This window comes from Chiloscyllium punctatum, chromosome 16 (assembly GCF_047496795.1).
Source record: "Chiloscyllium punctatum isolate Juve2018m chromosome 16, sChiPun1.3, whole genome shotgun sequence".
Classification (NCBI taxonomy): domain Eukaryota; kingdom Metazoa; phylum Chordata; class Chondrichthyes; order Orectolobiformes; family Hemiscylliidae; genus Chiloscyllium; species Chiloscyllium punctatum.
In genome coordinates this window covers 62,063,654-62,207,832 of record NC_092754.1, presented here as the reverse complement: position 1 = coordinate 62,207,832, position 144,179 = coordinate 62,063,654, and the positions used below count along the sequence as shown (strand labels likewise).

The following is a 144,179-nucleotide window of genomic DNA, read 5'->3' as shown; positions in this document are numbered from 1 at the left end:
GGGGGGAAAGTTACACATACACAGCAAAGGAGGAGCACGCACATACACAGCAAGGGAGGGACACACTCTCTCTCACACACACACACACACACATAGCGAGGGAGGGACACGCAGCGAAGGGACACACACAGCGAGGGAAGGACATACACACACTGAGGGAAGGATATGCACGCGTACATACACAGACAGCGAAGGACACACACACACACACAGAGGGAGGGACACCCTGAGAGACGCAGCAAGGGAGGGAGCACGCACACACACAGCGAAGGAGGGACAAACACACACACCGCGAGGGGGAGGGCATGTGCACACAAATTGAGAGGAGGCACACACACGCAAAGCGAGGGAGGGACACACACAAATTCACACACACACACAGCGGTGGAGGGACATGCACATGCACACAGTGAGGGAGATACACGCAGACACACAGCGAGGGACAGGGGCACACACACACGCACACGCAAAGTGAAGGAGGGACACACACGTGCACACACACGCACACAAACACAGAGCAAGGGAGTGACATGCGCACACACAGCAAGAGGTGCACACACACTCGCACAAAGCAAGGGAGGCACACACATACATACACACAGCAAGGGAGGGACACACATACACACACCCACATGCAGCGAGGGAAGGACACTCACATACACTGTAAAAGGGTAACACATACTCACAGCAAGAGGGGACACACACACACAGTGAGGGATGGACACACGAATGCTCAAGCACACAAAACACAGACACACAGCGTGAGAGGGACACGCACACACATAGCCAGGGAGGGACATGGACTCACGAAAACACACACACACACAGAGCAAGAGAGGACACGTGCACAAACAGCGAGGGGGAGACACATGCACACACAGCGAGGGAGGGCCACACACACACACAGCGAGGGAGACACACACACACACACACACACACACACACACACACACACACACACACACAGCGAGGGAGGGCCCCACACACACACACACAGCGAGGAAAGGTCACACATGCACACACACAGAGCGAGGGAGGGAAACACACACACACACCGACAGTATGGGAGGGACATGCACACACAATGAGGGAGCAACATGTGCATGAGGAAGCACACAAACACAGACACACACAGTGAGAGAGGGACACGGACACACACAGCCAGGGGGACACATGCACACACACACAGAGCAAGAGAGGGACACACACACACAGCAAGGGAGGGCCACGCACACACACGCACAGCAAGAGGGGCATACACACACACACACACACACAGACACACACACAGAGCGAGGGAGGGACAAACCCACAGGCAGCGAGAGAGCGACACGTGCATGAGGAAGCACACAATCATAGACGCACACAGCGAGAGAGGACACACAGACACGGCAAGGGTGGGACACGTGCACACAGCAAGCTGGTCATACACACACACAAGGGATGGACACATACATGCAAATTGAGGGAGTGACACACACACATATATACACCACACAAACACAGAGCAAGGGAGGGACATGCACACGCACATATGCACACAAGGGACATTCACACACGCAAAGCAAGGGAGGGACACGCACACCTACACGCACACGTAAACGCAGAGTAGGGACGGACAAGTGCACACACAGTGAGGGAGGGACTTACAGACACACACAGTGAGGGGGTTACCCGCAGACACACAGCGAGGGAGGGACACACACACACAAACACACATACAGTGAATGAAGGGACACACACATGTCAAGGGGAGGGCATGTGCACAGAAATTGAGAGGGGGCACACACACACACAGCGAGAGGGGACACACACGGACACGGCAAGGTTGGGACACACGCACACGGCAAGGGGGGCACGCACTCACACACACAAGGGACGGACACACCGACACACAAAGCGAGGGAAGGTCACGCATACATACATACACACAGAAACGCAGAGCAAGGGAGGGACATGCACACACGCACACACACACAAGGGACGGATACACACGCAAAGCGAGGGTGGGACACACAGAGCGAGGAAGGGACACGCTGAGACACGCAGCGAGGGAGGGAGCAAGGACACACACAGCGTGGGAGAAACACACAGTGAAGGAGGGACAAGCACACACACCGCGAGGGGGAGGGCATGTGCACACAAATTGAGAGGGGGCACACACACACTCAAAGCGATGGAGGGACACGCAAACACATGCAGTGAGGGGCATACATGCAGACACACAGCGAGGGAGGGACACACACTGCAAGGACGGACACACACACGCACACACAAAGTGAAGGAGGGACACGCGCGCGCGCGCACACACACACACACACAAACAAACACAGAGCAAGGGAGAGACGCGCAAACACAGCAAGGGAGGGACAAACACACATGTCGAGGGGGAGGGCATGTGCACAGAAATTGAGAGGGGGCACACACGTGCAAAGTGAGGAAGGGACATGCATACACACACACCGGACGGACACCCACACGCAAAGCGAGGGAGGGACACGCACAGATACACACACACACAAACACAGAGCAAGGGAGGGACACGTGCACACACAGCAAGCGTGGGACACACACACACACACACAGCGAAGGAGGGGACGCACACATAAACACAGACACAACAAGGGGTGACACGCACACACACAAACACACACTGTGAGGAGGGACACACGCACAGAGAGGGAGGGATAAGCACACACAAACACACAAAGAGGGAAGAACATGCATACACAGTGAGGAAGGGACACACACGCGCAGCGAGCGAGAGACAAACAAGGGAGGGACACGAGCACACACACACACACACACACACACACACACACAGCAAGGGAGGGACATGCACATACACGCACGTGCACACACACATGCAAACACTCAGAGCGAGGGAGGATAACGCAAACACAGTGAGGGAAGGACATGCACACACAGCAAGGGAGGAACATACACAAACACACACAGCGAAGGAGGGACACGCTCATACAAAGCAAGGGAGGGGCACACACACAGGGAAGGAGGAACACGCTCATACAAAGCAAGGGAGGGGCACACGCACACACACAGGGAAGGAGGGACATGCACACACACGGCGAGGGGGAGTAAATTTGCACAGGAATTGAGAGGGGACACGCACACACAGCGAGAGGGGACATGCACAGACACATCGAGGGAGGACATGCACTCACACAGTGAGGGGAGAAGGCACACACAGTGAGGGGGATATACACAAAGTGCAATGGAGGGACACACACACAGACAAAGAGCAAGGGAGTGACATGCGCGCGCGCACACACACACACACACACACACACACACACACACACACACAGCAAGAGATGGGCACTCACAAACACAGCGAGGGGGAGACACATGCACACACAGCGAGGGAGGCCACGCACGCACGTGCACAGCAAGAGGGACACACACACACACACACACAGAGCAAGAGAGGGATACGCACACACACAGTGAGGTGGAGACACATGCACACGCAGCGAGGGAGGGCCACGCGCTCACACAAGCACCAAGAGAGGGACAAACTCACACACAGCCAGGGACGGACACGCACACACAGCCAGGGAGGGTCTCTCTCTCTCTCACACAGACACACACACACACACACACACACACAGAGCAAGAGAGATATACGCATACACACACAGCGAGGTGGAGACACATGCACACGCAGTGAGGGAGGGCCACGCACACACACAGCAAGAGGGACACACACACACACACACACACACACACACACAGAGCGAGGCAGGGACACACTCACACACACACACACACACAGAGCGAGGCAGGGACACACACACACACACACGCGCACACACGCACAGCGAGGGAGGGACGGACAGACACACAAACAGATACAGCGAAGGGGGATATGCACACACACACACAGCAAGGGGGACCCGCACAATCACTGCGTGAGAAGGAGACACTCTTACACACACACACACGCACACCCACAGAGGGACACGCATGTAAACACACACACAGAGCGAGGGAGGGATACGCACACACACAGCGAGAGAGAGAAACATACACACAATGCGATGGAGTGACACACAGTCAAACAGTGAGTGAGGGACACACAGTGAAGGGGGACACACAAACATATACAGTGAGGATGTGACACGTACACACAAACAGCGAGGAAGGGACACACACACAAAGCGAGCGAGGGACTTGCTGAGACACACAGGAAGGAGGGACACTCACACACACAGCGAGGGAGGGACAAGCACACACAGCAAGAGAGGGATACGCACATACACAGCAAAGGAGGGACATGCACACACACAGAGGGAAGAAGGGACAAGCAGACACATGGTGAGTGGGAGGGTATGTGCACAGAAATTGAGAGGGGGCACGCACAGGCACAGCGAGGGAGGGACACACGCACACACAGCAAGGGGGGACATGCACTCACACACCAAGGGGAGATGCGCACATACAGTGAGGGGGATAGACACAAAGAGCAAGGGAGAGACACATGCACACACAGTGAGAGAGGGACATGCGCACACAGCGAGCGGGGACATGCACACATACACAGCAAGGGAAGGACACGCGCACATACACAGAGAGGGAGGGATGGAGACACACACACACAGAGCGAGAGAGAGACACATACACACAATGCGAGGGAGTGACACACACGCAACCACACACACACACAAACACATACTGTGAGGGTGTGACACATAAACACACACAACGAGGAAGAGACACACACACACACACACACACACACACAGCGAAGGAGGGACACGCACACACAGCAAGGGAAAGACATGCTCACACACAGCGAGGAGGGATACACACATACACAGCAAGGGAGGGACACGTTCACACACAGGGAAGGAGGGACAAACAGACACACGGCGAGGGGGAGGGAATGTGCACACACAACGAAAGGGGACACGCACAGACATGGCAAGGGAGGGACACACACAGCAAGGGGGGACATGCACTCACACAGCGAGGGGAGATGCGCAAGCACAGTGAGGGGGATATACACAAAGAGCAAGGGAGGGATGCACACACACACATACACAAAGAGGGTCACACACACACACAAAGCAAGGGAGGGACACGCACACATACACACAGTTAAGGTGGGACCACACACACACACACAGCGAGACGCGCAGCGAGGGAGGGACACACACACACACACACACACACACACACACACAGCAAGGGAGGGACACACACACGGACACACACACACAGCGAGGGAGGGACACACACACGGACACACACAGCGAGGGAGGGACACACACACGGACACACACACGGACACACACAGCGAGGGAGGGACACACACACGGACACACACACGGACACACACAGCGAGGGACATGGACACACACAGCGAGGGAGGGACACACACACACGTACACACACAGCAAGAGAGGGACACATACACGGACACACACAGCGAGAGAGGGATCCTCACACGGACACACACAGCGAGGGACACGGACACACACAGCGAGGGAGAGACACACACACAGACACATAGTGAGGGGGCGACACATGCACACACACACAGCAAGAGGGACACGCACACATACACACAGTAAAGGGGATACATGCAGACACACAGCGAGGGAAGGACACACAGACACACAGTGAGGGAGTGACACTCACATACACATCAAGAGGGACACATACTGAGAACAAGAGGGGGACACCCGCGCACACACACAGAGCAACGGAGAGTAGGCCATGCTCACACAGCATGGGAGGGACATGCACACACAGCAAGGGGGGCATGCACTCACACACGCACAGCAAGAGGGACGGACACACACACACACACACACACACAGCGAGGGAGAGACACACACATAGACAGCGAGAGTGGGACCACACACACACACTGCGAGGGAGAGGCACATACACACACAGAGCAAGGGAGGGACACACACAGACACAGCGAGGGAAGGACACACACACAGCGAGGGAGGGACACGCACACACACAGAGCGAGGGTGAGACATACACATACACAGCAAGAGAGAGACACATCCACACAACACGATGGAGTGACACACACAAACAGCGAGGGAGGGACACGCAGTGAAGGGGGGACACACAAACACATACTGTGACGGTGTGACTCGTACACACACACACACACACACACACACACAGTGAGACGCGCAGCGTGGGAGGGACACACACACACACACACACACACACACACACACACTCAGCGAGGGAGCGACACACACACACACTCAGCGAGGGAGCGACACACACACGGACACACACTCAGCGAGGGAGGGGCACACACACACACAGCGAGAGAGGGGCACACACACGGACACACACACAGCGAGAGAGGGGCACACACACGGACACACACACAGTGAGAGAGGGGCACACATGGCGAGGGAGGGACACACACACAGTGAGGGAGAGGCACATACACACACAGAGCAAGGGAGGGACATACACACACAGTGCAGGGGAGGGACACACACAGACACAGCGAGGGAAGGACACACACACACAGCAAGGGAGAGACATGCACACACACACACACACACACACACACATAGTGAGCGAAGGACGTTTCGTCCCCTGTCTACCTCAGGGAGCCTCCTGTGAAGCACTTCTGTGATCTTTCCTCTGACACTTAGTGATTTGTATCTGCTGCGTCCGGTTGTCAGTTCCAGCTGTCCGCTGCAGTGGCCGGTATATTGAGTCCAGGTCGATGTGCTTATTGATTGAATCTGTGGATGAGTGTCATGCCTCGAGGAATTCCCTGGCTGTTCTCTATTTGACTTGTCCTATAATAGTAGTGTTGTCCCAGTCGAACTCAAATTGCTTGTTATCTGCGTGTGTGGCTACTAAGGATAGCTGGTCGTGTCGTTTCGAGGATAGTTGGTGATCATGGATGCGGATCGTTAGCTGTCTTCCTGTTTGTCCTATGTAGTGTTTTGTACAGTCCTTGCATGGGATTTTGTACACTACATTGGTTTTGCTCATGCTGGGTATCGGGTCCTTCGTCCTGGTGAGTTGTTGTTGGAGAGTGGCTGTTGGTTTGTGTGCTGTTATGAGTCCTAGTGGTCGCAATAGTCTGGCTGTCAGTTCCGAAATGTTCTTTATATCTGGTAGTATGGCTAGTCCTTTTGGTTATGGCATGTCTTTGTTCCGTTGTCTTTCCCTTAGACATCTGTTGATGAAATTGCGTGGAATTTGACCCCACCCCGCAGCTCACCAATAGGAAAAACAACACACTGAGAAACCTACAAAAAAAACGGACAGATAACCAGGTTTGACCTACAGAGAATGAAAACTGAAAGCAACAACACCCTCAGATTCTATGGACTATCTAAAGTGCACAAACCAGATATCCCACTCAGCCATAGTATCACTACCAGGGACACCATCACACAAACTGGCCAAAGAAGTGCAGCATAAACTGAAACACCTGATCAGCGGATCCAGACACTCTGTACAGTCAACACAGGAATTCTTGGACATCATCAGAATTACACACATAGACAAGGAAGAAACGATTGTCTCATTTGATGTAACGGCACTGTTCAACTCTATCGACAAAACCCTAGCCAGAGAAACAATAGCCAACCTGCTGGACATACAGAACAGACAACAGGACGTTGAACCTATCAACAAAGACGGCATACTCAAACTACTGGACCTGGGCCTCACAACACACTTCACATTCAACAACCAAATATATGAACAAATCAACGGCACCCCCATGGGCTCACCCATCTCTGGACTCATAGCAGAAGTAGTATTGCAAAGGTTAGAACAAACAGTCTTACCGCAGATTCAAACCAAACTCTGGGTCAGATATGTGGATGCCACCTTTGTAATCATTAAAAACAAGAAATAGAGAACACACACCGGGTCATCAACGCCACACTCACAGGAATCCGATTCACTAGAGAGGAAGAAAATTTAAACCAACTCCCATTCCTAGACGTGACGGTACAGAGAACACCGAAAGGAGAGTTCACCACACAGGTCTCCAGGAAAGTCACACACAGAGACCAAGTCCTGAACTACGAAAGCAACCACCCCAACACACACAAAAGAAGTTGCATCAAGACACTGTTCAAAAGGGCCACAACACACTGCAGTACACCAGAACTGCAAAAAGAGGAAGAATGTATCCGCCAAAAACGGATACCCCCGCAATTTCATTCGGGATTGTCTGTATGGATTTGCTAGATGACTGTCCTCTGATATTGATGAGGGCAGTGCAGATGATGTGGTTTATATGGAGTTCATTAAGGTCTTTGACAAGGTCCCACACGGAAGGCTGGTCCAAAAGGGAAGATCCCATGGGATCCAAGGTAAGTTGGTAAATTGACTCCACAATTGGTGGAGGGTTGGTTTTGTAATTGAAAGCCTTTGCCCAGCGGGTGTACCACAGGGATCTGTGCAGGAGCCATTGCTGTTCATTATGGACATTAATCACTCGGATGTGAAAGCAGAAGGTATCATTAGTAGGTTTGCAGATAACATGAAAGGTGAGGGTGTTGTCCACAGTGAGGGGGATGGGCTCAGGCTGCAGTCTGATATCGATCAGATGATAAACTGAGCAGAGTAATGGCAGATGGAGTTTACTTCTGATCACTGTGAGGTAATGCACTGTGGGAAGTCTAATAAATGAATGATATACATCATGAAGGGTAGGTCCTCCTGGAGTACTGAGGAACACAGGGACCTTGGTGGGCAAGTCGCTGGATGTCTGAAGGTGTCAGCACAGGTAGACAGGGTGGGGAATACACCTGAACTGGGAGCAGGAGGGGGACCCACATCCTGGTGGGGAACGTTGCTGGAGCTGCTCGAGAGGATTTACACTCATCTGGCAGGGCTGTGTGAACCCAAAGAGTCGTAAGGCCAGAAAGAAAGTTGAGGCTGGTACAAATGTTCAAGAGAGCAATATAAGTAGACAAGGCAGGCAAGAACATAGCAGACAGTTAGGGAAAACTGGTGGATTAAACTGCAGTTATTTCAATACAAAGGGCCAGACAGATAAGGCAGATGAACCCAGAGCATGGATGGGAACATGGGATTGGGATCCCATAGATATTACAGAAACACAGCTGAGGGAGCAACAGGACCAGCAGCTCAATGTTCCAGGGGACAGATACTACAGGAAGGATAGAACAGGAGGCAAAACAGGAGGAGAGCTGGTGGGTTTGATTGGGGGGAAACATCCCAGCAGTACCGAGAGGGAGGATTCATGTAGGATCGCCCAGTTAAACGATATTAGTGGAACTGAGAAATAAAAATTGGTCATTAGTTTTCTACGGTCGGACTACAGCGATAGGCAATGGGAGATGGAGGAGCAAATATGTCAGGAGATTTCAGATATCTCTGAGAATAATAGGGTTGTAATGACAGGTGATCTTAACCATTCCAAACCTGGACTGGGATTGTTACGAAGTTAAACATTTGGATGGAAGGAATTTGTTAAGTGTGTTCCGAAAACTCCCAGTCATTATGTAAGTGGCCCAACTGGAGAATGGGGCTAAACCAGACCTCCCCTTGGGAAACAAGGTCAGGAACGGGACTGAGGTGTTAGTGGGGGAGCACTTTGGAAAGTTACCAGAATTGTATTAGTTTGGAAATAGTGATGGAAAAGGACAGGCCTGGTCCACAAGTTAAGATTATTCAATGGGGCAAGATAGTATGAGACATGAATTTTTAAAGTAGATCTGGGGAGCTATTTGCAGATAAAGGGAAGTCTGGCAAGTAGGAATATTTTAAAACCGAGATAAAAGGAGCGTACAGCGCCAGCGTGTTCCTGTTAGTGTACAGCTCAATGCTGACTGAATTAGGAAACACTGGATGAGTTTCGAGGCTGTGGTCAAGAAAAAAGGGGTCACATGTCAGATATAACTGGCTGACACAAGGGAATCCCTTCAGGAGCATCGGGGCTGTAGAAATACACTTAGGATGGAAATCAGGAATGTAAAAAGGGGACACGAGATCGCTTTGGCGGAGAAAGTTAAGGAGAATCCAAAGAGACTCTACAAGTGTATTAAGAGCAAAAGAAGAGCTCGGGACAAACCCGGTCTCCTTCATGATCAATGAAGGCAACGATGTGTGAAACTACAAGATCCAAAACAAATATTTCACTTTGGAACTTACTGTGGATAAAGACTGGGGCGCTCAGGGAACTAAACAGTGTTTGGCCTGACCACTATTGGAATACTGTGTGCAATTCTGGTCTCAATGCCATCGGAAGGATGTCATGGAACATTAAAGGGTGCAGAAGAAATGACCAAAGATGTTGCCAGGGTTGGAGGGTTTGTGCTTCAGGGAAAAGCCTGAATAGGCTGGGGCTGTTTTCAGTTGTACATGGGAGGCTGAGGAGTTAACCGATAAAGGTGTTTAAAATCATGATGGTCATTGACAGGGTCAATAGACAAGGTCATTTCCCAAGGCGAGGGAAACTTTTCAAAGGGGTCTAAAGGACCACTGGCTCCCACAGAGTGGATGGAATAAGCTGCCAGAGCAAATAGTGGAGGGTGATAGAAATACATTTAAAAGGCATGTGGATGGGTGTATGAATAGCAAAGGTTTAGGGGGATATTGGGAAAATTGTGGCAAATGTGACGAGAAACGTCATGCAAGAGTTGGTCCGAAGGGCCAGTTTCTGTTCTGTACATCTCGATGACTCAATGTCTTGAAATGAGTCCACATTATAGAAAAGGAGGTGCTGGAGGTTTTAAAACACAAAGGTAGATAAATCCCCAGGACCAGATCAAATGGATCTCAGGACATTGTGGGAAGCTGGTGAAGAAATTGTAGGGCCCTGAGCAGAGATATTTGTATCGTAGAGAGCTGTGTGTGATAGGCTGTTAGACTGGAGGGTGGCATTGTGGACAGTGAAGAAGGTTTTCTGAGATTACAAAGGGATCCTGATGAAATGTGTGAATGGCTGAAAAACTGTAGATGGAGTTCAATCTGAATAAATGCGAGGTAATGCATTTGGTACAACAAACACGGGCAGGGCTTGCACAATTAAAGGCAAGATCTTCAGTAGTGTTGTAGAACAGAGGGACCTCAGGGTTCAGCTACATAATTCTTTGAAGTTTGCAACATGGAGAGACAGGATAGTTTAAAAAAAGGTGCTTGCCTCACTTGGTTTCATTGCTCAGTCCTTTGGATATAGGAGTTGGGAAGGCACCTTGAGATTATACAGGCCATTGGTGAGTCCTCTTCTGGAATACTGTGTCCAGTTCTGGTCGCCCAGTTATCGGAAGGATATTATGAAGCTGTAAAGGGTTGGGAGGAGATTTACTGGGATGTGGCTGGGTACGAAAGGCTTCAGTATAAAGAAAGGCTGAATAGGTTGGTATTTTTCACTGAAACCTGAATGTTGACAGATGACCTCATAGAAGTTTATAAAATCATGAGGGGGATAGATAGAGTTAATGAGAGATGTCTTTTCCCATGGACAGGGGGGTTTCAAGACAAGGCACTATGTTTTTAAGTTTAGAGGAGAGACATATTAAAAAAAAAGACATGAGAAGCACATTGTTACACAGAGGGTGGGTTGTGTGTGGAATGAACTTCCCAAGGAAGGGGTGAACATGGGGACAATTACAATGTTCAAATGACATTTGGATTATTACAGGAATAGGAAAGGTTTCAAGGGATATGACGCAGGAACAGCCAGGTGGGATGAGATCCGTTTTAGAGTATGGTTAGCGTTAACCGAACAATGCGGTATGACTCTCTGACTATGATTATAATGTTGTGTCATTAATTAAGAAAGGCTGCAAGAGAAAGCCAGGGAACAACAGACTGATGAGCGAGACATCAGGGTGGGTCAGTTGTTGGGGGGTCATTCTGAGAGGTAGGCCGTCCATGCATTTGGAAAGATAAGGCCTGAATACGGACAGCCAGCATGGCTTTGTGCGTGGGAAAACATGTCTCACAAACTTGACTGGAGTTTGTTCATGATGTCACCAAAAAGATCGATGAAGTCAGAGCAACAGACGTTGTTTCTGGCTTCCACAAACCCTTGGTCAGGATATAGCATGATACATTGGTTAGTAAGGGGAGATCACAAGGGATCAGGGAGAGCTAGCCAACTGGATACAAAATGGGATGACAGTGGGAGACAGAGGGTTGTTGTTCAGCCTCTGACCAGCAGTGTGCTGTAAGGATTGGTGCTGGGACCATTGTTGTGCGCCATTTACATAAACAATCTGAGTGAAAATATAGGAGTCCCTGTTAGTAAGTTTGTGGATACCAAGATTAGTGAAAGTGTGGGCAGGGAATATAGTTATCAACTGGGTCAAGGAATGAAAGATGGAGTTTAATTCAGGTGTTGGATTTAGTTAAGACAAACCAGGGAGGACTAACACGGTTAATGGATTAGTGGTGCTGGAAGAGCACAGCAGTTCAGGCAGCATCCAACGAGCAGCGAAATCGACGTTTCGCGCAAAAGCCCTTCATCAGGAATAAAGGCAGTGAGCCTGAAGCATGGAGAGATAAGCTAGAGGAGGGTGGGGGTGGGGACAGAGTAGCATAGAGTACAATGGGTGAGTGGGGGAGGAGATGAAGGTGATAGGTCAAGGAGGAGAGGGTGGAGTGGATAGGTGGAAAAGAAGATAGGCAGGTAGGACAAGTCAAGGAGACAGTAACTGAGCTGGAAGTTTGAAACTAGGATGAGGTTGGGGAAGGGGAAAGGAGGAAGCTGTTGAAGTCCACATTGATGCCCTGGGGTTGAAGTGTTCCGAGGCGGAAGATGAGGCGTTCTTCCTCCAGGCGTCTGGTGGTGAGGGAGCAGCGGTGAAGGAGGCCCAGGACCTCCATGTCCTCGGCAGAGTGGGAGGGGGAGTTGAAATGTTGGGCCACGGGGCGGTTTGGTTGATTGGTGCGGGTGTCTCGGAGATGTTCCCTAAAGCGCTCTGCTAGGAGGCGCCCAATCTCCCCAATGTAGAGGAGACCACATCGGGAGCAACGGATACAATAAATTATATTGGTGGATGTGCAGGTGAAACTTTGATGGATGTGGAAGGCTCCTTTAGGGCCTTGGATAGAGGTGAGGGAGGAGGTGTGGGCACAGGTTTTACAGTTCCTGCGGTGGCAGGGGAAAGTGCCAGAATGGGAGGGTGGGTCGTAGGGGGGTGTGGACCTGACCAGGTAGTCACGGAGGGAACGGTCTTTGCGGAAGGCGGAAAGGGGTGGGGAGGGAAATATATCCCTGGTGGTGGGGTCTTTTTGGAGGTGGCGGAAATGTCGGTGGATGATTTGGTTGATGCGAAGGTTTGTAGGGTGGAAGGTGAGCACCAGGGGCGTTCTGTCCTTGTTACGGTTGGAGGGGTGGGGTCTGAGGGCGGAGGTGCGGGATGTGGACGAGATGCGTTGGAGGGCATCTTTAACCACGTGGGAAGGGAAATTGCAGTCTCTAAAGAAGGAGGCCATCTGGTGTGTCCTATGGTGGAACTGGTCCTCCTGGGAGCAGATACGGCAGAGGCGGAGAAATTGGGAATACAGGATGGCATTTTGCAAGAGATAGGGTGGGAACAGGTGTAATCCAGGTAGCTATGGGAGTCAGTGGGTTTGTAAAAAATGTCAGTGTCAAGTCGGTCGTCACGAATGGAGATGGAGAGGTCCAGGAAGGGGAGCAAGTTGTCAGAGATAGTCCAGGTAAATTAAAGGTCAGGGTGGAATGTGTTGGTGAAGTTGATGAATTGCTCAACCTCCTCGCAGGAGCACGAGGTGGCGCCAATGCAGTCATCAATGTAGCGGAGGAAGAGGTGGGGAGTGGTGCCAGTGTAACTATGGAAGATCAACTGTTCTACATAGCCAACAAAGAGACAGGCATAGCTGGGGCCCATACGTGTGCCCATGGCTACCCCTTTGGTCTGGAGGAAGTGGGAGGATTCAAAGGAGAAATTGTTAAGGGGGAGGACCAGTTCGGCCAAACGAATGAAAGTGTCAGTGGAAGGGTACTGTTGGGGACGTCTGGAGAGGAAAAAACGGAGGGCTTGGAGGCCCTAGTCATGGCGAATGGAGGTGTAGAGGGATTGGATATCCATGGTGAAGATAAGGCGTTGGGGGCCGGGAAAACTGAAGTCTTGGAGGAGGTGGAGGGCGTGGGTGGTGTCTCGAACGTATGCGGGGAGTTCCTGGACTGGGGGGATAGGACAGTATCGAGGTAGGTAGAGATGAGTTCAGTGGGGCAGGAGCATGCTGAGACAATGGGTCGGCCAGGGTGGTCAGGCTTGTGGATCTTGGGAAGGAGGTAGAACCGGGCATTGCGGGGTTCCCGGACTATGAGGTTGGAAGCTGTGGGTGGGAGATCTCCTCCTGTGGTGATGAGGTTCTGCATGGTCTGGGAGATGACGGTTTGGTGATAGGGGGTGGGGTCATGGTCGAGGGAGCAGTAGGAAGAGGTGTCCTCGAGTTGGCGTTTGGCTTCAGCGGTGTACAGTTAATGGTTGGGCCCTGGACAGTGTTGTAGAAAAGAGAGAGACCAAGGGGTGCAGTTACATTGTTCCTTGGACTGGCATCACAGGGCGACAGGGTGTTGAAAGCGGCAATTGGCACACTTATCTTCATTGGTCAGAGCATTGAGTACATGAGTTGGAGATATTGGTAACACTGTCGTCAATATTTCTCCTGGGCAGAGGTGGCCACGGGGTGACCTTATGAAACCATGTATGGTCTAAGTAAGGTGAGTTGCCAAGGGTAGGTTAGTCCAAAGCTAGAGGCATAAATGTGAGGTGACAGAGCAAGTATTTAAAGAGGGAGCTGAGGGGTAACATTATCCACAGAGGATGGTGTATAGACGGAATGGACTGCCAGAGGAAATGGTAAAAACAAGTACAATTACAACATGGAAAAGACACTTGGGCAGGTACATGGAGAGGAGAAGGTTTGAAGGGATATGAGCCAAACACAGGCAAACGCGACTCATTCCATTTAGGAAACCTCGGCCGAAGAGTCATACAACACAGAAACAGACCCGATATCTCCAGTTATTGGAGGAGGAGACTATTGAGACAAGGCATGTTGTAGAGACTGAAGCAAGTTACAGTGATACGGATGGTCATCTGGACTGGAGGTTTCAAATATGTGAAATAATTGGTGAGAGGGGAGGAGATGACAGAGATAGGAACTGTTATAGGAGTTAGAATGATTGAAGACACTGGTCCTCAATACAAGCCATAGATACAGTGTTGGAGAGGGAATAGGGAACAGAAAGATCCCAGGCAGCATTCCCACCCTCTTGTGGGAGACCTGTTTTCCCCTCAGTTGTTCTGATGCTCCCTAAGAAAGCACAGGCCTGGACTGATAACTGGGAACTCCCCATGCTGTCTCATTACAACAAAACTTGCAGCAGGCGTGGTGATTGAGCCTGGGGTGTGTCTGTACTGTGCTTCCCCTCCAGCACTTTCTCTATGTCACGTCTTGTTAGCTGATGTTTGGATCCCCCTTATTACTTTTTGCTCTGTGCACTGGAATGATCTTACCTGGCAGCAGGATTTATTGAAGACTTCCGACCTCCCTGACTTTGTCTTTCTGGCTGACCAACCATCGTCCCAACCAGCAGTTGACAAGTCTATTGAGTCAGGAACTCCATGAGTACCTGTAGAAGACACAGAAATAGGCAGAATGGGCAATTAGACGAATGCTTTGAGGGTTACACATATAGAATGGCACTGAGCCCACAGAGATCTGGAAAATCCTGACCTGTGTTGCCTCATCTCTCTGGAGTGGAGAATTCTGTTGGCTCATGATCTGGTGTAGCTTCAAGAGTGAGAGACGCTGACAGAGGCAGCAATTAGACCCACACAGTGAGGGATACCACATGGAGAGGTACTGAGTCACATCACCAGAGTGCCGGGTCAAACAATTGTGCAGTAAGAAAGAGTTTTGATTCATGTTGCACTGGGATATACAAACTGTGAGCAGGCGAAGTGATGGCCTAGAGGCATTATTGTGTGACAATTTACCCAGAAACTCAGCAAGTGTTCTCTGGACACAGGTTCAGATCCCACCATTGCAAATGATTGAATGTGAAGTAAATGCTTCAAAAACGATGTAATTAAAACCCTGTAAATGAGTATTAAACAATTGCTGATGTTAAGAAAAATCCATCGGGTGCATTCCTGTCTTTAGTGAAGTAATCTAAGGTGGGATTGGGATATCACAGGTATTACAGAAACAACAGCTGAGGGAGGGACAGGACAGGCAGCTCAATGTTCCAGGGGCCAGATGCTGCAGGAAGGACAGAAGGGGAGCTGAGAGAGGAGGAGAGCTGCTGGTTCTGATTGGGTGAAACATCACAGCAGGACTGAGAGAGGATATTCCTGCAGGATCGCCCAGTGAAGCTGTGTTCGTGGAATTAATCAATAACAATGGGGCTTCCCTTTCCTCTGATTGTTCTACAGACCCCCAGAGCCCCGCCCTCCTGCACCTTGACCTTCTCAAGATGGCGGCCCTGAGGCCCGCGCTCCCTCTTCCCTCAAACAAATGGCGGCCGTGACCCTGGGCCCCTTCCTTGATCAGAGACCGCCACCTCCTTACCCGGGCCTGGAGGGTGTTTTTCGAGTTATTTTTAACCTGTATCCAGGAATTGTGAAATCTCTCCGCTCCTTTCTCCCAGCAAGGCTCCCACACACCGGCTCTGAGCGCCGCTCTCTGAATCCGATCGCAGCCGCTGCCGGAGAAAGCAGCTCCATGTCTCTGTGTCCTGATCAATGTGACACTGCGCATGCTCCACATAGAGACCAAACCGCGCGTGCGTCTGAGATTATCAGTGAGTTTATAGAGAATATTCATATCAGCACAGGATCATGGGTGAAATATTAGTCATTAACAGTTACTCTGTCGAGTTGCAGTCATTGAGATCATTAGTATGCAAATAGATTGTTCGGTCCAACTTTACCATACTAGCCAGGTATGTAAATTACCAATCGTTCTGGGAGTTTGAAAATAAATTTCTTACTCGCATTGTGTAAACCGACCTGTGAATTATTCACGCCGACCTGTGAATTATTCTCAGCTCGTCCCCCTAAACTTTTGCAAAATCAACCATGTGTTTATCCAAGGATTGTTTAAATCTCCCTAATGTACGTTATCAGATTTACATCTCAACTATTTTGTAAAAATCTCACATTGATTCATGAGAGAGGTTTAATGCTCCACTATGTCGTGAGAATGATCAATCCTGCAAAATAGTTTGCTTTCTGACCAATCCTGAAGCGTTCACTCCCGAGAATGCTTTGGCCCCGCTCCTCACTCACTCTGGTTAGACGACCGGCTGCTGCTCGGTCCTCCTGTTCCGCCCCTTCCTCCCAATTGCGGAGTTGATTCAGGCGCGACTCAGTAGACTAAGGGACAGGGGAGGTTAGAGTCGATGCCTTGTGATGTGGTGAAAATATCCTGAATCTTGGATCGAGAGGGCTGAGTTCATTTCACAGCTTGTGCAGGTGTGTGTAATAACAACTTGATTAAGAAAAAAAACAAGGGAGGGCAGGAACAGTGTAAAAACAATAGAACATGCAAACAATGTGGTGGGGTTCTCAATGCTCTGGTGATTTCAGTCTTTACCATGTGTTTCAGGGCCCCAGTGCATCTCAGTACAGACTGTGCCACTCCTTCTGTACAACCAGATACCACGATTGTGGGGCAAAGTGATGTGGTGGGGTACAGATTCTGGATTAGAGGTGCTGGAAGAGCACTGCAGTTCAGGCAGCATCCGAGAAGCAGGAAAAACAACGTTTCGGGCAAAAGCCCTTCATCAGGTATAAAGGCAGAGAGCCTGAAGCATGGAGAGATAAGCTAGAGGAATATTGAACACAATATTCCAAGTGTGACTGCACCAGTGTTTTGTAGAGTTGCAGTATGGTATTTCAACTTCGGAACTCAATCCCTCCACGAATGAAACCTAACACACCGTTTGCCTTCTTAACAGCACTATCAACCTGGGTGGCAACTTTCAGGGATCTATGTACATGGACTCAAAGATCCCTCTGCACACCACACTACCAAGAATTTTTCCATTGACCCAGAATTCAGCCTTCCTGTTATTCTTCTCAAAGTGCATCACCTCACATTTAGTTGCATTGAACTCTATTTGCCACCTCTCAGCCCAATTCTGCAGTTTATCCAAGTCCCCTTGCAACCTGTAACATTCTTCCACACTGTCCACTACTACACTGACTTTAGTGTCATCTGCAAATTTCCTAATCCATTCACCTATACCTGCAGTGGTTCCAAAATAGATCCTGGTGACACGTGACTAGTAACTGGAATCCAGGCTGAATATTTTACATCAACCACCACTTGCTGCCTTCTTTCAGAAAGCAAGTTTCTAATCGAAACTGCTAAATCACCCTCAATTCTATGCCTCTGCATTTTTTCCAACAGCCTACCATGTAGAACCTTGTCAAAGGCTTTACTTTTGTCCATGTATACCATGTCAAATGCCCTACCCTCATCTACATGCTTGGTGACCTTCTCAAAAAACTCAATGAGGTTTGTGAGACATGACCTGCACTTGACAAAGCCAAGTTGACTATCTGAAATCAAATTGATGTTTGCCAGATGATTATCAATCTTATCTCTTATAATCCTTTCCTAAACATTTCCTGCAAAAGAAGTAAGGCTCTCTACTGCCCTTCTTGAACAAGGGCACAACATTTGCAATCTTCCAGTGCTCTGGTACCAAATCTGCAGACAATGGCAACTCAAATATCCAAGCCAAAACCTATGCTACCTTCTCCCTAGCTTCCCAGAGAATCCTCGGATAAATCCCTTCCAGCCCAGGGGACTTGTGTATTTTCACTCCTTCCAGCAGCGATAACACATGTTCATAACTAACCTTGATAATTTCTAGTCTAATATCTCATACTTCATTCTCCTCCTCCACAATATTCTCCTTTTCCTGAGTGAAAACTGATGAGAAATGTTCATTTAGCATCTCTCCAATCTCCACAGGGTCAACACTCATCTTCCCATTCTGTCTGTGATTGGCCCTATTCCTACCCTATTCTTTTTATTCCTCACATACCTATAGAAAGCTTTAGGGTTCTCTTTTATTCTATTTGTTAAAGACTGCTCGTGTCCTCTCTTTGCTCTTTTTAACTCTCTCTTTAAATCCTTCTTAGCTGATCTGTAATTCTCCATCGCCTCATCTGAACCATCTTGCCTCATCAACACCTAAGCCTCCTTCTTCTTCATAACAAGAGATGCAGTTTTCACAGTAAACCACGGTTCCCTGACCTTATCACTTCCTCCTGCCTGACAGGGACATACCCATCAAGGACACGCAATATCTGTTCCTTAAACCAGCTCCACATTTCCATTGTCTGAATCCCCTGCATTTTGCTACCCCATTCTGTGCATCTAATTCTTGCCTAATAGCATTATAATTGCCCTTGCCCCATCAATAACTCTTGACCTGTGGCATGTACATATTCCTTTCCCTTGCTAAACTAAACTTAACTGAATTATGGTCACACTCCAAAGTGCTCACCTACAACTAAATCAAACACCTAGTCTGGTTCATTACCAAGGACCAGATCAAATGTGGCCTCCCCTCTTGTCGGCCCTTCAACATACTGTGTCAGGAAACCCTCCTGTACACATTGGATAAAACTGATCCATCCAACGTATTAGTTATAGCATTTCCAGTCAATTTTGGGGAAGTTAAAGTCCCCCATAATGACCACCCTGTTACTTTCACTCCTATCCAGAATAATTTTGCTAATCCTCTCTTCCACCTCCCTGGAACTCTGTGGAGGCCTATAAAAAAAACTCCAAGGAGTGTGACCTCTCCTCTTCTGTTTCTAACCTCAGCCCACACTACCTCAGGAGACTAGTCCTCATCAAAAGTTCTCTCAGCCACCGTTATACTCTCCTCGACTAATGTGACATGCATGGACCCATTGCAGAGCTTCAAACTCCATGAGGCAGCCATACTCTGTGACAGAGAGACTCAGTCTGGAACTTCCTCTGTCCTTAAGACTTTATGCACAGCCTGTGCTCCTCCATTTCCCCTTTGCACATTCCCTTTCCAACCCACCCCACCTGCATCACTCCACGAATGCTGCTGTCAAGGGCAGAAGTCTGTGGAATACCCTCCCTAACCTTCTCTATCCTCCTTTAAGATGTATTTTAAAATCATTCTCTTTAATCAACGTTTTGATCATCCAGGAAGCACCTTAGGAGATTTGCCATTGTAAAAGATTCCATACAATGCAAGTAGTTGTTGTTATTGCTGTACAGTAGGAGAAACAGGAATGATACATTCAAAATTCCAACAAGAAAGTCACTGACAGGTGTAGTGTGCAGGCCACCAAATAATAACATCACATTGGGATGGGCAATAAACAAAGAAATAACTATTGCCTGTTAAAATGGTATGGCTATTATCATGGGTGATTTTAATCTACATGTAGGTTGATTAAACCAGCTCAGTCAGGGTAGCCTTGAGTTTATTAAGTGTATCCATGATAGTTTTCTTGAACAGTATGAAATGGAACTGACAAGGGAGCAATCTATCCAGCATCTGGCCCTGTGCAATGAGACAGGAATAATTAATGACCTCAGAGTTAGGGATCCTCTTGAAAGAAGTGATCACTGTATGGTTGAATTTAGAATACATATGGAGAGTGTGAAGATAAAATCTAATACCTGGGTCCTGTGCTTCAACACAGGGAACTACAATAGAATGAGGGAGAACCTGGATAAAGTAGACAGGAAACAAAGATTTTATGGTGGGACAGTTGATGAGCAGTGGAAGATTTTCAGAGGCACTTTACAAAGTGCTCAGCAATGATATATTTCAGTGAAAAGGAAGGACTGTAAGAAAAGGCATACTCTGTGATGGGTATCTACGGAAAGCAATCAAATTGAAAGAGAAGGCATGCAAAGTGGCCAAAAACAGCCTGAAACTAGAACTGGGAAAACTATAAAGGTCAACAGAAAGCCACAGAAGAACTATAAAGAAAAGTAAGATAGAACATGAGAAAAAAAACTAGCACAGACTATAAAGACAGAAAACAAAATTTTATATTGAATGAGAAAAGAGTGGCTAAAGTAAATGTTGGTCCTTTGGAAAATGAGAAGGAACATTTCATTATGGGATATCACAGTGGAGGAAACTGATATCTTGCCAATAATTAGCAAAGAGACAAAGATCGGTGAGGATTTGGAAACTGTCATTATTACGGAACAGCTAGTGTTGGACTGTTGGAGTTAATTGAGCTAATGACAGAAAAGTCTTCTGAGCCTGATGGAATGCATCCCAGGGTACTAAAGGAGATGCCAGGAGAAATAGCAAATGCACTGGCAGTAATTTTCCAAAATTGACTGGACTCTGTGGCAGTCCCAGCAGATTGGAAAGCAGCAAAAGTGATGCCACGTTTTTAAAAAGGAGGTGGACAAAAGATGGGGAATTATACACAAGTTAGCTTATTCTCTGTAGTGGGAAAGATGCTTGGGTCTATTGTCAAGGAAGAAATAGCAGGGAATCTTAATAGAAATTGTCCCATTGGACAACAGAGCATGGGTTCATGTAGGGCAGGTCATGCTTCACAAATCTTTTGGAATTCTATGAAGACATTTCGAGCAAGGTGGACAACAAGGACCCAGTGGATGTGGTGTACCCGGATTTCCAAAAGGCCTTCAACAAGGTGCTGTGCAAGAGGCTGTTGCATAATATAAAGGTGCATGGTGTTAGGAGTAGAGTATTAGCATGGATAGAAGATTGGTTGACTAACAGGAAGCAAAGTGTGGGGATAAATGAGTACTATTCCGGCTGGCAATCAGTGACTAATAGTGTGCCTCAGGGATCAGTGTTGGGACTGCGATTATTTAGAATTGATACAGATGATTTGGAGTTGGCGACCACATGTGTGTCAAAGTTTGCATATGACACTAAGATGAGTAGCAGAACAAAGTGTGCAGAGAACTGTGAAACTTTGCAGAGGAACATAGATACATTGAGTGAGTGGGCAATGGTCTGGCATTTGGAATAGAATGTTCATAAATGTAAAGTCCTACTGTTTGGTTGGAGTAACATTAAAAAAGAGATTATTACTTGAATTTTAAAAAGTTGCATCATTTGCTATGCAGGGACACCTGAGTAACCTTCTGCATGAAGGTTGGTCACCAGGTACAACAATCAACTCAGAAAGCAAATGGAATTTTGGCCTTCATTGCTGAAGGGATTGTGTTTAAAAGCAGAGGTTATGTTCCAGCTGTATTGGGTGCTGGTGAGGCCACACCTGGAGTACTGCATGCAGTTTTTGTCTCCTTACTTGCTCAAGGATGTACCGGCACTAGAGGGGGTGCAGACGAGGTTAACTAGGTTGATTCCGGAGTTGAGGGGGTTGGGTTAACAGAGACTGAGTAGATTGGGATTATATTCATTGGAAATCAGAAGAATGGGAAACATATAAAATAATAAATGGAATGGATAAAACAGAAGTAGAGACAATGTTTCCACTGGCAGGTGAAGCTAGGACAAGAGGGCATCACCATAAGACTAGAGGCAGCAAATTTAGGACTGAATTGAGAAGAACTTCTTGACCTCTGTGGAATTCATTGCCCAGGGAAGTAGTTGATGCTAGTTCAGTAAACGTTTTTAAAGCTAAGGTAGCTTTTTAAAAAAGAATTAATTAATTAATTAAGGGATATGGTGAGAACGTTGGTAAATGGTTCTGCGTCCACAAAATGATCAGCCATGATCTTAATGAATGGCAGAGCAAGCTCAAAGGGCAGGACAGCCTTCTCCTGTTCCTAGTTCTTTTGTTGTTATATTTTGCATTCCTCCCACACTCTTGACTTTCAGGTGCTGGTGTTAGATTAGGATGGACAAAATTAAAATTCACAGAACACCAGGTTATAGTCCAACAGGTTTATTTGGAAGGACTAGCTTTGCAGCTTCTTCATCAGGTGGTTGTGTGATTTTTAACTTTGTGTCTCACTCTCTTGTAACTGATAAACAGCAACAAAAGCCACGAAGCAGTACGCATGCTCCAGGCAACAATGGGCCCCTGGTAGTTGATGTCAGCGGAAGACCAATGGAAAGGCAGGGGCACAGCTGGAGGACCTGATGGGGCATTTGGTCCTCCGACCAATCAGAGTAAATGAAGGACGGGACTAGACTATACCACGTGATCATCCTTGCGGTGGGCGCGGATGTGCGGGACGTGTGGATGGAGAGCTGTTGGTAAGGAAAGAAATAAACAGCAGGAAGTGGGAGGGAAATGGTGTTGGTATGGGCTGAGAGGTTTTACAAACATTTGGTGCACATTGGAAAATACAAATTTGAAACTTACAGTCCTGTTTTTGCAGTAAACTGGAAAATAACCTCATTGGGTGATCGCTGCCATCTTTATTCGGGGCAAAGATTCACTGGACACGTGCGCGGCTGCCAGCTTTGTTGGGGGCAAAGTTCAGAGGTATGTATGTGCAGCCCTCCCTGGTAGAGAGTCATCGGGCAGGATTTACCCAGAGCACATTCAAACCCAGAGAAATTGATGTTTTTTTTTCTTGGATTTGTTTCTTCATCCATTTAAATGATTTGGATGTGAATAGAGCCGGTACTGTTCGTAAGTTTGCAGATGACACCAAAATTGGAGGTATTGTGGACAGTGATAAAAGTTGTCTCAGAATACAATGGGATATTGATCAGATGGGCCAATGGGCTGTGGAGTGGCAGATAGGGTTTAATTTAGATAAATGTGAGGTGCTGCATTTTAGAAAAGCAAATCAGAGCAGGACTCACACTGAATTGTAAGGTCTTGGAGAGTCTTGCTGAACAAAGAGACCTTGGAATGCAGGTTCATAGTTCCTTGAAAGTAGAGTCACAGGTAGATAGGACAGTGAAGAAATTGTTTGGGATTCTTCCCTTCGTTGGTCAGAGCATTGAGTAAAGGAGCTGTATAGGACATTGGTTAGGCCACTTTTGGAATATTGTGTGGAATTCTGGTCTCCCTCTTATCAGAAAGAGGCACTGAAACATGGAAGGTTTGAGAATTGATTTTTTAAGGATGTTGCCAGGGTTGGAGGATTTGAGTTGCAGGGAGAGGCATAATAGCCTGGGGCCATTTTCCCTGGAGTGTCATAGGCTGAGGTGTGATGTTGAAGAGGTTTATAAAATCGTGAGGGGCATGGATAGCGTAAATAGACAAGGTGTTTACCCTGGGGTGGTGGAACCCAGAACGAGAGGATATAGGTTTAGGGTGAGAGGGGAAAATTCAAAAGGAGCCTAAAGGTCAACCAAAATTGTAACATTTAAAAGGCATTTGAATAGGAAGGGTTCAGAGGGATGTCAATCAAGTGCTGGCAAATGGGAATAGTTTAGGTTAGAATATCTGGTTTGCATAGATGGGTTGGACTGAAGAGTCTGTTTTTGTGCTAGACATCTCTGACTGTGGGATCATAAAAGTGAACACTGGTCTGATTCAACTCTGGGCTCCTTGATGTCCACTTGTTCGTTATCTAGCTTCTTCAGTCTCATGTTTAGTATTTTACTATTACGTTCACAGACCTTTTTGTAAATGGATTGTCCACTGCTGCCCGACTCCTGACCGTATGCTGCTCCATTGTCAGGTTATTTTTTCCACAATATCTTTGACAGTCAAGAATTCTTGTTTTCTAATAGTGAGTGGATTTTTCTTCCATCTCTGACAGTCAAATTCTGCATCATTTTCAATCCATATAATTCATATTGCACTCCCTGAAACATCATGTGTATTTCTCCTTCCACAGATACCAGTGATCATTGCCAAAACCCTGTTGCCTGTCGAGAGGGTGATGTTTGACATCCTTGTACAGCTGCAGTTTGAATGGTGAAGGCACTACCACAATGTGGTTGGGTAAGAGACATTACAGATTATTCACTCAGCGATAGTGAAAAGTAGAAGATATCTGTACAACTCAACATGTTTTTAATTTCACAAAAATATTGAGAAATTTTGACATAAGGCCACAGCTGGAGAATATTATGTCCAGTGACCAAAACCATTGCCAAATAAGCAATTTTTCAGGAATGCCTTAAAGGAAGAAAGCAGATCTTAGAGGGTGGGAATTCCAGACCACATTGCCTTGGAATCTATAGAAACAGTCACACAGCTGACCTCAAAAATAAACACATCATTGGGAGTCTAAACTAAGTTATTGAGATATGAAAGGGTGTGTGGTGCAGGAAGATAGGAATGATTACAGCCAGGAATTAAGTCAAGGGTGTGAAAATAAATTGTTGTTGCTTATAAATGGGAGCCTTTTGATGGATCAGCAAGTTCTGGTACAAGTGAGCACTTGGGCGGTAGAGTTTTCAATATTCTGGAGATTATAGGGAGGGTGATTGTGGGATGCTGGCCAGGAGTGGGTTAAGATAATGAAATCTAGAGTTAACAAAATAAATGAATGAGAGTTTCAGTAAATGAGCTGAGACTGTGGTGAGGTCAGGTGATATGACTGAAGTCGAAATAGTGGTCTTGGAGTGGGACTGGGCTATCACCCTCGCCTCACCTCTGGAATTCAGTTGTTTGTCAGTTTGTGAATCAAGTCTGTAACAAGATCAGGAACTGAGTGGCCCTGGCAGAACCCAAACTAAGTGTCACAGAAGGTTATTGCTGAGCAGCTGAGAGACAACACTGTTGATGACACTGCTAAGTGAATGTCGACTGATGGAGGGAAATTGGCTGGGTTGACTCTGTCCTGCTTTTTTGTGTTGAACATCCTTGAGAAATGTTCCACAATGTCAGTAGGTGCCAGTGCTGGACTTGTCTTGGTGGGCAGCAATTTCTGGAGCACAGCCATCAGTATTATTGCCACAATGTTGGTAGGGCTGACAGTCTTTACACTACTTCTCCATTTCTTGATCTGATTTGAAATAAGTTTTCAACCAAGTTGATTCACGTCTGTGATGTCAGGGACCAATGTAGAAGGCTCATCCACTTGGCACTGCTGGCTGAAGATTGCTGCAAATGCTGTTGTCTTGTCTGTTGCATGGATGTGTGAGACCCCTCCATCTGTAAGGGTGGGGATATCTGTGATGCTTCCTGCAGTGAGCTGTTTAATTGTCCATCACCATTCCTGACGAGGTGTGGCAGAACTGCAGAGCTCAGATCTGATCCATTGGTTGTTGGATCACATAGTTCTATTTGGTGTTGTTTGCACTGTTTGGCATGCAGGTTGGGTAGCTTCACCAGGTTGGCACCACATTTTTAGGTATGCCTGGTATTGCTCCTGGCATGCCCTGCGGAACTCTCCATTGAACTAGGGTTGATCCCCTGGCTTGATGTTAATGGTTGAGTGGGGAATATACCAGGCCATGAGATTTCAGATTGGGCTGGAGTACAGTTCTGCTGCTGTTGTTGGCCCACAGTGAGACAGAAGGGTCAAGAGGGCTGATTGTGTTGTATTTTCCAGTGCATTGGTAGATGTAATGTGGTCCATCCAGTTTCATTCCTTTGTTGAGTCTGTGCAGTGATTAATACAATGAGTGATTTGATGGGCCACTGTCAGGAATGCAGCTTTTAAAAAAAGGTTTTGTGATTTACACATGAAAGAAGTGAAACTATCATGGTATTCGAACAGATGAAAGACTCAACAGACAATCGAGGTATTTTTCAATGGAGAATTTCAGTTACATCACACTAAATTTTTGCGATAAATTCTGTGCCTTAGAATTGTGCCCTCCACAATCACCTGATGAAGGAGCGGTGCTCCGAAAGCTAGTGTGCTTCCAATTAAACCTATTGGACTATAACCTGGTGTTGTGTGATTATTAACTGAGAATATTACAGCACTACTAACAGGGCTGCATGTAAACCAGCTCAGTCCAGTTAATCAATACATTCGGAAGGATTTCCTCCAAGTTTGATGACGCAATATTCGTCAAAACCGTCAACTTCAACCTGCAATGTTTCTCTTAACAAAAACTTCAGGCTGACACAAAGCTCCCCACCCCACTGCAATGTGGTAACTGGGCCTGGCCCAGGAATTGGAACTGGGACATTTTGTGGACTGTGATCTCAAAGGAAGTGAGCAAACACAATTCTGACAGATTAGTTCTCAAAGATGAGTAGCAAGTTTGAGATAAGGCCGGTAGTATGCCGCCTTGCACTTAGCTTAATTGCATTTCTTACTTACAGTCGTGTTTTGCAAAGTATAAAGAACTATGTGTTTGTTTTCCATGGTTGGAGAGTTTTATCCGAGTTGATCACAGTTGCTGCCTCTCGCTCCCCAAGTCAAATCATAGGATCTATAACAAAACAATAAACTGCAGGTGCTGGAGATCTGAACCCCAGAAACAAAGTGCTGGAGAATCTCAGCAGTTCTGAGGGCATCGGTGAAGGGAAAAATAATGTTACATTTCAATTTCAGTGACTCTTCGTCTGAATGGACAAATGGTCATGAGACTTGGAGCTTCCAATGTTTTATTCCCCTCAGAGATGCTGCTGGACCTGCAGTTCTCCAGCACTGTGCTTTCTATAGTGAACTTTATTTACAAAACCGATCAGAAAAATACTAATCTCCAAAAGTGAAAGGTTCATTGCAAATGTGAGCATACTTTCCACACTTGAGTTACACAAGCACCTCTCGGTTTAAAAACAAGATTTAACTCTCAATAATATTCCATCTCAAAATTAGCCAAGTTACACCAGTAATAAAGCTCCTCGACCCAATGAGGCACTTCAGCACAACATCCTGCAGTGTTGCACACAGCCACCTTTACCAAAGAATGATCACATGTCACAAAATTGAAGGCCAAGAGCATGTCTCTTTAAAGGAGCTGAAGTCAAACTCAGTTTTTGGAAGGATTTTTATTAAACCTGATTGAACATTTAAATCTCAGAGCATAATCTTTGCTCTTTTAAACAAAGTGTGGGAAACATCCCACATCTTGCTAAAGGTTCAGTTCGGTCTGATACATAGAGCCAAAGGTCAAGCAAACATCACAATTTTCATTCACTTCTACAAAGGGCTGACATCACATTTCTTCAGGATTTAATGAATTTTATAAATTGTTTGTAAAATCATTTGTCACGTTAAAGAACTGGACAATAAATGTCATTGTATACAATAAGAGTGAAGCCTGTGACAGCAGATTTAGCTTTGGAGGGCAGTGTATGTGCTTTCTAAATTCTGGGAGAACTTTGGGAGACTGCTCTCAGATGGTGATAGTGAGCATATCTGGAATGCATTGTTTAGATTTGGGAATCCATGGGAGAGAATCTGTGGTTTCACTAATACTTGGCTTGTGTTGTTGGTGTACAGTAAGTAATTCATAAAGTTACTTATGTAGTTGTTGACTACCTGAATGGTATTCAAATCTGCCAGGTTGCCTTCAATAGTGTAAATGCATCTATTGTAAATGTTTGGAGTATTCCAGAACTGCCCAGTGCTTGGCAAATTCAGGGGGGACAAAAAAATCACATTAAGTAATTTGAAAGTAAGAATCCAAGAGGACGTAACCACTGAAGTATTCAATTCAAATAGTTAAATGGAGTGCTTACATTTAAAATACCTGTTATCCATAGGAATGGATGGACTGACAGAATTGGGACCAAATTCCTGGCTGGGGAGTGTGAAATGTGCTTTGATAAAGTCACCTGCATTTACCAACAATAATTTGGCAAGCTCAGAAATTTAAAAAACAACACGAGCTTCATTGCTGCTCCAGTCGGGTCACAAACTCTGTGAAAAAAGAAACAATGTTCAGGTTTATTGCATACACTCTGAAACACATGTTTCTTCTACAGATCCTGCAAGTTTCCCCAATGAGCAGAGTCCATCCAAATGATGTTGCTAACTTTGGCCAACTCACTTCTTTCCGAGCCTCTATAACCTGAAGACTGACCAGAAGCAATTACTCCACATGTGTGGGAACATTACCAACGAGGATTTTTTTCCTTCAGAATTGACTTCCATATATTCAAAGTCCAGAAAAAATAAAAAGCTTGTTACCTTTTATAGAGCAATGATTCAGTGGGAGTAAAACGCTAGTCTTTTGCTTAATAATCAAGCTACCTAAATTTTAAAAATGAACACTTTCTTAATAGTCGCTAGATCCTAATGAAATATTTTGTGTGAAACAAATCACATGATACATAGTTATTCAGATAACAAAACAAGTTTGTTCATTGAAGAACCCAGAGGAAAAGGTCATGAAACAATGTGAGTTTGATACACCTCAATCATCATTTCACGGGCAATCTCTGAATAAATTCTCCTTTTCCTCCTCGAAGTATTCAACTTCTTGAATAATTGAGAGAATGAAGTCACAGTTGTACAACACAAAATCAGACCCTTCAGTCCAACTTGCCCATGCTGACCAGATATCCAAAATTAATCTAGACCCATTTGCCAGCATTTGTTCCATATCCATCTTAAACCCTTTCTACTGATTCAGTTTATTTTACTTTATCAGCACTTGAAATACTGACATTTTTTTCTCCCAACATTGGTTAAAGAAATTATAAGTTTATTCATCCAAGTTAATTTTGTAATCTTGCACAAAGAAAAAAGTGAAAACAACATATAGCTCAGTGCAAAACAAAATACTGCAGCTGTGCGATATCTGGGAACACTGTAAAGGTGAGGCACTGATACTGCACAAGTTTGTCAGCATGGTTTCAATTACTGACAATAATTTAGTAATGTCTTAGTCTTCCCATAGTTAAGGTAAATGTGAGATATCTGAATTTCATGAATTGGTTCCTATTGCACTTTGATCAACAAAAATTATTCTTGGTTTAAACTTCTCAAAAGAGAAAGTGACGACCAAAGAAGCTGGATATCAGAATCGAAAAGTGTCATGCTGGAAAAGCACAGCAAGTCAGGCAGCATGCGAGAAGCAGGAGAGTTGATGTTTCAGGCATAAGCCCTTCATCTGGAATCACAGGCTTCAGAAAAATAACTGGCATAGACTTATGCCAATACATATGTAGAAGGGTCAGATTAGAGACTAATTTCAGATTTGGTACCATTCAGTGCAACATTTCAGTATGATATTTACATATGTACCTAAAAGAGAAGTTGTCTAAAATTACAAGCTGTAGGATGATTATAGGATTAAACCTGGAAATAAAGCTGGTGACCCAGAATGGCAAAGTGAAGTCCCATCAGTATCGCCTTGGGCAGTGTCAAGTAAGAATTTGAGAGCAGAGTTGCCACTTTGGTGTAACCTGCAGTCTGGCCAAATTGCAGCAAAAATCTGTTCAATTTTATCTGCAAACTATTGAATGCAAAATCCTCCTTGCACAATAATGAGGCAGCATTTTGGGATGTCATTTTTAAAATATATTATTTTCAAAGTTACTCACAATTAAGAGTGATCACTTGGTGCTGTCTGCATAACACAGTATGAAAAGGAATTAATAGAAAAAACATTATAACCCAAATTCAGAGTCACTAATTCATTGATATTGCATGGGTCCAGCATTTATAAGTAATCAATTTTTAAAAATAAATACAGATACATTTACTAAGTATATTGGAGTACAGTCAAGTTTCTTACTGAACAGTGACAGGATTGGACAGAGTCCACATGGATTTAAGAGAGGGGAATCATACTTAGCAAATCTACTGAAAGAATCTACAGAGTCGAATATTAAAGTAAGAAATTGCAGGATATTTAGAAAAGCTTATTATTAAACATGGTAGACTGGGTTTTGTGAAAGCGAAACTATATTTGACAAATTTGCGACAGTTCATTGAGGAGATAACAAGCAGGGCTGATAAAGGGCAATCCAATGATGTTCTGTATTTGGATTTTAAAAATGCAAATGATAAGGTGCTACATAAAAGTTAATTGCACAATTTAGGAGCTCATGGTATCGGGGTAATGTATTAGTATGGACTGAGGATTGGTTAACCACACTGGCTGTTGCTGAGTCCTCACTTGGAGTACTGTATACAGTGTTAGCTCCCATATTTAATAAAGGATAAACTAACATTGGAGACCATTCAAAAAAGATTCACTTAGCTGCTTTGAGGACAAAAGGGTTGACCGATCAGGAATTGATAAGCAGGGGTGATCTAATGGAAACAAGATTCTGAGGAGCTTGACAGGGTAGATGTTGACTAGATCTTCGAGCACCAGTGAAGTCTCAAACCAGGGGACATTACATAAGGGAATATTCATTTTAGAAAAAGTAAAGAATTTTTTTCTCTCAGTGAATGGCTAGAATTTTCTCGCCCAAACAATTGCGAAAGTTAAATGTGGGAGGGGAATAGTTGGGTTACTCTTTGGGGGTTGTTCTGGCTTGTTGGGTTGAAGGGCCTGTTTCCACATAGTAGGGTATCTGTGATTCTGACTCAAATTATTTTAAAAGAGGGCAGATAGATTTTTGAAAGATTGAGCAGTTGAGGGCTATGCGGATCAAGCAAAAAAGAGGTGTTGAGGTCTGGGTTGGCCAAGCCATGATCTGATAGAATGGGGGAACAAGCTGAAGGCGATGAATGCCCTACTCCTGCTCCGATTCCTTGAGGCGCCGTTTCATGTTTTTTTGTTGTCTCCAAAGAAGAGCGTGATACAATGTGCTAAAGATCTCAGATGTTGTGAAAATGGGGTGTTTATGTACTGGTTCAGATGGCATTGGTTCATCAATCACACCTATACAGTCATGAGTAGAAAGGCAATTCCCTCCATGAATACAGGAAATCTACTGCAGAGCTCACACAAAGGAAACTCTCCCATCACATTACCCAACATATCAGCAAAAGCAGGCTGCACTGCGCATGCTCTCGCTAACAAAGTGACCCGCGGGTGATTGATGTTAGCACCGGACCAATGAAAGCACGGTGGGCGGAGCTGGAGGACCTAGCGGGATGTTGGTCCTCCAACCAATCAAAGTAAATGAAGGGCGGAGCTAAACTAAACCATGTGATCCCCCTCGTGCGGCGCAGAGTCGCCGTAATGAATGCTCTGGAAGTTATGGAGAGAAAGGATCCGGTAAGGAAATAAATAAATAGGGAAACGGGAGAAAAACTGTGTTGCTATGAGCGGAGAGGTTTTACAAACAAATTGTGCACGTCGGAAAACACAAATTTGAACGTCCCATTCCCGTGTTTGCAGTAAATTAGGAATGGCCTCAGCGCGGCTGCGGGCCTGAGTGAGCGCCGCCATCTTTAATCGGGACAAGGATTCACTGGACAAGTGCGCGGCCGCCATCTTTGTAGGGGTCAAGGTGCAGCAAGGCGCATGTGCAGCCTTTCTCTAGTATAGAGTCATTGGGATCATAGCAGTCAATACTGCTCTGATTCACCTCTGGGCTCCCTCATAACCACTTTGTCAATATATAGCTTCGTCAGTCTCGAAAGTAATTTATAGTCAAAGGGTTTTTCACTGCGGCCCAGCCCCTGATCATGTGCTGCTCTATTATCAGATTATTATTTTCTTGAATATTTTTGACAGTCAAGAATTCTTTTTTTCAAAAAGCAAGTGTATTTTCCTTCCATTTCTGACTATCAAATTCTGCACCATTTTCATTCCTTGTGATTTATTTTGCACTCCCTGAAACATCAACTGTGTTTCTCCTTCCACAGATACCAGTGATTAATGCCAAAACTCTGTTGCCTGTGGAGAGGGTGATGTTTGACTTTCTTGTACAGCTGCAGTTTGTGTGGTGACGGTGCTCCCACAATGTGGTTGGGTAAGAGACATTACAGAGTATTCATTCAGCAACAGTAAAGATCTGAATTTAATGTCCAAATCAACAACAGTTTGTATTTTTATTATCATGCTAATAATTTCACAAAAATACTATTGACAACTTTAGACATAAGGCCAGAGATGGAGATATTAGGTCAGGTGACCAAAAGCATTGCCAAAAAGCAGGTTTTGAGGGATGTCTTAAAGGTGGAAAGCAGACCTGTGAGGTTTTGGCTGCGAATTTCAGACCATGCTGCTTCAGCAACTGTAGAAACAGCCACACAGGTGAAGTAATGAATTAACAAATGGTTGGGAGTCTCGAAGAAAATGGGTTGTCGAAGTCTCAAAGTGTGTGTGGTGTAGGGAGCTAGGGATTATCACAGCCAGAAATTAAATCAAGTGTGAGAATTTTAAATTGAGGGATATTGGCCAGGTGCTGGCAGGTGAGACTAGATTGGGTTGGGGTATCTGATCGGCATGGACGGGTTGGACCGAAGGGTCTGTTTTCTTGCTGTACATCTCTATGGCTGTATGCTGTTTATTCTAATTAGGAGCCTTTTGATGAATCAACAAGCAGAGATTTAGACTTTCTTGAGATTACAGGGAGGTTGAATGTGGGAAGCTGGCCCTGAGTGTGTTTGGAAAATGAAGTGTGGAGATAACACACAATGGATGAGAGTTTCAGTATATGAGCTGAGATGAGATCAGCTAGAATTCGTGATCTTGGAGTGGGACTGAGTTGTCACACTCACCTCACCTCTGGGATTCAGCTGGTTGCCAGATTGTGAATCAGGGCGGTAACACAATCGGGAGCTGAGTGGCCCTGGTGGAGCCTAAAATGAGTGTCACTCAGCTGGCTGTTGCTGAGCAGTTGCTGCTTGGTCGCCCTATTGATGACATTTTCCATCACTTTCCTGCTGATCGAGTGTGGATTGATAGATGGAACTTGCCTGGGTTGGATTGCCCTGTGTTTTTGTGTTGAACATCCCTGGGCAATGTTCCACATTGTCGGTAGATGCCAGTGCTGGAGCGGTACTTGGCTTGGTGGGTGGCATGTTCTGGAGCTCAAACCATCAGTATTATTGCCAGAATATTGGCAGGGCATGTAGCCTTTGCACTACTTAACCATTTCTTGATGTTATTCAAACTGAATCGAACTGGCTTAAAACTCACATCTGTGATGTTGGAAACCACTGGAGAAGGCTGAGATGGATCATCCCACTTTGCACTTCTGGCTGAAGATTGCTGCAAATGCTGTCATCTTATCTGGTGCATGGATGTGTGAGGCCCCTCCATCAGTAAGGGTGGGGATATCTGTGATGCTTCCTCCAGTGAGTTGTTTAATTGTCCATCACTGTTCACAACTGGGTGTGGCAGAACTGCAGAGCTCCGATCTGTTCCATTGGATGTAGGATCACTTCGCTCTGTGGCTTGCTGCTGATGCTGTTTGACATGCAGATGGTCCTGTTTGGTAGATTCACCAGGTTGGCACTTCATTTTTAGGTATGCCTGGTGCTGCTCTTGGCATGCCCTCCTTTACTGTACATTGTGATGGGTGAGAGCGGGATTTACAAACCCATGAGATTACAGATTGTGCTGGAGTACAGTTCTGCTGTTGATGTCCCACAGTGCCTCAGAGATACCCAGTTTGAGATCCTACATCTCTTCAAAGTCTGTCCCATTTAGAACGGTGATAGTGTCACTCAACACAATGGAGGTTTTTCTCAACTTTAAGCCAAGACTTGTGTTTCCAAAAGGAATGTGTGATGGTCGCTCGTACCGATACTGTCATGGACAGATGTCTCTGCAGCTGGTCAATTCATAACAATGAGATCAAGTATGTTTTACACTCTTGTTGGTTCCCTCACCACCCGCTGCAGACTCAGTTGAGCAGCTATATCCTTTAGGACCTGACCAGCTCAGTCAGTAATTCTGTTGCAGAGTTAGTCTCGATTGTGGACATTGAAATCCTGTACCAGAGTACGTTTTACAAAATTTTACTTCCACAGTGCTTCCTCCAAATGTTGTTCAACATGAAGAAGAACTGATCCATCAACCAAGGGAGGACAGTACGTGGTAATCAGCAGGAGCCATGAGATTTCCTGGTGTCCGGAGTCAATGCTGAGTACTCCCAGGGCAAATCCTCCCTGTCTTGTGCCACAACCTCTGCCTGGTCTGTCCTGCTGGTGGGGCAGGACATATCCAGAGATTTCAGGAGAAAGTGAAGATTGCAGATTCTGGAGGTCAGAGTCAAGAGTTTGGTGCTGGAAAAGCACAGCAGGTCAGGCTGATGAAGGGCTTAGTCTCGAAACATCGATTCTCCTTCTCCTCGGATGCTGACTAACCTGTTGTGCTTTTCCATCACCACAATCTCAATATCTAGGGATGATGATGGTGATGGTGGTGGTGGTGTCTGGTCATTGTCTGTAAGGGTTGATTTCATGAGTATGACTATGTCAGGCTGTTCCTTGATTGGTCTGTGAGACAGCTCTGCACATTTTGGCCCCAAAATCCAGATGTTAGTCTGGAGGACATTGCACCATCGAGAGGGCTGATTCTGTGGTTGTATTAAATGGTACCTTCTTAGATGCCGAGTGGTCCATCCAGTTTCATTCCTTTGTTGAAATTTTGCAGTGATTAATACAGTGAGTAGCTGGCTGGGCCACTGTCAGGTTGGCAGGATTTTTTCCGCCATTGACAATGGTTTCATGGAGACCAGGAGATTCCTAATTCCAGTTATTTTTTCTTGAATTCAGATTCCGCCATCTGCCAAGATGGGATTCGAACCAGGACTTCAGTCGTTTGTTTTAATATTCTGGATAAAAGTTAAATACATTAGGTTTGTTCACTCGCTTTTAATATCACTTACCCAGGTTTTGTTTCTTTGTGAAACACTGTTCATCATCCTGTCTCCTCCATCCTTCTCTCCAACAACAAGAGTTTGGAGCACATGGAGTTTCTTTGTCACTAAGACTGAGATAATCCAATCTGTAGCTTCCCTCCCTCCCACTCGCCCGCCAAGCCAAACTGCCTCAAGTGGTGTTCCTGGTTTTGTCCTAAACTTACATCTTCCTCCAGTCTCATGTCAAGCCTTATCAGAGCTCACCTTCACCCTTTACCCTAATCTCACTAAACTACAGACTTTCCAACTCTCTTTCCTCCTCCTCCTCATCAGTCCCCCTCACCGATTCACAGATATTGTTCCTTGTTCTGTCTTTTCTGGTTATGTCCTTCTCTCCCAAAATCCTGCTCCATCTCCACTCTCCCTTTCCTTTCTGAATTCCTTGCATTTGGTGTCCTTGGTCCCTCCTGTATCTCACGTACGTACTGCCAGGAGGTGACATTGTACAAAAGCACCATGTTGGGATTCACATGTACACTGACGATGCCCAGCTCTCCCTTCCCATCATCCCTCTCCATTACTCCACTGTTACTCAGTTATCAAACTGCTTACCATATTCCCACTACTCGATGAGGTGCAGTTTCCTCCAATGAATCATTGTAGTGGGTAAACCCATTGCCTCACAAATTCCTTTCCCTAACAGCTGAGCCTCTCCCTCTCACTGGGAACTGTGCAGCAGAACTACACTCTTCACAGTATTGCAGTTATATCTGACGCGAAGCTGACCTTCTGATCAGACATCTACACAATCCCAAACACCAGGAATTCCAATCTCTTAAACGTTGCTTGTCTCCTCCTCACCCCAGCTCCATTGCTACTGAAACCCCTTACCCGTGTCTGTGTTGCCTTAAACTTGACGAATCCGAAACAGAACCCTTGATTCTGTGACTGACTCCGAATCTGGTTTCAAACTCCCCCCTCAGTACTTACCTTCAGACACATCAATATTTATTCTGTCAAACCCCTTAAGAATCTGGTGGTGCGGTCTGATTGTAGCTAGTGGAAATGACAGAAGATGATGTGTTGTATCTGGGTGGAAGATAAGGACTTAGGGGTGTGTTCTATCCTTGTTGCAGTTGGAGGTGTGGGTTTCAAAGGCAGAGGTGCGGGAAGTGGAGGAGATATAGTGGATTGTATTGACCACATGGGAGGGGAAATTGCAGTCCTTGAAATACGGGGCCATTTGGTATGTTCTGGCCTCACTGGAACACTGCAGTAAGCATGAGACAGAGATGTTGGCCAGGGAACAGACTCGTGTGTTAAAGTGGCAGGCAGCTGGAAGCTCAGGGTCTGTTTTTGCAGCAGAACGTAGATCATCAGCTTCCATTTCCAGCCCCTCCACTGAGATGCTGCCAGACACAGGTTCCTGTCCCCTCCATTAACAGCTATGCACCCCCCCCTCCCCCCCAGCCAGATGGTAATCCACTCCTTTGTCTTTCCAAATGTTCTGGTCTCTCTTTGGGTTCTGTCCCTGCCTATTATTTACTCTTTAACCCCTATCTCCTGCAGTACAAAGATCTGCAGATTAGTTGAATTGGCCAAGCTAAATTTCCCATAATGCTCAGGGATGTGTAGGTTAGGTGCATTATTTGTGATAAATATACAGTAATAGGGTTGGGGAATGGGTCTGGGTGGGAGGGACGCTGTGGAACTTTTGGGCTGAATGGCCTGTTTCCACACTGTCAGGATTCTAATTTTCCCAGCTCCCATCGGTTCTGAGGAAGAGCCACTGGACAGATTTCTGTTCCCAGATGCTGCCAGACCTGCTGAGCTTTCCCAGCACCTTCTGCTTGTTGTTCCTGATTGACACCATCCATACACCTTCTGGATTTGATTCAGACAGGGGGAGGATCCCACCACTGACCTCACAATGGGGTCCAGCTGATTGATGGCAGCTTCGGACCAATAGGAAAAGGTGGTGGGACTGGTGGACCAAGTGGAACCAGCTGGTCATCCAAACAATGGGAGTGAATGAGGGGCGTGGCCAGTGGGATGACACGTCACCAGTAACTCAACCGATGCAGTGCCACGTGACACGGCTGTTGGTGAATGTGGGAGACACAAACACGGAAGGGGAGAGTGGCCTCAGAGACAGGGAGGGATAATGAGTCACTTTAGACTGGGAAATTTTAATTACACTCTGTGCGATTCGTAAGTCTGAATTTGAAACGCTTAATCCCGCGTTTGCGGCAGATGGGAAAATGGCTGCGGCCCTCAGGCGGTGAAAGGTCCTGGGAAATGGCCGCCATCTTTACTGGGGGCAAGGTACAGTGAGGCACATGTGCAAGTCCCCTTCATAGGATGGGGGGGGGGGGGGGGGGTGCGCTGTGCAACTTGATGAGAAGCATTTACACATCAAGCACATACCAAGAAAAAAGTATGTCTTTATATTCTTCCTGCACTGACTGTGAGTTTTGTTTTGTGAATTCATTTCATAGGATATTAAATCAGAATGATTGAGGCTGGGATCTCAAAAGCAAGTTTTTACAGTCAATGGAGTCATCAGGATCTGAATACCATTGGCATTTAACTGTGGAAGGAGAAAGGTTTGTCTGTTCTGTTTGTGGGAAGATATCTCCAATATTTTTGTTAAGCAGAAAGATGTACAAATTCGTGGTTTGATCACCCTTTGGGTGTGTGCTGTGTTCTGGGCCCTGCAGCTGAGGAAGGAGATATTGGCCTGAGAGGGAGCACAGATTTATCCAAATTACACCTCGTCTCTTTGTAAGAACTCTCAGATTTAGACCCAATCACCCACTTCATGATGTTAATCTGTAAACTTCATATTTTCAATTACTTGCAAACTTCCCATTAAAAGTCCTTTTGGACTCAAATTCCAGCACCTTTTCAGGTGGAATGTTCCAGCTTCTGACAACTGTCCATTCATCCAGAAACTGCTGAGGTCCATGTTGACTCTGGGGTTACAAAGGGCTGAATTGAAAGATGAGGTGCTTTCCCTGAGCTCCCATTGAGATGCATTGGAACAGGACAGGAGGCTGAGGGCAGTGTAGGTGTGAGCAGACAATGAAAATGACAGGGCTGCACTGTGAGGGCTGCTTGGCTCAATGAGAGTGTTCTGGAGTTGGGTGTAAACAGAGTGAGGTGAGACAGGGAGAAGGTGAAGCTGAAACTCCGTTTTAGTTCAGGCCGTTCAGAAATTCACAGTCCCAATGGGAATAGCCAGTTTTTAAGTGATACCTGCGGAGTATTTGTTAACAGTTTTTAAAGTACTTTTCCTGAGGGCAGTTGAGAGTTAACCACATTGCTGTGGGTCTGGAGTCCCATGAAGGTCAGACCAGGTGAGGATGACCGTTTCCTTCCCTACAGGACATTAGTGAACCAGATGGGTTTTCTAACCATCAACAATAGTTTCATGGTCGTCATTCGCCTTTTCATTCTAGATAGTATTGAATTCTGATACTGCCATCAGTCATGTTGGGATTCTAACCCTAATCCTCGGAACACTGTACATAGCACTCATCTGGCAGGAATACCATTAAGCCATTACCTCCCTTTTTAGCAATGTTTAAAAGAAAGTTCCATCATTCTATGTGTACAATGTGAGATAAAATACTACAACGTCCATGTGTCAGCCTCTCCAAAAGGTCAATTAACAGAAGTTTGTTTGGGGGCGAAATATTTCACTTTTTTGAGGGGGCGGGGTTTATTAAACAAAAATGAATCCAGATAAAAATCGTACGCCACGCACATGTAATTTCGGAGGGGGATTACAGAGACAGGGAGGGTTGTGGGGCCAGAGGGGGACTGTTGTCCAAACATCACTGTGGTGTACATGGACTGCAGCATTTCAGGGAGGCGGTTAACCACCACTTTCTCCAAGACAAGTAAAGGTGGCCAATAAATACTGGTCTGGGCAGCAAAGGCAACCCCCAGTGAATAAAACCAAGCAGTGACCTCTCTGAGCTGACTTGCTGTGAAGTTAAAAACCTCTCTGGAAATGGAGTGGGCAGAGAAGAGAAACAGAGACATTTCATAGCTGTCCTCAGAGAGACCTCACCCTTGGAAGTACTCAGAGCCGGGAATCAGCTCAGTGAGTTTCAGTCTCTTCAAATATCAATCTTAGTCGGTTTAATTTTATTAAATCTACAATAGTGAGTAAGGTGAGGATTTCTTTTTAATGTCTTACGGTCTCTTGATTAAATGTTTAAGATATGAACCGTAAGCATTAAGTTATTCTCGGGCAGTATTTTTCGAGCAGTAAGACTGTGCCTTTGTCTTGGTCTGTAGATTGTTAAGGCGGAGAGATGGCCTGTTGTAGAGTGGCGTGCTGTTCCTGTCGGATGTGGGAGATTAGGGAGAGTTTCAATGATCCTGATGATTGTTTGCAGGAAGTGTGATTGCAAATCCTATTGGAATGCATGGATTGGTGGAGGAGTGATTAAAGGCAGTGAGGAATTGACAGGAGCCTGGGGGTGTGTTAGGTCGCAGTCTCAGGATTGCAGGATACTGCAGATACAGTCAGGTAGGTGGGTTACCTCCTGGAAAGCTAGGAGGGGTAGGCAGGTAGTACAGCAGTCTTCTATGGCTATCCCCCCTCTCAAAAAAGTATACTGTTTTGGAAAATGTAGGTGGTAACAGACTTTCAGGGGAATGTAACACTGACAGCCAAGTTACTGGTACTGAGACTGGCTCTACTGTAATGTGAGGTATATCCAGTTCCACACGATCGATGGTGATAGGGGACTCTCTAGTCAGGGGCACAGTCTGCCGTTTCTGCAGCTGACAGTGAGACATCAGAATGGGGTGGTGCGGCCCTGGTGCCAGGGTCAAGGATGTCTCTCAAAGGGAGCAGAATATTCTCAAAAGGGAAAATAACCAGTGGGAAGACATTGTACATCGGTACCAATGGCATAGGAAGGGGAAAGCATGGGGTTCTGACGAGCAGGGAGATTTGCTCGTGCTACTGGGGAGGCATTAAACCAGTGAGGGAGTCGGGGTAATCCTAAAGAGATAGTGAGAAAAGAGGTGAGTCTGAGGCTGGTACTGTTCACCAGTCAGACTGTCAAGGCAGGCAAGAGCAAGTCACAGAATGAGGTGGGACGGACCAGTTGCACTGCATTTATTTCAGTGCAAGAGACCTGACAGGTCAGGCAGGTGGGCTCAGGGTATGGTTTTGAACATGGCAGCAATATTACAGCAATTACAGAGGCATCACTCAGGGATGGATAGGACTAGCAGCTTAATGTTCCAGGATATAGATGCTATAGCAAGGATAGAAAGGAGCCAACAGAACAGGGAGAGAGGTGTTTTTGCTTAGGGATAACATTATGGCTGGGCTTCGGGAGGATATTCCTGGGAGTACCTCCAGGCAAGTTATTTGGTTGGTACTGAGAAATAAGAAAAGGATGACCATCTTACTGGGATTGTATTATAGATTCTCTCCCAATAGTCAGCGGGGAATTGAGACACAATTTTACCAGGAGACCTCCATTATCTGTAAGAATAATATGGATGCAATGACAAGTGGCTTTAACTTTACCAACATGGCCTATGAGTGCTGTAGTGTTAAGGGCTTGGATGGAAAGGTATTTGTTCAGTGTGTACGAGAACATATCAGATTCAGTTTGTAGGATGTACCTACTAGAGAAGGAACAAAACCTGACCTGTTTTCTTTCTTCATTCACAGGATGAGGCTGTCACTGGCTCGGCCAGCATTTATTGCTGCGTTTACCCAGAGGGCAGTTAAGAGTCAACCACGTTGCTATAGATCTGGAGTCACATGCAGACCAGACCAGGTAAGGATGGCACTTTCCTTCCCTAAAGGTCGTGAGTGAACCACATTGGTTTTTCCAACAATTGACAATGGATTCCTTGTCGTCACTAGATTATTTTTTTCCAGACATTTATTGAATTCACATTCTAAAATCTGCCGTGATGGGATTCAAACCCGGGTCCCCAGAATGTTATCTGGGTCTCTGGATTAACTGTCTAGTGATAATTTCACTCCGTCATCACTGCCTCTTAGGAAATGAGGCAGGGTGAGTGACTGAGGTATCAGTGGGGCAGCACATCAGCACCAAAGATCCCACAGTATTGTGGCTCAGTGGTTAGTGCTGCTGCCTCAGCACCAGGGACCTGGGTTTGATTCCAGCCTCAGGTGACTGCCTGTGTTCAAGTTGGCACATTCTCCCCAGTATCTGTGAGGGTTTCCTTCGGGTGTTCCAGTTTCCTCCCACAGTCCAAAGATGTGTAGGTTAGTTAAACCACGTTAAATTTCCCATAGTGTCCAGATGCAGTATATGAGGTTTTGGGATGTGCAGGCAAATCTCTGCCTGATGTGAAAAGATCCTTTTGGGTTCTCGGACAGAGGTCAGAGGGAGGTGTGGCCGCATGTTTTAAATCTCCCGTGGCGGTAAGGGAGGGTCAAGGGTGTGGATCGTGGGTTGGTGGGAGGGTGTGGACCGAACATGGGAGGTGCAGCGGGAATGGTCTCTGCAGAACACAGATAGAGGGGGGAGGGAAATATGTCTCTGGTGGTGGGGTCTGACTTTAGGTAGCAGAAATAACAGAGGTTAGTGCGCTGTATCTGGAGATTAGTGGGGTGGAAGGTGAAGACCGCAGGGTTATATTCTTTATTGTGTCTGGAGGGGTGGGGTAAAGGCGGAGGTGCAGGAAGTGGAGGGTATGTGTTGGAGGGCATTGTTGATCAAGTCAGAGGAAAATTACGGTCCTTGAAGTCGGCCTTTCTGGGATGTCCTGGAATAGGATCCAAAGAGATTAAACAAATATATCACAGATAAAAGATTAACTGGACCAGAGAATAGGACCCCTTAAAGGTCAACAAGGCTGTCTATGCAACCACAGCGGGTGCGAACGAAATGCAAATATTTCATGTCATTTTTTGCTGGACAAGTATATGAAAGCTTGAGAGTTTGGAGAAATAAACAGTGATAACTTGAAAAGTGTCCATGTTACAGAGGAGGTGGTACTGGATGTCTTAAATCGCATCAAGGTGGATAAAGCCCTGGAACCTGATCAGGTGTATCCTGGAACTTTCTGGAAATCTAGGGAACTGATTGTTGGGCCTCTCCTGAGGTATTTGTATCGTTGATAGCGACAGGTGAGGTGCCATTATTTTCTAAAAAGTGGTAAGGAGAGGCCATGGAACAAGAAAACAGTGAGCCTGAAGTCAGTGGCAGGCAAGTTGTTGGAAGGGATTCTGAGGGACAGGATATCCATCTATTTGGAAAGGTAAGGAATGACAGGGAGAGTCAATGTGGCTTTGTACATGCACAATTGTATCTCACTAACTTGAGTGAGTGTTTTGAAGTGACAAAGAAAATTGATTAAGCCAGGCGGTGAATGTTGTTTTATGGACATTCAACAAGGTTCCACAAAGCAGACTGGTTCGCAGGGTTAGATAACATGGAATGCAGGGAGAGCAAGCCATTACAAAACTGTCTTGAAGGTAGGAGACAGAGGATGATGATGGAGGGTTGCTTTGCAGACTGGAGGCCTGTGAGCAGAAGTGTGCTGCAAGGATGGATATTGGGCCCTTAAATAAATGACTTGGATGTGAATATGTGAGGTATGGTCAGTAGGTTTACAGAAGACACCAAAATTGGAGGTGTAGTGGACAGTGAAGAAGGTTAGTTCAGATTACAACAGGATCTTGATCAGATGGGCCATTGGAGTAAGGAATGGCAGACGGAGTTCAATTTAGATAAATGCGAGCTGTTGTATTTTGGAAAGGCAAATCAGGGCAGGACTTATACACTTAATGGTAAAGTCCTGGGGAACGTTGCTGAACAAAGGGACCTTGGAGTGCAAGTTCATAGTTCCTTGAAAGTAGAGTCACAGGTAGGCGGGGTAGTAAATGCAGCATTCTGTACGCTCCCCGTTATTGGTCAATGCATTGAATGCAGCTGTTGTAACGTCATATTGTGGCTGTACAGGGCGCTGATTACAGCTCTTCTGGAATTCTGTTTTCAGTTCCAATCTCCCTGTTCTTGGAATAATGTTGAGAAACTTGAAAGGGTTCAGAAAACATTTGCAGGGACTTTGCCAGGATTGGACGGTTTGAGCTATTGGGAAAGGCTGAATAGGCTGAGAATATTTTCCCTGGAGGGTTGGAGACTGAGAGGTGATCTTATAAAATCATGAAGGGCATGGATAAGGTGAGCAGTCAGGGACTTTTTCCCAAGTTCGGTGGGTCCAGAACTAGAGGGTACAGGCTTAATGTGAAAGGGAAAAGATTTAAAAGGGATCGAAGGGGCATCTTGTTCATGTTGAGGGCATTGCAAGTATTGAATGAACGGCCAGAGGGAAGGGGTGGAGGCTAGAACAATTGCAGCATTTAAAAGGCATCTGATTGGGCACATGAAGAGGAAGGATTTAGAGGGATAAGGGTGAACCGCTGGCAAATGGGACTCCATTAATGCTCTCCGTTATTGGTCAATGCATTGAATACAGAAGATGGGACGCCATATTGTGTCTGGAGAGGACATTGATTAAGCCACTTCTGGAATTCTGTTTTCAGTTTGAATTACTCTGTTCTGGGAAGGATGTTGTGAAACTTGAAAAGGTTTGGACAAGATTTACAAAAACGTTGCCAGGATTGGAGGATTTGGGCTACAGGGAGAGGCTGAATGGGCTGGGGCTATTTTCTCTGGAGAGTCAAAGACTGAGAGGTGACTTCATGGAGATTTATAAAATCACGAGGGGCGTGAATAAGGTGAGCAACCGGGGTCCTATTTCCTCAGGTTAGGTGGGTCCAAAACTAGAGCACCTGGGTTTAAGTTGAGAGGGCAAAGATTTAAAAGGGATCTAAGTGGCAACGTTTTCAAGCTGAGTGTGGTGTGTGTATGGGAGGGGCTACCAGATGAAGTAGTGGAGGCTGAAAAATCACAACATTTAAAAGGCTTCCAATTGGGTACATGAATAGGAAGCGTTTTGATGGATGCAGGCCAATAGATGGTAAATAGGAATCCATTCGTTTAGGATTCCTCGTTGGCACGGACGAATTGGACCGAAGGTCTGTTTCTTTGATCCTAATAAATTAAGATGCATTCCTGTCTTTTGTGGAGAGCTAACTGAAGCACAGATAATTATCCTTGGAGCTGAGAAGGTGAAGCAGTGATTTCAACCTGGTGCAGATTTGGTTCCAAGGTCTTGAATTTGCGGAGAGAGGAATTGTTAACACTGTCACAATTTTTAGTAACTACTTTCAAGTATTTGGCAAATAATACAAGGTGAAAATGTGAACACTATTTTATTCAGTAAGTTCTGAGCATCTGGAACAGTCTGAATGTCACAGATTCAGCAGGTCTTCTGAAACAGACTTGGAATTTTTACTTTTTAAGGTAAGATTTGGGGGGCCGTGGGCACATGGGAGGGGACTTGGGACAGATTTGCAACATCTCCAGAGGGAGTGAGTACAGCCCCAATGGGCTGAATAGCCCCCAGGCCCTGTGCTCTGTGGTACTGCCCCATTCACTGTGAATGATGCACATCTCAGGGCAGAGAGAGGGAGGAGCCTTCCACTCTCATCACAATGGGGCCCGGCTGATTGACGGCAGCTCCAGACCAATGGGAGGAGAGGCTGTGTGGTCCTGCAACCAATGGGAGTGAATGAGGCGTGTGGCCAGCAAGACAGCACCTGTCCATGAGCTGTGCAGGTGCAGTGTCACTGTTTGGGGGTGGGAGAGACAGCAGAGACTGGGACAGAGGCTGTTTGACCTGAATTACAAACTCCCGGGAAATTAGAACCAAAAGAATTGCAGATGCTGTAAATCAGAAACAACAACCAGAAAGTTCTGGAAAAGCTCAGCAGGTCTGGCAGCATCTGTGATGAGAAATCAGAGTTAAAGTTTCAGACCCAGTGTCCCTTCCTCAGGACAGATGTTACTGAGAAAAAAAGTCAGTTTATGTGCAGACGAAAGTGTGGGGGGAGGATAAAAGGAGTAAAGGATAGGTGGGGATAGAGTGAGAAGAACGGTTGGGTAAAGGAGTGGATAACAATCTGGCTGGGGGAGGGTGCTTAGCTGTTAGTGGCGAACCATAGGTAGCGTGTAATGGCAGGCTGTAAGAACGAGGCCTGGTGTGTGGGGTAGGGGGCTATGACATGAGGTTGTTAAACTATGGTTAGCCACTAACTGTCTCCATTGTAAGCTGTTGCCCGCCTGTATCACTCCACGATTGGAGCTGCCGAGGACACAAACCTTTGGAATATCCTCCCTAACTCCCTCACTCCGCCTTAAAGATGTATCTAAAAATCGTTCCCTTTAATCAACATTTCCATCATTCATGAAGCATTTTCGGAGATTTGTCAATGTGAAAGGCTCCATATAATGCAGGTAGTTGTTGTTATTGTCTGACATCAGGAGAAATAGGGATGAGCCCTCTCTCTCTCTCTCTCTCTCTCTCTTATCCCTGATGAACAGCAGCAAAATCAGGAAGCACTGAGCATGCTCCAGCCCACAATGGGCCTCGGATTATTGATGTCAGCGCAGGACCAATAAGAGTGGGGGAACGGGGCGAGAGGTGCTGGTTGGTCCTTCAACCAATTGGAGTGAATGAGGGGCGGGACAATACTCAACCACGTGATAAACTTCACGGACAGCACAGTGTAGTGAGCAAGGCATTGGAAATGTGTGAAGGTGAAGGGCCGGGGAAAGGAAAGACATATTCACCAGGAAGAGGAGGAAATTTTCATGGTATGTGATGAGAGGTTTAACAGAACTTTGTGCACATTGTAAAACACAAATTTGAAAATCCCAAATTCCGCACCATTTTCCCTCCCTATAATGCATTTTGCACTCCCTGAAATATCAACTGTGTGTTTCTCCCTCCACAGACACTAGTGATCAGTGCCAAAGCCCCATTGCCTATAGAGAAGGTGATGTTTGACTTCCTTGTACAGCTGCAGTTCGTGTGGTGAAGGTGCTCCCACAATGTGTTTGGGTAAGAGCTGTTATAGATTGTTCACTCAGCGACAGTGAAGAGTTGACAATATGTGTGCAAATCAACAACAGTTTGTTTTATTTTATCATGTTTATAATTCCACAGAAATACTATTGAGAACTTCTGATATAAGGCCACAGATGGGGATATTAGGTCAGGTGATCAAAAGAATTGCCAAATAAACAGGTTTTCAGTATTACCTTTAAAGGAGGAAAGCAGGTCTGAGGGGGTTAGGGTGGGAATTCCAGACCGTGTTGCCTTGGCAACAGTAGAAACAGCCAGACTGTGAAGCAATGAATAAACACATTGTTGGGAGTCTGAAAGAAAATGAGTTGTCGGGATCTCACAGGTTGTGTGGTGCAGGGAGACAGGGATGTTCACAGCCAGGAATTACATCAAGGGAGAGAATTTTAAATTGTTGCTTGTTAATAGGAGCCTTTTGATGAATCAACAAGTTTTGGTACAAGTGAGCACTTAGGCAGTAGGGTTTTAGATACTCTTGAGAGTGCATGTAAGTTGAATGTGGGAGGCTGGCCAGGAGTGTGTTTGGATAATGAAGTCTGGAGATAACACAGGGATGGACGAGTATTTCAGTAAATGAGCTGAGACTAGGGTGGAGTTGGGTGATGTCACTGATGTAGGAATAGTGCTTTTGGAGTTGGGCTGCTCCTCCTCCTCATCACTCCCCCTCCCCAAATCACAGATATTGTTCCTTGTTCTACCTGTCTGTCTTTTCTGGTTATGTCCTTCTCTCCCATTCTGCTACAAACTAATATTTGACCACGTCGTTTATGCAAAAACCTACTCCATCCCGACTCTCCCTTTCCTTTCTGAATTCCTTGTATTTGGTGTCCCTTAAGGATCTCTCCCTGGTCCCTCCTGTTTCTCACCTACATACTGCCAGGAGGTGACATCGTCCAAAAGCACCGTGTTAGGTTTCACATGTACACTGACAATGCCCAGCTCTCCCTCCCCATCATCCCTCTCCATTACTCAGTTATCAAACTGCTCATCACACTCCCACTACGGGATTGGCTGCAATTTCCTGCAACGGAACGTTGCAATGGTTAAACCCATTGTCTTCAGTTGCTATTACAAATTACTTTCCCTTACTGCTGAGCCCCTCCCTCTCCCTGGGAACTGTCTGAGACAGAACCACACTCTTCACAATATTGCTGTCATTTCTGACCCCAAGGTGACCTTCTGATCAGACATTTACACAATCACAAACACCAGGAATTCCAATCTTTTAAATGTTGCTTGTCTCCACCTCACCCCAGCTCCATTGCTAATGAAACCCTGACCTGTGTCGGTGTTGCCTTAAACTTGACGAATCAAAAACAGAACCCGTGATTCCGCGACTATCCCAGAATCTGGTTTCAGACTCCCTCATGATGAGAAACGTCCTCTCAGTATTTACCCTGTAAAACTCCTTAAGAATCCTACATGTTGCAATGAGATCACTTCTCATTCTTCCCAAATCCAGTGAGTAAAGTCCCAACTTCTTCAGCCTTTTCTTAAAAGATAATCCCTGCAAACCAGGGATCATTCCAGTCAATTTTCTGTGAAATGCCTCTGATGGAATGATGTATTTCCTTAAATAAAGGGGCCAAAACTTCTGACATTACTCCAGATGTGGTCTCACTCGCACTTTATAAAGTTCCTCTCAGGTATATACGCCAAACAACTCCCTTTAAACTTGCACAGATGTTGTTGGAAATGCTCAGCAGGTCATGCAACATCTGTGAAGAAAAATCAGTCAAAGTTTCGGGTCTGGTCACCCTTCCTCAGATACGTTAACTCTAATTTCTTTTCACAGATGCTGCTAGACCTGCTGAGCTTTTCCTGAAACTTCTGTTTCTCTTCCTGGTTTACAGCATCTTCAGTTGGTTTGGTTTTCATATCCTTTAAACTTGCCATCTCTCTTCTAGAATTTGTCATTTCCACCTTGGAAAAAAGATTCACATTTGTTTGGACTCCCCTACTCTGGGGGGGAAAAAAAGAAACCATGACTAGTCACCCTATCATTGCTCCTCATAATGTTATAAAGTTCGATAAAGCCACCTAAAGTGTCCAGTGCTGCAGGGAAATAGCCTCAGCCTATTCAGCCTCTCCCTATGGTTCAAATGTTCCAATACTGGCAACACCCTAATAAAACCTTTCTGAACTCTTGCAAGTTTCCCAACATCTTTCCTATAGCAGGGAGACTGGAATTGAAAGCAGGCTGGGGATTCCAAAAGTGGCCGAGCCAATAAACTGTACAACCGAAACATGATCTCCCAACTCCTATCCTCAATGCACTGCCCAATAACAGCGAGCATACTGCACACCACCTTCACCGACCTGTCTACCTTCAACCACACTTTCAAGGAACTATCAACCCGCACTGCACGGTCTGTTTGTCTGTCAACACTTCCCAGGAACTTGTCATTAAGAGGTTGAGTCCTTTTCTCGTAAAATCTTTCTGAAATCAGGGAGAGCACAATTGAATACTGTATTCTAAAACTGGCCTCACCAATGCCCTACTCAGCCACAACGTGCCCTCCTAACCCCTATACTCAGTGACAGAATCCCTACAGTGTGGAAGCAGGCCTTTCGGCCCATGAATCCATACCAACCATCGGAACAGCATTCCACCCTAACTCTGTAACCTACCATTACCCAAAGCTAATCCAGCTAACCTGCATGTCTTTGGATTTGTGGGAGGAAATTAAGAGCACCCAGAGGAAGCCCACGCAGACACACAGGGAGAATGTGCAAACACCACACAGACAGTGGAGTCGAATCGAATCAACACCTTCCATTCAATGTTCGTGCCCCAAATGCCACATTCAGCACCTGATCTCCCTGAAACTCTACTTTCCAAGAACTATGCAGTTGTTCTGAGCCCTTCAGAGGGAATTAAGGTGAGGAGGAGAAAACAGGAACAGGGTTGAGTTTTAGATCTATAAAATAACTCTCCATCTTCCCCCTCTGTTCCCCCCATCTCCACCCGCTCTGTCTGCTTCCCTCCCCTCCCCCCCCCCGCCCCACCCCCCTGGGTCTGTTCCACCTGTCAGTCGCCCCGCCTCCCAGTTCCCCCTGTCTGTTCCCCTCCTCTCTAATCCCACTTTCTGTCCCCACCCATCTCTGTGCCACCCCTCTCTGCCCCCTGCCCCCCCTCTCTTTCTTCACCCATTTCAGTCCCACCCCTCTCGATCTGCCTATCCTCCCTCCCAGTCCCCTAGTTCTGTACTCCCCCACTGCAGGGCAAATATCTTGTCTATTTACCCTCTCCATGCCCAGCCTGATTTTAAAAATCTCTTTCAGGTCACCACTCAGCCTCTGACGCTCCAGGGAAAACAGCCTATCCAACCCTGGCAACATGTTACAATTCTTTTCTGATCTATTTAAAGTTTAAGAATATCCATCTGATCGGAAGGAGAACATATTTTTATGGAATATTGATTCAGCAACTTTTGCAATGTCCTGTACAGCTGCAATATGATCTCCCAACCCCTATACTCAATGGTCTGACCAGTAAAGACAAGCAGACCAACTGTGGACTTCACTATCCTATCTACTTGCTACTCTCCTGTCAAGGAACTCCAAGAGCCTGCACTCCAAGAACTCTTTGTTTAGCAGCACTCTCCAGGAGCTGTATAAGTCCTGCTAAAGTTTGCTTTTCCAAAATGCAGCAGCTCGCATTTTTCTAAACTGAATTCCTCAGCCCATTCACCCATCTGATCCAGATCCTCTTGTACTCTGAGGTAATCTTTTTCCCTGTATGCTACACCTCCCATTTTGGTGTCATCTGCAAACTTACTTACAATACCTCTTATGTTCACATCGAAATCATGGATATAAATGACGAAAAGTAGTGGATCCAGCACCGATCCTTGTGAGACTCCAGTGGTCACAGGCCTCCAGCCTGAAAAGCCCCCTCTGCCTTCTACCTTCGAGCCAGTTCTGTACTCCATGCGATCTAACCTTGCTGACCAGTCTCCCATGAGGAACCTTGTCAAACACGTTACTGAAGTCCATGTAGATCATGTCCATGCTCTGACTCAGCAATCCTCTTTGTTACTTCTTCAAAAAAACTGAGTCAAATTCATGAGATATGATTACCCATGCACAAAGCTGTTATTAGTATCCAGGATTTAACTCTGTACATTGGGGTCTGCGTTGCCCAGTTAAAGGTGTTAATATTCTGGATGAAGTTCAAGTACACCAGCATTTTGTCAGTGAGTCTGTATTGAGTCTTGTTAATGTCACCAACACAGATTAATTCCTTTTGAAAGGCAGTCTCTGTATCCCTTGCCCACCAGGAAATCGTGTAAGTGTCCTTACCTCTGGACTAGGAGGATCAGGCTCAGAGTTGAGTAACAGCATCTTTGAAGAGGCTGATTGGAAAACCTGTCCAAGCCGCCAGGCCATACTGTCTCCCAGCTGTCCCTGCCTGAGCCTCCAAACAGAACCTTCCTGTAGTTTCTCTCCTGTCAGACTCTCCCATTGCTCAGTTTGTCCAGGATCCCCTCCTGCTGCTGCACTGATCCTGTCCCTCACTGACCTGTCCATCCCCCAGTGTTCACCACATTCATTCACTGTTCACAATCCCATTCACCCAGTCCTCCCGCCCCGCCCCCTCCCGTCGACAGAGACGGCTCAGTGGTTAGCACTGCTGCCTCACAGCACCAGGTACCCGGGTTCAATTCCGGCCATGGGCGACTGTCTGTGTGCAGTTTGTGCATTCTCCCCATGTCTGAGCGGGTTTCCTCCCACAATCCGAAGATGTGCAGGGCAGGTGAATTGGCCATGCTAAATTGCCCATAGTATTAGTTACATTAGTTAGGGGGAATGGGTCTGTGTAAGTTACTATTTGCAGGGTCGGTATGGTCTTGTTTGGCCGAAGGGCCTGTTTCCATACTGTAGGGATTCTGATGTATTGGGCAGCAGCTGCTGTCAATCACCCAGACTCCTGTACGATCTGGAGCACGTGCTGTAGGAGGGGAGACAAGTACATGGGTGCAGTGCTGGCCAATTATGGGACTATGTGCAGTATAGGTCAGTGCCTGGGAAGGAGGCTGTGGGTGTGAGGGATTAATCTATCATTAGCAGCTTCATCCCTCTGGGAGCAGGACCCAGAGGAATGACCCTTCTCTTGCTACCCTGACATGTGATCAGACTGTCAGTGGTGCAGTGTTTTGCAGAGAGTTATCAGAACTCTTTTGTGAAGATTCAGGGTTGTTATGGAAAGGGACAAGGATGGGCCTGCAATTAGAATTCTAATTTGGCTCATTTTAGTCAGATGGGTCTTGGCCAGAGTGTGCAGGAAGCAGTGTATGCAGGATGGTTCTCATCAGGAGCTAGGAAACTGAATTCGAAGAGAGAGTGTGAGAACTGGGTATGGAGGAAAGGAGTGGGGGGATTGGTTTGGATTTCAGTTCACAGAAGAGAGAAATTGTGAGACTGAGGTTTAAAGCTTTGGGGGAACAAGGAAACTACAGTTTAATACTACAATTGTCTTATGAATTTCCATCCTGTATTAACAGTGGTAACTTGTGTGCTCTGTTGTATGGTACTGAAAGGGTGGATTTGCGGATGAGAAATTCAAATGGAACTTCATGTTCAGATCTGATAGTTACTTGATCCGTGCCGATCTGAATATCATTGGCCTTTTCATCTGGAAGGAAAGGTGTGTATTCTGTCCGTGGGCGAATATTTCAAATCTCAGTGTGACTGCAAAAGTACTGAGACCATAAGACATAGGAGTGGAAGTAAGGCCATTCGGCCCATCGAGTCCACTCCGCCATTCAATCATGGCTGCTGGGCACTTCAACTCCACTTACCCGCATTCTACCCGTAGCCCTTAATTCCCCAAGACAACAAGAATCGATCAATCTCGGCCTTGAAGACATTTAGCGTCCCAGCCTCCACTGCACTCTGTGGCAATGAATTCCACAGGCCCACCACTCTGAAGCTGAAGAAATGTCTCCACATTTCTGTTCTGAAGTTACCCCCTCTAATTCTAAGGCTGTGTCCACGGGTCCTAGTCTCCTCACCTAACGGAAACAATTTCCTAGCATCCACCCTTTCCAAGCCATGTATTATTTTGTACGTCTCTATTAAGTCTCCCATTAATCTTCTAAACACCAATGAATACAATCCCAAGATCCTCAGCCGTTCCTCATATGTTAGACCTACCACTCCAGGGATCATCCGTGTGAATCTCTGCTGGACACGTTCCAGTGCCAGTTTGTCCTTCCTGAGGTGTGGGGACCAAAACTGGACACAGTACTCCAAATGGGGCCTAACCAGAGCTTTATAAAGTCTCAGTAGCACAACGGTGCTTTTATATTCCAACCGTCTTGAGATAAGTGACAACATTGCATTCGCTTTCTTAATCACGGACTCAACCTGCATGTTGACCTTTAGAGAATCCTCGACTAGCACTCCCAGATCCCTTTGTACTTTGGCTTTACGAATTTTCTCACCGTTTAGAAAGTAGTCTGTGCTTTTATTCTTTTTGCCAAAGTGCAAGATCTCGCATTTGTTCACGTTGAATTCCATCAGCCATTTCCTGGACCACTCTCCCAAACTGTCTCGATCCTTTTGCAGCCTCCCCACTTCCTCAGTACTACCTGCCTGTCCACCTATCTTCGTATCATCGGCAAACTTCGCTAGAATGCCCCCAGTCCCTTCATCCAGATCATTAATATATAATGCAAACAGCTGTGGCCCCAACACTGAACCCTGCGGGACACCGCTCGTCACCGGCTGCCATTCTGAAAAAGAACCTTTTATCCCAACTCTCTGCCTTCTGTCAGACAGCCAATCCTCAATCCATCCCAGTCGCTCACCTCGAACACCATGGGCCCTCACCTTGCTCAGCAGCCTCCCGTGTGGCACCTGATCAAAGGCCTTTTGGAAGTCTAGATAGACCACATCCACTGGGTTTCCCTGGTCTAACCTGCTTGTCACCTCTTCAAAGAATACCAACAGGTTTGTCAGGCATGACCTCCCCTTAGTAAATCCATGTTGACTTGTTTTAATCAGACTCTGCTCTTCTAAGAATTTAGAAACCTCATCCTTAATGATGGATTCTAGAATTTTACCAACAACCGAGGTTAGGCTAATTGGCCTATAATTTTCCATCTTTTTTCTTGATCCTTTCTTGAACAATGGGGTTACAACCGCGATCTTCCAATCATCCGGGACTTTCCGTGACTCCAGTGACTCTTGAAAGATCTCAACCAATGCCTCCGCTATTTCCTCAGCCACCTCTCTCAGAACTCTAGGATGTATCCCATCGGGGCCAGGAGATTTATCAATTTTAAGACTTTTTAGCTTTTCTAGCACTATCTCTTTTGTAATGACAACCTACTCAACTCCGCCTCCTGACTCCCTTTAATTGTTGGGATTTTACTCCTGTCTTCCACTGTGAAAACTGACGCAAAGTACTTGTTACGTTCTCCTGCTATTTCCTTATCTCCATCACTAGGCTTCCAGCATCAGTTTGAAGTAGCCCAATGTCTACTTTTGTCTGTCGTTTGTTTCTTATGTATTGAAAGAAACTTTTACTGTCGTTTCTAATATTACTGGCTAGCCTACCTTCATATTTGATCCTCTCATTTCTTATTACGCTCTTTGTTATCCTCTGTTTGTTTTTGTAGCCTTCCCAATCTTCTGATTTCCCACTGCTCTTGGCCACTTTATAGGATCTCTCTTTTTCTTTAATACATTTCCTGACTTCCTTTGTCAGCCATGGCTGTCTCATCCCTCCCTGGATAATCTTTCTTTTCTTGGTGATGAACCTCTGTACAGTGTCCTTAATTATACCCACAAACTCCTGCCATTTTTGCTCTACTGACTTCCCCGCAAGCCTCTGCTTCCAGTCTATTTTTGTCAGTTCCTCTCTCATGCCCTCATAATTACCTTTATTTAACTGTAACACTATTACATCCAATTTTGCCTTCTTTCTTTCAAACTCCAGACTGAACTCTACCATATTATGATCGCTGCTTCCTCAGGGTTCCCTTACTTTATGATCTTTTATAAAGTCTGGTTCATTGCAAAGCACTAGGTCCAGAATAGCCTGCTCCCTTGTGGGCTCCATGACAAGCTGTTCCAAAAAGCCATCCTGTAAGCATTCCATTAATTCCCTTTCTTTGGATCCACTGGCAACATTATTTACCCAGTCCACCTGCATATTGAAGTCTCCCATGATCACTGTGACCTTGCCTTTCTGACATGCCTTCTCTATTTCCCGGTACATGTTGCGTGCCTGCTCCTGACCACTGTTAGGAGGTCTGTACACAACTCCAATTATGGTTTTTTTGCCTTTGTGGTTCCTCAATTCCACCCACACAGACTCCACATCATCTGACGCTATGTCATTCAGTGCCATAGATTTAATATTGTTCTTAACTAACAAGGCAACTACCACCCCCTCTGCCGACCTCCCTGTCTTTTTGATAAGTTGAAAATCCTTGGAGGTTTAACTGCCAGTCCTGACCCCCCTGTAACCAAGTCTCTGTGATGCCTACCACATCATAATCATTCACTATGATCTGTGCCATTAGTTCATTTGCTTTGTTATGAATGCTACGCGCATTCGGGTAAAGCGCCTTAATGCTAACTTTCTGATCATTAGAGATATTGGAAGTCATATGATGTCCTAAGTTATCCTTGCTTTTTTCTGCATTCCCAGTCTGCCTCAATTTTAAATCCGCCTGGACACATGCTATCCTGCTGCTTGTCTTTCCATTTAACGCCATACTCCCTGTTGCTTTCACTTTCCTTTCCCTCCTCCCCCCAACTCAGAAGTTTAAAGTCCTACTGACCACCCTATTTATCCTCTTCGCTAGAACGTTGGTACCTGATCGGTTCAGGTGGACACCGTCCCAACGGTACAGATCCCCACTGTTCCAAAACTGATGCCAATGCCCCATGAAGTGGAATCCCTCTTTCCCACACCAATCCCTTAGCCACGTGTGTACTTGCCTAATTTTCTTGTCCCTATGCCAATTGGCACGTGGCTCGGGCAGTAATCCGGAGATTATGACCCTTGAGGACCTGCGCTTCAATTTCCTGCCTAGTGCCTCGTAATCCCCAAACAGGTCCTCCACCCTAGTCTTGCCTATGTTGTTAGTACCAACGTGGACCACAACAACTGGATCCTCCCCCTCCCGCTGCAATATCCTTTCAAGCCGGTCGGGGACAGGGCAGGCAACACACCATGCGAGACTCCTGATTTGGCTTGCAAAGGATCCTATCTGTCCCCCTAATTATAGAATCCCCTATAACCACTACTTGTCTATTAACTCCCCCCTCTTGAATGGCCTTCTGCACCATGATGCTTTGGTCAGTTGGCTCATCCGAACAGGGAGCAAGAATTTTGTACCTGTTGGAGAAGGTCAAGGGCTGAGGCTCCTGCACTCCTGAACTCAGGTTCCCCCTACCTGCCTCACTTACAGTCACACTCTGATGAGCCTGATCACGAGCTGAATGTGAATTACTTAATCTCCCAGGTGTGACTGCCTCCTGAAACAAAGCGTCCAGGTAACTCTTCCCCATCCCGGATGTGCCGCAGTGTTTGAAGCTCAGATTCCAGATCATCAACTCTGAGCCGGAGTTCTTCCAGCAGCCAACACTTGCTGCAGATGTGGTCACTGCCATTCACAATGGGATCAGCCAGCTCCCACATCATACAGAATAGAGACTGTCTCTCAGTATTATCTCCATGGCAACGGCAGTTAGAAAGTCGAGTTCAGTTCAGCACTTTGTGGTTAAACCACACACCCCTCCCCCACACCCCTGTGACTCCCTCAAGTATCTGACAGGTGCTTCAGTTTCAGTGGGGCTGTCTGTCAGGATTCTGATGTGGAGGAGCCGGTGGTGGGGGTGGGATGGACAAAGTTAAAAACCCCACAACACCAGGGTATAATCCAACAGGTTTATTTGGAAGTACAAGCTTTTGGAGTGTGCTGTGATTTTTAACTTGATCAGGATTATCTCTATGATAACAGTTAAGTGCTTCAACAATTACAGAGGCCGGATGTTCCCACACAATAGGTTCCCCTCTAGCAGTGTAAACTGCTATTCTGGCCCTGGGGATAGCTACTCATCACTTTTCTCCCCCAATCCCATCTCGCTTTCTGTTGATCTTTAAAGTTTTTCTAATCTCCTTGTTCTTTGGCAATTTGTATGCATTCTCCAAGGACACCCTGCTTTATCCTCAATCATAGAATAGAATCCCAACAGTGTGGCAGGAGAGAATTGGCCCATCAAACCCCACCAACCATCCAAAGAGCATCCCACCTGGAGCACTCCATCCTTGTAACACTGCATTTCCCATGACTGATCCACTGAGTCTGCACAATCATGGACACTGTGAACAATTTCACACAACTGATCCACCTAACCTACAAATCTTTGAACTGTGGGAGGAAACCAGAGCACCTGGAGGGGCCCACACTATCCTGGGAGAATGTGGGAACTCCACACAGACTGTTGACCAAGGCTGGACTCCAACTTTGTACCTGGTGCTGTGAAGCAGCAGTGCTATAAACCCAATCTAAATCAAAACAGATGATCCCTGTGCATTGTCACATTGCTGTTTATTGGAGACTTCTTGCCCAGAGAGACATCCTGAGATTCAGAAAGAGACAATATAAATTCAGTCAACTCCAGCCGAGTTAATGTGATTAACAACAACATCAATACTCCAACAGTGCCATCAGACCTCGTACCTACTCTATCATTTACGATTTTTAACCCATGAGAAGTTTGTTACCAGCTTCGATGACAGCCATAATGCTCTGACCACTTTGACGGAGCCAGTGCAAGTCAGTTCTAATAGTTATCAATAGATTGAGTCTAAACAGGATGCCCCACAACAGGAAGTGCTCTGACACTCAATGCCTGTAAGCCAAGGTCATTTTCCAAAAACCACTCACTTCTGGCAATACCATTGAAGATATTTTATACAGTAACCTTTCAGTCTCAATTGTCAGTTCCAGTTCCAGTCCATGAAGCAGCCAGTAACATGCACCAGTGAATTGAATTCTAACAGCAGCATTTCCCTGGCAGGAGAGATTGAGGAGCTTGAAGCTGTCTTCTCTGGAGTATCTAAACATGAAACACTTCAACGGAACAAAAATCTTCAAGAGCTCTTCAAGAGGATAGATACAGGAAGGATGTGCTCTCTGGCTGGTGTGTCTGAAATAAAATAAGCACTAACTACGGTATCTTTACCCAGCATCCCCTTTAGCTGCATAAATGTATAAGATTTATTTGCTGCTCTAATTACACTCCCAGTTTTAACTGCTGTAAAGTTGATGACTATGCAAATGTTTAAAATATAATTTAATCCATCCCAAAACCTCTCTGTACCTGTGTCTCACTTGTTTTTAGATTATTAGATTACTTACAGTGTGGAAACAGGCCCTTCGGCCCAACAAGTCCACACCGCCCCGCCGAAGCGTAACCCACCCATACCCCTACATCTACATCTACATCTACATCTACCCCTTACCTAACACTACGGGCAATTCAGCATAGCCTATTCACCTGACCTGCACATCTTTGGACTGTGGGAGGAAACCGGAGCACCCGGAGGAAACCCACGCAGACACGGGGAGAACGTGCAAACTCCACACAGACAGTCGCCTGAGGCAGGAATTGAACCCGGGTCTCTGGAGCTGTGAGGCAACAGTGCTAACCACTGTGCTCACAGAGACACTCATTCAATCTGACTTCTTTACAAACCCTGCTCTGTATTTCCTTAGAGGGCTCAGAATGAAATATTCACTGGATTGTTACTGTGCAAAAGGAGGCTGATTGGCTCATCAGCTCTCCAAAGGATCACCTCACTGAATGCCATTCTTCTCCCTTTACCCCATAAACCTTCCCATTCGTCCTATTCTAATAACACCAGTGAGTTCACAAGTAACCACAGCGATTGGGTTTGTTTTGTTTGTTCATGGGATCACGGCATCATTTGTCATCCATTTTAACTGCCCAGGAGATGGTTCAGATTCAACCATGTTATTCAGTGTCTAGATTCACATGTAGGCTGGATCAGGTCAGAATTAACAGTTTCTCAGACCCAATGACATGAAGAGATGATTTCTGGCCTATTATCTTATTTCCGAAATGATAATGAATAATGTTTGCAGTTGAATTAAAAGTGAAAGACCAAAATGTGTTTTATTCTGATTGAGCACGTCCTCCTGTTTTCTCCGTTGTTATTGACAGTCTCATTCCCCTCGCACCAGAACCTGTCCCAGAGAGTGTTACAGAAAAGGCAGAATGGTCAGCTGCAGGTTGTCACCTGACCGGTCACTGGACCCAAAGTTTCACTTTCCACAGATGCCGCCAGATCTGCTGACTTTTTCCAGCAATTTCTGTTTTTGTTCCTGATTTCCCAGCATTTGCAGATGTTTCGTGTTTGAATATTGATCTTGTCTGTTGCAGAGGAGTTTATTGATGAGTTTGGAGAGTTTTGAACATTGCAACTTAAGCCACAAATCAGCCATGATCTATTGAATGGCAGAGCAGGGTTGAAGGGCTGAATAGCCGCCTCCTGTTCCAATGAAAGTTATCCATCTGCAGCTTGTGGTAACATTTCCCCTCACTGCTCACTTCACCTCCATGTCTAACACACTGTTACTGACTGAACAAACCTCCTGTGTTTGAACGAAACCTGCTCATGTTCAGTGGTTCCCTCCACTGCCATTCTGATTTCACTCTCATCATGGAGTGCTGTCTCGTGTTACTGTGGGAATGCCCACAAGGACTAATCCTGGAGTCTGTATCCCGTGGGATCCAAAATTCCCGTTTATTTCCTTCTTCCTATTTAATTCTGGCATTGAACTCTCTGTTTCAATCCATTCTCCTGTCATGCTCTTCAACATGCCCATGTGGGTGGACTAGAGGCAGCTGGCACCTGAGATTGTGGGGGGAGGCAGATTCAATCAGGGATTTGGGAAAACACTCAGACAATGACATATTCATCTGATTGTTGACTCAGACAGATAGGCAGAAAGAAAGATGCACATTTAGATAGCACATTTAGATAGCACCTTTGATGACCCGGGGCAATGAAACATGCTTCCAACCCAATGATTTCAACCTCAAATCTCTGAAAACACAGACACAAAGCTTCCTACTTGTCCCAGGTTGTCTCTCAGCCTCCTCTTTTCATAAGAAAAGAGTTTTAAACTGTTAAGTCTTTCCTGGTGATTATAACCTCTGTGTTTCTGTCAGATTTGTGACTGAACCTTTATTTTCCTGTTGTGCGTGATACTAGTACCAGAAACAGTTCCTGACTTGTGAGGGGTTTAGGTTGGAGTATTTATATTTACACATTCATTCCCACCCTCACATACAGTATGAAATTGATGTAAAACTGAAGGAAAGGATTGAGTGAGCACCCACAGAAACACAAAAGGCAGCATGTGTACCTGAGTTGAATGAACCTGGACTTAGGAAAATGTGACAACAATCACAACTAGTTAGAATTACAGAATCCCTTAGGCGCACAAAGAGACTATTTGGTCCATCGAGTCTGCAATGACTTGCTGTCCTACCCTACCTCCATAACCCCACATTTAGCATGGCTAACTCAACCCACCTAACCTACACACTACTGGCCATGTTAGCACGGCCAATCCATCAAACCTGCACATCTGTGGGAGGGTCACATATTATGTCTAAGGATTGCTCAGGATTGTGGATGAAGGCTCAGAAATACTTGACTCTGACGCAAATCCTCTTTTTTTTCAAAATAAAATCTAGGGGAAACTGCAGCCAGAAAAATTTCCGATTATCTCATGAGGAAGAGAATTCAAAACTCGTGCCACTGACCCAGGGGGCGCAGTGAAGTCACAGAGGTCTGGGAACCATCAGAACTGAAACAAGTTGTGAGCAAGGTGGGAGGGAGACAAAGACAAAAAGACAGTCTTTCACACGGGAGAAGACAGGAGAGACTAAATTACAGAAATGGTAGTCCCTCAAGGCCATGGGGAACGGAGTTAGGGCTTGGAAAGAAACCAGGAAACAAGGTGAGCAGCTGTCAAAGAAATACATTGAAAAAGCAGATTATAACAACATAGAGGGCAGAGTATGCAGTCTGAAATTGTTGCTCTCATTGGTGAGTACAGAACGCTGTAAAGCCTGGGTCATTCTATTACAGCCAACACATGCAGGATAGGCCAAGTGGCCTTGATCTGTGCTGTAACTTTCTGATAAATTTATTCTGACATTTGGAATTCAGGTCGGATGATGTTCATAAATTCTCAAATTGGACTTGAGTTTAATATTCTGGAGAAATGTTAAATAAATCACAATGATCCCATTCTGCAGACTTTAATCCACGGCCCTGCATGTTCCAGCATCTCAGTTATATCCATGACCTTTTATTCTAATGTAATGCTGGTTACTGCCTCTGCCACCCCATCAATGAGTTCCTGCTCCCCACCATCTCCGAGTGAAATGAATTCTTCCCTCCCCTTCTTTCTGGGAATTTGTTTCAATCTAAATCTTCCAGTTTCTGACCTCTCAGTTAATGAATAGCTCCTTCCTATCCACTCGATCTGGATTCCTCCGCATTTTATCACTTCAATTAAATCTCAAGTCATCCTCCTCGGAAATCATCCCCAGCCTATCCAACCTTTCCTCAGAGCAGAAATTCTCCAATTGTAGAAACATTCTGATCAATTTCCTCTGTATCCTCTCTGGTGTGATCACAGTAACCCTGGAATAAGGGGATCAGAAGTGTGTGCAGTACATTAACTGCAGTCAAATGAGTGTTGCTGATATTTCCCATGTCACCTCCGTGTTCTTGTGGTTGTCGCTCACACAAGACGTGTCCTGGTTTTCCCACTTGGAACTGGATGTGCACTCCATGGGGCTGGGATTCCCTACCATGTGTTTATTTGTTAACTAATCCTAAATTAACTTCAGATTAAAACAACATTATCAGCCACCCACCAGTCACCTTCTTCCATTATACTCAAGTCACGTTACTTTTTAAAATCTCTTTAAAATTATTACTATCTAAACACAACAGGCTTTAAGTTGCTGACCAAGTATTCAGATGTCTCCACTGTGACAATTACTTGAAGATTATCTTTACCTTCAGCTACATTTGGTGAATTGAACACTGATTGTAAATATATGAATATCAAACGGACTTGAGTTTTATGATAATTAATCCAGTCTGACATTCTTGTTGATTAATATCTTGAAGAGAACTGTCCTCAGAACTCCAGCTGTGCTCTGACTTCATTCACAACTGGAATTGGTTGGACTGCAAATCTTAGATCTGTTCTGTTGTTTCCCGGATTGCTTCACTCTGTCTATCACTTGCTGCTTATGCTGTTAGGCACACAAGTAGTCCTCTTTGGGAACTTCATCAGGTTAACACCTCATTTTTAGGTATTCATGCTGCTTTTACCGACATGCCTTCCTGAATTCTCTCAGTTGAATGAGGACTGATACTCTGGTTTGATGGTAAGAGGCAAGTTGGGGAATATGCGGGGCCCTGATTAAATCAGATTTGTTGGAGTACAATTCTACTGCAGTTCTTGGAAGGAATGAGCTAAGCTCTTACACTGTTGGCCCCATATAATACATGCAGTATCATGAACCCTGATAGGCCAAGACATGAAATACAAGAAACACTGTACAATGATGCAGGACCACAACTGCAGCAAGGGGAGTTTAAGATCCAACTTGACATAGGAGTTGTGGAAGAAGCAGCTGATCAGATTGTCTCATTCATAGTCACAAAGAGACTGTGAGATTATTTTATTGTTGGAGGTGAGGATGAAGGAGGTTGGGGAGATGGAGAGCCCTTCAAAAGAAACTAATCCGCCTGAGAGTTGTGAGATAGAATTGATTGCCATGCATTTAGCAGAAAGCTAATTGAAACTATTTTTATCCCCAAAAGATAAGAAGACTGATGATGCTTCCAATCATCCCCAGAAACAAACCCCAGAATACATGGTTCAGAGATGGATGTCAATAGCCAATCAACATCCAACTCCTGCAATCATTGAGCAAACATATATGTGATTACCCAGTTCTGATGAACCAGAAAATCACTGTTCACTCTGTGCAGATGGACAGCGATGTGGGGAAGTATTGGTCTCATGGTATTGTCGTGAGACAGTTAATCTAAAACCCCAGATAGTGTTCTGGAGACCTGGGTTCAAAGCCTATTGCAGCAGATGGGGGAATTTGAATTCAATAAAAAAAACTTGTGAAATTAGAGTCTAATGATGACCATTAATCGATTGTCAGAAAAACCCATCTGGTTCAGTAATGCCCTTTCAGGAAGGAAGCTGCCATCCTTACCTGGTCTGGCCAACATTGTGACCTCTGACTCACAGTAATGTGGTTGACTCTTACCTGCCCTCTGGACAATTAGGGATGGGCAGTAAATGCTGCCGGGCCAGCGACACCCTCATCCTGTGAATGAATAAAAAAAAGTGGCTTGGCTGGTGGTGAGAAGGGCTCTGCCTGTGAGATCCTTTATGCACGCCCGGACTCTCTGCCGCACCGCACGCTGCCCTCGAAGTGGCTGCGGGGGGGACGAGACTGTCACACACCTCCTTCTGGAATGTGCCTATGCAGAGGAAGTCTGGAGAGGAATGCAGTGGTGCTTGTCGAGGTTCGTCCCGAGCAGCGCCGTGACGCGGGACTCCGTGCTCTACGGCCTGTTCCCCGGGACTCACACCGAGACGAACATTAACTGCGCCTGGAGGATCATCAACTCGGTGAAGGACGCTCTCTGGGCGGTCCGAAACCTGTTGATCTTCCAGCTGAAGGAGTTGACCCCGACCGAGTGTTGCAGACTGGCACATTCCAAGGTCCAAGACTACGTGTTGAGGGACGCGCTGAAGCTTGGGGCAGCTGCCGCCAAGGCGCGGTGGGGAAAGACCACCGTGTAAGATCGGCCTGCCTAAAGAAGAACAGGGGGCCCATACAGATGGTTTTTTTTTTGGGCTCTGCTGATGCCTCAGCCAAATATATGTACAAGATTGAAAAATCCACAGGATTGTAAAGGACAAGGATAAAGTCGAATCTGTGTTTGTAAATATGGACATATGTATGGCATGATCCAATGTACAGACCATCAAATCTTTTTATGAATAAAGTATATTTTTGAAATAAAAAAAAATGAATAAAGGAAAATAAAAATCTGTACCCAGTGTGAATCTGTACATGTTCAACAATGTTAACATTTCCAAAGCTAAGATCTCAATGTGCACAACTTTATGAGCTGCCAAAACCATTGTTCATTACTTGGCGTGAAAAAGAGAAAAAAATCCTTCAACTGTGGATATCAGTAAATTGACTGGTGTCTCAGCAGGATGGATGCCTGAGTGAATCCCTTCCCCCACACACACAGAGCAGGTGAACAGCTTCTCCCCAGTCTGACTGGTTTGGCCAGTTTCCAGGTGGGATGGGTAAAGAATTCCCTTCTGGCATTCCCCACATTTCCAGGGTCTGTCCCTAGTGTGGCTGCACTGGGGTTGTGCCATTTCAGATAAATGCTGACAGACGGTCACACACACCGTTAGATGACCCCCACCACCACCCCCCCCCCCCCCCCCCCCAAAGACCCAGTATAAAGCAGTAAACATTATCTCCTGCTGTGGAGGGACAGCCTGTATTGGTCTGAGTAGGAACACTGAGCAGATTTACCTAAATGACAATTTAATCGGTGACCAGAACAAGTTAAGTAAGTCCAAATAAAATGCATTATAGCACAGAAAGAGGCCCATCAAATCCAAGCTGGCTCTCTGTAGCAGAATCCCATATTCTCATTCCCCATATGTACCCCAAACTCTGCAAGTTTATTTCCCTCAGAACTGATCTAATTGTTTTTATCAATCATTGATCTTCTCTACTTGCACCACCATAATAGGCAACATGTTCTGCATATTTCCAGCCAATACAGTCAGCAGAAACACTTGCTCATCTCCCACTGTCTCAAAACCTTACATCTGACCTTAACTCTTGTGTCATCACCTATCGAATGCAGATATTTTTGTCTGTTGTATCTAGGTCTGTTATAATCTTATACAGCTTTATCAAAAATATATCCAACTTTTTCACTTCAAAGAAAATCGCAATTTTTTCAAATCAATCCAGTGACTGCATTTTCTTCATCAGTGAGCCACTCCAGTAAGTCTGTACTCCACACTCTGAAGATCACTCATATCCTTCATTGTTGATGCCTATTTTGTTCCACAAATCCAGACGATGCAAGTTTTCTGCACAACAGCAGTAACTTTATTATTGGACAGCCGGCGAGAGTTTCAAAATGTCTCTAAAGTAGCTGAGTGTCGTGTCTACTTGTAGACACTCTTCTTCACAAATCTCTGCCTTACCCACAGAGACAGTATATTTAATAGGAATTAGACAAAGGCATATCAGTCACATGGACGATTGTCATTACATAGTTTAAAGTAGGTAATTATGACCTTACAAAACTTGATGAATGGCGATGTCCTGTGATAACGTGTGATGGATTACAGAAACTGATGATCGTATTGTTCATGATTATGTGTTGATGGGAGGAGATTAAGGCAGAATGGGTCTTCCTTCAGTAAATAAGGGAATCACTTACCTATGCTAATATGGAGGGGAGGTAAGACAATGGGAGTGGGAGGCAGTTTAACAGAGTTGTGCCCAGGGCTACCAGTCTCGTCTGGAAAGGGCAAATTCCTCTGTCTGGGATTATGGGGCAATCCACATGTCTGGCTGCAAGAGGTTCTATTTTGAGATACTGTCAGCCTCCACCATTCTGTGGTGTTCTGTCTGTATTAGTGGGCGGCACGGTGGCACAGTGGTTAGCACTGCTGCCTCGCAGCGCTGGAGACCCGGGTTCATTTCCCGCCTCAGGCGACTGACTGTGTGGAGTTTGCACGTTCTCCCCGTGTCTGCGTGGGTTTCCTCCGGGTGCTCCGGTTTCCTCCCACAGTCCAAAGATGTGCAGGCCAGGTGAATTGGCCATGCTAAATTGCCCATAGTGTTAGGTAAGGGGTACATGTAGATGTAGATGTAGATGTAGATGTAGGGGTATGGGTGGGTTACGCTTCGGCGGGGCGGTGTGGACTTGTTGGGCCGGAGGGCCTGTTTCCACACTGTAAGTAATCTAATCTAATCTATTCTAAGAGTACAGGCCTTCAGTTGATCAAATAAGGCCTTTTGCAAGGTAATGTTTAACCCTTGAGACCCCACGGTGTCCTGAAAGAGAAGCAAAAGGTATGGAACTGGTCCCTCTATGGTATTTTAACTTCCTTATTCTGACCAGGAATCTGTTGACCAGAATTGAATGCAATGATTGACTGTGACCTAACTCAAGCTTTGTCAAGGGTCAGAATCTTTTCCGTGAGTTTGTTATCATTCCTCCATTAATGAAGCCCAGCATCCCATTTGTTTTACCCAAAATACATAATGTTTTCTCTCCTTTAAGGATTGGTACACATTGTCCCCCATTCCTGCTGTCCTGCTCTCTGTGTCTGTGCCATTCAAATATATATTCCCTTTCTACATTGCTTCTCTCAAAATGTATCAACTTACTGTGTGTTCTAAAGAAGAGACATATTCCACTCAAAATATTATCTCTCGCTCCACACATTCTACCCGCTAGAAAACAGAACAGGACAGCACCGGAATAATTGGCCCACCGTGTCTGTGCGGTCCATTATGCCATTCCAAACTAATTCCATCTGCCTGTCCATATCCCTGCAAATCCATGCCTGCTTATCTGTCTGTCCAAATGCCTCTTAAATATTCTGATTGTTTCTGCTTTTCCCATCTCTCAGGAAAGTACATTCTTGTCACTTACCAGCTTCTGCATAAGAAACTTGTCTGACACAACTCCCTTTAAGCTTGCTCAGCTGTTGTTGGAAATGCTCAGCAGATCATGCAGCATCTGTGAAGAAAAATCAGTTAATATTTCGGGTCTGGTCACCCCTCCTCAGAAACGTTGACTTTAATTTATCTTCATAGAAGCTGCTAGACCTGCTGAACTTTTCCAGAAAAATGTTTTTGTTTCTGGTTTACAGCATCTGCAGTTGGTTCAGTTTTCATTTCCTTTAAACTTGCCCCCACTCCCCTTAAAACTCTGGCCTGTAGAATTTGCCGTTTTCACCTTGGGAAAAGATTCAGATGATTCACTCTGTCTGAGCCTTTCGGATCACCCATAGCCACTGACTTTCCCAACGCAAAAATCCAAGTCTTTCCAACCTCTCCCAATCCAGGCAACATCCTGGTAAACCTGTTTTCACGCTGTCCAAAGCCTCAACATCCTCCTTTTTATGTGGTGATCAAAACAGCACACAATACTCCAAAGGTTGCCTAATGACAGTTTTATATTCAGTCCCTGACACAAGAAGGCAAGTATGCCATCCACCTCCTTCACCACTTTCAGGGAGCTGTGAACTTGCCCCTGGAGATCCCTGTGTACATCAATGCTGCTGAGAGCCCTTCAGTTTAGTGAATACATTCCTCTTGCAATGAGCCTCACAAAATACATCACCTCACACTTGTCTGGATTAAAATCTATCTCCGTACAGGTTTTCCAACCGATCTCTTTCTTGCTGTATCCTTTGACAACATTCTTCACGATTCACAACTTCATCAATTTCTTCCATCTATAAACCTGCTAATCAAATCGTTTACATTTCCATGCTAAGCATTGATGTATGTTGCAGACAATTGATGTTCCAATTCTGATCCTTGTGGAACAACACTGACCATAGAACTCCAGCCAGCAACATGTTGTGGAAGGAACATATTTCATTTAGTCAGTCAGTCGGAAAGTATTTCAGGTGTTGGTGTGAATAGATTAGATTGTAGAATAGAATAGAATAGATTACTTATAGTGTGGAAACAGGCCCTTCGGCCCAACAAGTGCACACCGCCCCGCCGAAGCGCAACCCACCCATACCCCTACATCTACACCTTACCTAACACTACGGGCAATTTAGCATGGCCAATTCACCTGACCTGCACATCTTTGGAGTGTGGGAGGAAACTGGAGCACCCGGAGGAAACCCATGCAGACACGGGGAGAACGTGCAAACTCCACACAGTCAGTCGCCTGAGGTGGGAATTGAACCCGGGTCTCTGGCGCTGTGGGGCAGCAGTGCTAACCACTGTGCCACCGTGCCGCCCACTATATGTTCAGAGATGTTCCAAGATATTCACAATCCTGGTTAAAACACCCTGGAGCAGATTTTCGGTTCTGGCTACCCTACCTGGGGACTCCCCCAGAACCAATTATAAAGCAGTAAACATTATCTCCTGCTGTGGAGGGACAACCTGTATTGGTCTGACCATGAACACAGAGCAAATTTACCTTAATGATAATTTAACCCCTGAAGACAAATAATCAGAACAAGGTAAGCAAGTACAAAAAAAAAGTGTTATGGCACAGAAAGGGGCCCATCAAATTCAAGCTGGTTCTCTGCAGCAGAATCCCTTATTCTCATTCTCCAACTGTCCTCAAAACCCTGAAAGTTTATTTCCCTCAGATCTGATATAATCGTATTTGTTAATCTTTGATCATCTCCACTTTCAACACCATAATAGGCAGCACGTTCTGCATATTTCCAGCCAATACAGGCAGCGGAACATTGCAATCTTCCACTTTCTCAAAACGTTATATTTGATCTTAAATTTTGAGCCATCACCTATTGAGTGCAATTTATTTTATTGTCTGCTCTATCTAGGTGTGTTATAATCTTATCCATTTTAATCTATCAAGATATATTCAACTTGATTTCTTCAAAGAAAATAACAATCTTTTTTCCAAATCAATCCAGTGACTGCATTTTCTTCATCAGTGCACCACACCAGTAAGTCTGTACTGCACACTCTGAAGATCACTCAGATCCTTCCTGAGCAGGAATTTGTTGACCTGAATTGGATACAATGATTGATTGTGACCTAATCAGTCAATGAAATTGTTTCCATGAATTTGTTCTCATTCCCTTTATTAATGAAACCCAGGTTCCCATATATTTTGATCAAAACACTCTGATTATGTTTTCTCTCATTTAAAGAATTGTACACATTCCCCCGCTTCCCTCAGTCTCTACTCTTCGTGTCTGTGCTATCCAAATATATATTTCCTTTCTACATTGCTTCTCTCAAAATGTATCAACTCACTGTGTGTTAGAAAAAAATATTACCTCTCGCTCCATGCACAGTACCCCCTGGAAAACAGAAAAGTACAGCATCTGAATAATTAGCTCATTATGTCTGTGCAGACCATGATGCCATTCAAAACTAATTCCACCGGCCTGGACATGATCCATATCCCTGCCAACCCCTGTCCGCTTATGTGCCTGCCCAAATGCCTCTTAAGCATTGTGATTGTTTCTGCATTTACCACCTCCCAGGAAAGTACATTTCCAGTCATCTATCACCTTTTGCATACGAGACTTGCCTGATATAACTCCCTTTAAACTTTCACATGTTGTTGGAAATGCTCAGCAGGTCTTGCAGCATCTGTGAAAATAAAAATCCGTTAATGTTTCGGGTCCTTCTTCAGAAATGTGACCTCTGATTTCTCTTTACAGATGCTTCCAGACTTGTTGAGCATTTCCAGACACTTCTGTTTTTGTTTCTGATTTACAGCATCTGCTGTTCTCCCGGTTTTTATTTTCTTTAAATTTCCCCCTGTCCCCTGAAATCTATGGCCTCTAGAATTTGTCATTTCTACCTTGGAAAAAGATTCAGATTATACAACATAGAACATAGAACAATACAGTGCAGAACAGTCCCTTCGGCCCTCAATGTTGCGCCGACCTGTGGAATTTTCTCAACTCGTCCCCCTACACTATCCTAAAATCATCCATGAGCTTATCTGAGGATTGTTTAAATCTCCCTAATGTGGTTGAGTTGACTACCTTAGCAGGTAGGGCATTCCACACACTTACTATTCTCTTTGTGTAAAGAATTTGTCTCTGACTTAAATCTATCACCCCTCAATTTGTAGTTATGCCCTCTCATACAAGCTGTCGTCATCATCCTAAGAAAAAGACTTTCACTGTCTACCATATCTAATCCTCTGATCATCTTGCATGTCTCTACCAAATCCCCCGTTAGCCGCCTTCTTTCCAATGAGAACAGATCCATGTCTCTCAGCCTTTCCTCTTAAGACATTCCCTCCACACCAGGTACCATCCTGATAAATCTCCTCTGCACCTTTTCCAATGCTTCCACATCCTTTTTGTAATGGGGCGACCAGAACTGTACACAATATTAAAACTGTGGCCGCACCAGCATTTTGTATAGTTGCAGCATGATATTGTGGTTCCAGAACTCAATCCCTCTCCCAATGAAACCTAACACGCCGTATGCCGCCTTAACAGTACTATCAATCTAGGTGGCAACTTTCAGGGATCTATGTACATGGACACCAAGATCCCTCTGCACACCCACACTACCAAGAATTTTTCCAATGACCCAGTACTCTGCCTTCCTGTTATTCCTCCCAAAGTGCATCACCTCACATTTAGCTGCATTGAACTCCACTTGCACCTCTCAGCCCAATTCTGCAGTTTATCTAAATCCCCCGCAACCTGTAACATTCTTCCAAACTGTCTACTACTTCACAGACTTTAGTGTCGTCTGCAAATTTACTAATCCATCCACCTATGCCTGCGTCTAAGTCATTTATAAAAATGACAAACAGCAGTGGTCCCAAAACAGATCCTTGTGGAACACCACAAGTAACTGGGCTCCAGACTGAATATTTTCCATCAACCACCACTCGCTGCCTTCTTTCAGAAAGACAGTTTCTAATCCAAACTGCTAAATCACCCTCAACTCCATACCTGTGCATTTTCTCTAACAACCTACCATGTGGAACCTTATCAAAAGCTTTACTGAAGTCCATGTATACCACGTCAACTGTCCTAGTCTCATCTAAATGCTTGGTCACCTTCTCAAAAAACTCAACGAGGTTTGTGAGACATGACCTACCCTTGACAAAACTATGTTGACTATCTGAAATCAAATTGTTGCTTGTTAGATGATTATAACTGTTATCTCTTATAATCCTTCCCAAAACATTTCCTACAATGGAAGTAAGGCTCACTGGTCTATAATTACCTGGGTCATCTCTGCTGCCCTTCTTGAACAAGGACACAACACTTGCAATCCTCCTGTCCTCGGGTACGAAAACCCATTGACAATGATGACTCAAATACCAAAGCCAAAGGCTCTGCTATCTCTTCCCTAGCTTTGCAGAGAATCCACAGATAAACCCCATCCGGCCTGGGGACTTGTCTACTTTCACTCCTTCTAGAATTGATAGCACCTGTGCATAACTAACCTCAATCCTTTCTAGTCTAGTATCGCGTACCTCATTTTTGTCCTCTACAATATTCTCCTTTTCCTGTGTAAGCACCAATGAGAAATGTTCATTTAGCACTTTTCTGATCTCTGCAGTGTCCACACTCAACTTTGAGATTAGATTGCTTACAGTGTGGAAACAGGCCCTTCGTCCCAACAAGCCCACACCGACCCCGCTGAAGTGCAACTCACCCAGACTCATTCCCCTACATTTCACCCCTTCACCGACCACGACGGGCAATTTAGCAGAGCCAATTCACCTAACCTGCACATTTTTGGACTGTGGGAGGAAACCGGAGCACCTGTAGGAAACCCACGCAGACACGGGGAGAATGTGCAAACTCCACACAGTCAGTCGCCTGAGGGGGGAATTGAACCCGGGTCTCTGGTGCTGTGAGGCAACAGTGCGAACCACTGTGCCACCGTGCCGCCCATAAAAATAACAATACATAAAAAGCATAAAAACTTCCCACTTCTGTCTTTGATTAGCCCTATTCCTACCCTAAACATCCTTTTATTCTTCACATACCTATTGGAAATTTCAGGGTTATCCTTTGTTCTATTTGCTGAAGACTGCTTGTGTCCTCCCTTTGCTTTCCTTAACTCTCTCCTTAAATCCTTCCTAGCTGATCTGTAATCTCTATTGCTTCATCTGTACCATTTTGCCTCATCAACACATAAGCCTCTTTCTTCTTCTTAACAAGGGATGCAATTTCTGTAGTAAACCATGGTTTACAAACTCTGTCTGTGCCAGTTGTGTCACCCCACAGCCATTGACTTTCCAAAGACAACAATCCAAGATTTTCCAACCTCTCCCAATCCAGGAAACCTCCTGGAAAACTTGCTTCCACCTTCCCAAATGCCTTCACATTTTACCTATAATGTGGTGATCAAAACGGCACACAATCCCCCAAAGGTGGCCTGATTATAGTTTTATATTCACTCCCCTGACAGAAGAAAGCAAGCCTGCCATTCACCACCTTCACCACTTTCAGGGATTTTTCAGCTTGCATCTGAAGATCCCTCTGTATATCAGGGCTGCTCAGGGCCCTTCCGTTTATTGTCTACATTCCTCTTGCTTTGTGTCTTCCAAAACACATCACCTCACACTTGTCTGAATTAAAATATATCTGCAATTTCTCCACAAAACTTTCCAACTCATCTTTTTCTTGCTGTATCCTTTGACATCATTCTTCACAATTCACAACTTCAACAGTTTGCGCCATCTCCAACTTGCGAATTAAACCCCAGTCCAACACCGGCATCTCCGAATCATGCTAATTAAATCATTTACATTTTCAAACTTTTCATTTATATACATTACAAACAACAGATGTCCCAGTTCTGATCCTTGTGGAACAGCACTAGCCATAGGCCTCCAGCCAGCAACATACCCCTGCACAACTATTGCTGGGAGAAATATCAAAGAGGAGCCTTGGGTTCTGTGTTGAACAGCACGACCAACGTTTATTCAGAGCTCCTTACTAATACATGCTGGGAGAGGTCCCTCTCTGGCTCCCCCAGATAAGTCCAGCATTTTGATGTGTTTACTTCATACGTTCCAGTAATATATTCCCCCTGACCTGAACTCCAGGGTTTGGAATGTCAGCTCTGATATTTCCGCGTTCCCTTTCACAGTCTGATTCTCTCAGCTCATGCAGCTGCTTTATTCGCTCTTTCACAAATGGTTTAACCCTAACCTTATCATTGCACATCTCCAGCCCTCCCACTACCACACATCTCCGGTTCTCCCACTACTATACCCTGTGCCATCTGCATCATCCATCCAGTTATTAAGTCAAAGGGGGACAGCCCCATCCCCTTTTCTGGGCTTGTCCTCAGTTTCATTAGGCTGGTGGGGAGTACTCTAACCCATCGCTGTACTGTCTCTGAGATAGCCTTAGTCAGACGAGCTTTAAGTGTCTGCGTCATTCCTTCGACTGTCCCAGAGCTCTGGGGGTGGTATGGTGATGGGATTTCTGTTCAGTATCAAACAGGGCACATAGCTCTTTAGCTATGTTCCCTGTAACATGTGTCCCTTGGTCAGAATCTGCAGGGGAATGATTCCACCCACTGAGTAAACCTATTTATTAAAACCCAGCAAGACCTCCTTCCCTGGGATTGGGATGGGTGTGTGTGTAAAACCCATCTGTACTTGTTCCCATGGGCCCCTGGGTCCCTGCTGCTGCCTCCATTTTATCCTGATTGCTTTCCCTGGCTCACACTGTGAACAGACTACACACCTTCGACAAAACCTTGCTGTATTTCTCCCTGTTCCAGGCAAGGATTGTAGTGGATCATCTGATATTGCATTTTATCCTCCCCAATATGGGCCAGCCCATGATATGTTTTTAATAATGTTTGTCTTATGCAGTGTAGTGGCACTGCTGGATCATCCAGACTCTGACGTGTCCTATTACTGCCCCACCCTTTTCCCATTCCTCATTCTCCTGTTGTGGGGCTGTATCTGCGAAGGTCTTTAAACTTTCTTTACTCACTTCTGCAGTTACTGCCACTGCCACTTCCCCAAATGTCTGCCCTGTTTCAGTCAGTATTTCACTCGCATTCCCCACATACTTACTGCCCCGTTGGTGTGAGGTTTCTACTTCCCTGTGAGCTCTAATCTTCATTATTGCTGCTTCACTGGGATAGTTAACTGCTCCCACAAACTCTCTGACCTGTGCTTCGTGCTCTATGTGGCCCCCAGACAGGGTGATGTACCCTCACTGAGCACAGGCCAGCACATGGTCATGAACAATACCAAAGGCATGCTGACTGTGTGTGTAGATGTTGACTCCCTGACCCCTGGCTCATGTCCGTGCTTCTGTCAGGGTTTGTGATGATTCTGCCAATTCTGGAGAATTCTCCACAAAATTCCCACAGTAATTAAACAATCCTAATGTTTGCCTTACCCCCTTCACGCTGTGGGGGTGGATAGTTTTAAAATCATGGTCTGTCGTTCCGCTGGGATTGTCCCCTCTCCCTTCCTGATTTGATCTCCCTGATGTGATGTCCCAGGTACATCTCTCCCTACCTTCCCACTCTCTGTGGGTTAATTTTAAGCCCAGCCTGCCTGACCTGACCCTATATTCTGTTTAATATCTGGATATATTCTTTCTCACCAACTGAGGTAATGACGTGTTGGTAAGATCAATGTGACTAACTCCATCAGCCATGGGATATAGTGGAATATTGTGGGATCCCTGAGGTAACTGGATCCAGGTGTACTGTTTTCCTCAGCCAGTAAACACCAGCTTATTCTGGGATTCCAGGTCCACAGGTATGAACCAGAACCCATTCACAATATCAAGGGCTGAGACTATATACTGTTGCGATTTCAGTCCATTAAATACAGTGGTGTGGTTCGCTCATGTAGGAAACTCTTTAGTGGCGGATTTACTGAGTGAGGTATACTAAATAGTGAGGTGGGATGAGCTGTCCGGCTTCTGTGAGTTAGTCTGGGATACTGTCCGTCTGACTATTCCCTGCTTCTGTCAATCTGTTACTGTCACAATTACTGCCTCCTCAGCTTTAATGAGATCCTGTTTGTGTGGGGTGTGAGAGGGCCCTCGATCTTTACAGTATCTACAGGTAATAACCCACATTCCTGTTTAAGTTATCCACACTGCTGTTTGGGTCCCAGCTATAACTCCCCAGATTCCCTGACTGTTCCAGTCTCCCTGCAAGGTAACTACTCTGCAGATGTCGCCTTTCCTTTGCTTCCTGTCCCAGGCCTGTTCAGGTTGTTCCCATATTACAGTTTGTGTCTCTACATCTATAGTTGGTCCTAACTGTTCTAAACTGGCAACTCCCAGAATGGTCCCTTCCTCAGTTTCCCACTCCCATATCTGAATATATTTTGCCACATCCGTGATCTGCGTCGGGAGAGGTTTATTTCATCCAGCTTCCTCGATTCCCTCTCCGACTGCTCTCATTTTAGCAATTGAGGTGATATGGGGCAAATCCATATTGGTTATTGATATAGATGCTCCTGTATTAATATTATGCTCTGCTGGTTCCCAAACACAGCATCAAAGAATATTCATGTGCCTAGGTGAACACATGCACACACACAATGTGAATATCTATCTCCCTCTCTCTGCCTACGTTCCTTGGCAATATGTCCTTTACTGCTTCACTTGTAAAATTGCCAGTCTGGTTACCCTCCCTGTACTGCAGCTATTCCCCTGTGTTTCTGAGCTTGTCTCAGCACTCATGGTCCAATTCAGAAGGTGGTTAGAATGATCACCCACTGGGAGTCACATGTTTATAATTATAGTTAAATGGGGTCCCAGTTTAAAAACAACATAATGATATCATCATCACAGATTGGGATTTGGTAATCCCCCGTGGCCCTTACACACCTCAGGCTTCCTCTCTGTATGATCCTCGATATTAACCTTGGGCCCCTGAGTCACCAAGGTTATTTTAGCCCATTCAGCCTGTCCCCTCCCCAGTGTGTCCCTGTAATATCTGTAAATGCCTGGAGCCACTGATCAGCTGTCCACTGGGGGGAATCGGCTCGCACCTGCACCCTCTCATTGCAGAGACAGGTTCTGATGTACATGTCGGGGAATCTTGGCCTGAAAGGTTTTGGCCTGACACCATCATCGGTGAGACTGTACCTCAATTAATTCATCGATATTGTCCCAATAAGGCCCATTATTACCATTTCTCTATCAGGCTGGGTGTTCATTCACCAACTTCTGTCATTCAGCAGGTGAACGGTTCAGGTTTGGTTTCTGTCAGTTCCGTTTGTTGCTCCCTACTGTCTGTCCAAGTTGAGCTTAGATGCCCAGTGGTGCCATAGGGAGGGCCTTTTGGACCTTATAGGGCAATGGGTGATCCCACTCATTGCCGTCTCTCTGTCCATACGTGGACGCTTTGTCATCTAACCCGTTCCAGTCAGTGTCACCATCCTCACTGCCTTCTGAGGAGAGCGGGGCACTAAATACCTCCCCCACTGTAACTACCACCTGGTTCTTTGGCTTTAAGGCCTCACGTCTGAGAGCCACCACCTTCACCTGTTCCTGTTTATCATAATAATGCAACATATTCCATCATTCCTGGAATAAAACAGAGCAAAATGTAATTTGGTTTTACTTGAAATAAGAATAATTTGACATTCACTCGACATATCTATCGAGGTGAGAATTGTACTGTGATTATTTAAGTGAATTTAATGTGATCATACAATGAAAATAAATGATAATCAACGACAACATGTGATTATTTGTACCAGTTCTTGCATTGAAAATTCAATTTTATTTAATGTTTGTCACCCATTACACCATGGGCATTGTTATTAGGGAATAAAGTAATGGAAGGATATCAGAGAAAATAAATAGACTTTAATTTTAGCTTCACTGCAATAATGAACCAAAACAATATTTGGAAATATGGGTAAACTACATAACAAAGTTTCCAGTGTCATTATTGACGTGAAAACTATTTTAGTTTGCAAGTTGTTTTGCTCTAAGAATAATTGGAAATGAATTGTGATTATGAATTAACCATTTAAAATATACTTTGAAGAGAATAATCAGATATATTTTTTGGAGGAAATTAGGAAAGGAAATAAATATGTATACATTGGTATTAATAGTTTTAAAATGTTGAGAAGTTGGGATTATTTGATTGAGAGAGGCTGCATGATTATAAAGACTAATAAACCTTTTTCATTGCATTGTTGGTTTCACTCGAATCTGTTGTGGTCTAAGCTCTTGTTGTGTGCAATGGACTATCATTAATAGCTTAATTAACCTGCGAGTCCCTGATCAGGTTTCCTTTGTCTGTAAGTCAGTCTGTAAGTGCGCAACACACCTGCTTTTCTGAGGGGAACATGAGACTCTTTTCAAAGGAAATAAGTGGCAGTTCTCACTGAGAATGGTTTCTCCCACACACCATAAGTAGGGAAGTGATTTTCTGAAGAATTTCATTGTCTATCTATAAATCTGATAGTAACTGTGTTTGTCAGTTTGTGGAGGATTCAGCCCTTTTTGCTGAGTTGTTTTTATATAAGCAGTTGGTTCATTATGTCTTTGCCAAGAATGTTGTTTACTTTCCCCTTTTACTGTGATTCTGCAGATTAGAATATTCTGAGAGTCAATAATGTTCAATAACTGAACATTGAAATGTTTAGACTCTAACAGAGCAGTGGCCTTGGTTTCAGCTCATTATTCACTTTCCATTTCCTGGTTGTGTTGAATGTTACAGAAACAGGCTCTGAGCAATGTTTCCATTCACTTGTGTTGGAGTCACTGACAGCCACGTGGTCAGTCAGTTTCAGACTGATGGATCAGTTTCTCTGTCCTATTAGATGGTGGTCACTTGCTCAGTTTCCGATGGCTCACCTGAGCGTCAGTCCATCAGCTGCTGAAACCCTCCATCCAGCATTTGTTCCCTCTCACTGTGACTACTCCAATACAGTCCCAGCTTGTCTCCCACATTCACCTCCACATACTCATGATCACCTCAGATTCTATTGTCTGTGTCCTTGCAGCAGGTTGTGTAAGACACCTACTTCAGTTTTAACCTGATCTATATTATGTTCAGAAAGATCATTTCAAAATTTGGTTCACTGCTTCTTCAAGACCTTCGTGAAGAAGGGCTCATGCCCGAAACGTCGATTCTCCTCCTCCTTAGATACTGCCTGACCTGCTGCGCTTTTCCAGCAACCCCTTTTTCAGTTGTAATTGTAGCAATCAGTTAATTACAAGTTACTGAGAAAATATTTTAAGAGGAGCTGCTATTGGTGATGGAAATGCTGCTGGTTAGTATAAAAGAGCGCTGCGGTGAATACTGCACTCAGTTTTGATGAGAAAGTTGAACAATGTAAAATTCTTTTATCCTTGTTATAGGAAGAGGTAGAGATTGCACCACTGATGCTCAGTAGCCGCAGTGCCAATCAAGCGGGCTGCTTTATTCCGGGTGGTATCAAGTTTCTTGAGTGTTGTAAGGGCTGCACTCAACCAGGCAAGTGAGGAGTATTCCATCATACTCCTGACTTGTGCCTGGTAGCGTTTGGACAGGATTTCAGGAGCCAGGATTTGAATTACTCTTGTAGCCACTGTGTTTATGTGGTGAGACCAATTCAGTTCCTGATCAACGATTATCCCCAGGATAGTGTTGATAGTGGGTGTTCAGTGATGGTAACACCATCGAATGTCAAGGGATGGTGGTTAGGTTATTTCTTATACGTGATGGTCATAGCCTGCATTTGGGTGGCATGTATGTTACTTACCCCTTGTCAGCCCAAGCCTGGATATTGTCCAGATCTTGTTGTAGTTGGCCTTGGACTGCTTCAGTACCTGAGGAGTTAATTATTTATGAACATTAAATAGTCATGAGATTATGAAAATTCCTTTTTCTATCAAATGTCATGGACTGTATCTTGTGGTCACTATCATATTCACTTTCATTATGTTTTTATTTGCTTCCTAATTCAGACACAAATGTTTGAACATCGATCAGAATAAAATTACATAAATTAAGAAACGCATGTTTCTACAAGTAAACTAATTGAATGAAATACATTACTTCTGTATTGTCTGCATTTTGACAAAAAAATAAATTCTTTTCAAAAACTAATGAATGGCTGATTTATTGTCCTCAATCCATCAATCTAGATTTTATATTTCAGTCTTCAGTTTACCGATCTTAATGGGCGTCTAATCAACACTAGAGCAAAGTGTTTTTAAAATATTGAGTCAATTTAATTGTTCAGAATACAACATTTATTAGGAATTCATTATCCTTATAATAATTGCTGAATAAGTTATTTGGCTTTCTAACGTGTATCGTCAGATCCCTATATTATTTTATTTCATATTTTAATTTAATCCATTGCAACAATGTTATTGTTTTCAGGTTAACTATCCCACAATGGAATCAATCATTTTGCATCCAACACGCTTCGAAAACTGACTTTTGCTCATTTGAATAATCACAGGAATCTCAGCCTTATGAGTTCAGAGAACTGTAACTACTTTTCTCTGCAATACTTCCTGTTCATGTCTGCGCATTGCACAGTCATGCAGCAAAATTAGATTTCTCCTTCTAAGTGTACTGATAGATTTTAGAAAATCTAAGTATTGCTAATATCTAAGTATTGTTCAATTCAGTCGGGGGTATATATGTGTAATAATGGCTCAGTACATGAAGTAATGTGAAGATATTGCAATGTACAAACTCACAATGATTGTGAATATCAATTTTTATCTTAGCCATGGAACCAGTTGAATTGATTTAATTATAGTTCATTGTACTTCTAATCACAATAAGAGCGAAATATTTCATGTGACAAAATTATTTAAAATTCATGTCACTTTTTTATGGACACAAAATACAATTAACACCCGTTTGTTCTTTCCTTTACCAATCATAGTGAAGTTTGAATTATAGAATGCTAGACTGACACAGCACAGAAACAGACCATTCAGCCCAACTTAGCATTCCGGCCAGGTGCGCGCTTCAGCTGCGCGCTTTTAAAGGGGAAACAAACCTACCCAGGTAAGCTTACGCTCTACCTGCTTCCGGGTCTCGGCTGCCTGTCTGGTCGTCGTCACTTTCCCCTGCTGCTCCCGCTCTTTCTGTGAAGAGAGAGTGAAAAAAAACACCGCTGCCCGCTACCGGTAAGTACTTTTAAAACAAACAGTCTTACCTTAGCTGCTGCTCGCACTCAAATATTGTTTATTCTGTGAACTTAATGCTGCAGAAGAGATTCAATAAACACTTAATACATCATTCTTGTGCATTTCAACTCCTCCCGTACACCAATCCTTATTCTCTAGTCCGAGCAGATGAAGAGATGAAGATCGCCTGATGAAGAGGCAGTACCTTGAAAGTTAGGGCTTCCCAATAAACCTGTTGGACTATAACAGTGTCATGTGATTTTTAACTTTGCTCGCCCCAGTCCAACTCCAGCATCTCTAAATCATTGTTTCGCAAAGGAATTCCCATAATTTTTAAAAAGAAAATATGACTTTAATTAAGAACTTTAAAACGCGATTGTTAAACCCTTCCGATATTAGTAAAATATCTCAATGGAAGTGAAATCAATGCTCACACAATAGGGCACATACAGCCACACAAATGTCTTCCTGGTCATCTAATTACTGCTCAGGAGAAAAACCGGAGTAAGTCTCTTATCGTTCCTGAGAACAAGAGCCACAATAAACATTTGGTGACCAGTTCCATCCAATAAATGCATTTGATTTCTTACATTTCGGTTCAGTAATTGCACACAAATTATTTAGCTAAAACCAATAACCATGCTTTATTACAAATGACCGAGGATGGTTACATCAACATACGGAGCAGCTGGTCAATCAGGGTTCCAGTTAAAGTCTCGCAAAATAAAATTATTTTATTTCGGCTTAGTACAACTGTAGGTGAAAACCTGTTGATTTTGCGCATTAAAAACCTTTAGAACATAGAACATAGAACATAGAACAATACAGCACAGAACAGGCCCTTCGGCCCACGATGTTGTGCCGAACTTCTATCCTAGATTAAGCACCCATCCATGTACCTATCCAAATGCCGCTTAAAGGTCGCCAATGAATCTGACTCTACCACTCCCACGGGCAGCGCATTCCATGCCCCCACCACTCTCTGGGTGAAGAACCCACCCCTGACATCTCCCCTATACCTTCCACCCTTCACCTTAAATTTATGTCCCCTTGTAACACTCTGTTGTACCCGGGGAAAAAGTTTCTGACTGTCTACTCTATCTATTCCTCTGATCATCTTATAAACCTCTATCAAGTCACCCCTCATCCTTCGCCGTTCCAACGAGAAAAGGCCGAGAACTCTCAACCTATCCTCGTATGACCTACTCTCCATTCCAGGCAACATCCTGGTAAATCTTCTCTGCACCCTCTCCAAAGCTTCCACATCTTTCCTAAAGTGAGGCGACCAGAACTGCACACAGTACTCCAAATGTGGCCTAACCAAAGTCCTGTACAGCTGCAACATCACCTCACGACTCTTGAATTCAATCCCTCTGCTAATGAACGATAATACTCCATAGGCCTTCTTACAAACTCTATCCACCTGAGTGGCAACCTTCAAAGATCTATGTACATAGACCCCAAGATCCCTCTGTTCCTCCACCTGACCAAGAACCCTACCATTAACCCTGTATTCCGCATTCTTATTTGTTCTTCCAAAATGGACAACTTCACACTTGGCAGGGTTGAACTCCATCTGCCACTCCTCAGCCCAGCTCTGCATCATATCTAAGTCCCTCTGCAGCCGACAACAGCCCTCCTCACTGTCCACAACTCCACCTATCTTTGTATCATCTGCAAATTTACTGACCCACCCTTCGACTCCCTCATCTAAGTCATTAATAAAAATTACAAACAGCAGAGGGCCCAGAACTGATCCCTGCGGAACTCCACTTGTAACTGGACTCCATGCTGAATATTTACCATCTACCACCACTCTCTGACTTCGACCGGTTAGCCAGTTTTCTATCCAATTGGCCAAATTTCCCTCTATCCCATGCCTCCTGACTTTCCGCATAAGCCTACCATGGGGAACCTTATCAAATGCCTTACTAAAATCCATGTACACTACATCCACTGCTCTACCCTCATCCACATGCTTGGTCACCTCCTCGAAGAATTCAATAAGACTTGTAAGGCAAGACCTACCCTTCACAAATCCGTGCTGGCTGTCCCTAATCAAGCAGTGCCGTTCCAGATACTCGTAAATCCTATCCCTCAGTACCCTTTCCATTACTTTGCCTACCACAGAAGTAAGACTAACTGGCCTGTAATTCCCGGGGTTATCCCTATTCCCTTTTTTGAACAGGGGCACAACATTCGCTACTCTCCAGTCCCCTGGTACCACCCCCGTTGCCAGTGAAGACGAGAAGATCATTGCCAACGGTACTGCAATTTCCTCTCTTGCTTCCCACATAATCCTAGGATATATCCCGTCAGGCCCGGGGGACTTGTCTATCCTCAAGTTGTTCAAAATGTCCAACACATCTTCCTTCCTAACAGATATCTCTTCTAGCTTATCAGTCCGTTTCACACTCTCCTCTTCAACAATACAGTCCCTCTCGTTCGTAAATACTGAAGAGAAGTACTTGTTCAAGACCTCTCCTATCTCTTCCGACTCAATACACAGTCTCCCACCACTGTCCTTGATCGGACCTACCCTCGTTCTCGTCATTCTCAGGTTTCTCACATACGCATAGAATGCCTTGGGGTTATCCTTGATCCTATCCGCCAGGGATTTTTCATGCCCTCTCTTAGCTCTCCTAATCCCTTTCTTCAGGTCCCTTCTGGCTATCCTGTATCCCTCCACTGCTCTGTCTGAACCTTGTTTCCTCAACCTTATGTAAGCCTCCTTCTTCCTCTTTACTAGACATTCAACCTCCCTCGTCAACCAAGGCTCCCTCACACGACCATTTCTTTCCTGCCTGATCGGTACATACATATCAAGGACACGTCGTATCTGCTCCTTGAAAAAGTCCCACATTTCCACCACATCCTTCCCTGACAGCCTATGCTCCCAACGTATGCTCCTCAAATCCTGTCTTACAGCATCGTAATTTCCCTTCCCCCAATTGTAAAAACTTCCTTGTTGTGTGCACCTATCCCTCTCCATAACCAAGGTGAAAGTGACAGAATTGTGGTCGCCATCACCAAAATGTTCACCCACTAACAAGCCCACCACTTGTCCCGGTTCGTTACCGAGTACCAAATCCAATATGGCCTCCCCTCTGGTTGGACAATCTACATACTGCGTTAGAAAAGCTTCCTGGACACACTGCTTTATCTGCTTATTGAGAGAAAATACTGAAAGGTGGCACTAAATTTAATTTATTTTGAGTTTCTTTCACGAAAATAATCATGTGAATTGCTTCTCAATTTCTTCCTAGTTCTGATACAAATGTCAAAATATTTACAATATTAACTCTTTATGAATAATGAAAGAGTTTTCTCTGCAAGAATGACATGAAGATGTTCAAGGTCCTCTAATTACTGTTGAGCAGAATACTCTTCATAAGGGTCTTATTATCTTAAACCGATGCTTATTATGACCTTGATTTTATTTCTGACTGGGGTTTTGGTGACTGATGTGTTTTCAAACCATGTGCAATGCATAAGGATTTCTTTCAATTTGTTACAAGAAAAAAAATGCTTTGAACATGTTGATTTCTAATTATTTTTTACTCCCGAGTTATTTATCGATGTACAATAATCACAGAATTATGGAAGATCCCTGTATCTTATGTTCACTGCAATATGTACTTTCAGTATCTACTTATTTACTTCCTACGTCTGACATGAATGTCTAAACATTGGTCATGAACAAAAAGTTGTAAATTAAAGCTACATCTCAATAAGCAAACCAATGGATGGAAACATGTAATTCTTGTAATCCTGCATTTTTGAACCAAAAGCAATTCTGCTGAATAATCACTGAATGGTTCATTTTTGTGAATCCATAAAGCTAGCTACCATATTCTTTTTCTCAGTTTACCGATCTTAATGAATATCCAATCATCATCACAACAAAGTGCTTTTAAAATATTGAATCTTTTTTTTAGATTACAACGTAATTTTCCAGTCACTGCCATGACAATAATTGCACAATTATTGGAGTTATTCTTTCTAACACATATAGTGCGATTCGCATTTTAATTGCATCAATTGTTTCTTAGTACGAACGCTACAATGCATAAATCAATTTATTTTTCAGGTGAACGATCCCATAATGGAACCAATGACTTCCCATTCGATGCCTCATTGTAAATATCTGATACTTGCTCATTTGAATGATCACAGTAATCTCAGCTGAAGCGTTCAGAGAAATGCAATTATTTTCATCAGAATAATTCCTGGTTGTTTCTCCACATTGCTCAGTGAAATAATTAACTGAGATTTCTCAGTATTCTTAAATGAAATGATATAATTTTGACAATTCAATTGCTGCTATTATCTAATCGTTGCTCAATATAGTTCACGGTATGACTACGAAATTATGGCTCATAAATTAAATAATGTAAAGATTTTGCAGTGGGCATTGCGGATACCAATTTTTATTTTTACCGTGGAAACAGTTGAATTGATTTAATTATGTTTAACTTCAATGTTAACATTTACTGTATTTATAAACACAATACAAGTTAATCACTTTTCATGGAACAAAATCATTTAAAATTTTTGTAACTGTTTAAAGTACAACAGAATGAACTAACATCTCTTTATTATTTCATGAAATAGTCACAGGACATTTTGAACTTTGGGAAGTTGAACATTTCTGGAAAGAAGGGAAGTTGTCTTCAGATGAGCAACCGCATTGAGTGACCAATTAATTTATTTTCCTAATCATTTATGTTGCAATTGCATATTAATTTTCTTTTCATTCTGTGACAAACTGCATTGAACATATGGAACTTTTGGATTGATTGAGTTTCGTTCATCAGTGTACACTGATCAAATGATTAGTTTTTTTCTTATAATGAATAATCACGAGATTCATATATAATTAAAGTCTTTATTGGTTTGTTACATCATTACTGTAAATTACTAATTCGCTTTGTCAGTTCATTACACACAGGAAATACGCAATTAATTCCCATTCAAATAATTACAAGAAACATCTGATTAATTTTCATTTGAGTTGCCACCGTAAGCATGTGACTATACATCTCCCCTTCCGGGATGGTAACATTATGACCGGTCCTTGTGGAGCTCTGACAGTGTATTACGTCAAGATCAGGAGGAATGATTTCAATTTCCACATTCAGCGGAGATGTGTCAGAGCAGCTTGGAAATTTCATTAGAACATATCTGAGTATAGATTGAACTGCTTTTCAAAACAACATTAGATATTCTTCAATCTGTTTTTCATTTCAATCATCACCATATTTCCTATTTATTTTCTTCAGTTCACTAATAAAATGATGCATCTAACTCTGCTGGTTCTACATTCCTTGGAAAAATAGTTGACGATGTTGCAACCTTAAAGATGGAAGAGTCTAAGACATGGTAATCATGATTTGTTTTACTGTTTAAAGGAACCTAGTTCAAACATTTCAAGCACATAAATCCTTATTCTCCGGTAGTATAAAGATGAAAATATTAACAGTCGAAATTCCTCTTCAGCAAAATACCAAATGCAACTTCATGTTATTCATTGGACAGCTGATCACCTACATTTGTAACTAAACATTGCAATTCATCTAAATACCGGTATGTGCTTTGATCAAATTTATTTTCTAATTATTACTTATTCATGAATTGTCAGAAATTTATTTTTATTTTCCATTCACCTATTCATATTGAATGTCAGATTGATATGCTGTGAAATTATTGGCGTGTTTTCATTTGAACATTTAATTTCTCTCTCTCACACACACACACACACACACACACACACACACACACTTATCTCACTTCATGCATGATGGCTTCAGTGTACCTTGCTAAACTTAAAATATTTTGTTGACTTTAAGTAGTATCTTCAGCACTCATATCAATTTAATCCAAAATCATAGAATCATAGATTCATAGAATCCCTACAGTGTTGAAACAGGCCATTTGGCCCAACAGTCCACACTGCCCATCCAAAGAGTAACCCACCCAGACACTCCCTTACTCTATTACTCGACATTTCCCCTGACTAGTGCACCTAACCTCGGTAAAAACAATGACTGCAGATACTGGAAATCAGAGTTTAGATTAGAGTGGTGCTGGAAAAGCCCAGCAGTTCAGGCAGCATCTGAGGAGCAGGAAAATAAATGTTTCGGGCAAAAAGCCCTTCATCCGGGATACAGGCTGTATTCCTAATGAAGGGCTTTTGCCCGAAATGTCGATTTCACTGCTCCTTGGATGCTGCCTGAACTGCTGTGCTTTTCCAGCACCACTCTAACAAGATCTAAGGCACCTAACCTGAAACATCCATGAACATTATTGGCAATTTAGCATGACCAACTAACCTTAGCTGCACACTGTATAATATCACAATGTTATTGAAATCAATGCTCACACAAAGCACGATACATGAAGCCACACAATGGTCTTCATGACCATCTAATTACTGTTCAGGAAATAATCTGAGTAATTGTCTTATTGTTCCTGAGATTAATCACCACAGTAAGCATCTTGTCATTATTCCAGCCAATAAATACAATGGGTGTCCTTTGAAATTTCTGTTCAGTAATTATCCATGATACTTATTGCTCAAAGCAGTGTTTATTCTTCATTACGAGTGGACAATTATTCTAACAGCCATTGGTCTTGATCTTATTTTTACTGAATGCAATAACCACAGTAAACATTCTTGCCAATAAATACAAGAGCTATCACCTTATTTTTCAATTCAGTAATTACACATGATACTTGCTGCTGAAAGTGGTGTTTATTCTTTATGAAAATTGGCCGAGGACACTGACAGCAAGACATGTTGATAGTCTTGATTTGTTCATGTTTTCAAACAGGTTTTCAGGCCATGTATTTCAAAAAGAAGTAATTTGACTTCATTCAAATTTGAATGTAAACATTTTCAGATATTTTCCATTCAAAATGTTTATTTGCTTATTCAGATCAAATTTGAATCTTGCCTCTGTAAAGTGAATTTATTGTGCTTTCCATTCATGGAAGTACTCATTAATTGGTCCTCGTTTCATCTTAGATCTGATGGAAATTTGAAATACTGATTACAGTGAAAATTGTGTGAATTATACATGAGAAAATCTAAAAGAAAATCACGAAAGGCGCGATAGAGTTCTTGAACAGCCTGTATATTTGAATAAAGAAAACATTCCTTCCAAAAAACAAAGTTAAAAATCGCGCAACACCAGGCTATAGTCCAACATGTTTATTTGGAAGCACTGGCTTTCGAAGCGCTGCTCCTTCAAACAGCTGATGAACGCTGGTTCTTCTGAAAGCTAGTTCTTCAAAATAAACATATTGGTTAATAAACTGCTGGTGTTTGATTTTTAACTTTCTACAGCCCAGTCCAACACTGGCGCCTCCAAATCATTCCAAAAATAAAACCCTTAAGTCTGTGGTTGAACAATTCAACAATCCTGCAACTAGATTATAATTCTCAGTTTATCTACCTTAATAAATATCTAATCAATGTCAGTGTAAATTCCCGGAAAACAACAAATCGTTTTGTTTGTTAACACACAAACTTTAATTGAAAAGTCATTGTTATCACAATATGTGAATTATATTTTAACTCTCCAGTGATGTGAAGTGACCCTTGGACAGAAATTGGACGTTGTAAATTCACCTACAGGCAGAGAAATCGGGTCAAATACAAAATCAATCAACCTCAATCAAAAAGCAGTTAGAATCAATCAGCTCCAGGGTGAATCAGATTTTCTTACATCTTGACTTCCAGTCAGTGCCTGAGCATAATACACCTCGCTTGGAAATGTCAATAATGAAGGGTTTTCACACCAACACATTGGATTCTTTGAATCCAGCTCATGACCACATGTGGATGTTTGTCACAAAATTATTAATCATTTTACAAATCATGGAAAATATGATTGCTCTTGAAAAGCTCTTGAAATAAAGTAATCACTGCATATAAAGCCACACGATGGTATTCAAGGCCACCTAATTACTGTTCAGTGCAAAACCTTTTGTCAGTATTGTATTGTTCTCAAGATGAATAACCACAACAAACATCACGCTTTCACACCATCCCAAATATATGCAAGAGATTCCTTCTTATCATATACACACATCTTTCCCACACCATTAAATAGACTTCACTTACGACTAAGGATGCTGATAGTAACATGTTTTGAGATCAAGGAATTCCTAAATATAGGCGAGTTTTCTGATAGGTTCCCCCAATCATCGTGCTAAAAATGTAAATGCGGCTCAATACATTGTAACAGATCCCCATTAAACCTTTTTATGTATTCACTCAGAGACAATGTTTAAAAATTTCCTCTATAAATGCTGTTGACTGTTTTTTGCTATGATACCCATGTTCCTTGTCGATTTATTTTCTTTGTAATGCCGACACAAATGTCTGAATATTGACGACATGAAAAGTTGCATGGATTATATATTGTATTTCTACAGAAGAAAAGCTGAGACAGCAATTACAGATTGCAGTTTTATCTGAGAATGTTGAATGATCAATAATCACTGCATATCGAAAATATTTTCCAAAACATCATGCCAGCATTCTAACTCTCAGTTCACTGATACTAATTATTATGTAATCAATATCACAGCAAACCCGTTTGGAAATATTGAATCACTTAATGTGTCAGTGTTCTAAAATAGATTACCAATTCATTGTTAGTCCAACAATCACACAGTAATTCAGTTTAAGTTTTGTAACAAATATCGTGAGATTCACATTTCAATTTAATCATTATTTTGTAGTGCCAATTTTACAAAGAAAAAATTATCTTTTATTCCAGGTCAACACAACCACAAACCAAGCAATGATTCCTCATCCAACACTGACAGGAAATATCTGATACCTTCTCATTTGAATGTTCACAGAAATCATTGGATTCATATTCGCCTTACAAATGAAGATACGTCTGATTGTTTTAGACTCCAATAATTAATGTTCAATTCTACATGTGACGGATTGTAATATGACATTTATAATCATTTTAAGTTTACCGTGACTAGTTTTAACACTAAATGTTACTTATATCTAATATGTAATCATTGATCAAATCCAGTATAGTCGGCTTTAAGTGTGGAATTAAGTCTCAGTGACGTAGGCATTTTGCATGGTACTGTTTCCTAATGGTAGCGAATGCTAATTTTTATTTTAGTGCTGAAATCCTTGTAGATTTGCTGCTGTAGGGAAGCCCCGAGCAGCCTGCCTTGGAATTAAAACACAAAATGGTGGAGGGGAGATAAATGAGACGAACAATCTGTTTCAGTCTTAAGTTAAAAAAGAACATTTTGTACAATCCTACTCCAAGTCCATAAGTATGCCATTCCAGACAGTCATATACCAGTTAGTGATAAGAGAATGCAGGCTCACAGAAAAATGACCAACCCTGACTTTCATTAATGAAAGAATAATTTTCCCAGTGAATGAATAAACACCAGCTGCAGGATAGAGCCCAGCTAACTTCCACAGCGGCTATCAGGGAAACAGACAGGGTTTGATTGCCAGAAATAGTTACTATTTTTTTGGAGAATAGATAGATAACTTTCAGTGTGGAAACAGGCCCTTCGGCCCAACAAGCCCACACCGCCCCGCTGAAGCACAACCCACCCATACCCCTGCATCTATCCCTTAGGTAACACTATGGGCAATTTAGTATGGCCAATTCACCTGGCCTGCACATCTTTGGAATGTGGGAGGAAACCGGAGCACCTGGAGGAGACCCACGCAGACACGGGGAGAATGTGCAAACTCCACACAGTCAGTCGCCTGAGGCGGGATATTGAACCCGGGTCTCTGGCGTTGTGATGCAGCAGTGCTAAATACTGTGCCACCATGCTGCCCACTAACGTTGCTCAGAACATTTAAAAAGTTTCTAATTACATATTCTTGAGAATCGTAAATAAGGCAGAGTGAGAGGCCCAAAGGACTGCAACAATTAATTTTGTAATCTGAGGAAATAAAATGCACAGAGAGATCCCAAGGCCTGGAGATTATAGCACCTGTAAAACACCATGAAGCAATAGGAAGCTCGGGCTATCCATCGCGATGTTCATCCAAGATTAGTTGTTCTACAGGATCGGGTGTCTGTATAATGAGGGAAGGACTGTAACTACATTGCATGTGGACATTATAATACAGAAGGTGTGTAAAAATACTGTTTTTTACTGTACACGTTACAGTGTGTCATGGACCTCCCTTCCTAGATTTGCCTCGGGGGATGATCCCTGCATTAACTGATTGCAGCATGAGTAAACATCTTCCACTTGCCTGAGTTCGGCCTATCTCCTCAGTCTTCATTCCTTGTCAGGGGAAATCACTCCTACAGCTATGGTGACATTTTAATTCAATATAAACACTTATTATCTGTGAAACTATTCCTTGCAGAGCTATATCATTTCCATGTTTTTTTTATTTTTGTGTGCAAGAAAATAATGGAGGAATATCCATTTGTTATTTAGTTCAACTTGAGCTAAATTTTAAATTATTGAAAGGACTACACATGGGGGTGGCGGGGAGAGGGGGGAAGAACGATTCTTCAGTTCAAATGTCACATTAAGTGACAATGTCCGTTTTTCAAATCATGTGACCTCCAAAATGATATTTATTTTTTGGTTTCATTTTGAGATCGTTTTATTTTCTTCTAACAGTAGTTGTCAATGATCAATAATCACAGAATTATTAGTTTTTTGCGACAAAATGACTTCCTGTACCAAATGTCATTAACTCGATGTTTAGTTCATAATAATACTGACTTTCCTATCCTCATTATTTTCTTCCTAGTTCTGACATTTATCTAAACATTTATCATGATAAAAGTTACATTAATAAAATAGACATGAACCGACCAAAAAAAAGTTGAACGATGTTCAATTGTTGCTCAGATTTTTTAATTATTAAAGCCAAACTTTATATTTTAATTTTCAGTTTATTAATCTTAATGATTATACAATCGACATCAGAGCAAAGTGCATTCAAAATATTAAGTCAATTTATTTACCAGGATTTTAGAAACAATGATCAATTACAATAATTACGCAATACTTTAACTTCGGCTTTATAACAAGAACAATGTGCTTTTAATACCTTCCATATTTCTTAGTGTGAGTGCTACAATATTAAAACCTGTTTGATCAGGCCAATATACCCACAAAAGACCAATAATTGCCATTGCAACATCATTTGTAAATATATGACTTTTGCTCAGTTGGAAGATCACAGTCTTCTCAGCCATTGGAATTCAGAGAACACCAGTTATTTTACACTGGAATATTTCTCTTCGTTTCTGAACATTACTCAGTGGAATAGGAAGAGGAGATGCCTCATTATTCTTAAATTCATTAATAAAAGTTTTCAAATCGATTTGTTGCCAATACCTAATAATTGTTCAATTCGGTAAGGGGTGGACATGTGGAACTATGTTTCCATACAATAACTAATGCAAGGACATTGCAATGTACAATCACTCAATCATTCTGAATATTGCTTTTCAGTTTAAACTTGGAAACACTTTTGAATTGATTTGATTGGAAATCACTTTAATGTTAACATTTATTGTGTTTTTAATCACAGTAACAATTGAATATTTTTCATGTGCAAAATCATTCAAATCCCCATGAATTTTTTGAAGCATACAAAAAAGGGTTGGTATCTATCTTATTTCATTAAACAATCACAGGAAATAGTGACTTCTTAGAAATCGTACATTTTCAGAAAGAATGAAAGTTGTCTTCAGCTGAATAGGCACATTGACTGACCAACTCATTATTTTGTTCCAATTTACGTGTCAAACAAAAACATTTTAATCTGCATTTCAGAAAATGAGAAACTTCTGACCATATAGAATAATTAAATTCATTTTTTTATATATAATGCACACTAATTACACCATCCTGTCAAGCTGTCGTTCCCCAAGTGATCATAAAACTCATGTTTAATTAAGACATTTGTTAACTCTCATCATTATTGTAAATTGCTACTGAATTTTAAGTAGATTACACACAGTATCCAACCATTTAATTCCAATCCAATTATCACAATAAACATCTGATTAGTTTTCAGCCCTGCCCAGCCTGGTTGGGAATGTTATGAAGGAATCTTGTGCAACTCTGATCGTGTCTCTGTTACCAGACCAGAGGATACAAGTTCAATTCCCACCTTGCACAGAGCTGTGCCAGAGCAGCTCTGAATGTTGATAAGAAAATATCTAAGAATCGAATGAACTGCCTTTCAATTCAACATTAGATATGTTTTCATTTGTTGTTCATTCCAATAATCACAGTATCTGCTATATATTTTCTTCAGTCTGCGAATAACAGAATGTATCTAATTCCACTCAATCAATATTCTTTGCAAAATATTTGATAATGTTGCGCTCACAAAGCTGAAATATGCAAAGTATAGATATTCCTTGATTTTCTTTTGTTCTGAAGAGCTGAGTTCAGACTGCACATAGAACTTGATGCTTCAGAGGTATAAATATGAGGAAAAAATCAAGTTCTTCTTCAGTTAAATAAACAAATGCCACTTCCTACATATATCAATTTTTAGTTATTGATCTGTTTATGAGCTATCTGAAATTTGTTTTTAGTTTTCCATTCATCTATTTATATTGAATGTAAGATTGAAATGTTGTGAAAATATCCGAGTGCATCCATTTGAAATTGAATTTTCATATTTCTCTCTAATCCATTTTATTGCATGATGACTTAAGTGTTTTGTTCAGCAAACCTGGTGAATCCTAAAAATTGTCTAATCTTAAATATGATCTTTCACACCCAGTTATCAGTCAGTTACTAATTCATGTAAATATCTAAGTTTATTGAAATCAATGTTCACACAAAACAGTGCACATAAAGCGACACAAAGATATTCAGCTGATTACTATTCAGTGGAATAACCTGAGTAAGTATCTTATTGTTCGTGGGACAAATGACAACAGTAAGCATTTATTTACTATTCTATGTAGTTAATGCAATTGATGTGTTATATTTCAGTTCAGTCGTTAATGTTGATTTATATTGTTTAAACCAATAATTCTACTTTATCACAGATATTGATTATACTACAATAACGTTGGGAAGCAAATTTTTGTCAATCTAACAATCTTTAAGCTCCTTTTTTATTGTGTGTGTACAAGAGACAATTCAAATTATAACCATTTTTATTACAAATTGAACAAATACTGCATTTAAATTTGTGAAGTTCCGACATTTTTGCAAAAGGGTTAGTCTTCACAGTATATGTCACATTAAAAACAACTGCTATTTCAAATCATGCGTGCTACAAAATGATTATTGTTTTCATTTCATTGTGAGAAAAGAACTGCTTTGACAATGTTGATTTTTTTGTCATTTCTATTCCAACATTTTTCATCATTGTCCAAAAATGACAATATTATTAAAATCGCATATACGCCACATGTCATTGACTACATTGTTCAGTTTCAAGCTCACTTTCATGACTTACGAATTTTCTTCTTAATTCTGACACAAATCTTTAAACATTGATCATAATATTGATCATATAAGTTGATGAAACATATCTCTTCAAGGAATCCGATGTATGGAAATTCACAATTCTTGTATTACGTACATTTTTTACTTTAAAAAAGAAGGATTTCACTCAATAATCACAGAATGGCTCATTTTTCTTCAATCCATAAAGCTAGGTACTATGTTTTATTCCTCAGTTTACTGATCTTAATAAATATCCAATCAACATCACAGCAAAGTGCTTTTGAAATATTGAATCATGTTAATTCTTCAAAAGAGCATTCATTATCAAGTCATTGTCATTATAATAATGGCACAATTATTTATAAAAAAAGTCTTTTGAACAAGCATAGTGAGATTCACATTTACGTTTAATCCATTATTTCTGAGTACTAATAGTACAGTATGAAACTGCCTTTATTTTTCTGGTCACCTACCCCACAAAGGAACCAATGAATTCCCATCCAAAGTCATTGCAAATATCTGATGTTTGCTCATTTGAATGATCACGGTAATGTCAGCCTTAAAATTCAGGAAAATAGGATTACTTTTCACTGAATTAATTCCAGTTCATTTCCAGACATTGCTCAATCACTTGCAAAAAGAGATTTTTCATTATTCTTGAATGCATTGACAGACTTTGATAATTCAAGTGTTGCTGATTTATTTAATAAAAAATAATTATTATTCAATCTCGTAGATTGCGCAAACGTGGATTTACGGCACAGTACATGAACCACTGTAAAGATATTGCAGTGCACAATCTCTCAATCATTGTAAATATCAATTTTTATTTTACCTGTTGAAACATAGTTGAATTCAATTAATTATATTTGACTTCAATGCTACATTTATTGTGTTTGTAATCATAATACGACTTACGGATGTTTCACGCAACAAAATCAAATGAAAAAGAATTAGCATCTCTATTCTTTCTTTCAACAATGGCAATAAAATTTGATTTTTAAAATTTTGAACATTTTGGAAAGAAGGGATGTTGTCTTCAGTTGAATTCTTGCATTGACTCACTACTTCACAGTGTCCGCTACTTATTCTCTTTGGGTTCCTATGAAAAGAAATTAACTAGTTCTTCTGGTTGTAAATTCCTGGAAAATTTTTGAGAATGTTATGATTTTAAAGGTGACAAGGCGAAGTGATCGTAAGTCATCATTTATTTTGTTAGAAAGAGCTTGATTCAAACATTTCGAATACACACACACACACACACACACACACACACTGTTATTCTGCTGTGTAACAAGAGGAAAAACAAGTCGCTTTCTTCGGCATTAAGTAAATATATGCCACTTCCAATTATACATTAGTCAGCTAATTACCTACATTTGTCATGAAAAATTGCAATTCGTCTAAATATTGTTATGACCTTTGATCAAATTAAATTTTTAATTATACTTTATTCATGAATTGCCGGGATTTTGTTTTTTATTGTTTTCCATACACCTATTCTTATTGAATGTAAGATTGACATGCTTTGACAATGTCGGAGAGTGTTCATTTGAAATTTTTTTTTCGTATTGTTCACTTTCTCAGCAGTTAACGATAGCCCATCAATCCAGACAAAAATCACTGGTAAACTGAGTCTATCTTCTCAGACTGGATTCAGCTACAAATGTATCTGTGAGTGCGTCAGAATATTCGATCGGTTATGATTGGGTCAAATTACTTGACATTACTGCAATTTCGATTCTTGCTTTGCTAAATGATTTCACCCATTGCTCGAAACAGGACAACTTTCACGTTTACACGGAACATGAAACACACCGGACTACAGGGAAAATGCACAAAGCTGAGCAGGCCGTGTTCCACATCATACCGTGCAGCATAGTTTCAGTCACTGTGTCTGTTTTGCAGAGTAAGGTTCCCAAAGAATGTGACACCCTAAAACCGGAGGTAGCATTACAATCCGAGAACGACAGATTACATCGTGAGGATGCTCTGACCTCGGGGCCGGTTCGAGATGCCACTTTCCTTGCCTTTTACCTTAACCGTGTAATTTGCTGCAGAGATTATCACACCTGGACATGAGCCTCATGGATACCAACTGAGTTGGAAACCTGTGCGGGAATCGATGAGAAAAAGCGACTCAATAAAGTTTAACAAGTTCCACGGTTCTTTTTAGAAATGCAGTTTCTGTTCACCTCAATCCAAAAGGCAGTTTCTGAACATAGTAACAGAAGTCAAAAGGTAATTACCTCACCCCATCCCCACGCCGGAAGAGGTGCTAACTGCCCTTGATTGCTTTTTGTTCACGATGTGAAGAGCTCTCACGCCTGAGTCACCTTCACGTCTCTGGTTGCTGAGTGAGTCACAAAGAAGGAGTTTCGCCAGAGCCGCAACTGCCTCACTTCCCCACTCGCCCTCCCCGTTTACATTTTCCTGCTCGTCAGTGATTTAAAGAAAACCAAATGGATGCGAGAGCAGATTTGTTCAAGCAAATTCGAAGGCAGGTTTGCAGATGGGAAAGCAAGCAAGAAAGCTCGGTTCTTGTCTATGTCAAAGGCTGCAGTTGTAGAACAAAGCAGTTTGTGCCCAATTTCGAACTGGGGACGTTTCGCGCGTCAGGCGAACGTGATGACTGCTACACTACAGAAACAAGCCACAGTCGCCCCTCCTGCGGCTCAGTGGCATTCAGCACTGAAAGTTGAAGCCATTGTACCTTTCACCTTTCTGTTTCCAACAGCGCGTTGCTGTAATTGACATCTTGAAAACGTTAAAAAAAAGACACTCTTCCAACTCAGTTCCAACACGTTTCCAACTCACTTATTATCAATGTGGCTCGTGTCCAGGTGTGAATGTCTCTGCAGCAAATTGCATGGTTCACGTAAAATGCAGAAAAACATGCACATCAACCTGCACCAATGCCTGTCTCCTGTTATTAAACTGTTATTGACAGAAACACCAGCACACAACCTTCCACCACTACCCTGTCTCCTGCCAATAAGCAGATATATGCAGAAACACACACAACCCTCCATCATCACACTGTCTCCTTCCATTAAGTAGATATACACAGAAACACACACAACTCTCCACCAAAACCCTGTTTCTTGCCAATAATCAGATATACACTAAAACACAAAACACAAGCCTCCACCGCCACGTTGTCTCACACTATCAAGCAGATATATACAGAAGCACATACACACACAACCCTGCACCAACACCTTCCCTCTGAACAATAAGCAGATATACACAGAAACACACACAAATCTCTAAAACACCTTCCTGTCTCCTGCCATTAAACAAATATAACAGAAACACACACACAACCCTTCACTACCACATTGTTTTCTGCCATTAAACAAATATACCCAGAAACACACACACAATCATTCACGACCACACTGTCTCCTGCCATTACACAGATCTACACAGAAACACACGCACACACACTCACACACACAATGGTCTACCATCACACACTCACCGGCAATTAAACAGGTATAAAAAGAAACACACACACATCTCGACACCATCCCCCGTCTCTTGTCATTAAATAGACATACACAGAAACACACACACACAACCCTTCACCACCACGCTGTCTCCTGCAATTAAACAGATATCCACAGAAACACACACAAACCCCTTCACCACCACATTGTTTTCTGCCATTAAACAGATATACACAGGAACACACACATACACACACACACACACACACACACACGCACACACAATCCTTGACACCCAATTTGTCTCCTGTCATTGAGCAGGTATACACAGAAACACACACGCAACCCTCCACCTGTCTCCTCTAATTAAACAGATATGTACAGAAATACACACACAAAACTCCAGCACCACCCTGTCTCCGGCTATTAAACAGTTATACACAGAAACACACACACACAATCCTCCAACACCACCTTGTTCTCCTATTATTAAGCAGATATATACAGAAAAACGCACACAACCCTGCACCACCACCTTATCAACGACCATTAAAGAGACTGGCACAAAAAAAACCGCACAGACAACCCTACACCAACACTCTGTCTCCTAGCATTAAACTGATATACACAGGAACACACACAGACACACACACACACACACACACAACCCTCCACCACCACACTGTTCTCATGCCATTGAGCAGATATACACAGAAATACACACACACAACCCTCAACCATCACCCTGTCTCCTGCCCTAAAACAGATATACACAGAAGCACATACACAACCCTCCATTGCCAGCCTGTCTCTTGCAATTCAATATATATATATACAGAAACACACAAACCCCCCACTACCTCCCTGTCAGCAGCCATTAAATAGATACATGCAGAAACACACACACAGTCCTCCACCACAACCTTATTTCTTTTTTTTTTTAGATTAGATTACTTACAGTGTGGAAACAGGCCCTTCGGCCCAACAAGTCCACACCGCCCCGCCGAAGCGTAACCCACCCATACCCCTACATCTACATCTACCCCATACCTAACACTACGGGCAATTTAGCATGGCCAATTCACCTGACCTGCACATCTTTGGACTGTGGGAGGAAACCGGAGCACCCGGAGGAAACCCACGCAGACACGGGGAGAACGTGCAAACTCCACACAGTCAGTCGCCTGAGGCGGGAATTGAACCCGGGTCTCTGGCGCTGTGAGGCAGCAGTGCTAACCACTGTGCCACCATGCCGCCCATTCCTGCCACTAAGTGGATATACACACAAACACGCACACTACAATTGAACCACAACCATTTCTCCTGCCACTAAACAGATATACATAGAAAAACACATACACACACAATCCTCGACTGCCACCCTGTCTGCTGACATTAAACAGATATACCCACAAACACACACACGTCCGTCCACCACAACCCTGTTCTGCTGCCATTTAGCAGAGATATTCAAAAGTACACACACACAACCCTTGACCACCATCATGTGTCCTGCCCTGAAACAGATATACACAGAAACACACACATATACAGAACCCTTCACCACCACCCTGTTTGCTGCCGTTAATCAGATATACACATAAACACATACAGACACAACCCTCCACCATCACACTGTCTCTGGCGATTAAACCGATACAAACAGAAACACAAACTAATCTCGACACCATCACCCTGTCTCCTGCCATTAAACAGACATGCACAGAAACACACACACACAACCCTCCACCACAACCCTGTCCCCTGCGATTAAACAGATATACGTAGAAATGCACAAACACACAATTGTTAACCACCACATTGTTTTATGCCATTAAACAGATATACACAGAAACACCCACACACAAACACACACAATACCCCCGACCAACATCTTGTTGCCTGCCATAAGCAGATATACACAGAAACGCACGCACAACCCTCAAGCACCACCACGTCTCCTGCAATTAAACATATATACACAGAAACACAGACACACCAACCTCGACCACCACCCTGTCACCTGCCATTAAACAGATATACACAGAAACACACATACAACCTTCTACGAACACCCTGTCTATTGACCTTAAACAGGTATACACAGAAACATACACAATCCTCCACCACCCTGTCCCCTCCCACTAAGCACACAGACACAGAAACACAGACACTCTACCCTTCAACACCACTGTCTCCTGACATTGAATAGAGATACGCAGAAACACACACAACCCTCCCTGACCATCCTGTCTCCTGCCATTGAGCAGGTATACAGAGAAACACTCACACACAATCATGTCACCTGCCATTTAGCATATATACGCAGAAGCACACACACAACCCTCCACACCAACATGCCACCTGCCATTAAACAGTTATACACAGAAACACACACACAGCACACTCCACTCCCACCCTGTCTCTAGCCCTTAAATAGATATACACATTGACACACATGCACACAACCCAATATGACCATCCTGCCTCCTGACATTAAACAGGTAGACACTGAACCCAATGCACAACCCTCCACCACCACCCTGTTTCCTGCCTTTAAGCAGATATACACACAAACTCACACACATCCCTCAACCACCACCCTGTTTCCTGCCATGAAAAAGATATATGCAGAAACTCACACACACATACAGACACACACACACACACACACACACGCACACGCACACACAAGCACACACAAAACTCCATGAACACCCTGCCTCCTGCCATTGGACAGATATACACAAAAAACACACACACCAAACTGTCTCGTGCCAGTAAGCACATATACACGGAAACACACACTCACTCACTCAAATCTCCTCGGCCACCCTGTCTCCTGTCATCAAACAGTTATACACGGAAATACACACACACTCAACTTCCACGAAATTTACAGCTGAGGGAACGGCAGTTACGATGCGATTAGGCAAGATTTAGGAAGTATAGGATGGGGAAGGAACCTGCAGGGAATGGGCACATTAGAAATGTGAAGTTTATTCAAGGAAACGCTCCTGAGAGTCCTAGATAAATATGTACCTGTCAGGCAGGGAGGAAGCTGTAGAGCGCAGGAGCCGTGGTTTACGAAGGAGGTGGAATCTCTGGTCAAGAGGAAGAGGGAGGCTGACGGTCGGATGAGATGTAAATGCTCAGTTAGGGCACTTGAGGGTTACACGGTAGCCAGGAAAGACCTGAAGAGAGAGCTCAGAAGAGCCAGAAGGAGACATGAGAAGTTGTTGGCCGATAGGATCAGGGTAAACCATAAAGCTTTCTATAGGTATTTAAGGAATAAAAGAATGACAAGAGTAAAATTAGGGGCAATCAAGAATATTAATGGGAAGTTGTGTGAAGAGTCGGAGGAGCTGGAGAAAGCACTAAATGAATATTTTTCGACAGTATTCACTCTAGAAAACGACAATGTTGTCGAGAAGAATACTGAGATACAGACTATTAGACTAGGTTGGATTGAGGTTCACAATGAAGAGGTATTAGAAATCCTGCAGAGTGTGAAAATAGATAAGTCCACTGGGCCGGATAGGATTTAGCCTGGGATCCTCTGGGAAGCCAGGGAGGAGGTTGCTGAGCCTTTGGCATTGATCTTTAAATCGTCATTGTCTACAGGAATAGTGCTAGAAGACTGGAGGATAGCAAATGTGGTTCCCCTTTTCAAGCAGGGGAGTAGAGACAACCCTGGTAATTATAGACCAGTGAGCCTTACTTCAGTTATTGGTAAAGTGTTGGAAAAGTTTATAACAGATAGGATTTACAATCATCTAGAAAAGAATAATTTGATAATCGAGAGTCAGCACGGTTTTGTGAAGGTTATGTCGTGCCTCACAAACCGTATTGAGTTCTTTGAGAAAGTGACTAAACAGGTAGATGAGAGTAAACTGGATGATGTGGTGTATATGGATATCAGCAACGCATTTGATAAGATTCTCCACAGTAGGCTATCGTTCAAAATGCGGAGGAATGGGATTGTAGGAGATATAGCAGGTTGGATCAGTAATTGGCTGGCTGAAAGAAGACAGAGGGTGGTGGTTGATGGGAAATGTTCATCTGGAGTTCAGTTACTAGAGATGTGCCGCAAGGGTCGGTGTTGGGTCCACTGCTGTTCATCATTTTTATAAACGACCTGGATAAGGGAGTAGAAGGGTGGGTTAGTAAATTTGCAGACAACACTAAGGTCGGTGGAGTTGTGGATAGTGACGAAAGAGGTTACAGAGAGACATAGATAAGCTGCAGAGCTGGGCTAAGAGGTGGCAAATGGAGTTTAATGTGGACAAGTGAGAGGTGATGCACTTTGGTCGGAGGAACAGCAATTCAAAGTACTGGGCTTATGATAAGATTCTTGGTCGTGTAGATGAGCAGAGAGATCTCGGTGTCCAGGTACACAGATCCTTGAAAGTTGCCACCCAGGTTGACTGTGTTGCTAAGAAGGCATTAATAGAGGGATCGAGTTCTGAAACCATGAGGTTATGCTACATCTGTACAAAACTCTGGTGCGGTCGCACTTGGAGTATTGTGTACAGTTCTGGTCACCGCAATATAAGAAGTATAAGAAGTATGCTTTGGAAAGAGTGCAGAAGAGATTTACTAGGATGTTGCCTGGTATGGAGAGAAGGTCGTCTGAGGAAAGTCTGAGGGACTTGAGGCTGTTTTCGTTGGAGAGAAGTTTGAGACGTGACTCAATAGAGACATATAAGATAATCAGAGAATTAGATAGGGTGGACAGGGAGAGCATTTTTCCAAGTATGGTGACGGCGAGCACGAGGGGCATAGCTTTAAATTGAGAGGTGACAGATATAGGACAGATGTCAGAGGTAGTGTCTTTACTCAGAGAGTAGTAAGGGTATGGAATGCTTTGCCTGCAATGGTGGTAGATTCGCCAACTTTAAGTAAATTTAAGTCGTCATTGGATAAGCATGTGGACGTACATGGAATAGTGTAGGTTAGATAGGCTTCAGATTGGAATGACAGGTCGGCGCAACATTGAGGGCCGAAGGGCCTGTACTGCGCCATAATGATCTATATTCTATGTTCTATGAACACCCTGCTTACTGACCTTAAATGGATATACGCAAAAACGCACAAGCATACACAACCGTCCACCAACACTCTGTCTCCTGCCAGTAAGCACATAGATACAGGAATACAGACACTATACTCTCCACTACCACCTGTCTCCTGCCTTTAAGCAGGTATATACACAAACACACACATATACACATCTCTTGACCACCACCCCGTTTCCTGCCGTTCATCAGATATACACAGAAACACACACGCACACCCCTCCACCACCACACTCTCTCCAGCCCATAAAACAGATATACACAGAAACACGCATACATACAGAACGCTCCACCACCACACTGTTTCCTGCAATTAATCAGATATACAAAGAAACAGACACACACAACCCTCCACCAACACCAGTCGGTCTCCCGTCATTAAGCAGATACTTACAGAAAAACATACACATCCCTGCACCACCACCCTAACACCAGCATTAAACAGACAGACACAGAAAAAACAAACAAACAGACAACCCTCCACCAACACTCTGTCTCCTGGTATTAAACAGATATACACAGAAACACACACATACCCCTCCACCACCACCACCCTGTCTCCTGCCATTTTACAGATATGCAGAGAAACACAGGCACACAAACCTCCACCACCAACGTGTCTCCTACCAATAAGCACTTAGACACAGAAACACATACATATATCCTCCACCTCCACCCTGTCTCCTGCTATTATAGAGGATATACGCAGAAAAACCCACATGCACAACACTCCATGAACACCCTGCCTCCTGCCATTGGACAGATATACACAATAACATACACACACCAAATTGTCTCGTGCCATTAAGCACATATGCACAGAAACACACACGCACACTCAGTCAAACCTCCTTGACCACCATGTCTCCTCTCATCAAACAGTTATACACGGAAATATACACACACAAACTTCTACGAACACCCTGCCTACTGCCCTTAAACAGATATACACAAACACGCACATGCAAACACAATCCTCCACCACCACCCTATCTCCTGCAATTAAATAGATACACGCAGAAACACACATACAAGCACAACATTCCATGAACAACGTGCCACCTGCCATTGAGCAGGTCTATGCAGGATCACACACACAACCCTTCATGACCACCTTGTCTCCTGCCACTGAACAGATATACACAGAAACACACACACCACCACCCTGTCTCCAGCCCTTAAATAGACATACACAGAATCACAGGCACACCCCTCCAGGACAACCCTATCTCGTGCCATTAAACAGATATACACAGAAACACACAGAAACACACACACACAACCCTCCACCACTGCCCTGTTATCCTTCCATTGAGCAGATATGCACATAAATACACACACACAGCATTCGACCACCACCAGTCTGTCTCCTGTCATTAAGCAGATATATACAGAAAAACACACACAACCCTGCACCACCCACTATCACCGACCAATAATCAGACATAAACAGACAACCCTCCATCAACACTCTGTTTCCAGGCATTAAACAGATATACACAGAATTGACTGGCTGACCGAAGGCAGAGAGTGGCTGTAGATAGAAAGTATTCTGCCTAGACGACAGTGTTGAGTGGGGTCTCCCAGGGTTCTGTACTTGGGCCTCTGCTTTTTGTAGTTTTTTTTAAATGACTTGGATGAGTAGGTTGAGGGGAGGGTTAGTAAATTTGCAGATGACATAAAGTTTGGAGGTGTCAGCGATAGTATAAATGGCTACTGTAGGCTGCAGCGCGACATAGAGAGAATGCAGAGCTGGGCTGAGAAATGGCAGATTGTGTTCAACCTGGATAAATTCGAAATGATGCATGTTCGAAGGTGGAGCTCGAATGCTGAATATAGGACTAAAGATAGGATTTAAGGCAGTATGGAGGAACAGAGGGATTTGGATGTGAAAGTACATAGATCCCTCAAAGTTGCAATACAAGTGGATAAGGTTGTTATGAAAGCATATGGAGTTTTGGCTTTCATCAACGGGGGGATAGAGTTGAAGAGCCGTGAGGTTTTGCTGCAGCTCTACAAGTCCCTGGTGAAGCAATACTTGAAGTTTTGTGTCCAGTTCTGGTGGCCCTACTGTAAGAAAGATACAGAGGCTTGGGAGAGGGTGCAAAGAAGGTTGACCAGGATTCTGCTTGAACTGGGGGGCTTGGCTTATGAAAAAAATGTTGAATAGGCTCGGATATCTCTCTGAAGAGAAGGAGGAAGAGAGGAGACCTGATAGAGGTGTACAAAATAATGAGAGGAATAGATAGAGTCAATAGCTAGAGTATTTTCTCCAGGACAAGATGGACTGGTATGAGAACTCGTAGTTTGAAGATATTAGGAGGAAGGTATAAAGGAGATGTCAGAAGTAGTTTTTGTTTTAACACAGAGAGCTGTGAATGCATGGAATACGTTACCAGTGGTAGTGGTGGAAGCAGAGTTATTGGGGACATTTAAGCAACTTCTAGACTTGCACATGGATAGCAGTGAGTTGAGGGGTGTGTAGATTGTTATTATATTTTACATTAGGATCAAATCTCGGCAGAACATCGTGGATGAAAGGGCCTGTTTTGTGCTGTAGTTTCTATGTTCTATGTTCTCTGACAAGTGTGAGTCGACCTCTGACCACCTAATGCCAACTGCAAAAGATGTTTAAAGACTTCAGTGAGTTGCAAAGGTGTGAGCATTATAATTATGCTTTGGTCATTGTTGATTTGCTTTTCCTTGATGGGTTGAAGCTTACCACACTTCCAACACTACTGCTAAAACTGTTGTAAATATTTTACTCAAGGAGATTATAACCTGCTTTGGTATTTGATATTGTCTACATTCTGACAATGCCCATCCCCTCGCCCCCATTTTATTGGACATATTAATGAAGAATTATACTTTCATTTTGGGATCCACCACTAACTTCATTGTGCTTATTGCCCACAGGCTGCAGGGCTCGTGGAGCATGGTGACCAGAGTCTGAAAAGTAAACTTGCCAAATGGACTTCTGAGACGGTTCTTTCCTGGGTTAGGGTAGTGCCACTGGTATTGTTCCACCTACAATAAACTCCTGTGGGGAAATCTCGCTTGGCCTTTTCGAGCACTCTCACTCTGTATGATCCAAATGATAAAGTGCATTGTATCTGATCCGCAGGATGCACTGCAGAAATTATCCCATCCCAGCGGACTGAGCTGCCTCCATTGATAGAGCTGTCTCCATTGGTAGAGTATCATAGAGTAACAGCAAATACCTTTTGATGTCATCCTCGAAGGTACTTGCTACAAAAACGCTGAAGACTGCGGGAAACTGCTGTGATCAGCGCTAGCGTGGAGGCCCGGCGGGAGCCTGGTCGGCCCTAAACCAGAAATCAATCGATAAAAAGATTCTTCTTTTTAGAAGAATCCCATTCAGACCATCATCTTAACACTTCCTGGGGAGAAAATTGATGTGGAAGAGCGGACAGTCTCAACTGGTTCCAGCAATTATAACCTTGTCGGTGTGACAACAAAAGCAGAAACCTGGGATTGTTTATCTTGCTTCTGAAAAACAGGTGAGTAAATTTTGAAGATCATAGATATTTCTTCCTGGTGTTCATGTAATGATCTAGAGAAGAGTACGGTTCTCTGAGTAATGTCTGACTTCTGAGTTATGGACTGTGATATTCTGCTCACATGATCTGAACACATACAAAGTAATGACTCAGTGACAAGATCTGCTGAATCGGATTCTGTGAAGAACAGAAGCTGATGTAATGAAAAGGGCAATAAGAATGGGAATGTAACAAATTATTTTCCAGACTCGAGGCGAGTGCATAGTGCTGTTTCCAGGGGTCAATATCTGTACAAGTAGACTGAAACAGCGTTGGGTGTTATTGTACTGCATCTTTTGTATAATGGTGCAAAAGCACGAAACTTTTGGAGAGAGAGGATAACTTCAAAATCCTCAATGAGGCAAAACACACAAATGAGGTAAACAACAAAGTAACCACACAATTTGGTATTACGTCATGGCGTAAACGTCCCTGCTCAAATTTTGCTCAAAATCGCTCTCTGTCTAATTCCTAAGACTGATATTCGAACAGTGAATGGTCTATGTCAATAAAAAAACTGCTCTGGTCTCACAACTTCAGCATTTCATACGCCCCCTTATGTATGTCTGGTAATAGTAATTGATCCCTCGCTGTGTAACTTCAGCACACGTAGAGAAGAAATATCTATAAGAACAACAGTCAAGTATGTGACTGCGATTTGACCCGATTCTGTTGCAGCTGCAATTGAAATTACTTCCACCTTTCCTGTTTCGGTAATAAGATTGCACAGCTTAGTGGTGAGTTTTCATGCGTTGAATTAGACCCAGCATTCTTTCTCAGGTTGAAATTTGCAGGGATATAAGGACATGAATAATGACACGGGCACCGTTTACTGAAACACAAAGACGTTAGGAATGACACGCCCATGATACCATGTTGTTCGAAATGAAGGAAATGAGGTTTAGTGGGAGATAAAGCCACCAGAAAAGAAAAGAGGCGGTTTAATGGGATGATGGCATAGATAAAGAATAATGTGGGATAAATCAGGAAAGACTTAGTTGTGTCCTATTAGAGGTTATCCAGCTGATGTGAAGATCTTAAGGTAAATATGAGGGAAATTTCCTCGTTTCAGTGAGTGGAAACTAGACGTTAGAACTTCAAACCCAGAAGGGCACGATAAATAATTTTGGTCTGGCATTTTATATTCTGAGAGTTATTGCATTCGGAGATGAATTTTCAGAAATAAAAACATTTTAGGAGCTGATTCCAGAATATTCGAAAAGCGCGTGCAGGCACGCAAGGAGTACATTAAACAGCGACAGTGATTCTGGGCTGCCTGGATGGGGGTGCCCAAAGGGAAGCACTCTGGAAGTGGTTAATATTCATAGGGAAGAAATTGCATAACACCTGCAATTGGAAATGTTAAGTGTAAGAAGAGCTAATGGGGTTGGAAGGTGCAGCAGCTCATTCTACATGAAATATTATATAATTCAAATGCACTGATCTGTTTGGGTTAGCTCTGCATTGAATGGAAGTCGGTTAGCTCAGTTCGCTGACTAACTGGTTTGTGAGAAAAGTGAGACCAACAGCGTGGGATTAATTCTCTCACTGTCTACCCGCCGTTTGATATGATCATGGCCGACCAAACACGTCAATGTCTTTGCCCAGCTCATCGACAACAACCTGTCATACAATGGGATAATGACATTTAAGCAATCGAAAATTTCTGTTCATACAGGTAACATGAAACATATTGCAATCGTCAATATTCTTCACCATTCTGACATCCAAGGACACGTTGCACAGTGGGTAACTGCACGAAATTTGCAGGTTTTGCGGATGATCATCTGATTCTGGTCTGATCATGTTTCAAACGATATGATTCTGTAAAAACTCACAACCAAGAAGGTAATGAATTTCCTCTGGTCAGTAGCAGGGACGAGAACTCCAGACAACAGGAATTGGCGATGAATCAGCACAACACTCAATGATTCAGCTGAAAACTGAACTAAACTCCAATTCTAGTGCGGTTCAAACCCACAAACATTGAATTGCAAAGTTACCAAATTTGTAGAAATCTAACGTGCTTTTCATTGCGCTACAGAGCTGCACTCGCCACAATTTTACTGCACCCAAGGTTGCGGTTGTTGTAGAAAAAATGTCGACAATCACCAGGAGTTGCGGAGTTTTTCAAGGAGTAGATCTTTTATTTGCAAACAAAAACAGTGACATTCAGAAAACAAATTTTTGACTCGCACGAACCTCAGGGTCCATGGCATAGAGTCATAGAGTCATTGAGATGTGCAGCATCAAAACAGACACTGCTGTCCAACTTGTCCATGCCGACCAGATATCCCAACTCAGTCTAGTCCCACCTGCAATCACCCAGACCATATCCCTCCAAACCCTTCCTATACACATGCCTCTCAAATGTTACAATTGTACAAGCCTCCACCACATCCTCTGGCAGCTCATTCCATTCACGTACCACCCTCTGTGTGAAAAGTTTGCCCCTTAGGTCTCTTTCATATCTTAACCCTCTCACACTAAACCTATGCCCTCTAGTTCTGGACTGCCCGAACCCCAGGGAAAATATTTTGTCTATTTATCCTTTCCATGCACCTCATAATTTTGTAAATCTCTATGAGGTCACTCCTCAGCTTCCGAAGCTCCAGGGAAAACAGCCCCAGCCTGTTCAGCCTCTCCCTATAGCTCAAATCCTCCAACCCTGACAGCATCCTTGTGAATCTTTTCTGAACCCTTACAAGTTTCACAACATCTTTCTGATAGGAAGGATACCAGAATTGCACACAATATTGCAACAGTGGCCTAACCAATGTCCTGTACAGCCGCAACATGCCCTCCCAACTCCTGTACTCAACACTCTGATCAAAAAAGGAAAGCATACCAGATGCCTTCTTCACTATCTTATCTACCTGCGACTCCACTTTCAAGGAGCTATGAACCTCCACTCCAAGGTCTCTTTGTTCAGCAACACTCCCTAGGGTCTTACCATTAAGTGTATAAGTCCTGCTAAGATTTCCTTTCCCAAAATTCAGCACCTCACATGTATCCGAATTAAACTCCATCACTTTATACCTTTTTCTTTAATCATGTCTTGTTAGCTTATCAGAATGCCAACTGCGTTAGTCAGAATTACCTCACTCCAGCTATACAATAAACCAATGGTGCTAATTCCCATTATCGTTCTACTTCTGCCACTATTGTTTTTCCTAATTTATTCTACTGTAACTATTAAGTATTCTACTGCCACCTGTGCTACAATGAACCTCCATCCCAGACTAACCTGTCATGATTAGATATTTAGCTACCCTATCTACCACAATGTTTTCCTGTCCCAAGCTGACTCGACTAACTACTAATTAGATATTTAATGCCATATCCTGCTACAAGTGTCTGGAGCAGGCCGACTCTATTATCAATTAATTATTTAAAGTCATGTCCTAAGTATGTACTGTCACGACGTTTCCCAAACTGCCAAGATGATATTTAGTAGGCGAGGCTGACTTTACTAATTGTTATTATCTCAGCCTGCCATAGTAACCTTTCAGCCTCAGTCTGACTCTGCTAATTGGTGTAGGAGCATTCCACTATACTTATCCCATCCTGCCACAGTGGCCCCATCCTGCCCCAGTGACCTTTTGATGAATGTAGCATTCCGGAGACCCCTTGTAACAGATTGCCAGTCGTTTCCATGCCTTTAACCTTCCCATGCTTTCATGCTCTGTATTTTCTGTGCAGTGTTGCGATCTTTCATCAGACATCTTCACCCCACTTTCCAGTAACTGGTCCTTATCCAAGTGTGCTCTCACTTCTCAAGTATTCGGCTAAATACTCTTGAAATGTTTTGATGACTCATAGCTTTACCACACGTTCAAACAATGAGTTGCAATTATACAATACACTCAAAGTGAAAACGTTCTTCCTATATCTCCTCTGAACATCCTCTCCCTTGCGTTTAATAGAGAACACTGGATGTTAACTCTTCCCATAAGAAGCTCATTCCTATCACACATACCGATCCCCTTACTGTGCACCTTAATCACTTCCTCACTTAGCCTTCCCCACTCCCAGATAAAGAGCCTGAACTGAGCTTGTCTATCTTCGCCATGGCGATAGTGTCGTGCTGGAAAAGTACAGCAGGTCAGGAAGCATCCATGGAGCGGGAGAATCGATGTTTCTGGCATAAATCTTTCATCAGGAATGAGGCTTGAGGGTGGGGACTGAGAGATAATTGGGAGGGGGTTGGGGTTGGGTGCAAGGTAGCTGGGAAAGCAAATGGTGGATGGAGGCGGGGAGAAGGTGATAAGTCAGAGGGGTAGAGATGAATAGGTCCGGAGAGTGGTGCTGAGTTGGATGTTTCAGACTGTAATAATGTGGGTGGAGGGGAAATGAGGAAGCCGCTGAAATCCACATGTATCCCGTGTGCTTGCATGGTCCCAAGGCAGAATATGAGGCGTTCATCTTCCAGGCGTCAGGTGGTAACGGTTTGGTGGTGGCTTATGCCAGAAACGTCGATTGTCCTGCTCTGCAATTCACATGACAGGAGAGATGTGAAAACCAAAGACTAAAAGAAGGACAAAAACTTATAGATTCAGAGTTAATGGAATTAGACACAATGCGGACAGAAACCATTTGGCCAGTTGAATCTGCACTGTGCCATGGAAGAGATTCACACTCCCCCACTCTATCTTTCTAAACTCGCATTTGTGATCCACCTACAAAAATAGAAATTACTCCAAAAGCTCAGCGAGTCAGTCAGCATCAGTGGAGAAAAATCAGAGTTAACATTGCGAATTAAAATCAGTTCCACAGAAGGGTCTGTTGATCCGAAATGGTCATTCTGTTTTCCCCGAGCTGCAATACTGAATTTTGTCTCTGATTTACACTTACAGTCCATTCAGATTTTGTTTGCCATTGACCAGAATTGCACACCTTTGCATTGTGGGAAGGAATCGGAGCAGCCAGAGGAAACTCACACGGGAGAGAGAGAAAGGAGTGTGAAAATTCCACACAGTCAGTCAAAGAAGATATGAGTCGAAGGCGGGTTTCTGGCGCTGAAAGGTGCAGTTCTACCCACTGAGCCCTCCCAATATGCAAGCGTCCATCCTGGAAGCGAATTGAACCCGATCTCACGCAGTGACAGGCGGTGGTACTACCCAGGAATTCTATGCAAAAAGAAGCGTATTTGTTAATCTGGAAATTAACATTCGCTCAACTATTCAAACACTTTTTTAAATTACTTGACCTATAGCTTTGTATGTCTTGGCATCACAAATTCACATCTGAAAACTTCTGAAAGTTCTGAGGATTTCAGCCTGTGCAACCTTTGCATGAACTGAGTTCCAGATTTCAACCAACCGCTGTTTCAAAACATTTGTCTGCACATTCACTCAAATCTTTCCTCTTCTATCCTTAAATCTATGCCACCCTACCCCTCCCACCGTGATCGATCTCACCATCAAAGGGAAACATTGATTTCAGTGTACGCCATCCATATTCCTGATTATTTTATACATTTCAATCATGTTTCCTCTCAATCTCTTCGACTCTCAGTCTGTCCAATTTCTCTTCATAACAGAAACTCTTCTACCCCGATAATATCCTGGTAAATCTCTCCTGCATCATTTCCAGTGCTATCATATCCGTGGTATAATGCGAATTGCAGAACTGCACACAGTAGACAAGACAGAGATAAATGAGCAAGTGAAATAAATGATGTAGAAGTCCACAGACAGAGGTATTTTCGAATAAATTTTCTTTTCCTCAGTGCTGCCCTGTGTCCTTTTCCAGAGCCTGATGTTCTAATAATCTCTGGTCCATGTGGTAAAAGCTGCTACATGAGAATTGATCTCTCAAACATGGTATTGAAATGGATTGATTGGCTTGAAGGTGAGCACGTGGTTCTTCTATGTCGGCACAGAGGCGCAAGAAAAAAAGCTGGGAGTACTCCTGGTCAAAGGCGGGGACGAAGAGCATAATTGTTGTATTATGATACAACACCAGAATTAACCCGCATTACAGATTGGCTCAGCTGAAGCGTGCTGGAGCCTTCAGCGAGAGGATTTAATTAATTGAAAGCATTCTCTGAAATTTTCCTTAACAATGCGCTGTTTTGTTACGTTGACAGTAAGAGCTGTTTTTGATCACATCGTCTCCACATCAGCCTCTTGTTCCCAGTAAACACTCCAGACGAGCGTACATCACTTTCATTCTGGCACAGCCACATGTCATATTCTCATTCCCTCTGTGAAAATTAGAATTGACAATATCATTCTCTGAGATGCAGCAATATAGCATGAAGTTGACAGAGCAGTGAACAAAGAAGAACAAAGAACAGAGAAAATTTACAGCCCAGGAACACGCCCTTTGGATGTCGAAGCCTGAGTTGATCCAAATCCATTGTTCAAACCTATCACCCAATTCCAAAGCATCTGTATCCCTCTGCACTCTTCCTACACAAGCATCTGTCCAGGCACACCTGAAATGAATCTACCGTGCCTGCGTCTAATACCTCTGCTGGCAACACGTTCCAGGCACCTATCACCCTCGGTGTAAAATACTCCCAATGACTATCTCTCTTAAACTTTTCAACTTTCACCTTGAACGCGTAACCTCTCATTATCGAATCCCTCACCTTGGGAAAAAGCTTATCTCTATCCATCCTGGCTATACCCTTCGTGATTTTGTAGACGTCAATCAGGTCCCCCTCAATCTCATTTTTTCTGATGAAAACAAACGTAACCTACTCAACATCTCTTCAGAGCTAGCATCTTCCATACCAGGCAACATCCACATAATACTTCTCTGCACCCTCTCCTAAACGTCCACATCATTTTGGTAATTTGGCAACTGGAACTGTACACAGCATTCTAAATGCGGTTGAACCAAAATCTTGTACAATTTTAGCATGACCTTCCAGCTCTTATAATCAATGCCTGGTCCGATGAAAGCATGGCATATGCCTTCTTGCCCACTCGATCCACCTGTACAGCCACCTTCAGGGTACAAAGAACCTGAACTCACACATCTCTCTGCTCAGCAATTTTACCCTCGGCTCTTCCGTTTACCGTAAACTTGGCTCTAGAATTAGACTTCCCAAAATGCATCAACTCACACTTGCCTGGATTCAACTCCATCTGCCACTTCTTCGCTCAACGGCCCTATCTATATTCTCCTTCCTTCTTTGACAGTCCCCTATGCTTTCTGCTACTCCACCAACCTTCGTGTCATCTGCAAATGTAATGACGATATTTGGGTTAGCAACCCTTGGAGACTGGAGCATGGCAGCTGCTGGTAATTAGATTTGATGAATAAAATCTGGAATATAAACCCGCTCAGAGGAAGAGTGACATAATGTTTTATTTTGCTGAAAACCCATTCATTCATGTCCCTTCAAAAGGGAAATCTGCCGTCCTTAAAGAGACCTACCAACATATAACTCCAGACTAACAATAGTACGGTTCACCCATAAATTCCCTCTGACGCAGTTCCAGGAGATTTAACGATGAACAACAAATGTTTTTCAGACCATGATGGCCACACTCCGTGGGAGAATAACGAAGGATAAAAAAGGTGCGTGGATGACGGGGAAAATTGGGAATCATCTCAGCGTGGTCTCAAATTCAGTGATTGTCCAAACTAAATAGACACAAGGATACCCACGCTTCTATGAAGTCAGGTCCATGGGGGCGGGGTCTGTAGGAAGGGATTCAATTACCCGCTGATATGTAAACTCACCTACTCAGTCACAATGTGGGCAGGTCATTCACCACTCCCCTATGTGAGAAGGAATCAGTCAGGAGACCAACCTGCAGAGTTGCCATCAGGTTTACAAATGATAGCAAGGGTCCGATTCTGTTGCTATTGCAGGTATTCATCCCATCCAGCAATGAACAATGCTTGGATGCCTGTTTCCAGTGGAGTACCACTGTTTCCTGATGTAGATCAATAATTCAAACTTAGTTGTAGAAGTCACGTTTAGATGTTTACAGACGATGCAACAATTTGTCGTGTCGGTGACTGTATGAATAATATCAGAGATCGCAGGGATCAATCAGGTGGAAAGGAAAAACGGCGATTGAATCCAAACCAATAAGTGATAATGAATTTGGAGAGTTGAAACAATAACAGTGAGAATTCTGAATGGTGTACAGGAACAAAGAGATTTTGGAGTAGATATTCACAGATCTCTGAAGATTGTTGGACAGGGAGATCAGTTGCACGAGAGGCTCTTTGTTGACCACAGTCTGAGAATGATATTCGATCTTTAGCAAACGCCAGTTTCGGAAACAACTAAAGGAATGAGCACAAGTCTGGTCAATGCAATAATCAAAATTTTTCAAAATTGTAAAATAAAATGTAGAGAGCTCGAGTATAACTCTTTGCCCAGCAAGACCGCTTCACCACTCAATGAATTTACCACTGCGTCCTCTCCAAGTCATGCTGGTATGTGACTTGGAGGGTAATTCTTAAATGGTGACGTTTCAGTGCATCTTCAACCTTGTTGTTATAGTCGGTACAGTCTTTGAGCTTTGAAGGTTCTGTCAACAAAGCCTGGATGACTTACTTCAGTCAATATTCTATGTGGTGCACTCTGCTGCAATTGTGCCTCAGCAGTTATTGGAATACATATTCAGGTGTTGAACAATGTACAGTTAAGTGACTGCATTGTCGTGGAGGGTGTCCAGTTCCTTCAGTGATATTGAAGCTGCACTCACCTAGGCAAATGGAGAGAGTTCGATTCAACATCTAATTTGTGCGTTGCGGACGATGAAGGCTTCACGGAGACAAGGGTTGAGTTAATAATCAAACAATGTCGACCGACGGGCATGTTTTTGTCGTCAACTTCTTTTATGCACAATCAGGTTCCATTTCTCCTAAATACTAGCCGTCAGAACGATTACAGGGAGGAATTCAGTTACAATGAAGCCATCGAATGTCAATCGAATATGATTAGATTCTGATTTGTCAGAGTTATCATTACTGTATTTGGTCCTTCTGTGGATCAGTCCGATTCCAATCGCTTTCTGATTTCAAGTTCCAATCCACGTTAGCGCCTGAAAATACAACCCATTTCATCACCAAAATTTCTCCACCTGTCCTAATAATATGTAAGGACGCTTTAGGGGACAGCAGAGATTACGAGGATGTTGCCAACTCTGTATAAAATGGACCTTCGTGGAATAATTGGTTAGGCTGAGATTATTCTCCTCGAAACAAAGGAGGTGGAGGGGTGCTCTATAATCATATAACACCAATCATACACGTTCAATATTCGTGGAATCTTGACAGGGTAGATACGGGCAGGTGGTTTGCCCTATGCTGTGAGGGGAGCACTAGAGGACGTAATCTCAGAATTAGGTATTGCCCAATTAATTCAGAAATGAGGAGTCATCTCTTTGCTCAGGGGCCAAACAATCTGTGCCATTAGTGTTGTTGAGTGTTTTCAAACTGTGCCAGATAGTTAATCAGAAAGATGATGAAAATTTGTCGAGGTAAGTGAGCAGAAAGGAGTTAAAGATTATCAGATCAACCATGAGTTCGTTGAATGGTGGAGCAGATCCATTGGCTGAATGGCAAACTCCCTTTTGTTTAACATTTTGTCTAACGTCTCATTTTATTCATAAGCTCAGAATTGTGGGGGATGGGATGAAGTGATAGAAAAGGTTTATTAAACAAATCAGACAGATCAGGAAAAAGGTTCATAAACTCAGGAAGCCGAAATGTACTGTGACCTGAGGACAACAAATGACACTGGGCACAGCACAGGTGGCTGTGTACAGAAGCTGTGATTACTGAAGAAAGTTGGTAGATCTTATACAATTGGCAAGTCAGTGATCACGCTGGATGATGGATCGTTGTATGATTCACACACAGCAGAAATTTGTGAAAGAATGAAAGGTTAGTTTCACTGGAGAAGTTTACTGCGTTCCAATTCCGAGTCACTGTTTGAATTACTGATCAGATCATTGTGTGAAGTGTTAGGTTAAGATACTCATGTGCAACCCACTGGATAAACTTGTGCTTCTCATTCTTTCGATGCAAATTAATAGAAAGACAAGATAGAATGTGGGGTGGAAAGAAAAATGCGTTCTTTCTCATTACAGCAAGTTAATGTACAATTGAATAGAATGACTGCTCTCACTCTTCATTTCAACTTTAATGTGGTGTCGATTCTTTGTGAATCTCCCGTGCACTGAAGGGCAAGAATAAGATTCTTTATCCAGTGTATACCAGAGTGTGAGGTGCAAAGAAAAACTTCTGGAGCGGTTTGTGAAGTTAGCAACCAGAGTGTGACTCGAACTCGTGAATGTGGAGCACAGCGGTATAATAACCCAACACCATAATCGTTCAGTCTTCGCAGCACATTTTGTAGAGCGGTGACATGTCACGTCATCAGGTTACTTGTGGTGAAAGTAAAGGATGAGAAATTTGCAGTGGAATCGAATCCACGCCATTGTGTTTCTGTATGCACCAGAATTATAATAACAGCAAATTCCAATAAATAGCCATGCTCGATAGAATGAATAGCTGTCATTGATACATTCTGAGTCAGAACTGTGTCAGAATGAAACAGAGAACAAGAATTTCCCGTCATATTCACACCTACATTTGACTCATAATTTTTCAGTCACTTTTTCTCTCACGTGAAGAAGCAGCCATGGTGAGTGAAATAAAGGCGATGTTGTGGATCAATGGCCTTTCTGACATGGCTGAACCTCAAATGGATTAAACCGCAAGAAATGCTGATTTGTTTGTTACATTTTAATTTTGCTGCAACCTCACAATGTTCATTGTAATAATCGGAAGTGAATTAGATTTATCTCATTGGAATGATAAATGTTGTATTCAAATTTGCTCCGACTTTATTTCAGCTTAAGGAAAATATTGCTTAGAAAATCAGAGGGTTAAAATGCAAAAGAAAACCCACCAGTTTTGTTCCTATTCATTATGTAATATCTTCCCTTCACAATAAATAAAAATCGACTTAGTTCCATTTACAACACTTCAGGTAGAATATTATGCCATATCTTTCAAAATCCAGAGTTTTTGAAATCGAATCTTATTCATCTGCACACGTTCACGAGATTTCTTTACATTTAAAGTCAACCAACTTAGACATTGTTTCCCCGCAACTTCCGACCGACTACACCCTACCCCTACACTTTTACCGAGCCGCACGCTGTCTCTCTCCTTGTGAAATTTATTCCTTGTATGTCACCAAATGTGCCTTTACAAATATTTTGAAAAATAGATTTTAGGAGTGACAGCGATTCCGTTGTCATCATTTCTTTGTCCTTCAAAGGGTTTATCAAAGGTTTTGAACGTCTAGCGTCTCGATGTTTACTTACTTGAAAGAGGGAATTATCCACCTATTTACTCTGTCCAAACATTTCATAACCTGAAAAACCCCCAATTAAGTCTTTCTTGGTTCAGGGATACCTGTTCTCAATTTTCGAAGACAACAAGTGAATAAAATCTCATCCTCAGTACACCACGTCAGCATAGTTTCTAAAGGCTTTACACCCCAGTAAACACCGTCATTACCCTCTCCGATAGAATCACAGAATCCTACAGTGCAGAAAGGGCATTTAAGTCAATCGAGCCGGTGTCGACTCTCTGAAGAGCATCTCAGCAAGACCTATCTCTCCTCCCCATTCCCTTATATTTCACCAGAAGAAGGGGCAACGCTCCCCATTATGATGTCAAATAAAGCTGTTGGGCTATAACCTGGCGTCCTGTGACTTCTGACATTGTCCCCGCGTTACCCATGGCTAATTCACTTAATTTACTTAATTCCATCCCTGCACACGAGAGGGCAATTTAACTTGGCCAATCAACATAACCCTCAGACCGAACAGCAATGCGAATTACTGAGCCAGTGTTCCATCATAGTGAGCAAAACCTGAATAATTTTTAATGGCTTTATACCCTGGTAACTCAGCCTCATCAAAGCAAATCAACCCAAAATGCAATGTATCGAAACGCTACTCTGTGCTTTACAATCTGATTCGTGCTGCGGGAAATGTTTCTGCACTCATATTTGAATACTTTTACGCTGTTTCTTCCTCACTTTCCTGCATCCAATAGACACTTCAATTCGGGAACAAGTCTGCCGAATGTTTTTCATTCCAACACAGTAACAAGGTGCAGTTTTCAGAAGTCACGTGCTTGCGCTTTCACTGACACTCTGTCTCCCTGAGTGTTGCAGTTATTCCCCACCGTGATTCAGGCAGCACTGTCCTTCCTGTGACATGCCCCATCGTGATAGGAAGGACAGGTATCAATACCCGCACTTGGGAATGGAGCTACAGTTTTAAAATATTTACACTGTCCCCAGTGGAGAATTGAGCCCTGTGACAGGCGGGGACACTAACCATACTACCGAGAACAAGAGTGTCAAAGGAGGCCCTTCAACCAATTGTGGCGCACTTGTCAAAAGCAACTGCCTAATAAACTGAATTCCATTTCACAATGTTTTTCCCACAGCCTTATATGTCTTGGCATCAAAAGTTCACATCTGAATATTTATTTAAGTTATAAAGGTTTCTGCCGCTCTGAAAAATGCAGACAGTGTATTCCAAATTCCAAACACCCACTGGCTGATAATGCTTTTTCGCACATCTTCTCAAACCATTCTGCCTTTCTCCTTAAGTCTCTGGCCCCTGCTGATCGATCCCTCCATCAATGGGAAACTCGTTCACTCAACCCTATCCATACCCCAACTCAATCATGTCTTGTCTACATCTCCTTTGCACTGCGACAAACACTCCACTCTGTCCTGTCTTTCTTCACAACTGAAACTCTTCAGCCCAAACAGTATCCCGGTAAATAACTCCTGCAATTTTCTTAGTGCGATCACATCCATGCGATAATATGACTTGCAAAACTGCACACAACACTCTTGCTAGAGCCTAATGAGCATTTCTTTTAAAATTTCTGGATTAGTATGAGGGCGATTCTGGCTAGGCAGAATTTATTACCCATTCCTAATTGCTCAGAGGGCAGTTGAGACACAACCATATTGCTATGAGTCTGAAGTCACATGCAGCCCAGACCAAGTAAGGATAGCAAATTCCATCCCGAAATGACATCAGTGAAACAGAGTTTTTTTTCAACAATTCTCGATGGATGTATAATAGTCATTAGATTCTTCCTCGCAGATATTTTTTTGAATCCAAATTTGACAATCATGACATGGTGGGATTCAATCCCGAGTACCCAGCCTATTACCTCGGTCTCTGGATTATCAGTCCTATGAAATTATCACAAGAGCAAGGCAGAAAGCCATAAAAGCTGATCTTTAACAATAAAATGTCTTTTCACCAGAACTGCCCTGGGTATTTTCCATGAGCCTGACGCTCCAATTGTCTCTGGCCTATGTCAGTAAAAGCTGCTACATGGGGATTGATTTCACAACCGCGGGATCCAAATGGATCGATTTGTTTGAAGGTCCCGATGGTGGGATTGGGGCACGTTCACCCAACAACAGTGACCGCAGCAGCAGCACAGACAGAAGAGTATGAATGTGAAAGAGAGTGATAGATTGGGCATTGCCTGAGAGAAATGGGAGGAGGGACGGAAAGGAGGTTTAATGATCGTGGGTAGAAAGGAAATCTCCGACAACGGGTGTGTTTGAATCCTGATACATGAAACGCAGAGATGTAAGAGAGCGGAATTTGAAGGTAAAACAATTAATTTCTGAGCATGTCTCACAAAAAGGACAACGGAGAGAACACTTAGTGCCGTGATTTGGTTTCAAATCGAGGTTGCTGTGGTCACAATGCAAAATACCGACAACCACGATCACAGTAACCACAGAACAGGATGCTTCTGTGTAGAGGAGCACGAAATTCCTCGGTTGAATGTGCTCCTGCTCAAGGGAATGATTTTCCCCGTTTATACTATCATAGTCATTTCCGCAGCATCTTTCTAAGGCAGCTGAGTGGTACAAGTGGAGCGTGTTGTGCTCTTAACTTTGCAGTGGTGGGTTTAAAAGATGATTTTACTATTTGGATCTGTGTTTCCGACACTGGCGGTGACAGCTACATTTGCTCGCATCAGCTCAGTATCAGTTTCTCCCACACAGTCAAGACTTCAACCTGGAGAAGATGGTGTTGGGGTGATATTTTAAACCATTCATCCTTGGGGGTTGGGAAACGGAAACGGCGATGTTTATGTTCGACGAATAAAACCTGAAATCCAAGCCTGATCTCAGAAACAGAGATCATGACTTTAATTTCCTGCAATCCCATTCATTCATGTCCCTTATGCAGGGGATTCAACCATCTTCACCCAGTCCTGCCTACGAGAGACTCCAGGACCAGAAAAAACATGAGCTGACCCTGAATTCAAGAATCTCCACCGCGTGGGAAAGCAGTCTAATCGGACCTTCCAGTCCACACCGTACATCCGAAGCGCATCCCACCAGACCCCACGGTATTCCCCATCTCATAAGACTGCATTTCCCATTGTTGATCCCTATAAATGGCACATCTTTGGTCAGAGGGAGAAATAAAAACGCAAACACACAGAGAATGTGTAGACTGCCCACAGACAGACACCCGAGGCTGGGATCACACCCGGGTTTGTGGTGTATCCAGACAGAAACGAACGAGGGCGAATAATAAATGTTGTCCTCACCAGTGATACTCACACCCTGTGGGTGAATGAGGAAGAATGAAAACACATTAACAACATGGAAAACAGGATCTGTATCTGTGTGGACACAATTTGAAAAGATCAATAACCCTGTGTAGAAAATAGGACACTGATACCACAGAGAAAGCAGGGCAATGTGGGAACTGCTGGAAGCGATTCAATTAACCACAGAAATGGAATCTCATGTAATCAGTAACATTAGAGAGATACCGTTCACCAGTCCCGTGTGTGGGAAGGGATCACTGAGCAAAACAACCTCCGGAGACTCCAGCAGGATTACATATCCCATCAGGTGTTCGGTTATGATGTCAATGCGGCTGTTAATCCCAACCAGCTGCCTGCTCCATCGCGTCAGTCAGAGTCATACAACATGATCCATGCTGAACATACTGCCAAACTAACCCATTCCCGTCTGCCTCCTCCTGTACCCGCTGAGTGGTGATAATGCCCTTGTAGTTTTATTACTGTGTTGTTAATCCAAAACCCAGGTAATATTTTGGGGACATATTTTTGGTCCTTGCATGACAGATAGTGGAGTTTGAATTCAATAAGCACCTGGAATTGAAGAGTCTCGTGATGCCCTGAATCAGTTGTGTGGAAAATCCCATCTGATTCACTCATGCCAGTTCGGGAAGCAAACTGTCATATTCATCTGCTCTGTCCCACATGAGACTCCAGATGGATAATATCGTGGTTGAATTTTAAATGCCCAATTGGAAATAACTGACGTACTAGGCATGAATAAATTTATTTTGAAAATCCCACTTTCCCATTCATGTTTGGAATCAATTGTCCATTAAATGTTGCAACGATACCCTCATCCATCACTTCCTCAGCAAGTTAATTACACACGTAAAACACCGTCCCTAAAAAAATACCGCACATGTTTTTTAAAAAAAATCTCTCTCTTTTCATCTTAAACATATGCTCTCTCGTCTTGAAATCCCCCACCTGGGAAAAGACCGCTATCGTTAACTCTAAACTTGCCTCTCAATAATTCATAAACTTCTGTCAGATCGCTGTTCAAACCCCTAACCTAAAGTGAAAACAGTCTCAACTAGGAAAAAGTGAGAACTGCAGATGAGGGATCAGAGTTGAGAGTGTTGTGCTGGGAAAGCACAGCAGGTCAGGATTCATTTGAGGAGAAGGAGAATCAACGTTTCAGGCAAGAGCCTGATGAGCGACACTTGCGCGAAAAAAAATTATTCTCCTGCTCCTCAGATGTTGCCTTACCTGATGTGGTTTTCCAGCACCCCAATCTCGAATCTGAAAATAGTCTCAGCCTATCCAGCCTTTCATTATAACTCAAACCTTCCACTGGCAACAAGCGTGTATACCTTTTGTGAACCTATTCCAGCAGAATACTATCATTCCCACAACTGGGCGACCAGAACTGGACATAATATTCCAGAAGAGGCCGCATGAATGTCCTGCAAAGCTTCAACGTAACGTCCCAACTCCGATACACAAAGGACTGAGCAATGAAGGGAAGGTTCAATTCCCGCCTCAGGCGACTGACTGTGTGGAGTTTGCACATTCTCCCCGTGTCTGCGTGGGTTTCCTCCGGGTGCTCCGGTTTTCTCCCACAGTCCAAAGATGTGCAGGTCAGGGGAATTGGCCATGCTAAACTGCCCGGAGCGTTAGTTAAGGGGTAGATGTAGGGGTATGGGTGGGTTGCGCTTCGGCGGGATGGTGTGGATTTGTTGGGCCGAAGGGCCTGTTTCCACACTGTAAGTAATCTAATCTCCCATGCTCTCCAACATACGCAAAGCCGTACTCTTTTTGTTGTACCAAATGCAATATCTTCCATTTATCCAGATTGAACTCCATGTTATATTTTTCAGTCCAACGACTCATTGGATTAAGATCCTTTGAAACTGAGATAATCTTCCTCACTGTCTCCAATTCTGGTGTAGTCTGCAAACCTACGAAGCATGCCTGCAGTGAGTTCCACTGTTTTCTCATACAGATCAATGATTCATATTTACTTGGAGTGGCCGTGATTTAGCAGTGTGCAGATCATACAACAGTTAGTCATGCAATGAACCATGAGGAAGAAAGTCGCAGACTGCAGGGAGATATCAAACAATTGGAAATAAAAATGGTGAAAGCAATTCATTCCAGGGACCTGGGTGATAGTGAAGCAAAATTAAACTTCAAACCAGCTGCCCCCGCTCCAGTTGTGGCACTCAGCTGTCTCAGCAAGATGCACTGTAGATTGCTGTTATTATAAACGGGAACAGATTTTCCCTTCTGCCCCGCCTTTGACCAGGAGCACTCCCAACCTCGGAATTGCTTGCACCGCTAAACCATCATAGAAGCACCGTGCATTCTCCGGTTGAATCACTTGAGCCATCGAGTATCTCTGCGACCTCATTCCCATCTTGATTTCAAGTTGGTTATTTGCGACTGCGCCACTCAGTTCCACTGATTCTGGGGCTGGGAACTGAGACTATGTGGCAGCAGTGGTTACTGCCTTGTGTGGGGAAACTCGTGAAGTAACCGATGTTAAACTGCATTGCTATTGAAGTATACATTTCAACAAAAATTTGGTAAAAACAATGACTGCAGATGCTGGAAAACAGATTCTGGATTAGTGGTGCTGGAAGAGCACAGCAGTTCAGGCAGCACCGAGGAGCAGTAAATTCGAAGTTTCGGGCAAAAGCTTTTCATCAAGAATTCAGGCAGAGAGCCTGAAGGGTGGGGAGCTAAGTGAGTGGAGGGTGGGGGTGGGGAGAAAGTAGCATAGAGTACAATAGTTAAGTGGGGATGGGATGAAGGTGATAGGTCGGGGGGGAGGATGGAATGGATAGGTGGAATGGATGATAGGCAGGTAGGACAAGTCAGGACAAGTCAAGGGGACAGGGCTGAGCTGGAAGTTTGGAAATGGGGTGAGGAGGGGGAAGGGGAAATGACGAAACCGTTGAATTCCACATTGATGCCCTGGGGTTAAAGTGTTCCGAGGCGGAAGATGAGGCGTTCTTCCTCCAGGTGTCTGGTGGTAAGGGAGCGGCGGTGAAGGAGGCCCAGGACCTCCATGTCTTCGGCAGAATGGGAGGGAGAGTTGAAATGTTGGAACATAGGGCTGTGTGGTTGATTGGTGCGGGTGTCCCAGAGATGTTCCCTAAAGCGCTCTGCCAGGAGGCGCCCAGTCTCCCCAATGTACAGGAGACTGAACCGGGAGCAACGGATACAATAAATGATATTGGTGGATATGCATGTAACAAAAGCTGCACTGTCCCCGCAGTCTTTGATGTTTTGGAGAAATCTATTTATCTCAGCCCTCAACACATGAATGATGGAATTACCACAGCCACTGGGGGAACCGATATTAAACGGTCAGCCCATTCTGAGTTCCCACATATCTGCCACTGTTTGCTAAGCACTGATATTGTGCATTTGATGCGCTGCCTAACATTTCTTATGATACTGTACTTATTGCGTGAGTTTAGTGTGTTCGTCTGTGTAATGCCGTGACCGTATAGTGGTTAGTACTCTGCATTGTGGCCGCAGCAACCACGGTTCGCATCCGAGTCACGGCAGTAATTGCTCTATGTGCCCCAGTCTTCTGTGAAACATAAAGGAATCAGTTGTTTTAAAGTTTTGATTTTCTCCAAGGTGATTTTTTTTTCCTTCAAGCTCTGCTCGCTCACATCTCTGTGTTTCATATGTCAGAATTCAAATCCACCCGTTCTCAGAGATTTCTTCCCACCTACGATCACTAACCAAACTTTCCATCCCATACCCCCATTTCATTAATTTGGAGATGCCGGTGTTGGACTATGGAGTACAAAGTTAAAAATGACCCAACACCAGTTTATGGTCTTACAGGTTTAATTGCTAGCTTTTGGAGCGCAGCCCTTTCATCATGTGTTTGCGGAGTCATTTCCAATTTCACTAAGGCATTGCAGAATCTAATACAGACTCTCTCATTGATACCGATGAGTCTGTGTGGCTGGGAGCACTGTTGCTGGGTGAACGTGCCCAACCCCACCATCGGGACCTGCAGACCATTTGATCCATTTGGTTACCACTGTTGACCGATCAAAACTCATGTAGTAGCTTTTACTGATATGGACCAGATATTATTGGCGGGGGGTGGGGGGGTGGGGGTGGGATCAGGGTCAGGAAAATGGCACAGGACAGTCTCGGGGAAAAAGCGACTTCATTGGATAAGATCAGATTCACTGCTTTTCTGCCATGCCCGAGCACGATTACCACGGAATACTGGTCTGTGTATTCAGACACCACGGACTGGGGTTTGACTCCGACCATGCTAGGTGCTAGAATTGGGATTCAATAAATATCTGGAATTACAAATCTAATAACTCCTATAAACCCACGGCCAAATGTTGAAAAAAACAAAACCATCTGATGTCATTTAAGGAATGTAACTGCTATTCTTACCTGTTCGGGGCTCCATGTGACTCCAGATTCACTACAATATGGCTGAGTTTCAACTGCCCGCTGTGCAATTAGGGATACCAATCAATACTGCCGAGCCAGCGACGCCCTCATACTGGAACAGAATAGAAAAAACGTTCATTTGGCACTAGCTAGATTACTGTGTGCAGTTCTGCAATTCAGAGTACTGCATGGATGTGATCGCACTGGGAACGTTGCAGGAGAGATTCACTGGGATATTGTTTGGGCTGAAGAGTTTCAGTTTTGAGGAGAGATTGGACAGACTGGGGTTGTTTATCGTGGAGCAGAGGAGATTGGAGAAGACATGACTGAGATGTACTAAATACTGAGGGATATGGATAGGATAGACTGAAAGAAGCATTTCTTATTGATGGAGAGATCGAACACTGGGGCCAGAAGATTTCGGGAAAAGGCAGAAAAGTTTGAGTAGATTTGCGGAAAGGGTCAGAGAGGCGGAAATCATTCTAACCTTAAAAAAACTTAAGATGTTAATTTGTGATGCCAAAACATGTAAGATTATGGGCTAAACGATGGAATACTTGATTCAGGTCGTTAAGCAGTTGTGTTGGACAAGTGCGGCCACAACAGGCTGAAGGGCATCCTTCGATGTTGTTGTCCTCCACAGTATCGTGGCTTGTGTCCCCTCCTGTCACAGGGCTCAATTCTCCGCTGGGGACATCGTAAAGGTTTTAAATCTGTCGCTCTGTTCCCAGTGAAAGGTATTAATGCTTGGCCTTCCATTCTCGATGGGACATGTCACAGGAAGGACAGTGCTGTCTGAATCAGCTTGGTGAAGGTCTGCAGCTCCTGGGGAGAGAGAATCAGTAACAGTGCAAACTCGTAACTTCAGCCAACTGCACATTGTGTTTGTGTTGCAAAGAAAACCATTACATAGAGTTGTTCCTGACTGACATGTTTATTTAAAGCAGGAATCTGAGGAAGAAAAGAGCAAACCCATTCAGACCTGAGTGCAGAAACGTTTCTAGCAGAGCTACTGAGGTTGTCCAGCGCAGAACCGCGTTTGTATGCATTGAATTCAGGTTGATGGGCGCAGCTTGCTTTCACTCGGCTGAGTTACCAGTGTGTAAATGATACAGATAGTGTTCAATGTGATGGTACATTTGCACAGTGGTTTGAACTGCTGTTAAGTCTGTAGATTTGGTAGATTGGTCATGTTAAATTGCGCTGATGTGTCCAGGGAGTGAATTCAGTAAGTTAAGTGAATTAGCCATGGGGAACGCAGTGATAAGGTCAACAGTCACACGATGCCAGGTTTTATTCCAACAGGTTTATTTGAAATCACAAGCCAGAGGCCTGCGGGGATAGAGACGGTTGCTAGGTCTGGTTGAGATTCTGTTCAGAGTCTCCCTACAGACTCGATTGGCTGAACTGCACTTTCTGCATTGCAGGGGAATCTGTGATTCTATCAGAGAGGACACTGCCAGCGTTTACTGGCCCGTTAAGACATTAGAGACGATGCTGACGGCGTTTAGTGGGGATGGAATTTTACTTATTTTTTTGTAAAATTTGACACTGAACCAAGGCAAAACGAATGGAAGATTTCCAGAGTATTTGAGGTTTGGAGAGAGTAAATAGGTGGTAAATTCACTCTTTCAAGTTCGTACATTTCTGAACGTCAGGCTTTCAAAACCATGGATGTAGGACAAATAAATGATGGGAGCAGAATTTCTGTCACTCAGAGAATCCGTTTCCAAAATATTTGGAAAGGCACATTTAGAGACACACAAGCATTGAGTTTCACCAGGAGAGAGACAGCCTGTGGCCAGGTAAAAGTGTAAAAGTGGGGTGGGGGGGTGGGGGGGGGGTAGAAGGTGCGAGGAAACAATATCTAATTTGGACGACTTCAGATGCAAATACATATCGGAAACGTCTGCAGCTGAGTAAGATTCAGCAAAAAAAACCCACAGAGTTTTGAAAGATTTCTATTAATTTTCCACATGAAGCATTATAAATGGAACTGAGCAGATTTGGTATATTGTCAAGGAAAGGTATTCCATAATGAATAGGAAGTGACCCGTCTCTTAGAGATCGATTTCCTGCTTTAATCCCATGGCTTAAAGTTGGGAGGGCAATCGCCATGATGTTGGGTTCATTTGACACCCACTAAAATCTGCCAAAGTAACTGAGCATCAAAACTGGCATCTTGTTTTGTAGTTCAACCATCTGTTTATCTCATCAGTATTTTCTTTAAGCTTAAATAAATTCGGAGAAAATTGAATGCAACATTTAACGTTCCAATCACATAAATTCAATTCAATTCCGATCATTGGAATGAACAGAGTGATGTTGAAGCAAAATTAATAAAATGAAACGAACAACACTGCATTTCCGGGAATTTTACCCATTTCATGTTCAGCCATATGAGAAAGACCATCGAGCTAAAACATCACCTTCACTTCTCTCTCCATATATACTTCTTCACGTGAGAGAGAAACTGTCTGAAGAAATTATGCGTCAAGACGAAATGTGCGTGTGAATGTGACGGAGATTTCATGCTTGCTGGGTCATTCTGAGACAGTTCCAACTCGAAATAAATCAAGGACAAGGTATTCTTTCCAAGGACGAGGTCAATCCCTTGGATTTTGCTGGTATTATTACTCCGCTGAAAGCAGAAACACAATGGTGTGGATTCGATTCCGCTCAGGGAATTTCTTATCCCCTCGGTGCACCACATGTGATCTTGACGGGGTCACATTTGAGCCCCTTTGCAATGGGCTGAAGTCTCCCATGGATTCAGGCGACGATTTGCTCTTCCATTGTGCTGGTGTGGATTTGAATCCTACTCTGGCTGTTACTTCTGTGAAACGCAGCTGTGGTTTCACTTTGTGCCTCGCATCTTTAGGATACTTTGGATGGAGAATCTTCCTCTTGCCCTTTATTGCACTGGAGAATTGTGATAAATCGATACCTCATCAAAGTCGAAGTAGAGCAATTTGGTTCTGTTGTAAGTTACATTGGGATAATGAAAAGGAGGGCAAACGATTCTATTCTCCTTTCATTCCATCTTGACTTTCTATGAATTTATATCGAATGAAAGGGGAACAAATAAGGAGAGATTGGGTGCAATAGTTGTCCAGTGGGCGTGTGAATTTTAATGTAATACTCCACACAAAGTTCTGATCAGTATTTTAAACAGTCAATTGAATTGGAACCGCAGAAAACTTTTCCAATGAAACGAATCTTTCATTCTTTCACAACCTTTTGCTGTGTGAATCATACCGCGATCCATCATCCAGCGTGATCACCAAGTTGGCAACAATATTCGATCCACCAATTTTCTTCAGCAATCACAACATCTGCACATACCCATCTGCGGTGTGCCCAGTGCCATTTGTTGTATCCAGGCCACAGCACATTTCTTGTTTATGAACTTATGAGCCTAGTTCCTGATCTGTCTGATCAGTTTGAAAACCTTTCCTGTCACTTCATCCCATTCTTTCAGAATTCTAAAGATATCAATAAAATAAGGCGTTAGACCAAATGATGTAGGATTGGAAGTCGGCCATTCAGCCCATCGAGTCTGCTACACCATTCAACGAACTAATGGCTGATCTGATAATCCTCAACTCCATTCTCCAGCATTGCCTGGACAAAGCTTCATCATCTTTCTGATTAAATATCTGTCTGGCACAGTTTGAAAATACACAACAACTCAGCCTCAACAACAATTTCTGCAAGGAGTTCTACCAATTCCTTGGCCCCTGAGCAAAGAAATTACCCATCATTTTTGAATTAAATCGGCAATACATAAATCTGAGTTCATGTCCTCTGGTGCTCTCGTCAGACCAGAGGGTGAACCACCAGCCCGTAACTACCCTGTCAATGAATATTGAACGTTTATAAATGTTATTATGTGATTATAGAGCTCCCCTCCCTCTCCTTTGTTTCAACGAGAATAATCACACCCTAACCAATCATTCCAAGAAGCTACATTTTCTCCAGTGTTGGCAACATGTCCGTAAATCTCTGCTGTCCCCTCTAGCGACCTTACATATTATTGAGGCAGGTGGAGACATTTATGTGAAGAAACGGTTGAAATTTCAAGCACAGACGGGAATTGGATCTTGAAATCAGACAGGGACTGGAATCAGATTGGTCCACACAAGGACGAAATAGTGTAATGATCACTCTCACAAATGAGAAACTAATCATATCTCATTGACATTCAATAACTTTACTGTAAACAAATTACGCAGTGTAATCGTCCACAGAGCTGTTCTTTCGGGGGGAAACGTATAGAATCTGTCTACATAAACACTTTGACAACAACAACATGTTCTTGAGACATTCTTTTGATTATAAACTCAACTCATTTCTCCGTGAATCCTACATCGTTGGCAGGGCACAAATGAGAAGAGGAGCATAACTCTCTCCATTTGCCTAGATGGGTGTAACTTCAATAACATTTAAGGAACTGGATACCGTCCAGGACAATGCAGTCACTTGTGTGTACCCTCTTCAACACCTGCAATATTCATTCCCTTCACCGTTAAGGCACAATTGCAGCAGAGTGCACCAACTACAAGATGCACTGCAGGAAGTCATTCGGGCATGTTTGACAGAACCTTCAAAGCTCAACAGCTGTACTGACGACGAGGACAAGTTTGGATGATGCAATTAAATGCCACCATTTGCAAGTTCCCTCCAAGGCCCATAGCACTCTGACTTGGAAAGGAATCAGTGATAAACTCATTGGTGAAACGGCCTTGATGGGTAAAGTTGCATACTTCATCCTTCCATCTTTTATGTTACAATTTTAAGAAAAATGTTGATTTATGCGGTGACCAGACTTGTGCTCAGTCCTTTCACTATTCCCTAACCTGGTAGTTGCTAAAGTTCTGCTATCGTCCACAGCCTCTGGTCAACAATAGAAAATATCCGAAAACCCTCTCAATCAACTGACTCTCCTCCAGAATAGAGTGGTGTTGGAGAGGCACAGCAAGTCCGGCAGCATCTGAGGAGCAGGAAAAATGGACGTTTCAGGCAAAAGCCCTTCATCAGGAATGAGACTGGGAGCACATGGGATGGAGAGATAAATGGAAGGGGGTGGGATTGGGGAGAAGGTAGCGGAGAGTACTGTAAGTGGATGCAGGCAGGGGGTGAACATGATATGTCAGAGAAGTAGGTGGAGTGGATAGGTTGGAATAAAGATGCACAGGTGGGGCAAGTCAGGCGGACGGTGTTGAGCTGGAAGGTGGCAACTAGGGTAAGGTAGGGAGAGGGGAAATGAGGCAATAGGTGAAGTCCAAATTGATGTCATAGGTTTGAAGGGTCCCGAGGTGGATGATGAGGCTTTCTTCCTCCATGCATCGGGTCATGAGGCAGTGGCGATACAGGAGGCCAGGACCTGCATGTCCTCGGGAGAGTGGGAGGGGGAATTGAATTGTTTGGCCATGGGGCACTGGGGTTGATTCTTGCGGGTATCCTGTAAATTTTCGCTGAAGTGCTCTGTGAGAACACATCTCCTCTCTCCAACTAAGAGGAGACCACACCGGGAGGAACGTATGCAAGAACTGACATGTGTGGAAGTGCAGGAGAAAGCTTGATGGATGTGGAAGCCTCCATTTGAGCCTTGGACAGAGGTGGGGAGGTAGATGTGGGTGCAGGTTTTGCAATTGCTGCAGTGACAGGGGAAGTTGCCAAGCGGGAAGGGTGGGTCATTGGAGGGCGTGGACTTGACTAGGTAGTCACAGAGCGAATGGTCTTGGCGGAAAGTGGATAGGGGTGGGGGTGGGGAACATATGTTGTGGTTCTGTTCGCCAAGCTGGGAATTTGTCTTGCAAACGTTTCGTCCTCTATCTAGGTGACATCCTCAGTGCTTGGGAGCCTCCTGTGAAGCGCTTCTGTGATGTTTCCTCCAGCATTTCTTCTGGCCTGTCTCTGCCACTTCTGGTTGTCAGTTCAAGTTCTCCGCTGTAGTGGCGGTATATTGGGTCCAGGTCGATGTGTTTGTTGATAGAGTCTGTGGACGAGTGCCATGCCTCTAGGAATTCCCTTGCTGTTCTCTGTTTGGCTTGCCCTATAATGGTAGTGTTGTCCCAGTCGAATTCATGTTGCTTGTCATCTGTGTGGCTACTAAGGATAGCTGGTCGTGTCGTTTCGTGGCTAGTTGGTGTTCATGTATACGGGTCGTTAACTGTCTTCCTGTTTGTCTGATGTAGTGTTTTGTGCAGTCCTTGCATGGGATTTTGTACACTACATTAGTTTTGCTCATGTTGGGTATCGGGTCCTTCATTCTGGTGAGTTGTTGTCTGAGCGTGGCTGTTGGTTTGTGTGCTGTTATGAGTCCTAGTGGTCGCAGTAGTCTGACTGTCAGTTCAGAAATGCTCCTGATGTATGGTAGTGTGCCTAGTCCTTTGGGTTGCGGCATGTCCTCGTTCCGTTGTCTCTCCCTTAGGCATCTGTTGATGAAATTGCGACGGTATCTGTTTTTGGCGAATACCTTGTATAGGTGTTCCTCTTCCACTTTTTGCAGTTCTGGTGTGCTGCAGTGTGTTGTGGCCCTTTTGAATAGTGTCCTAATGCAACTTCGTTTGTGTGTGTTGGTGTGGTTGCTTTCATAGTTTAGGACTTGGTCTGTGTGTGTGGCTTTCCTGTATACATTTGTGGTGAATTCTCCGTTCGGTGTTCTCTGTACCATCACGTCTAGGAATGGGAGAGACAACGGAACGAGGACATGCCGCAACCCAAAGGACTAGCCACACTACCATACATCAGGAGCATTTCTGAACTGACGGCCAGACTACTACGACCACTAGGACTCATAACAGCACACAAACCAACAGCCACGCTCAGACAACAACTCACCAGAATGAAGGACCCGATACCCAACATGATCAAAACTAATGTAGTGTACAAAATCCCATGCAAGGACTGCACAAAACACTACATCAGACAAACAGGAAGACAGTTAACGACCCGTATACATGAACACCAACTAGCCACGAAACGACACGACCAGCTATCCTTATTAGCAACACACACAGACGACAAGCAACATAAATTCGACTGGGACAACACTACCATTATAGGACAAGCCAAACAGAGAACAGCCATGGAATTCCTAGAGGCATGGCACTCATCCACAGATTCTATCAACAAACTCATTGACCTGGACCCAATATACCGGCCACTACAGCGGTCAGCTCGAACTGACAATGGGAAGCGGCAGAGACAGGCCACTATAAATGCCGGAGGAAACAGCACAGAAGCGCTTCATAGGAGGCTCCCAAGCACTGAGGTCGTCACCTAGACAGGGGACGAAACGTTTGCAAGACAAATTCCCAGCTCGGCAAACAGAACCACAACAACAAGCACCCGAGCTACAAATCTTCTCCCAAACTTTGAAGGGGAACATATACCTGGTGGTGGAATCCGTTTAGAGGTGGCGAAACTGTCAGTGGATGGTGTGATTTATGCAGAGGTTGGAGGGCTAGAAGATGAGGAACAGGGTGGTTCTGTCCTTGTTGTGGTTGGAGGTGTGGGGTTCATGGGCGGAGGTACGGGATATGGATGAGATGCGTTGAAGGCATCTTCAACCACATCGGAGGGGAAATTCCAGTCTTTGAAAAAGGAGGCTATCTGGTGTGTTCTGTGGTGAAGCTGGACCTTTGGGAGCAGATGCGATTGAGGTGGAGGAATTGGGAATACAGGATAACATTTGCTCAGGAGATGGTGTGGGAGGAGGCATAATCCAGATAGCTGTGGGAATCAGTGGGTTTGTAAAAAGTGTCAGCAACACTGACCTCGAGGGATATATTTCCTGCCCCACCCCTATCCACTTTTCACAAAAACTGTTTCCTCCACGACTACCTAGTCAAGTCCAAGCCCTCCAATGACCCATCCTCCCCTCGTGGCACCTTCCCCTGCCACCACAGGAATTGCAAAATATGTACCAACATCTTCCCTCTCACATCCTTCCAAGGCTCCAATGAGCCTTCCACATCCATCAAATGTGCACTTCCACACGTGTCATTTATTGCATCAGTTGCTCGTGATGCGGTCTCCTCTACATTGGGGCCAAAAGACATCTTCTCGCAGAGCGCTTCAGAGAACATTTCCAGGGCACCCACAACATTCCACCCCAATGCCCCATGACCAAAAACATCAACCATCCCCCCCCCGACTCTCCCAAGGACATGCAGTTCCTGGGTCTCCTCCACCGCCATTCCCTCACCACTGGACGCCAGATCTTCCACCTCGGGACCTTTCAACACCAGAGCATCAACTTGGTCTTCACCAGTTTCCTCATCTCCCCACGCCCACCTTATCCGAGTTCCAACTTTCTAACTTGGCACCATCCTACTGACCTGTCCCACCTCTCTGTCTTCCATCATAACTATCCGCTCCACCCTCTTCTCCGACCTATCACCTTTCACCCCATCTCCATCCACCTCTTGCACTCTCAGCTAAATTCGTCCCAGACCCATCCTCCCGTTTATCTCTCCACCCTCGAGGCTCCCAGCTTTATTCCTGATGAAGGGCTTTTTCCCGAAACGTTATTTTTTTTTCTGCAACTCGGATGCTGCCTGACCTGTTGTGCTTCTTCAGCACCCCTCCAATCTTGATTCTGATTACCAGCACCTGCAGTACGCACTTCCGTCCAACTGGTTACCTTGTTCATTGATCTTGAATAGGCCATTGAATAGGCAGTTGCTAAAGTTTACTTGCTCATATATTCCCACCTGCGATCAAGAACAGAAAGTATCTCCAACCCCTCGAGACCACTTGATCCCTTGCCCAATCACCTTCAAACATTCGTGAATGTCTCCTCCAATTTCTCTTTTATTACTTCAAACCACTCAGTATTCACACATTTATCATTGTTCCTTCCCAAATTCATTATCACCCACTTCACTGGATTGAATTCCATTCAGCACATTTTCTTGCCAATTGTTTACAATCTCCTGCAGTCTATGGCTTTCTTCCTCATGGTTAACGACCTGACTAATTGTTACCTGATTTTCAAATTGCGAAATGATGGCCACGACAAATAAGTATAAATCATTGACCTGTATGAGAAAACAATGGAACTCATAGAAGCCATGGTTCATAAGCTTGTAGAGGACACCAGAATTGGAGACTGTAAAGAAGGTGATCTAAGTTTCCAGAAGGATCTTAATCCAATGCGTCTTTGGGCTGAAATATTTTACATGGCGTTCAATCAGGATAAATGGAAGGTATTGCGTTTTGCTACATCAAATAAGAGAAGGGTTTATACAATTAGTGCTAGGGCGTTGCATAATGTTGTGGAAAACGGAGGCCAGGGATGCAGTTAAATATTTCTTTTTAGTTTGCTTCACATATAGACAGAATGGTTAATAAAAAATTGTCATCTTGCCTGCGTTGCATAGTCCTTTGAGCGTAGGAGTTGGTACGTCATGTTGAATGGAATAGGATATTGTGTGAGGCCTCTTCTGGAGTACTGTGTCCAGTTCTTATCGCCCAGTAATCGCAAGGAAATTATTCAGCTGGGGTAGGTTTAGAAGACGTGTATCAGCATATTGGTAGTGGGGAAGGTTTGAGTTACAACGAAAGGCTGGATAGGCTGAGAATATTTTCACACGAGATCTGGAGTTTGAAAGGCGACCTGATAGAAATTTATAAATTATTGAGAGTTCGAATAGAATTAACTTTAACTGTCTTTTCTCCAAGGAGGGGGACTTCAAGATGAGAGGGTAAATATTTCAGGTGAAAAGAGAGATATTTAAAATAAGACATGAGAGGTTGTTTTTAACAGAGGATGGTTTATGTGTGCAATTCACTTTCTGAGGCAGTGATGAATGAAAGTACATTTACAATATTTACAGGATATTTGGATCGATAAATGCATTGGAAAGTTTCCATGGGATTAGAAAAATGCCAATCATTTATGCCTAGTCCATTATTTATTGCACAGAGGGCAGTTCAGGATCAACCACGATATTATGGATCTGGAGCCATATACCAGACCAGATAAGTATGGCAGTTTCCTTCCCTATCAGGCATTAGTGAATCAGATCTACAACAACTGATTCAACATCATCATTAGACTCTTCAACTCTTGGTATTTATTGAAATAAAATTCCAGCATCTGCCATGCCAGGATTTGAACCGGTGTCCATAGAAGTATATCTGGACATTCATATTAACAATGCAGTAATATTATTACAAGGGCATTATTAACCCGCAGCAATTACAGGAGTCGTCAGATGCGACTCGTTTAGTTTGGCATTATGTACAGTATGAGCTGGTAGGAGTGAAAGGCCTGTTTTCATGCTGTGTGAGTCTATGACTTTGACGCTATGAAACTGGCAGCTGGTTGGGATTAACAGCAGCGTTGACAGTTTAATTGATCTCCTTCTGGGATATGTAATCTTGCTGGTTACTCTGGAGTTTTTATTGCTCATAGAGACCATCCCACACACGGGACTGTTGAACAGACTGAGTTTGACTGAGTAAATGAGTTTTTACTGCAGCAGGTAATTGAATCCCGCATTGCCCTGCTTTCTCTGTGATATCGGTGTCCTTGTATCTACCCAGGATGAACGATTGGCTCAAATCATGCCCACGCAGACTTAAGTCCCGTTGTCCATTTGTGTACGTGTTTTTATTCTTCCTGATATACCCATAGGGTGTGGATGTCGCTGGTCAGGACAGCATTTGTTGTTCATCCTGATTTGCTGCTGCCTTGCTGCACGAGAGACATGGATTAGATCCCAGTCTCGTGTGACTGTGTGCAGTTTGCACATTCTCTCTTTGATTGTGTGAGTTTCCTCCCACAGTCTGAAGGTGTGCAGGTTACTGGGATCAGCCATGGGAAATGAAGGGGAATGGAATCGGTATGGAGTGTGGGTCTGATAGGATGTGCTTCGGAGGGATGGTGTTGACTGGAATGGGCCGAATGTCCAGCCTACCTACAGTGTCGGCATTCTTGGATTAAGGGTCAGCTATGTTGTTCTGCACCTGGAATCACAAGTAGGCAGGATTGGGTAAAGTTGGTAGCATCCCCTGCATAAGGGTCATGCATGAATGGGGTTGCAGGAAATTAAAGGCATGTTCTCTGTTCCTGAGGTCAGGCTTTCATTTCAGATTTTATTCGTCGAACGTTAACATTACCAGATCCGTGTCTGAGTCCCCAAGAATGACTCATTTATTATATAACCACAACACAACCTTCTCCATGTTGCAGTATTTACTGGGAAGAAGAAACTGATCCTGAGCTGATGCAATCATAAGGAGCTGCCACTGCCAATGTCAAGAATACTGATCCAAATAGGAAAATGAAATTTCGAACATTATCACCCCAAAGTTAAAGGTTCAACACGCTTTAGATACGCCAGTTGGTTGCGTCAACAACATGTACTGCTTATGGCTATAATATTATAAATGGGGGCAAGTATTCCCTTCCACCTCGTTTTGGACCAGGAGCAGTCCCAACCTCGGAAATACACGCGCCACTCTCCCGTCATTCCATCCCAACTTCCAATTGGATCTTCATGCCTGCTTCAGTCGAGGACTGGAATTAAGTGTGATTGTATGGGCAAAGTGATGAAGTAGCCGATGTTAAACTATAATGCTATTGAAGCATAACCTGTACTGTCCCATGAGTTTGGAGAGTTTCATAAATCATGGAATCTCCACAGACTCTGGGGACATTAAAGTTAAAGATTCAGCCCATTCTGAGTTCCCACATGCCTGTCATTAAGTCCTGATATTGCGTATTCTTCCTGACATTTCCTCTGCTACCATACTGGCTGCAGTTTACAAGCGTGGTCTGTGGAGTGCTGTAACCATTTAGTATTTTGTTTTCTGCGTTGTGGTTGCCGCGACTTCGTACCAAATCCACTTCATAGCGGTCAGTTCTCTCAAAGTTTTACTTTTGCTTAAATACGGTAAGAAATAACTCGTTTTTCCATGATAATAATCTCCGAGGTGATGATTTGTTTTCCATCGAATTTCGTTCTCTGATATTTCTGCGTTTCATTTATCAGCATTTATACCCAAAAGTTCTTGAAGATGTCTCTTCCTCCCACTCGCCCTAACTCTCTTTCCTGTCCCTCGTCCTATTTGACTGAGGCATTGCACAATCGAACATGCACTTACATGTTGATACCGTCCAGTCTGTGCCGTTGCACTCACTGTTACTGGGTGTCCATGCCTCAATATTTTCATTGGCACCTTCAAATCATTCGATCCGTTTGGATATTGTGGCTGTGCAATCAATTCTCTTTTAGCAGCTTTTACTGACATGGACCAGAGATTATTGGAGCGTGAGGCTCAATCAGTGGACACAGAGAATAATTGGGGCTAAGAGACTCTATTGGAAAAGATCAGCCATGATGGTTTTCTGCGATAGCCTACGGGTATTATCGCTGAGTTGTTAACACAAAAGGCCAGGTCATGTTCTGGGGAGACGGGTTCGATTCTCACCACACCACGACGACGATAGAATATAAATGCAAGAAATACTTCCGATTAAGTATACGCTTAATCCGTTGTCCGAAAATCCCATCTGTTTCACTGATGGCCTTGAGGGAAGGAATCTGCCGTCCTTAACTGCTCTGGACTCCATGAGACTCCAGACCGCTTGGCAATATATGCTGCAGAGACGCACCGCATGCTGGTGCAGAATGTAAAAAAAAGGTTCATTCGACTCTACCTAGACAATTGACTGCAATTCACATTAAGTCCAGGGATGTGATCACACTGGGAAAGGTGCAGGAGAGATTAACTCGGATAGTGTCTGGGCTGAAGAGATTCAGTCAGGAAGAGAGACAGGTAAGACAGGAGTTGTTTGTCACGGTGCAGGGGCATTTGTGAGAAGGCATAGTTCAGATATACAAAATAATGAGGGGTGTGGATAAGGTAGACTGAAAGTAACGTTTCCCATCGATGGACAGATCGATCACAGGGTACCAGAAATTTAATGAGAAAGGCAGAAAGGTTTAAGTAGATGTGTGAAAAGGCGTTATAGGCCGGCGGGTATTGAAATTTGCAAAACTGTGTCGGTAAGGGGCAGAGAGGCAGGGACCCTTTTAACCTGAAGTAATATTCAGATATGAATATGTTCTGCCAATAACTATAAGGCTATGGGCGAAACGATTCGAGTCGTTTAACAGTTGTTTTTGAAAAATGGAGATACAACGGGCTGAAGGGTCTCCTTTGAAACTGTTGTCCTCGGTAGTATAGTTGTTAGTGTCGCTGCATGTTATGCAGGAGATAGGAGCTCAATTCCTCGCTGGGGCAGCGCAAATGTTTTAAAACTGTCGCAACATTCCGAAGTGCGGTTTATTAATGCCTGTCCTTCTATTCGCCATGGGACATATCGCAGGAAGGACAGTGCTTTCTGAATCAGCGTGGGGAAGGTCTGCAGCTCCCCTGAGACAGAGTGTCAGTGAAAGTACAAACACGTGACTTCCGCAACCTGCACCTTGTATCTGTACTGGAATCTAAACCATTTAATAGAAAGAAGGAGGAAGCTGAGGAAGAAACAGGGTACACCAATTCAGATGTGAGCGCAGAAACATTTTCCGTAGCACCGTGAGGAAAACTGACAAATGGCTCCGAGAAAGAGTGTGTCTTTCACAACTGTTAGTTCACAGAGATGTTTTTGTTCCACTTAAGCCCTTAAGAAATTGAATAACAATTTAACCAAGACTTGAAATGTTAGAACACACCAGGTAATGGGTCACGTGCTGGAAACTGTGTTTACAAGCCAGATGTTTGATGACTGATGATAATGCAATAGGCTGAAAGGCCTCCCGCCATGTTCTTAAAAACTCAATGACTGTCATTTTGCAACTGAACCGATAAGGTAAAAGCAAAGTTATCAAGAAAATTTGCAAGCATTGCACCTGTCTTCCTTGTTGCGAAAGTGTTAAAAATCAGATCTCTCACTGCTATTTCCCAATGTTGATTTCCAGTCAGGGAAAAAATATTTTTTGTTCCTTATGAAAGTCGGAAATTGAACATGAATTCCTGACATTACAAAACAGCAAAGGTATCAGTGCTGTCAGAGTCAGTGAGAATTTCATATTGGAGAAGAATTCAAATGGGAATAAACGTTGAAAGCAGTTGCCTTTGCCTGCTCAGACTCAGTGCTACAAAAATGATCATTACTGAAACATTCAGGTTTTTTCAAGGATTTAATAAGTTGAATGCACAAAGTTTGGATCTGTGACCAGAGTGCCTCGGATTGAAAGACTTGGAGATGCAGGTTTTGCACTGGGGTGTGCAGATTTGAAAATCACACAACACCAGGTTATATTCCAACAGGCTAAATTGGAAATACTAGCTTTCGGACTGCTGTTCATTCATCAGGTGGTTGTGGAGTACACAGTTGTAAGACACAGAATTTATAGCACAAGTTTACAGTGTGATGTAACTGAAATTATACATTGAAAAATACCTTGATTGTTTGCTAGTCTCCGATCTGTTAGAATGACCATGTGAGCTTCACTTCTTTCATATGTAAAGTGCAAAACTTTTTTATTTTAAAGTTTCATTCTCAGGTGGAGTTTAACAACTGGTGTCTGCCCCCCTGTGGTGCTGTCTGTTCCATAATGTTTAGACCGATTCTAATTTTTAAAAATGAGTTACCAGAGACTTACATGGATTCATGCAGTTTTTGAGCAAAGTACAATGTAACTCTGCAAGTACAAATTCACCCCACAAAAGTATATGTGTTTGTGGTGTGTGTGTTTGTGAGAGAGTGTGTGTGTGTGTGTGTGTATAGGAGGGTCTGTTTGTGTAGATAGGGTAATAGTTTCACCTGTACATTGACATGAGCCCAAGGTCCCGGTTGAGGCCATCACCATGGGTACCGAACCGAGCTATCAGCCACTGCTCAGGCACTTTCAGCTGCTGCTTGTTCCGAAGTCCGCCTTGGAGGATGGTCACCCGAAGGTCCGAGGTCGAATGTCCCGGACCACTGAAGTGCTCCCCAACTGCGAAGGGGCATACCTGCCTGTTGATTGATCTGCATTCGCCATTCATCCGTTCTGTAGTCTCTGCTCGGTTTCACCAATGTATCATGCCTCAAAGCATCCTTGCCTGCAGCGTGTTGTTTTTTTTAGATTAGCGTCAGTCTAAACATTATGGCACGGACAGAGCACACAGGGACTAACACCTTCAACATATTATCTGGGTTGACATTAATTGTTAAAGTTCACCTGAGAATGTAACTATGAAAGGAAAGTTTTGCGATTTACATAAGAAAGAAGTGAACCTAACGTAGTCATTCGAACAGATGGAATATTTAACAAACAATCAAGTTATTTTTCAATGTAAAATTTCAGTTCTGTCACACTGTAACCTTTTGCAATAAATTCTGTATCTTCCAACTGTGTAGTCCACAACCACCTGATGAAGGAGCAGCCCTCCAAATGCTAATGCTTCCAATTAAACCTGTTGGACTATGACCTGGTGTTGTGCGATTTTTAACTTCTTGACGTCTTAAATCAGGACTTCTTGTTCCTGAGGCAGAGAAAGCAGCTCTACCAGGAATCTGTTTAATGTCTTAGATTAGTCAATACCCCAGCCCTTGAAAGAATGGAAAAGTGTCTTCCCTCTCTCTGCACAGTGGGACAGTTCATCATTCTCATCTGATTCCACTTCGAAAGAGTTTCAAAAAACTGTCAAAACTGAGTCTCAGCTATTGAGTGGGTTGGTTTCTGAAAACGAAACGTACCTATGAGCAATGTGTGGGGCTTTTCCAGGATTGCCTTCTCTGACAGTACTGCGACATGACTGATGTTCTCTATGATATGGAATTGCCAGTGCTTGAGTTGGGTAGACAAAGTAAAAATAAACACAACATCAGGGCATAGTCCAGCAGGTTTGTTTGGAAACACTAGCTTTCGGTGAGCCGCTCCTTCATCAACTGGGTGTTTTTCTGCAGAAAATTGATGTGTGTGTCAACATGCGTGATCTTTTGGAAGATCATCTGGACTTAAACTGACCGTTCGTGGTGTCGATGTTACCCATGACTTGGAGGTGTTGGTGTTGGACTGGGGTGGACAAATTTATTAATCACACAAAGCCAGGTTATAGTCCCACTGTTGACAACCACCTGATGAAGAAGCAGCGCATGGAACACTGGTGTTTCCAAATACACCTATTCGATAACAATCTGGTGCTGTGTAATCTTTAACTCTGATTGTTCTTGGTAATGTTTAACTGATCGAAGACAGTGAAATCATTTTCGTTCGTAGAGATGAAAATTTCAAATATACTCCATCTCAGTGGAGCAAGAAAGATTAGTTTGGATGTGTGATGAATCTCCACAATGCGACTGCGCCAAGTAAAAGTCGAACCTACACCAACTGATAAGTCGCCAGCTATACGAATGGTTGTATCACTGGCCAGCTGCACAGCTGAGATTTTACACGCTGCAGAGCTGTGGTGTAAACAAGGACATGAGCCAATAGCAGTAACATTCACAAGGTGAACAAAGAACAAAGAAAATCAACATCGTTGATTCACTTCAAATTGTCCTTAATAAAAAACTACCATTCACAATCTGATAAGCCAATTAGTGAGGTCACTGCTGATCGAGGAAATTACAACTGACTTTGCTGCGTTTCCACCATAATTAGAGGTAAACGCCAGCCTAATCACAATATTTTATATTCCCATTAATTTTCAGCTTTATATTACGTTAATGACCTTTCCGTATTCGCAGAAAACTGAATAACATGAAATGAGTGAAAAAGTAATTCCAGTGATGTTATCCAATGCAGAGTCGACCAGAAAAGAAGTCAAAGACTTGAAACATTATTCCCATTTCTCTCTGTAGCAATGCATTTTTCTGAGTTGAACATTTGCAGGACTTGTCTTTTATATATACAAAATTAATTATTTTCCCGGGACAGATTCTTCATAAATCAATTAACATCTGAGGTGTTGAAACCTATTTTACTTCAGATTAAAATAGTTGAATATCCTTTCCCCAGCCTAATTTCCCAATATTCCCTCCTCTTCCATGTAAATGCAAGCTGCTCCTGGTTAGGTTGGAGATCCTGACCTGACGTTCCATTGCTCCTTGCTGCTCCATGTCAATAGAAGCTGCTCTAGGTGACGTTGTAGCTCCCAGTCTGATGTCCCAATGCTCCCTACCCCCATGTCAATAGAAGCGGTCCAGTTGAGGTTGGATCTACCAGTCTGATGTCCCAATGCTCCCTGCTGCTTCATGGAAATAAAAACTAGTCCAGGTGTGCTTGGAACTCCCAGACTGATGTCACAAAGCTCCCTGGTCTATGTCAGCAGACGCTGCTCCAGATGAGGTGGGAGCTCTTATCTCTGGCAGCTCACACACCTCCACACCATCGCAGAAATACTGCCCACTGATATTTCTACTACTGGAACCATTGGTGGAATATTCACATCATGAGAACCTAATCTTATTCTTAATCACCACCGAATCGTTATCTCCAAAAGACTTTCTTTCTTAAACGTTAGTTAGCATGTGCATACTGCAGTCAATCCGAAGTAAGGTAATGGTGCTAATTGACGTATGTGCAATAAAAATTGCATCCTATTTTTCATGTTGAGTAACTGCTACTTAACAAGGACAATGTTTGTAATGAAATCACACTTTTATTCCAGGTGAGGGAATGTGACTTGTATTATTTAAATTGAACTTGTTCACTGTGTGAAATTATCAAATAGATGTCAATTTCAAGACAAAATCTCCACCTTGAAATATGGTGTCTTGTTTTTTCCACCACACATGTATTAGAATGAAACATCTGTTAATGACATGCGTATAAAGACACTTGAAATCATTTTTAAGTTTATGCTGCATTAATCTGCAGTTATTGATACACAGGTTAGGTCCATTCCCTGCAGTTAACATGCTGACTTCTCCAGTTGTTCATAGTTCAATGTGATGCATCCAGTGTGTGCATAACGAGAGGGACCTTGCTTACCACATCTTTCCTTTATCTGTATCTTATGTCCATCATTCATCAATGGCACGACCAAGGGGAAAGGGCGAGACCAATGTTTAAGTCTGTCTATGCCCATGCACGGCACCCACAACGGCAATTCTCGACTGTGCATTTGCAGCCAGTTCTCTGTGCCCCTACACAGATCCCCTGCCCTTTTTGAAATATCTCCATTATTTTGTGCTGTCTCACTGTGCTCTTCTCACCAAGATGATTCACTTCCACCCAATCTGCTCCAGATTTCATCTGACAAAACACTCATTAAGAATTGCATTGCATAAACATGCACTTCGCATCTCTCGTTATTTCATTTTCCTGAATTTCTTTCATACGATGAAACTTCACAGCAACTTGACTTGGAAAAGAGAAACGCGCACCTTTTTATTATCCCAATTAAATCCACATTTCAATGCAGTTTAGCCAAAAGGCTCAAATTATTCTTTGAGATTTTATAATGGCGTAATGCATAGAAACTGACCATTGGAGTTCCAATTTCAAAAAGTCAGCTGTGGTCATCCAAAAATGGCAACAACAAAATCACCAATGTTAGTGGGATTTGAACCACCTAGTGTAGAACATAATGGGTTAGTAGTCCACCACCTTAACCTCGCTGCCACATCGCCATACATGCTTAGAGGCATGTGACCGTATGAGTAATTGAGTTGCTTAAATTATGCAGCGCAGCAGATATTTTTCTGTGGTGTTGGCGAAATGAAAATTAGCGCAGTACAGTTCCAAGTGTATGGACTGACCTCTGGGTTGTGGGGAAGCGCACTCTCACTGTGATACTCTGCTCGCAATGATTTGAACAAAATTGAAGAAATTACTATTTAACAAGTTCTGTGAATTCTGTGGCGATTTGAAGTCAACAGGGTGAACAGCCCGTGACAGCAGAAGGTGTAAAATTGTCTGTGAGGAATTGTTTTCCAGACTGGAGGTGAGCACATAGTGCTCAATGTTATTATTCGGAACACCTTACTTCCGTTCAGATATATTTGACACGAACTTGTGTACAGAACTGACAATTTCAAAATCCGAAATAAGGCTAAACTGACAATTGAATTCAACAATGCAAAAACCTTGAGCTGTATCATTTTCCTGGGCCGTGCGACACCAAGTCACTGTATGATCTCAGCAACACAGTGAGCAAGTGTCAGAAGGAAAATGAGTGCAGCGCCAGAGCGCATACTGGGAGCAGCACGTGACACACGGGGAAGTGTATTTCCCACAACAGGAACACTTCCCAAACAGCGGACTGCAGTGGAAGAATTCAGAAGGGTTTAAACTTTGGAATTCGATGCCAGAGACACAATGGAGACCTGTCATTGAGTGTGTTTAAGATGAAGATTTTAAGATTTCTACATTTGAAAAACAAAATAAAAAGCTCATGGGTTAGTGAAGGCAAATGTTGAAGTTGTATATTTTTAACAATCTACCCATCTTTGCAATAAGAAGCTCACCACTTGCCTCACTCGGGGTCAAAACCATTGGTGAAGATGATCGCGTAATCGCAGTTATCAGCCATGGAATCAGAGAAACTCGGTTTCCCAACCGTTAAGGTACAACCAGGAATGTGGAGTTAAGCATTAATGTGTTGCTCAAAGTGCTGCAGATGAACAATGCATGGTATCTCTGTGCCAGTATAGTGGGCTGTGCTGTGCCGAAGGTTTAGGTCTGAGCCTCACATGGAGCAGCTTCAATTTGTCGTCGGGTCGAGGGGTACGGATGGAAGGTGATATTGAGCAAAGCCAAGTTTATGGGAAACTACCAGTTTTTGTGGATTGAATAACGACCTTTTCTGGATAATGACTTCTTGATCAACAAACACACTGCAAATATTTAAAACGTGAAGAGACATGTGTGGAGAGAGAGCTGAAGGTGATTTTTCAGCAGATGGTGACGTTTCCCATGTGCACTGCGTTAAATTCCGGGAAAATAGACTTTGAGATGGTTTCATGTTATGCAGTTTGTTGCAAACTCGCAAAGGTCACTGTAATAATCAAAAAAAAAGATTGGTCGCATAGGACCGTCTGAATATTGTATTCAATTTTAGTCTGAGCATCTTTCAGATGAAATGGTGTGCTGTTGAAAAACACAAAAAGTTTTTGGTGGAGATAAGAAAGCATGAAATACACCTGACATCATGTGAATGTGGTCAA

General features: G+C 43.7%; 1 long non-coding RNA gene across 5 annotated transcripts; it reads left to right on the top strand.

The window, feature by feature from the left end:
• Positions 1-31,885: 31,885 nt before the first annotated feature.
• On the top strand, positions 31,886-90,976 carry LOC140487195 (uncharacterized). 5 transcript variants are annotated; one of them, XR_011962737.1, is made up of 10 exons: positions 31,886-31,951; positions 32,545-32,651; positions 35,407-35,489; positions 37,991-38,098; positions 41,200-41,308; positions 46,369-46,475; positions 79,228-79,352; positions 83,565-83,613; positions 84,757-84,856; positions 88,264-90,976. It is a non-coding gene; the product is annotated as an uncharacterized lncRNA (long non-coding RNA). The 5 variants fall into 5 exon arrangements; XR_011962738.1 differs by lacking the exons at positions 84,757-84,856; positions 88,264-90,976 and adding an exon at positions 84,089-84,747; XR_011962735.1 differs by lacking the exons at positions 79,228-79,352; positions 83,565-83,613; positions 84,757-84,856; positions 88,264-90,976 and adding an exon at positions 52,007-60,233.
• The last annotated feature ends 53,203 nt before the right edge of the window (positions 90,977-144,179 follow it).